We start from the raw sequence: 144,179 nt of genomic DNA on the forward strand, positions 1-144,179 counted from the left end.
TGTGGATATACAGGAAGTAGATTTCTGGAAAATCCCATACTTATCTTTTCATGTATACTTGCATAGATTTCTGTTTTAAATATTAGCTGGTTATTGGGGCGCCTGGGTGGCTCAGTCCGTTGAGCATCTGACTTTGGCTCAGGTCACGATCTCGCAGCTCGTGAGTTCGAGCCCCACATCGGGCTCTGCACTGATAGGACAGCTCAGAGCCTGGAGCCTGCTTCAGATTCTGTGTCTCCCTCTCTCTGTCCCTCCCCTGCTCGCACTCTGTCTCTCTCTCTCTCAAAAATAAATAAACCTTAAAAAAAATTGGTTTTAATTAGCTGGTTATTTGTTAATTCAGAATGCTCTAAATAAAACCTGACATTGAATATAATTATTTAAGTTTCAAAATGCATGACCTTTGTACCTAAAGTGTTCAGTATACACAGTAATATATGGTTGTAGTGAGAAATCATGAGAAAACAACCCAACTCTTGTTGATTCATCTGATCTATTTATTGAGTATTATACTGTTCTATTCTTTGGCCATTGTTTTTATTTGCAATACATAACTGTTCTAATAACCCATCTGTCACCATAAAGAACCTTTGGGCTTCCTCTCCTTTCCAAATAGCAGTGAAAGGGTCCCCCAAACCCACTGATTTAGCACCAAATTTAAATAATCCCAGAGACCCTCTCACTTTTCATATTGAGTAGAACAAGGTCACACTGGGCATCTTCCAAATGTAAAGGCTTAATTGGACTAATTCTTTCATGATAATAATGTATATTTAAGATAGCCACTAAAAATTGTCAATGCTAATTTAGTAGATCAATTCCATTAAATGCTTTGAACTTTTCACCACTTGCTAATCTCATTTATTAAAGCTGCTGTTTTTGTTGAAAATCTGAAGCTATAACTTAATATCAGATTACAACAGTTCTAGCCAGACCTAAGAAATATTGCCTTATATATAAAATATAACCTTAAAGGATCTTAAGTTGTGTTAAATTGCAAGATCCTACCCATAAAATTTCCTGCAGCCAAAATGCAGGGAAACCCTGTCAGTCTACTGGTAATCGTCATTATTGTACGAAGCTTTCAGTGGTGTTTTTATTTCAGAAATACAAGCTTTTTGTGTCTGAAGCACAGCTTTAACATCTGTGATTATTGATTATAGACCAACCTTCACATAACCACATGGTTCAGATTTTTATATCAAACGCCAAGTAATTTAGGTAATAGTTCAATTCTGGGCAATAAAAATGTCAAGATTTTGCTCAACATTTTGATGAATAACTTAAACAAATATAACTCATTAATGTAGAAATAATAACAGATCTGTTACTTAGCAAATGAAGAATTGGGAGAGAAGAGACACTCCGCGCCACTATCACATATCCAACCATATAACATTTGTTTGGAACTAGACTTCCAAGGCTATTTTTACTCCCTGTGATTTACCACCGGTATCCTCTGGGTGATAGTTGAGGAAACAGATGCTGGGAATCTCTCTCCGCTCAGTTCCTGAGAGGAGAATTCTGACTCACAGCCCTGCCAGCTCCCTGCTTTGTACTCACACATGCAGAGGGGGGTGGAGTAAAACGTAAATGACTGTCTGATTTCCAGTCTCTCGTTGCCAGTTTCCTCAAAGTTTCCACTTACGCATTTGACTCCTTTACCAACTTCGTTTGAAGTTCCCATTCCAAAATCCTGAACGGCATGTTCCCAGGATACATTTAATTTTTTTTAAAAATTCATTCAGTGGGGATTTTCCAAATGAAATAAAAAATAAATAAATAAATTGAAAACTGGGGAGTGGGTGTTCTTTTTGTTGGAGTTTTTCTTTCACTGTTGACTGGGAATACTGATTACCACGGCGGGAAGAGCAAGGGAAAAGAATTGTAAAATATTCCCTGCCAAGCTTTAAGCCCACTTTCTTGTGGAGAACCATTACCTTCCCAAAGTTTCATAGATGCTGTTACTTATTGTGAACAGATTTGAACTAAAATAGATCTGCATCTATTTGGAGATTAAGTTCTTAATAAAAAATTAATGTTTATTAAATTTCTTAGATGCTTTAAGAAAGAATAAAGCATCTAAGCTAACAAGAATAGAAGGGGGGAAACTATGCAGTTTAAATACCTTTTATAATGGATTTAAAACAGAAGCACATTACGGATTGAGAATTCAGTTTCACAAGGCAACAGTTTCTATTAAAACTACTATTTTATGGAGAAATTAAATTCACTGGCCAATCTATGTTTTCACAAAGCTTTTTTTTAAAAACCTACTTTATTTTAAACAATAAGATCTATTTAGGTGATTTTTACAATTTAATTTTCTGTAAACCAATGAGATTTCCTTATTCAGTACCGCTGAATTACCTATTAATCCTTACTTATTAATCCTGTTATTTGGTGTTTGATGATAACCTAGAATAATTGACTTAACCTATTTTTACATTAGGAAAATTTAACAATTGTTATTGCATTTCAGATAAAATGAGTTTAAGCTGATGAATTAGGCCTCACAACGTAAAGGCAGCACCTTCCATTGGTGCGTCTATGTGAAACTGAGGCATCAAGTCAATTTACTAATTTCATGAAAATCTATCCATTCTTTGGGGGAGGTGGGTTATTAGCATATAGATCAAGCAACCACCTAAAGGCTAAATTATTGCTTTTCCTTCATAAAGACATCTAACCACACTCAAGGTTACCACCATATGATTCTCTGTGGAAGACCACACTGGTAGATTGGGCACAAAATCACTACCACCAAGTAAATATTTCTTACCAGCCACAGATATAAATATAGATACATAGATATATAGATACAGATATAGACATAGATATAGATACAGATATGCTGTGCCAAATTAGTAACACTTTAATGGAGAATGAGGCAATATGAATGAAGAAAACCACTTTATGAAAAAATCTGGTGGGATGCCCACACTGAGTAGAGAAACTTAAAACACAAGAGTTTCTCCAGTGGAAAATCCTCACCGCTACACATCAAGCAAAAAGTCAACATAAAAATAGACACAAAAATCCATCCCCCACTAACATTTGCATAGATATTAAAAGAAAACCACACGCACATGAAAAATATATATGATGCTGAACTCCTTTTGTACCTGCAACAGATAACTGATGCCTAACAGTTACACTCTTGGGCTCTGTGCATGTACAAAAACATCAAAATAACCAATTGATTTGGTCAGACATTTGAGCAAAAAGTCAGTCAACCATCTAGGTTACCTAAAAAACTATTCAGCCACTGAGACAAGGTGATAAACTCACTACTTACATATAAATGAAAAAAGACAGTGTCAACAATATGCTTATTGAATATGACACAGGCAGGAACAGGGGGAAATTTTTTTAATGAATACTTCAACTCTGGCACATGAATCACAAAATTAAAATCCCTCCAATATACACAACTACAATTGCCTAATTGAAAAGGCCCAGTGTCAGCACCAACAGGGGTAAAACATAACTCTCCTTTTAATATATCCCTGTGCCGTCAAATGGCCTAATAAGTGTAATATTGAAGATTGATTCTACAGCATCTCAAGGGTTAAGTTCTGTGTTGTGAATAATTTTGAAAAAGTATTCTAGGAAGAATCAGGCTTAGGCTAGTTCAGCAAGAGGAACCGTTCCATAATGAGGCTTGGCCTGGCCCAGTCCCAGTAGAATTAATTTTGTGCCATAGAACACCTAGATAAATTAGTTTTCCTTTAAATATTGAGTCCTAAAAGAGTTAAAAGAGGGAGAATATCAATCAATAATTTTTAGATTAACTACTTTGTATATGACAAAACAAAATTAACTTTGTCATTATAACCCCTTATTCTGGCATTTCAGATGAACCCCAAGTTTAAAATAAATAATTGGAGATTTAAAAACCAACCAAACATGTGCATTTGTTTCTTGGTACAGAATACTAACTCATTGCCTGGTTTGTGAAAAGAAAAGATTACTCGTAACATCTTGCAGAATTAAAATATGGTTCCTATTTTTAGTTATTAAAATAATTATATCCAAGAATTAAGAATTCTGAAAATATATAGAACTATACTTTGTGGGGTTTTTAAATGGAAATACTGGAGCAGTTAAGCTTTGAAATTAAGTGGAAAAATAATCTCTCAGTTAACAATGTTAGATTCTTAAAATTATATTTTAATTGATTAATTTCACCCAATGTCTACCCATTATTTCCCCTTATAAAATTGATTTCTATGGAAATATTTGTGCAGAATTAAAATCATGGCTGCAGATGGCAACAGATATAAGCTAAAACTCCCTGGTGTTTTAATGGCTTTTTCTGGTTAAATGCCTACCAAAAGGTAAGTACAAGATTTATTTCAATAGGAGATGAAATCGGGCTTTTAACCTGGCCAATTGCCCATATAAACAATCTTTACTGTTATTTGGTCATCATTTGGTAATTAAAATGGCAAATCACAACCATGCTGAATTTACATCCATGTGCCAAAAAGTTATTTAGCAGATAACTAGAGATAGAGGAAATGTCTCTTTAACAGATTCTTTTAAGAATACATCTACAGGAAGCATCCGGCTTTCAGTCATAAAAAACAAGAAGCAGTTGAACAGTGGCACCCAGAGGTGAAAAGTGTATTACTTCTAGAAATTTATATGGTTAACCATCATCTGTTTCTCAGCCATCCTTTATGTCACTTCCAGATTTTTTACTAGTAACATACTAGAAATAATTTTTTCTTAGTTACATATCGAAATACCGTATTTTAACAAATAAAAATAAATGCCTTCATTTTGAAAAAAGTACTTCACTTCTGAATTAAATTGCGTATCCTTCAAAACAATAAGCAAGCCCACTAACATCAGGCAAAATACTTTCCAGAACTGAATATAAAGCCCACTCGTCTACCTCTAGACTAACCGACATTATTAGCAAAAATATTTTTTAAGAAATGGTTCTGTGACTATTACACGATTTCCATATACCCCATATTATGTTTTTTTCTAAAAACATTTATGTTGAACCATTGTATATCCCTGAACCAAAATTATAACCTGGGGACATTTTAAGAATGTTCTGTTGAACCCTCCCATTATCATGATAGCAGAAGATGGGGATGGAATAAGAGCTGGGCAAGTAGGAGGAAAGGAAAGAAGAGTACTGTTTTATTCCACAGGAAGTTTAAAAATAACAAAATCTATTTTGACCAAAATTAAAATGAACCTGTGATTTTTTTTAATTAAAGAAGCTCCATACCTTTTAACGTGCCAACTAGCAGCTGCACGAAGCATTTGACTGGTGCTGAGTTCCTAAACTAGCTGCAGAAAAAACACATCCTCCCCAGTATAATCACCTTCGGGGAGGCTCAAATAACCTTAGTTTGTGGGGCCAGAGCAGGTCAGGTTTTTTGAGAGCCTCAGAAGCAGAGTCTTATTTTTGCTCTTGAACTGAATTGTACTTGTGTACTTAGCAGAGTGGGTTATGTCTAAGGTACCACCAATTTTCATCTATTACTGTGTTTGCATTACCTTTTGTCAGATGTTTTCTCCAAGATTCCGCTGCTTCTTTTTAATCACCTAAGAGGCAACACTGATGTGACAAGCTCCAGAATAAGGCTTATTCTTTCTGATCTTCATCTTAAGCCTAATGATGAGAAATGGGCTCCCATAAACTTGAAAAAGGCAGGGAAATGCTGCCAAAGTCATTATCCGCTACTTTGAATTGGAAAGAAGAGCTGTGTCCCTTTCTAGAAGAATATTAATAAAGTGTAAAATAATTTTACAAAGCCTTCATCGTTTCATATGTGAAGTAAAGGCAATTGCTCAGCTCCATTCAAAAGAAAAACAAAATGCTTCATCTCCTACTACCTGAAATCTACATCAGAATATATCCTCGATTTTGCAACTCAGGCAGTGTTCAACTGTCTGACAAAAGGAGAGAGGATTATGCAGGCACCAAAGCTACTATTAAGATCTCTCCCTTTTTGATACCTTCTTCTTGTCCCTTTTCCCCTTCTCCACAAACAACAGTGTTGTTGCCTAAATCAATATTTTGGCATTAAGGAGTAGCTTCTAAGTCGCCAGCACGCAATTTGCCTGCGAAGAGGCTGTGAACTGCCGCTTAAAAAAATGCCTGTCTGCCTGCTGCTTGTGGCTAAGACGCGTACTGCGAAATTGCGGGCGGCCTCGGACTCAAAACCACACCATCGTTGCCCATATTTGGTAATTCCATTACGGTAACAGTGTGAAGGAGCACCAGGCTTACAGCATTTTGGAGCAGATCTGTAGGAAGCTGCTGCACATGGACCATATTGATCTCTGCAGCCATTCTTAGAAAATCTACAGCTGTTTCCAGATCTGCGCCCCACGGAGGCAAAACACAGCGGTAGATCTGGGCGCCATCTAGTGGAATCCATGGATCTGGGGGAGTCGGCAAGAGACTGGGGGGTTGTGCAAGATTCTGGGAACAATCCCTACAGCCAACCTGTAAAAGAAAATTTTTGTTTCCTTTTTGCTTCAAACTACAATCGAAGCAGTGGGGAAGGACACTTATCTAAAAACAAAGAAAAAGTAGAACGAACATGTATTAACTCAAATGACTCTTACAGGAATTTCACAATCGGTTTTTCAGTATGAAGTTTAAGTCTTTGAAATATCAAAGTGCTTCATTATTTCTGTATTTATTATGAGAAGGAAAATATGAAAAGTTTATTTTGCCAAAATATTGCCATTTTCTCTCTCCTATAATCTGCCAAATTGGATACTGTACAGTTACGTTTTACTTTAAGGGTTTATAACTCAGTGGGGCAATCCAAATGGAACTGAATTCTTATTCTTCCTACCATCTAATAAATATATGCATGTTAAAGATGCTGCTTATAAAATACTCCACCAACTATTTCTCCCTTCCTCACCCCAATACCATCCATTTCTAACATCTCCCCAAAGATGTCTTACTCCTTACCCTCTGTTCTTTGCCCACACATATCTTCTAGATGAAAGGACTTCAACTTTCTTCTTGGCAAAGTTATGTCTACCACTTAGTATAAGATCAAATTCAAAATACATTTCCTGGAAACCTGTCCCCGTGGCTGAGCCACATCACTTGCTACTTTATGTTACCAATCATGTCTTTTTTTGAAGTATAATTGCCAAACAACATTAGATTAGCTTCAGGTGTACAACATACTGATTCAACAATTGTATACATCACACCGTGCTCACCACCATAAGTGCAGTCACCATCTGTCACCATATGTTATTACAGTACTATTGACTGTATTCTCTGTGACATACTTTTTAAATTTTTTTTTTATTGAAGCACAGTTAACATACAATATCATATTCGTTTCAGGTGTACAACATCCAAACCTGTCCTATTTAACGTTGCCACTTGTCTGTGATTTCCTACTTGCTTATCTCCACAAAGAGGACGTTTGTATGACCCCCAGCATCTACCACAGTGAAGAGCCTATTAAATGTTGAATAAATAGCTATGACATAAGTAGATGACTGTCTCTATTTAGATATGTTAATAAATTGTCTGATTATTCTTTTTGTGGGCCTAAATATACCAACGGTAACTAGCTAGTAAAACTGAGCTTTACTAAAGCAGTTCTTAGAAGAACTCATCATTTTCTTATTGGACGCTCACAACAGCCCTATGAAAGAAGCACTACTACCCTCCCTATCGTATAGTTCATGGAAGCTGAGTCTGAAAGATTAAGAAATTCACCCAGCAACACAGGTCAGAAGTGGTAGGGCTAGAACCTGACTTCAGTCCGCCTCTGGAACCTGTACTCAAAACTACCTTGCTGTATTTTGCCTGCCTTCTATGTTGTTATTAAATATATGAAACACCCTGCTCTTATTACTGGTTGTATTATATTTCAGTGATTCACATTACAAAAACTAAATAGTTATCCCTTCATCCCATGTAAGATCAGTTATTTTAGATAGCTGCTAAAATGATTCAAGTTGTTCATATTTTTTACCATGTTTGTTCTTCAAAGCTTGCTATAATTAAAAGACTTGTGCAGAGGAAGGAAAAGAAATTACTTCGCTGATCAAAGGACTGATGTAGGAAAATATGCAAGCTGACTGCATTGAGCTAAGATTGCAACAATGAAGTGGAAAAACTAGGGGAAACGGGGGGATCTGGTAATAACCGTTTCTTTGTTTTTTTTCAGTTCACCTGACTTCTTTAAACATTTTAATTTAGAAATGCTCCTCACAGTCCTCAGGCTTGGCCTCATGAGTAAGCAAATCAGGAACCCCATAAGAACCACCTGTGGGGTTTCACATCAAGAAAATTAGAAAGAGCTTCCAACCCCCTAAGATATTTAAAGATGTTTAAAATTGCATACTTAGAGCATCTTGCCCTTGACTTAACCAAAAAGGGAACAACATTGGTCATAATTGCTCAAAACTGGAAATAACCCACATGTCCCTAGACAATAAAACAGATAAATAACATGGTAAATTCACATGATGAAATATTATTCAGCATTGAAAATGAATGCACTTATGTCACACACAACACAAAATAAAATGTCTTATTTTCTAAAATCTGTTTTATTTTTTACTAAGCAAACTCTACCCCCAAAGTGGGGCTTGAACTCATGACCCCAAGATCAAGAGTTGCATGCTGTACCGACTAAGCCAGCCAGGGACCCCAACACAAAATATAATTTTGAGCAAAAGAAGCAAGACACAGAAGAATACATACACATAATTCCACTTACATAAAGTGCCAAAACAAGCAAAACTAAACTATTGTTTAGGGCTGCATAACTCAGATTAGAAAAGCACAGAGCTAGTGGCTGCCTCTGAGAAGAGGGGGAATGATGGGAAGGGAGACACAAGCAATTTCTGGAGGTCCGGCGATGCTTCCTCAAATTGTACATCGTGTTATGTTCACTTTTCTGTTTGTATGTTGTATCTCACAATAAAAAATGTAAAATAAGCACATTCAGTGGTCATTCCAAAAATACATGAGGAAAAAGAACACATTAAGCTTTATCCATCATTTATGTTTTGGTGAGAATAAGTACATTAGCTCTACGATTGCAGGAAGACTTGCAAAGGGAGGGGAAAAGATTAGACATGAAGATGCTAAATTCTAGAAGGCAGTGGTTAGATCTTGAGCTCAAGAACCAGGAAGAGCTGGATTGGAACTAGAGGCCTGCTACTTGTCAACTGTAGGCCTTGGGCTGGTGTATAAACCTTTCAAACCCTGCACTCTCCACCTATGAAACGCAGATCACAGTAGGCCCTACATCACAGGGTCATTATGAGGCCCACACAATGCACTGGTTTTCATTAATCACCCAGCAAGTGTTTTTTTCTTTCTCCGAGATTGGGAGCAGAGGAGGAAATCACAGGGAGTAGAAAAGGAGAAAAGTGAGAGACTGCACTCACTGTATTTCCTTTCCACTCATCTCTGGATCACTCATTAGCCCCACTGGTTCTGCAAACCCTTCACCTGAGACTGCTCTAGTAAGAGTCACAAGGGACCTTCTTGGAACCCAACAAACGTCTTTTTCTCAACATCATTTGACATCATCCCTGAGCTGTTCTCTTCTTACAAAACCCCTACCACTGCCCTTGACAGTCAGGCCCTTGTCATTTCCCTCCTGTCTTCCTATAGTCTACCTACCTGGTCTCCTCCAATGTGACCCCTCCCCAATCCTTTCCCTATGCTTTAGCCAGAGAGTTTATCCTAACAAGTAAATCTCATCATTCCTCTTCCCTAGAGGCTTCATAGGAACCTCTGTGATCCTTAGCCCTGGAGAATCTAGTGTGTCTTCTTCCTGTCTGTCTTTAGACTCATCTACAGCTATGCTAACCCACTCAAACTCATTTGAACCTTCTCGTCTTTAGTCCACCTACTCTCTCTGCCTGGAAGGCCCCACCCTGCCACCCTGCCATTCACCATATTGCCTGTCTCACTTGCAAATCTTTAAAACTTAAGGCAAGTCTCCTTCCCACACACCAGCCACCTCTTTCTAGATTACACACCTTCCTTTGTAATCAATACAATTCCTGATCATTCTTGAGCTACTACAGTATTTGTGTGATGGTCTATATCCTCATAAGGCTGTATACTCCTCAAAGGTGGATGCTATTTCCTACTCACCTTTGTACACCACCACCCAACACAGTGACCAACAAAAACCTGCTCAAGTGAATGAATAAACTGGGCACAATCTATGCTCCCTTCACGGTGTTACAGGACTGTACTGCTGTCTCCTGCAAAAACCCTCTCTCACTCCTTCTGCAAGAGAAAAGACTCATGTGCCATATCCTTGTCCCGTAAACCCTGTCTTCTAACATTTATTGGTCTTGTCATCATTATTTTTTCACCTGATATTTTCCTAATCAAAAAATTTACAAAGAAATTAAAGCTATCTGATCTTGTTCAATGTACTTTGTGTGTAAATGGATGGCCCTGGGTTAAAACCCTAGCTCGACCAGTAACTAGCTGCGGGAACTTGAATATGTCATTTAATCCCAAGAATGTTTTTCACTCTGAAATGAGGGTAAAAATATCTACCCTGTGGCTTTCTTGTGAGGCTAAATAAACTAATGTACATAAAGCACTTAGCATATTGCCTAGCACAAGTGAGTATGTAGTAAGTAATATCTATTAGTATTAATGTACAATTAACAGTTACTTTGAAGAATATAATTTGTTAATCATTATACTGCTCTGTATTTTTCAAAACTGAGGGTCACCTTGATTTTAAGATTGAGGCCTTAATAACAGGAAAGATATTATATACATACATACATATCAAATGAAAAAAACCTTAAAACATATGCTTGTATTATATATGTGTATATGTATTAACAGTATTACTGTCATATGTATATGTTTATATATACACATATGTATGTACATTATATATGCATACTATATATGCATACGTTATATATACATATTGTATATATATGTGTGTATTATATATATATTAACAGTATTACTATCTTGTTTTATAACTGAAAAAATATCTTAACTGTAGTAAGTTAATAAAATATAAATAGATTCCACTCAGTAAATACTGAAACTTTCACAGTGGAATCTACATCACTTATTAAATACATATCAGTCGTATGTATTATTTCACTGGTGAAATGTGCTTTAAGTATGTAGCATGAAAAATCCAAAACCACAAACTTAGCTTTTGCTATTGCTATTTTCTGTACATAATGCTTCAATTCAAATCTGATTAAGTTTAAATGATGGTTTTGAAGAATGCAGTAAGAACAGAAAAACAAAAATGAAGGGAAACAAAATTCATTAAGCTAGAACTGTATGAGGAGACTTACATGGCCTTTGGAAATATGAAGATAAGAACTTTGGAATTTATTCCTCATCTTTATTTATATGATAGGGATATTATATATTTGTATTTTTAAAAATCATTAATCTAGAAGGGAAGAATCTGTTTTATCTACAAAACTTACTTTCTCTCTCCCAATTGCCCCCAAAAAAGGAAAACCAAACGTGAGCCACTTTATTCAAAAAGAAGAATCTCATGACAATAGGATTATTATGACAAGCATTTCCCATACTTTATTCTTCATGCCCAGAATGACATTGGTAAGATAAGACCTTGTAAAAGTCCATAGCACTTATTTTGAAGTTTAAACTATCATGGTAAAAAAAAAAAAAAAAAAAAAAAAAGTCATTTCCTTAAACAGGAAATGTATTAATAATGGCACAAAAGACAGTACCAGTCATACTATAGAGTACAATGTTTCCCTTCAAAAAGAAAATAATATCCTTATCCTCAAAGGGTAGTAATTCTTGAACAGAGTTGTTTAAAAAATAAATAGAGGGGGAAATCCTGACACCCCCCCCCACATCTCACATTCACATATATTTTGTTGAGTTCTGATCATGTGATTTAACTAAAGACTTAAGTTAAGACTATCTGAAATTTAACGTTACAATATCCTCTAGTTCTCACCAATCAAATAAGTTCTCTTTGCTTTATACATGTATTTTACACTAATATTTGCAAAGTTATCATAATTTTGCAACTGTTCCATTCTGGTCAGCATTGTTCCCCAGAAAAGTTCTGCAAAGAATGACTTACTGAAATACATTTTTAGAGACTCCTAAAGTTTTTAGATTTACTTATAGAATAGGAATTTAAGATGGAAGCATTTGGGGCATCATTTAATTTGTATTTTATTTACTATTACTTTGGTTTAGATAGTATGTGGGGGGGGGGTAATTAAGAAATGTAATTATACATGGATTCAAAGTCCTGAGGTGTTGCAGTCTATAAGTAAAAACATATAACCTTATATTCTGTTTCAATTCACTGCCTAACTCATTTTACCAACAGGCCTGATTTTCCTATTCTTACCTAAATAAGATTTCTCCATTTGATTAGAATGGCAAAACTTTAGTCTTAGTTTAGCCCACTAGCTGAGGAGTGTGTGTGTAAGTTCCTTTGTGTATTGATCACCTACTGGTTAATCAATGGTATTATTAAATCCATCCTGAAATACAATAAACTAGATTGTGTCTGTTCACTTCATAAGATCCATCAAAACACGAGTGTGGGTCAATATTCCAAACTTTTTTTCCAAAGTAGCTAACAACCAGATTTCCTGCAGTCAGTGGATGCTAGCACGGGACTCTGTGGACTGAGGCAGTTCACTGAGTCAGCATGTTTGTGAATAAAGATTACAGGAAGATTGTTAATCCAATGCAAGCCCTCTATTCTCCAGGCTCTGGGTATACATTGGTTTCTGGAAACAAACGTTCTTTAACCTTCTGAAACTAACTTTCTAAGATGGGACACTCCCAAGTCTCCAAAATTGTTGCTTTTCTCTTGAGTCAGCACCCTCAGGATCCAGGATGTAGATTATTCTCTTGAAAATAACTTTTTACTAAATACTGCTTTGAGGAGTCATTCAGAAAATACTTATTCTTAAAGTCTGATTTTTATGGGTAAAGGGGATCAGTTTGGGCTTGGTAATAACACCCACAAAGAGGAGATTCTTACTTTTGTGTAAAGCTGGAGGTTGCATAAATACATGAACATGAAAAGACACATCTTTTCAATGTGAATTACCTGAAAAGACAAGCAAGAGAAAATATAGTAACATCAAATCCACCTAGCTATCAGACTTGGATTCACTTGAATTCAGCTTGTGGGTGGGGAGAGGGTGTTGGGGAATCACTCCATTAGGCTGATTTAGTAAAAGCCAAAAAATATGTTCCTGAGCACAGCATGGATATAGGATGACTCACTCTTCTACTGTTTCTTGAACTGTTTTATGAGCAAAGATGCCTGTTACTTTGGTGCGATTCGAGGGGAATTTTAGGAATCTAGAAGCTCCTCTTTCATTCAAAAGACAAATAGACCCAAAAGAAGAATTTTTTTTTCCTGTCTCAAAATATCTTCCTTACTATGTGTGAAATTTCAGCATCATTAAAGTAAATAAAAGACCAAGTCTGGGTATTCTAGGGAGACAGAGACCGTAACTATCTCACAGTTCCATTGCCAGGACAAGACTAGTGCCTACCACAGACGCTAATCAATAAATAACCAATCTGTCGAATGAACACATTTCCTGACACTTGCATGCAAAGGAGAGTTTTTTAATGTTGTTCGCTTTTTTTTCAATTTTCTTTCTAATCTGCAAATGCTAGAATTTAAAGAAATTACTGGAAAGTGAAAAAAATGGGAAATTTCAGAGTGAATAAAATGTACTTATTCTTTCAGAATAATTGAAATGAAGGCAAATTTTAGATTTGTAACAATTTTTTTTTTTTTTTTTTTTTTTTGGCCAGTCTGGCTACAGTCTAACAAATGAAAGGGAAAGAGTAAGTGCTACCGTGTAACACATGAATTTGGTTACTTAACAGTGGAGTATATTCCTTATCATCAAAATTTTGTGACCCAAAAATCAGTGGGTGGTAGTGTGTCCTTGTCTTGATAAATTCCTATAAATCCTAATTCTAACTTTATTTAATTGAGCAGTTAGGGTGGGAGTGGTGGGGTAAGTGACAAAAAACTAATTCCAGGACATAGATTCTTGCTATAGCTTCTTCATGTTATCAGATACCACAGTGATAACATTTATCATTGGGACTGAGTGTTAATACATTAAAGAAGGACAAAAAACTGATGCTAGAGACATAACTTTTTTTAGATCATTTTAATCTGTATTAAAATTCTTACATGAACAAAGTCATCCCCCTTCCAAGGGCCTATGGGCCTGCGTTAATTTGCATAGTTTGTAACCTTAAGTCTGAATAAGGCATTGGAATAAGTCAAATGTGGGGCTGTGTACTGCCGTATTATGCCAACTATCAGATTACCTTTTAAAGAGGGAAAAAAATATATGGCAGGCTTCGTTTCGACACTTGAAAGAAAAGGCAATTGGGGTATGTTAAATTCAGGAAGGAAAATGGTTTAGTTGCATCTTTGTTAACAATTCAGAAGCATCCATTGTATTACTTCTGCAATGGTATTGAGCTAGTTTTATTAAGGCAAATTTATAGCAATGTTAGAAATTAATACCACTCTTATTTCCTCCACTGCCTGACTTTATTGAATGCCATGGGGCATATTAATCAGTAAAGCCAAGTAGTGCATGAAATAAAAGTATAAATTAACCTGTAACATGAATGTAAAAGGGGCTTAATAAAATAGAAATAAATAACACTTTAATGATAATCAACCTGCCCTGTCTGAGCCAAGCAAAAATTGTGATAATGCCAAACACGGGGTCTAAAGAGCCCTATATGTTTTTATAAATTTAGATGAACCGAGCATTGACATAGAGATCAAAGATGACAATTATGGCCACATAAGCCACAAATGATGTGTTGCATGAATCCTGGCACTATCAGTGCAATAGACAAACATATGTAGTGCATTAAAAGAATCTGAACACCGAGCAGCTAGCTATTCTAAGTTTCCACTCTTTTACTACCCTGAATACACCAGATCTCATCTAAGTTCCCACTTTACATCAGGTAGTTTAGAAAAAAAAATTATTATCTTACTGGGTTCCCCCTGCCAATATATTCTGGCTTTTTTTTTTTTTTAATATCATATGTGGCTATTTATTTATTTATTTATTTGGGGGAAGGGGTGTTGTGCAGAGAGAGAAGGAGAAAAAGAATCCCAAGAAGGCTCCACACTGTCAGCACAGAACCTGACGTGGGGCTCAAACTCACGAACAGTAAGATCATGACCTGAGCCAATATCAAAAGTCACTTAACCAACTCTCAAGGATGCTTGACTGAGCGACCCAGGTGCCCCTACTATGTGGCTTTTAAGTGTATTGATGTAAACTGTATTTTCTTCAAATTTTTATATAAACTCTATTTTCTTCAACTTTTTAAAAAATATTATTTTACTAAAATGTTAAAAATCTCTTTTCTGTCTTATAATTATAAGGACTCCTTTTTGCTTTTTTCAAGTGACTGTACCTTTTCTCCATCTTTCTGGATCAAGTAAATGACATTATATACTAGTATATTATATCTGTAAATTGTAAATTTTTTTAGAAAAAAATAAAGATACTACCAAACAACACTTACATATAACTGGATGGCACTCTATTTCCCTCCAAAAAGTGTTTCCTATGAGCATATAACTGAAGCAACAATAGTACTGTGGCATAATACACCTACCACGGTCTAAGACACAAAATGAAGTTCAAAGCTTGTTTAAAACAAATAGCCATGGAATAATATTGTCAACTCTTCACAGAAAAACTGACACAGCCATAAACTTCAGTCTAATCTCTCACTCTACATTTACATATGCAACTAAAGAGAGATCATGTGGGTGGAGGGACAGGCTTGTAATACCTGTTTACTTTCATAAGCATCCATTAACCTTATCAGATTGACAAAAGAACAAAACAAAATAAATAAAATATGCTCCCCAAATGCAAGGTGTTATTATTAATATTCATAGAAAGAAAATACCCACACACAGCTCTACTCGGACTTGTTCTCCTGGATTTTTAGCATTGACTATAATAATCAAGGAAGATGATATGAAAACACCTTAAATCACATTCTAAAATTATGTGAACAGAGACTTTAAATTATAACTTCTTTATTTTGCTTTCTAATGCTGATGCTAAATCAATTTGATTAAATCTTCAAGGATCCTGTTCCCTGTCACCAAATCAATCTCTCTGGCTCTCTGGAATATTATTCCTATGGGTATGTCTCCCTCTAAAACCCTCCCTGTCTCCCTCTGCCTCCAGAATGAAGCTTTAACTGCTTAACTGCACATCAAAACTCTCATGATGGCACCCCACTCCCATAGGTAGCCAAGGTTCCTATGCCCTAGTCTAACTGTGACCCTTTCCAACTGTGACCCTCTGTGACCTTCTTTCTGCCTGAAGTATCTTTCTCTCTTACCACAACTACATACTACAGCCCCACCACCATCCCCATAAAGTTCTTCCTAACCTTCAAGGCTCTGCTCAAGTGCTACTCCTCCCTAAACTTTTCTGATCACTCTGAGATTGCATTTTCTTTTTTTATTTTAGCATGGAGGGAACCAGAACTATGGATCTGCAGAAGTGTTGATCCATCATAGAATTTTAAGCCTTATAATCTTTTGGCAAAAAGGAAAAAAATTCACTCTTTCTTAATTTTTTAAAAAGTTGTATGTGTTGTACCCATATTCAACATCCTTGTCAATGTACAGTTGATGCTTAGTTTTAAGCCATTTCTTAAGAAATTCAGAAATTATTCAATAGAAATTGCTTAAATTTACAAAACCCTTTTTAACACAACAATGAAATGGCACACCATCAGGTGGCTTCTCTGATATTATGGGCAAAATCACCAATGCAGGTATATGAGTATCACTCTAGAGTTCCTTCCCCTCCAATAGAGCAGAATAATCTAGGATGGGCTACAATATATAAAATGCATTCCCAGAGACATTACAATGGCTTACTTAGAGAGCAAAAAGTCATTCAGATATTCTGAATTATTTTATGGTAGTGAAAACCTACTGACCCAAGGAGCTCATCAAGAATAAGAAAACAATATTAAAGGCCACTGGGCTTTTGCATTTTATTAACTTCAAAATTGAAAATTAAGTCTGGGTCATATTAGAACATCAAAGTGATTGTGGTCAGACTTGCCCTCACTACCACAGTCTTGAAAATATATCAGATGGTATATATATTTTTTCTTTTTTTAAGTTTATTTATTTATTTTGAGAGAGACAGAGAGAGCACAAGCAGGGGAGAGGCAGAGAGAGAGGAAGAATCCCAAGCAGGTCAGCAGAGCTAGACAATGCAGGGCTAGAACTCAGGAAACTGAGAGATCATGACCTGAGCCAAAATCGAAAGTCAGAGGCTTAACCAAATGAGCCACCCAGGTGCCCCTAAGATGGTATATTTTACACTTTATTTCAAAAAAAAAAAAAAAAAAAAAAAAAAAGGTGTAAATGTGAGAGAACAGCCACGAGAAATTATATAGGGATTTTAGCTGATTTCATTTTTTGAGAAATAAAATTCAGAACAGGTTTTTCCCTGGATTAAAAGACAGGGAGAAAAATTCTTACTGTCAAATTCTTACCTATCAATTATTCTTAGCAGTATCCTAACAATTTGATACAATTAAAGCATAAAGGGGAGCCTGGATGGCTCCGTGGGATAAGCTTCCAACTCTAATTTTGGCTCAGGTCATGATCTTACAGTTCTGTTTGTGAGATTGAGCCCTGCGTTGGGCTTGGCGCTGACAACACAGAGCCTGCTTGGGAGTCTCTCTCTCTCCCTCTTTCTCTGCCCCTCCCCCTCTCACACTCACTCGTGCTCTCTTTCTCTCTCAAAATAAACATTTAAAAATAAATAAATAAATCATAAAGAAAATAAAGACCCTCTGTGACTTAAAATCGTAATAGTCTAGCACATGGTGATTATCTGTATTCTAAACATCTATGTTATAAGTGTACATAAATTGTAAACATCTTTGTTATAAGTGTAAAACAACTATAATAATTATTATAATAATCATCCAGTCAGAGAAACTGCAGAGCATAAAACAGTATGGGCTCCCCCTGCTGTTTCTACTGCTAAACTTAACTAACATTTCCGGTTGCCACGGCTTGGTGTCCTGATTTTAAGGCTGATTCATAAACAAAGGGTAAACAAAACAAAATTAAAATGCCATTATATCAATAAATCAGTAGGTCAAAAGGAAAAGGGGAAACGAGACTGTCAGTGCATTTAGCATGATAAGTAAGCATTTACATGGAGGCAAGCATTACCTGGAATTCCAAAAGTGATACTAATGGGCTTCTGGGGACAAGACTGTCCTGCCACTGCATTTAGATAAAGAAGTTTATAAGTCTGACTTGCTATGGGACTTTGTCAAATCCGAAAATCAGACAAAGCCCCTTGGCAAGCTGGATGCAGTGCCGCCATCTTGACTCTCTGCGAGTGCGACATGCAGACCAGCCTAAGCCCAACAGGGTACACGAAGGAGATTATTTTGGAGAAATCCTAATGACACTGAACAGGAGGCTAGCTTAACGTCTTGTCCAAGTGAGATCCCAGGCCTCCTCCGTGACGGCTGCTCGGAGTTCTGTAGGCTAATGAGGGGAACCATCTGTAGCATTTTGCTGGCAGATGCGTGCCCCTCTTCATACTGTGCCAGAGTCTCCTAATGAGAAGGTCTATAGAGGGCTTCTGGATCACTCTGTGAGGAAAGATTGTGCTACTTAGGAACCGTGTAATCTAGAGGCCAAACCAATATCTGATTATATGTATACATGCATTTTAGTATGCCTTCTTTTCAGATGTGAACACCAGAATATGTGAGTGTATTAATAAGTTTGTTTTTATGCCATCACATTTGGGGACACCCACAAGTAAAAATGATGTGCTACGTTTATTTCTTTTGTAAAAACTATATAGACTATTTCAAATGAAAGGAAAATCCAGATTGAGTGAACCGGTTATTTGCTATCACCATTTCAAAGTCATCAGAGAAACCTCCAAAGAGGAAAAAATATATATGTACTCAGGTATATATTCCTTCCTTCCTTTAAATGTGTTCATTTTGCAATGGAGAGTTAATTTCTAACTTTATAATCTCAAAAAGAAATAAGAAATTAAAGCCAAATGATAAATCTGAAAATCTTTATGAGTAAATTTCAAATTATGATGGAATGACATTTCAAAGCATTTACTTGGCAGCATATGGGAAATCACATAAGGATTATAGTAGGCATCAAAATATTTTAAGGCGACCATTAAACAGTTTTAAAGATAGACCTAATCACAAACTCAGCATTTAAACTAAGTCTTTACACACTACAAAACTGTTTTAAAAGAGCAGAAATTATTTTATCTCATTGTAATTCTCAAAATTTTATGACAATTCCACTCTATCATTCACTTCAGTTGCAATTAATCTACTGTCATTGAAAGAGTCTTGTTAAAATTAATTTTCTTTTTCCAAAATAATCATAATATCCCATTTGAGGTACTGATTTAAAACTCTTATTCAATTAGATAAGCTCAGCTTCCATCATAAAGAGAGATAATAGAGACTCAGAGGAGACCAGATAGACTGAAGATTTTAAAAATTTTAACCAGGGCTTTATGATATACCAAAAGTTACAAGATGCTTAAAACCAAAGAGAAGATGTCTGCCTTTCAACTTGGTGGGTAAGAAGGTGAATTGTTCATATGCAATATGCAGATTTTAGCAAAAGTGCAAAGGAAGCTCAAAGTTGTAGTTTCCATAAATCTCATACAGCAGCACCAGGACCAGCCTAATTTACCATCTGATGTCTCCCATAGAGAAGAAATGTATTTCCCCAACAGCACAGTAACGTATTAGGCTGCCAGGTAAGATTGTGACAAGTTTTCCCGCCTAAAACCTCCTCTTAGTTAGATCTGCCTTCCAAAAATATTGTCACAAGAAATGGTAGCTCAGATTATCCTTAGTCTCTAGAACTGACATAGAGATACACAAATGACATTTTTAAAAAGTTCTTTACAAGCTTCAACTTGTTTTCATTATAAGTTCCACATAGAATATTAATACTTATAATTGATTTTAGCAGTAAGTAATAAACACTCCTGCTATTTAATGAAAGAAATGTCTCAGCTTCAGGTTTTATTTATTAGCATTTGAAGTCCCTCCATAACCTTAGTAAGATCAGTTATAGCTTAATTAAATGAGAAAAACGGCCTGCCAAAATTCTTTGTCCTTAAAATACATAACTGTATGTTTGCAGTTTTCCTGCAAATCCTTATAACCTATTTCAACTTGAGGATAGATCGGGCTCCAAGCCTAAATTTACTTCATACATCCCCAACAAAGTGTCTTTTGCCTGAAATTTTTATATATTTTTTTCATAATGTGCCAGCCGCAAATATTGTCTTAAGAGGTTTCTGTTTTATTAAGCATTTGAGAGTTATACATCTTAGAGTTGTATCAGTGAGAAGGTAGCAGAGCCTGTTCACAGTAGAAATATTTGCTACTTAAAAATGAACACAAATTTAAACTTACAACATGTCTGTCTTCAGTGGTGTTTGTGGTGAAGTTCCATGGTTATTACATATCCTAAATATACATTCAAATATCTCTACAAATGAAAAACAAAAAGCTAAGCATTCACTGGCAAAAGATTGAGCTCCTCCATCAACATGGCAGGAATATTTCAAATAAATGCTCTCTTCTCAAATCCATTGGAAGAACAGAATCCATTTGTCTGGCCTTTCCTCTCTCCGCCCCTGCCCACCGTTTTTCTCTACTTTCATCTGCAAATCAGCCTGCCCCTCTCCGGCCACACGACAATGATCCCCCATTACATTGATGGGGGGAAAAAATGGGGAAGAACGAGAGCTAATGGGAGGCTACATGATGATAGCCGCCTGCCCTTGATTTGAGAGCGACCGCGCGGCTCCCCTCGTCTACCACTAGCTGGCGCCAGAACCCTAAAGATGCAGTGATATATTGTGTCACAGCCTGCTAATTAACAAGGCTGTTTTCAAACTGACCGTAGTTATCTGAGGAAAACATGAGATGATTTTAACTGTAAGCATATAGTAAAGCAGCACCACAGAGGTTGCCATTTCGATTAAAATAACTCCATTTTATGCCTCCAAGCTTTTGTCAAAAGAAAGAGAGAAAGAAAGAAAGAAAGAAAGAAAGAAGGAAGGAAAAGAAAGAAGAAAGGAAAGAAAGAAAGAAATCATTAAAGAATTTGAGGAGTTTTTTTTTTAAATCTAAATAATAAACATAGAAGTCTTTTTTTTTTTCCTCTACAAACTATTCACTATACATATAAAACTGTAAAATTTTCCGGTTATATAATGCTCTGTTAACCTAAATAAAGTGCTTTTTTATTATGCCTTCAGTCTAAGACAGAAATGTCCAACACAGGAGGGTCATACAAGAAAAGCGACTTTACTGCCTTAGCTCTTAATTCACTCTCACACCCTCCTTCCGTGTAACTAGCTTCAGCTTTCCACTCCTGGCATGCAGGCTCCACCAGCTTTCTCTCATCCTGCCCTTGCCTCCTCCCGTGCAAACCCAACACCGCCCTTCCAGACACCGCCATGGCTGCACTTCTGTGGCGAGAAATGCCAGCCAAATACAAATAATTGCTCATTTTAGGGAAAGATGGCCCTGGACAAAAGAGAGGAAATGGTGTTTTGGGTTCACAACATAAATTATCATCATGCAAGTAAGATATGCTGAGATTTAGGTATGGCTAGAGCAAAACCATATACAAAAAATTCAAAGCATTTGCTGCCATGGAAAACATTGTTTTTCATTTGAGAAAACTTCATACATTTTTACATAGTACATTTTTACAATTAGAAAAATCACAGACTCTGATTATTTTGGCAAGAGGAGAATTCAGACAAAATTACAGGGAAATATATTTTAAATTTATTTTTTAATGTTTATTTATTTACTTTGAGAGAGAGAAAGGCAGAGAGAGAATCCCAAGCAGGCCCCGCACTGTCAGCACAGAGCAGAATGTGGGTCTCGAACCCACGAACCACGAGATCATGACCTAAGTAGAAACCAGGAGTTGGGCACTTACTGAGACATCCAGGCACTCCTACTGTATTTTTTTAAAGCAATACTTTTTAGTTTAACTTATGAACGGTTTAAATGGCTGGTAATACCCATTCAAACCATGTGACCTATTGCCCTCTCTGCCCCCTTATATCCTCCAGGACAGTGGAGGTGGGCCACTTGGGACTGGGAAGGAAAGAACCAGTTTCTCCCAGCTTTCCTCTGGTTTTCACCGGCAGAAAGACTTCAAGCTTTCCTTTCCTCGCCCTTATGCTAATTACTCAAAGAATGAGTGCTAAGCTTTATCTTGGGCGTATTTGTTTCACCTCCATGACAAATGAGATAAATGTGTTTTCTTTACTTAGAAGCCAGTCCCTCTCTCAGCCAAAGTATACATGTGGTGCCTCAGACTTGCAGTTCTAAACCTTTCCTGAACTTTTCCCTTGGGATATCAGTGAGTCATTGTCCTTTCCTCTCCAAATAAGGGCCCAGAAATGAACCAGAGTGTGGTCTGTTACCAAAACATGTTTGTTTTGATGGCTTTTCAGTCTTCCAGTTGAAATCTTTATGAACGCATCTCTTAATGATACCTAGGTGACTTTAATGAAGGAAGGAATATTCAGGTGAAAATAAAGTTTTGAGACCGTCAAAAATTCTGCACAGCAAATACAACGGAGGAGCTCAGTGTGTCCGCAGTGTAATGGAGGGTCAGATTTACTCCTTTGTTATCAGTCATGATTTTGCTGGGCCTCTCCAAGAGACATAATGACAGGGGGACTACATTAACCACAATTGGGAATGCCTTGATCTTCATGCTAACCGCAGTTGTCTTTTGTTACTTACTGGCCTTGACCTATAGATGGACTGCATCAGTTGCTACTGAAACCAGAAGGTTCCTAGTGCAAGCCTGAGTCCTATGCACAGTTTAATTCATATTCCACTCAACATGCCCGTTTTATTTCCAGTGGAAATTGCTCATTTAATTGCACTGTAAGTTTTATGGGGTATGCCCCAGGCTGCGTTCTTTATGCTAGGCATTTCAGTATTTATGGGCAGAGCCATACCCAAAACTTCAAACATAAAGTAAAACCAGCAAAATATGCTCTCTTCCAGTTCCATAAATACTTTTCTCCAGTTTCATTATTTTTTCCAATGAAATTAAAGGAGTGTGTTAAACCTGTAACATAGGCTATTGCTTGGTGTCTCCAGAGCTGCTTTTGTCCTTCAGATTCATATCTGATACAGCTCTGCTTTCCTGCTCAAGAATGAGACTGTAAGAGAGCAAGAGTGGTCCATTCTGTGCGTGGGCTTGCTCTGCAGTAACAGGAAAGATTTCCTCTGTCCATAGTCTGTAGAATTTTTATCCATGAGACTAACGTGATTTTTTTGTTGTTGTTTTTAATGAACTGTGCCTACTTCTAGGTGACACACAGTAAATAAACGCTCTGGATTACAGATTTAATGCCTGAGCTGCACAATAGGTCTGGTTTAAAGAAATAAATATCTATGTCAGCCTTCTACCGCAGATGGTTTCTACATTCGGCGGGGGGGGGGGGGGGGGGGGGGGGGGGGGGCAGCGGCAGACAGACATGATCTTACTTACAGCAGATCAGAATACATTCCTAAACTACTCAAATACTGCAGTTAACTGTGTGTCCGCAACACCTATGATTGCTTTTATCTACTATTATTATCTTACTATGAAATATACGAAAGCATGTTTCCTGGGAACTCCAGAGACTGAGACCAACACTCCCTACTGATTACAGCATTAATGTGATCATTCCTGTATTGGTTGGGAATCAGTGAAGCTGCAAGTAGCTGAAAACCCAAAATAACGGTGGCTTAAGCAAGACAGAAATTATAGTACTCATTAGGATAGCTGACACATTCTAGTTCTCCTATTGGGGCACATAGTAGGATTGTACTTCCCTACCCTCTGAGGCTAGGCATTGTGATGTGACTTGCATTAGCCAACAAAGTGACACGTGTGTTTTCACATGTGCGAAAACGTGTGTTTTTCAGGTGGGGGCTTTAAGAGCATACAATTCATGACATTCCTTTGCCTGGCTCTACACTAGTGGAAGCACTGATTGAGATGGAATGCTTCAGCCCAGGTCTCTCAGTGCCCTCGATGAGCAGATGCCCTTGCTGACCAGCATGGGATGAGTGGTGTGATCAAGAAATAAACTTTTGTTGTGTGAAGCCACAGGTTAAGTTTCTTGCTCACATAAAAGTTGGGGTGGGAAGGACAGAACTAATATAGTGGTGTATGGTTTTAGGGACCCAAGTTCCTCTGTCTTGCTGTTCAGGCGAGCATAATCATGTGCTCATGTTCTAAAATTCCAAGCAGCAGGAAGCTCCTGGAAGAGGTCTCCCTTCCACTCAGATCCCCCTTGGCCAGAACTTGGTCGCAGGGCTACGCCTAGAACTGCAAGGGAAGGGGGGGAGATGAAAGTTACCTGAGGCTCAGCCAAAACTCATGGACCGTTTCTCTACATAAGAGGATACAGGGTTCTGCCACTCTGCCCTTCACTCTTAAAAAGTCCTTTTGTAAACAAGACTGGTGATAGGACAGCACAGCCCCATTCACAACCATTTTTTATAAAAATGCAGAAGTAATCAGAAGATTGATCAATGTGGATAATGAGAGGTTGAGGCCACCCGAATTTATTTTGCTGTTGAGGAAAGGTTTTTTTCCTTCCCCAACATCTTTGTTGGTAAGAGATTCTGAGACCAGAATCTTCATTTATAACCTTCAACAAGATTTGAAATGATACTATTTGTATTAATTCCATGCACTTGTTTATCTGGCTACTTTTAAAGAAACACTGGGGGCGCCTGGCTGGCAGTCGGTAGAGCATGTGACTCTGGATCTCAGGACTGTAGTTCGAGCCCTACGGTGGGTGTAGACATTACTTAAAAATAAAATCTTAGGGGATGCCTGGGTGGCTCAGTCAGTTGTGTGTCCGACTTCGGCTCAGGTCATGATCTCCAGGTTTGTGAGTTCGAGACCCACAGTAGGCTCTGGGTGGATGGCTCAAACCCTGGAGCCTGCTTTGGATTCTGTCTCTCTCTCTCTCTCTCTCTCTGTTTCTCCCGATTGCTTGCTCTCTCGCTCTCTCTCTCTCTCAAAAGTAAATATTAAAAACTTTAGAAAAATAAAAAATAAAAATAAATAAAATTTTAAAGCAGCAGCTGGGTGGCTCAGTCAGCATTGCAGTTAGCATCTGACTCTTGATTTTGGCTCAGGTCATGATCTCATGGTTCATGGATTCGAGCCCCACATTGGGCTTGTAATTCTCTCTCTCCTCTCTCTGCCCCTCCCCCCCCAAATAAATAAACTTAAAAAAAATAAAGTAAATAAAATCTTTTCTAAAAATCACAAAAAACAAATTTATATTATTTGTACATATGTATGTATTATCTGTATGTATGTATTGATATTATATTATCTATATGATATTTCACTACCAAACCCAGAAATACAAGATACAAGGACAGTGAGTTTGGCTGTACATTCATTGTTTCTTGCAAAGATTGGAACTAAAGAAAAATCAATCCAGATGATTAAATCTAACTTTGGGGAGTTGTTTTCCATTGTGTCTGAGCCGAAGCTAGCAGCGAGAATTAGTGATGCCATGTTGTATACACAGCACAGCTGATCCAGGCCTACGACAGTCATTGGACAGACCTGGTGAAACTGGCTGCAGTAGAATTATATCAATGCAGAAAGAGCCTTGCTCCTTTAACAAAGTCCTCAGTTCAAAGCAAAGTGAAAAGCTTTTTTTTGTTTGCTTCAGTTTCACATCTAAGTTCATTTTTGGTCACTCCTCCTTGTGTAGGAAAAAAAAAAAATTTTTTAATTGTCAAAAAAGTTTCCTAAGCATTTTTGGTAAACACTACACCTAAGCCAGGAAGGAGCCGGACCCCTAAAGAGTTTATGGTCTAAGATGTGGAGAGAAGAAAGGCAGGCAAGTGGGTGTACAGCAATTTTTATTGCCGAATTAACCACCAAAATGCAAATCAAAAGAGGACCTAAGGCAGGCAGCAGCACCAGGTCATGCCCTTTCATTCTCCTTCCTTGACCACCATTTCTTTTCCTGCTCCCCTGCTTTATTTGTATAGCGGGAAATCTATTGTCCATGGTGGAGTTCAAGTATGCCTGAGCATGTTTGTCAAACTGGTGGGGCAGGCCTTGCAGAAGCCTGAGGGGCCTCTGGCAATGCACTCAAACTGGGTCTGCTACTTCAATTCAAACAGATCCAGACAAGTCTGGCAAATTAGTAGGAGGAGGAGGCCATATGTGTGAGATGCACAAAAGGCTTCCAGCAGAAGAACTCCATTTTCAGGGAAGAGCAAAAGTCTTATTTGCGTGACTAAGGACTGACTTATCTTCCCCTGTCAAAGTAATTCTTTTTTTTTTTTTTTTTATGATTAAGGTATAAATGACACACAACATTATCTTAGTTTCAAGTGTACAACATAATGATTGGATATTTGTATATACCGCAAAATGATCACAGAAGTCAGGTTAACATCCAACACCATCCATAGTTATAGAATTTTTTTTCTTATGATGAGAATTTTTAAGATTTAACTTGTGAACAACTTTTAAATATGCAATACAGTATTATTAGCTCTAGTCACCATGCTGTACATTACATCCCCAACTTATTTATTTTATAATGGGAAGTTTGTACTTTTTGACTCCCTTTGCCCATTTCACCCACCCCCATCCCAGCCACTGGCAAGCACTAATCATGCTAACTCTCTCTGTATCAGTCCAATTTTAGTGTATGTGCTGCCAAAGTGAGCACTCAAAATAACTCTTTTGATTGTTTTTCAGTCCTAGGAAACTGGGACACAAGGTCAGAATCTGTATACCCAATGGGATCGTCACTGTTGCTAGCTTACACAGGATTTGCTATTAGATCAGAAAACAAGCCTTAAGGGTACCTTTGTATACATCAGAAAAAGATGGTCTTCATTAGAGCCTGGCCACGGAGAGGTTCAGGGCAGGTAACAGCAGTTCAAAACCAGACAACCACAACTGGAGACCCTCATTGGAATAATGGGCATGCTACGAAGCCAAAGGACTCCAAAGTACCCAGTTCCTGCATGGTACAACCACATCTTCTCTCCACAGGCCCTGGGGAAGATGTTTAAAAGTGATGAGAAAAGGAAGTCAAAGAACCATACACACCTAAAACCCCAAGGCCGAGCTCTCTGATTATAGACCAAGCACATGGTTTAGGCTTAACTCAAAATGAGTTCCCTCCCTTCCCTTAAGCTCAACTCAGATCTTGGCATCTTTCATCCCTTAAGCCAGCTAGCCTCCTGGGATAAGAGACCAAAGTAAAAAATAGCCTGAATAGTGACCCGAAATTTGACCCAACAAAGCCTGAGAAAGGAGCACTGAGAGGAGTGGGGGGAGACCTGAGGAAAGTGATCTAAGGCTTAAATCACCAACGTTTCTTGTTCATGGGCTTGACCATCAAAGTTCTCAAAGTGCAAGTTTAAGGAGCCACTACAAAAAAAACATGCAAGGAAAAAACAGCCAGGAAGTCAAAAGTAGTAGGGAAGAAATCAATACAGTATTCCAATACCATAATCCAAAAAGAACAAAAATGTTAATCAGAACTTAAAGAAATATTAATACTGCTCCCTGGCACATAAAACATAAAGGAGTGGCAATTTTCTGGAACACATCCATTTCTGTAATTTACTCAGCTGACTAACCCCATAAAGGCTACATTTACTAAACCCCAAGCCCACAACCAAAGATCTTCTTTCTTTTAATTTATCTTAAAACATTTTTAAGTACCTGATGCAGTCATTTTATGCAGATTTATTAGAAAGCTCAAGGTATGTCATATAACTGCTATAGTTTTAGCAAAATAAAATCACTGTGATCTCTGAAAAAAAGTGGTATAAAAATAATAAAATGATTAATAGTTCTTCAAATTACAGATGGCCCCCAGCTTACAGTGGTTTGACTTAATGGTTTTTTTACTTTACCATGCATGGTGCATGGTTCAGTAGAAACCGAACTTCCAATTTTGATTTCAATCTCTTCCTGGTCTAGGGATATGCAGCACGCGACTCTCCCGTGACCCTCGTGACACTGGGCAGCAGCAGCCCCAGCTCCCAGTTGGCCCCGCCATCCATCGGTGAGGGATGGGGTAAACAATGGACACTTGTACAGAACCACTCTGCACCCATACAAACATTCTGGTGTTCACCTTCAGCACAGTATTCAATAAATTTCATCATACAGTCAACTGTTTTGTTATCAAATAGGCTTTGTGTTACAGGATTTTGCCCATCTGTAAGCCAATCTAACTGTTCTGAGCACGGTTATAAGGTAGGTGTGGCTAAACTGTGATGATCAGTAGATCGGGTGCACTATATGTACTTTTGACTTCTGATGGCTTTATCAGGACTTAACCCTAGCACAAGTTGAGGAAAATGTGGATAATATTCACTATGCATTTTACTCAGAAAGGAAGAGAAAACCCCAATTGAGGGGAAGCATGTTCAAACTTGCTTCAGGCCAAACACTTTTTCAAAAGCTGTATTTTACACAGACATTATCTACAAATACAAATAAAAGCAGGGGTGTGCTGGTAAACGTTTAACAAGGGGCTCTCTGAGAAACACTGATTTGGAGGTATAAATGCTGCTTTCTGTGGTATAAATGCTCCCACCTTGGCTATCACGAATGAAGACTTGTAAGAGATGCACCGAATCCTTGCCAGTGGGCAGCATGCCTCAGACACCCCGGTGCCAACCCCACCATTCAGTTCCCTCTCCCTTAACACCCAAGGGCACAGTTTGAAAACTCTTAACAAGATAACTTTGTTCAAGGAAACTTTTTGATGGTTATCACAAAGATTGTTAAATTGCCACTTATCAATACTTAAGAAATCCTGTTTTCCTCACCTTATCTTAAGATTCAATGAAAGCTCTAAAAATACACAGTAGAGATTTAGTAACCACCAAGAGACAACTCCCTCCCCTCATTTAAATAACCTTTGATCTTCATCGTATGACCTTCCAAATATACACTTTATATACATCTTGTCTCAAATTTCACATCGTACGGAATTCTAAGGAGGACACACAAAAATTTGCTCTTAAAAATTCTAAAAGTCAGATGCACAGATATGATGTAACTCCCACTTTCCCTCCCTCTCCTTTTCCTTATCTTTTTCTCTCAAATTCTCTCAACCGATTCCCCATCCTCCCTCTCCTTCACTATCTCTCTCCAAAAAAAAAAAAAAATCAGCCAGATTGAATGAGGAATCTGTACAGAAGGGGAGAACATCTCAATCTCTTCCCCTCCCAGTCTCAGACTTAGCAGATATGGGCCTTTTGATGGGGAGTCTAGAGGGAAGGCCAGAAGCAAATCACCTTCCTGGTGTTTCTGTCTCAGAAAGCCCAGAGTCACATCAGTCAGTGATGGTCATGTGAGAGAGACGCCCAGTAAGAGAAGGCCACGGGAGACAGCTGCCTATGGACAGAAGCATAAAAGGAGGAACTGGGAGTTTGTGCCACTTGTTAGCAATAACCACATTTTCTTCCTTCTTTTTATGTGTTTGCTTTCTGGTGAGCAAGTGACCACTCATTTTTTTCCTTCTTTTCATGGCTCTCTCTAGCTACCCTATTTTTTTTTTTTAAATATTGCTGGATTATGCTAGCAGTGGACAGGAAATAAACATTTCCTCAGATATGGTAGGAACCTACAGTGAAATATTTGCAGTTTCTCACAGGTACAGGTCAAGTTAACCAAACAGGGTGGGGCCTGATCCCCAGAATTAAGTGAAGTCAAGAGCGCTAGAAGGCTGTCCTTTCCAGACTGTGGCCTGGCCTGGAGGCTGAGCCAGTTCAGTGTTCCACACACCTTTATGGAGGCCCTACTAAGAGCTAGGCACTGCTAGGTACGGAGGCTCTGGAAATTGGTTCTGCTATTCAAGAGCCCTGGGTTGTCCTCATTTATTGTTGTTTTTTGCAGTCAGGGAGGTGGGTGATCTTTTCTTATTCTAGGCAACATTCAAATACCTTGCATACACCCACAGACTTGTCTGAGACTCGAAGAGAACATTCCCCAGAGGGGACTACACTGTGTCCCTGGAGGGAGGGGCGGTGACTTGGGAAAGGAAAGTGGAGAAGGGATACAGATATATCATCTAGATCAGGCTAGGTGGCTTGAGAACTTGGGGAGAGGGAGTTGTGAAGGGCAAAAGACTTTCAGGAGAAATCATAGGACAGGATATAGAATATACTAATTTAGGAGAGAAGAGCTCCGGGAAGGAGATAGGCAGGAGAGGACAGAGAGATCGCTTCCTGACAGGAAACTCACCACTAGGAAACTGCTCATAACCAGGAAGTGTCGGAGAGCGATTCCAGCACCCAGAGCTCTGGATGTGCTGCCCACATGCCAGTCACATGGCTGCGGAAAGAACAGAATCAAAACTGGAGGGCAAATCTGGTGAACGAGAGCAAAGCCAGGACTTTGCCCGCTTCTCCAGAAACCAGAAGGCCACAAGAGAGACCATTCATCCTAGATCTCAGAATAGGATAGGATAACTAGCATAGACTGGCCCAGGGAAGGGGCTAGAAGAGCTAATACTCGTAGTGTGTGCCAGGCGCTATTCTAAGTACATTCAAGTATTAGCTCATTTAACCATCAACAAAGAGCTCTGTGAGATAGGTGTTACTATTATAACCATTCTACACATGAGAAAATTGAGAAACACAATGGTTAATTTATTTCTGCACAGCTACTCAGTAATGTAGTCTGGATTTGAAACCAGGGAGTGTTGCGCTGTGGTTGCAGAGCCCACACCCACAATCCTATGCTGTAGCACTAAAAAAGAAGAACAGAACAAAATGGGGAACAACAAGTTAATGTTTTCAAGAGAGTAACATGAGAATTGTTTTTACAATTTACTTTATTCATCACTAAAATGTGTCCTGAAGTTCTCTTATGTCATAGTAAAGGCATTTGCTCACATGACATTTTGAGCATATTGTACAAGAGAAACATATATGCATTCAGCAAATATTTATTGATGACCTTCTCTATTCCAGGCAGTAGATTAAATGATAGAGTTCCTGGTTTCATGGAGTTTACAGTCAAGGGTGAGAACTCAGTGGTCACAAGTTATTACTGGAGAATGCACAATAGAGAAAAACCCTCACACTTTAACACACACACACACACACACACACACACACACACACACAAAACGGAGGTGCCTGGGTGGCTCAGTTGCTAGAGCAACTGACTCCTGACTTCAAGGTCGTGAGCTCGAGCCCCACATCAGGTGTAGAGATTCCTTTAAAAAACATAATTAGGAGAACCTGGGTGGCTCCATTGGTTAAGCGTTGGACTTTGGCTCAGGTCATGATCCCACAGCTCATGGGTTCTAGCCCTGCATCAGGCTCTGTGCGGACAGCTCAGAGCCTGGAGCCTGCTTCAGATTCTGTGTCTCCCCTCTCTCTGCTCCTCCCCCAGTTGCAATCTGTCTTCCTCTCAAAAAATAAATAAATGTTAAAAATTAAAAAAAAAAAACAACAAATATAATTAAAATTTTGGGGCGCCTGGGTGGCTCAGTGGGTTAAGCTTCTAACTTTGGCTCAGGTCATGATCTTATGGTTCATGGGTTCCACCCCTGAATCAGCCTCCCAGCTGACAGTGCAGAGCCTGCTTGGGATTCTCTCTCTCCCTGCCCCTCCTCCACTCACACTTTCTTGGTCTCAAAATAAATAAATGAACTTAAAAAAATAATTAAAACTTCAATATTAAATACTGATTTCATACCATATACCAAAAACATCACATATATTTGTACTATTCCTACAGTAACTCTACCTATTTTATAGACAAAGAAACTGAGGCACTGAAAAGTTAAAAAAATTGGCCATAGAGTAAGTGGCAGAGATTCAAATCTAGATTTCTCTACTATGAAAATCCAGGTTTCCTCTTTTACTCTACACTGAAATAAAGAAGTCCCATGGAGGGGCACCTGGCTGGCTCAGTTGAAAGAGCATGCGACCCTTGATCTTGGGGCTGTAAGTTCAAGCTCCATGTTGAGTGTAGAGATAACTAAAAAAACAATCAATCAAAGTCCCATGGGACTTTTAAAAGTCCCATGAAAATAATGAAAGTCAATGATAGTTAACTGAACTTCCATGGACTCTCTAAATCATAATTACAAATGTTTAGTTTGAATATGTGAATGTCTGGGGTTCCTGGGGTTCAGTCAGTTAAGTGTCCAACTCTTAATTTCCACTCAGGTTGTGACCTTATGTTTCCTAAGACTGAGCCCCGAGTTGGGCTCCACACTGACAGCTTGGAGCCTGCCTGGGATTCTCTCTCCTTCTCTTTCTGCTCCTCCCCCCACCCACGTCCCCCCCCCAAATAAATAAATAAACATTTTTTAAAAAAGACTATGTGAATTTTTTGTAACATCCATGTGTGTATTGGGCAAGGAGTGGAGTTGGAAGCAAGGGAATGTTGGATTAAAGGCCTGCTGGCTCTGAAGTAGAATCTTTAAAGGAATTATCTTTAGTTGATTGGTGATAAATACTTTGCTTTTAACTAGCTCCTCTTTTGAAGGTGTTTTTTGTTTTTAAATGTTTATTTACTTTTGAGGGAGACAGAGCATGAGGGGAGAGGGGCAGAGAGAGAGGGAGATACAGAATCTGAAGCAGGCTCCAGGCTCTGAGCTGTCAGCACAGAGCCGGATGAGGGGTTCAAACCCACGGACTGGGAGATCATGACCTGAGCCTGAGCTTGAGCCAAAGTCATGGGGGTTTTAACCTACTGAGCCACCCAGGTGTCCTCTTTTGAGAGTGTTTGAAGGTAATGGCATTATCAGGACAGTCTTAAGGTACAGTAAGAAACTTTACCTAATTCCTAGTATAGGGGGTGGAATAAAGCCCCTTTAGTAACTTAACCTACTTTGCATTTCTTTTCTTTTAAGTTTATTCATTTATTTTTGAGAGAGACAGAGACAGAGAGAGTACTCAGGGCAGGTAGAGAGGGAAACAGAGAATCCCAAGCAGGCTCCATGCTGTCAACACAGAGCCCAACATGGGACTTGAACCAAAAACCTTGAAATCATGACCTGAGCCAAAATCAAGAGTTAGAAATTTAACTGAGTGAGCCACCCAGGCACCTCCTACTTTGCATTTCTGTCAGAAAGCTCCTGGTTGGCAAGGTGATCTCAACACTCTTTTCACTCTCTTCCCCTCACTGGTTGGTGGAAAAGCATGGGTCTCTGGGAACAACTGTGGTCCCAGTTCAAACTTTGGACCTCCCATTTTATCCTGTTTTGTTGGAAAAACAAAACAACCTAAGGCAAGTAAAGGTAGCACTATCCCCCAAATTAATTTGTTCTGTTTACATACACACACACACACACACACACACACACACACACAGAGTGATCCAGTGGCCGCATGAAAGCAAGTCCTAAGGGTGAAAAGTGAGAATATAGGACAAATATAACAACAAGAGGAATAAAAATGATATAATGAGATCTTCATAAGGATCCCCATGATTGTTCTTCTCCCTGGGATCCTCCAAGCAAGTACCACTTTATAACAAGACTATTTCTTTGGTCAACATTTCTAAAGTAATCAAAGCCAATAGGCTTAAAAAAGAAAAGCTAATTGTTACCACTTGGACAATTGGAATCATCCAAGGGAATTTTTAAAACTTTTGATGCCCAGGTTCTACCCCCAAAGATTATGACTGAATAGGTCAGGGGTACAGCCTGGACATCAAGACTTTTAAAGCTCTCTGACTTGGGGCACCTGGGTGGCTCAGTCTGTTAAGTATCCAACTCTAGATCTCAGTTCAGGTCTTGATCTCAGGATCATGAGTTCAGGCCCCACATTGGGCTCTATGGTGTGGAGCCTACTTAAAAAAATAAATACATAAATATATAATATGATTCTAATGTGGAAAATCATCAGTGTCAGATTTGAAACATAAGATAAGATTGGCTTTCATCTATTTAAAAATAATTAGAGGCGCCTGGGTGCCTCAGCCGGTTAAGCATCTGACTTCGGCTTGGGTCATGATCTCACAGTTCGTGGGTTCAAGCCCCGTGTCAGGCTCTGTGCTGACAGCTTGGAGCCTGAAGCCTGCTTCAAATTCTGTGTCTCTCTTTCTCTCTGACCGTCCCCTGTTCCCTCTCTGTCTCTCTCAAAAATAAACATTAAAAAAATTTTTTTAACATAATTAATGTGCTGTGTCTAGACAGGACAGCCTTCACCCTTGGTTCAGAATCTGGGCTATACCCCACTGACCCTTTAGAGGGTGGCTTTGATGGCCATCCCTTCCAGAGAGGACATAGTGACAGGACACACACCTGAGCCATGCACTTCTGTTGCCGTGCTAAGCCCAATTATCAGAACCACCATCCTTCTCCTGACATGATGAGGGAAGTCAGTTTCTGCGAAGTTAGAACCACCTCCGAACCTTCCTCCCCACATGTCTCTGCTATCGTTGTACAGAGATCTTGCCTGGAATGCCGAGAAGCTGTATCCCTGAGCACTTTGGGAAGTGCAGCCTCCTGGCAGGAAAGCCAAATGCTCTAAAGCCTGCTGCACTCTTGTGTGGGAGAGGTGGTCTACCTTCACTTCCAAGAGAACTTTTCTGTGATGGATTCAGTTCCAAAGTTTGCTTCTTCCAAATACATTTATCATCATCTTATTCACATGCTTTTATCTATTTCATTCTAAAAATATTACAAGAGTTTTTATCAAGGGAGGTTAACACCTTTTATTTTAGTCAAAACATTTTGAAAGAATTATATATTGTTCTAGGGGCAAATGCAAAAAACTTGGGGAAATCTTCTATAAATGACATTCATTTTACTTATTTCCACTCACCAGACATAATGTACCTGTGGCATTTCTCTGTGCACTGATTTTATTACTATTGTACATATATATATACATATATATTAATTCTCAGTTTCCAAAAGATATCATTCCATTTTCAAAATGTTATCAGTTTTGCAATTAAATCTAATTTTCCTGAATTTGAATTAAAAAACATACTCCTCAGATAATTTTCAAATGGTGTTTGAAAAGAAGAAATTACTTGCTTTAAAATCAGATCTTTAAATAAAATGACAGATTAAGAGCAGATAGATCGAGAGTGTGAAGAGAACAAAATTAATAGAGGATCAATACAAAGATGTATGATTTTAATACTATCCTGGACAAAGGTCAACAGCACAATTAAATAGATGACTTGTAAGCATTTACAAAAAAAAAAGATCATTAGCACAGAATCATTATTGAGGCAAGAATTAACATGGAGTGTGATCCATATACCCACCTTGTTTACTCAAGAAATATTTGTGTGTGTGTGTGTGTGTGTGTGTGTGTGTGTGTGTGTGTGTGTTTTAATGTGTATTTATTTTTGAGAAAGAGATGGAGTGGAGCAGGGGAGGGGCAGAGGGAGAGAGACATATACAGAATCTGGAGTAGGTTCCAGGCTCTGAGCTGTCAGCACAGTGCCCCAAGAAATACTTGTTTGATCGGCTAATACCTTAGAGTAAATCATGTATGAAAATGTTCATTTACCCCCACACCATTTGCATTTCTCTTTTAAAAGTTTACCTTCAAGGGGCACCTGGGTGGCTCATTCCATTAAGCATCTGACTTCGGCTCAGGTCATGATCTTGGGGTTTGTGAGTTCAAGCCCCGCATGGGGTTCTGTGCTGACAGCTCGGAGCCTGAGAGCCTGCTTCAGATTCTGTGTCTCCCTCTTTCTCGGCCTCTCCCCTGCTCGCACTCTGTCTCTCTCTCTGAAAAATAAATAAACATTAAAAACATTTTTTTAAGTTTACCTTCAAGCATTCCAGTATCTTGGTTCTTAAAAGTTAAGGCATCAAGTAAAAAAGTGTAATATAATCTACTCTGCATTTTGTTTCCTGAATATTTTACTTTATTGATTCAAATGTCAGTGGAGTAATGCAGATCTTAAATTGGTATGATTTAAGCCAAAGATAATGAGTGTTTTAGGACCTAGCCTAGGTAAAATTGTAGGTAACACTGATCTTTGAGGACCCATTTTCTCCCTTCAAGAACCCCTTCCTACCAGAGATCCTCTTCTTCAAGCTTCTTCTTGACATGCAGGAACCCCGTTACATTGCCCTTCCCAGGCCTGTCATTCCAACTTTATCCCAAATACTGTCACCTGTAGGCTTTCACTCGCCAAAACCTTATTGTATTCTGTTTCCTTAGGTTTATGAAAGTTGAGGTCTCTCTTCCCTTCTTCAAATTTCTTTTCTCACTTTTGCGTAAACCAATCCCCAAAGAAAAATGTTGTTGATTGGTCAGAGCCCAACACATCAAATTAGGCCAAGTTTACACTTGAGCAGGTTTACTGTGTGTTAAAGGTCATGCTCACCTCTCTTTCCCATGACACTAGATCAATTGTTAGCCTGATTCAGATTCCTAGCTCTTTTCTCATTATATTCTTTCATGTGGTCAATCAGATGATAAAATCTCAAAGCAAGTTTGAGAACAGAATTGTCCAACCTCAAAACAATCTAATCTTCCTTAAATTTGATTGAACCCTTAGCCAGCAGTCTTAAAAGTACCTGAGGCAAAACAAATGCAAAGGTTAAAAAAAAAAAAAAAGAAAAAAGAAGACTATCTTTATTTTAGGAGTGATCCCTTTAAGTTAGGAGTGAAGTAGTTTGTGGAAAATTGGATAAAGACTAAAAAAGGAAATTAATCTGAAGTCACATTTTGTGTTTTATCCAATAATAACAAGCCAAATATTCACAAAAATCTCACAGAAAAGGTGCCTGGTTAGTGGTAGAAATTTGTCCTGGAATGCAGTGAAGAGGAAGCTAACATACATAAATAGATATATAAAAAATGATCTACTGAAATTTCTTTGTTTAACCTGGAAGCTATGGACCAGTGAACTGAAAAGAAAGAAGCAGGGACAATACTCCATTAATGAAAGAACCTGGTGAAGGTACAATAGGAAAGGGAGGGAGCTCTGGTTCTGGTCTCTGTTACCTGGAGCTCAGCTGAGAAACACTACCCGCAGGAACATGCTACTGGTTCAGATATGTTGTTATTATTTTATAAATGCTATGGAGATTTATTAAAAAAAAAAATAAAGCAAAAGAACAAAGAATAAAAACATGAAGTTTTATTTGGACTTTGCCTGTGTTTAGTAATTAAACTTTGGTCAAATTACTCAAACCACAATGAGGAGACAGCAATTTTCACTGAGCTGGGAGGAAATGATAATGAATCATTGTCAAGCACCCCACTACCTATTACCCGGGTGCTTAAGATTTGGTAGTTCTTATGTGTGTTTTTGAGATTAAACATAAATTAACTGTTTAATTTCTTAATCCTGAAAACAACATTTTCTCAGCAACATGATGCTAGCCAAGGAGGTTCCAGAATCTTCCTGAGGCTGCCCATAGGAGACTATGCAGACAAACCCATTTAAGGGAAGACTACCTCTGAAAATACCAAGATGTAGTACCTATCAAAAGGATTGGGGTATTTTAATTCAAGGTAAAAAACTGAAACATGTTCCTGGAGCAGAATATCTGTTAGATGCCTCAAAATCAGCCCAGCCAAACAACTCTCTTTATAGCTTTCTTTATCCCTTCTGACTCCTACCTTACCCTTATAGCCTGAGGAGTTAGTGGTACTGTCATCATCCACTCAGTTTAAGAAACTCAACTCTTACCTTATTCTTTTTTTTTTTTTTTTAATGTTTATTTTTGAGAGAGTGAATAGAGAGTAAGTGGGGGAGGGGCAGAGAGAGAATCCCAAGTAGGTTCCATACTGTCAACGCAGAGCCTGACACGGCACTTGATCTCACAAACCAAGAGATCATGACCTGAGCCGAAACTAAGAGTCAGATGCTTAACTGACTGAACCACCCAGATGTCCCCCTACTTTCTTTCTTTAAGCAGTTACTAAATCTTGTAAACTTCCTCAGAAGGTGTTTGTTTTCCTTACATATATCCAACAACTCTGCCCCATCACTCCTGACTAGTCTATCCCCTCCTCTGCCTTATTCACCCCTAATAACAATACAGTTAGCTGAAATGAAATAATTGATGCATTAAAAACAAAAATCCAATTGAGTAAATGTGAGATCTAATTGGCTTTCTTAAATGATTCATAAATCAGGCAGCATCCCATCTAACAAGTACAAAGGAGCTCTGAAGAGCTATACAAAAAGGAAGGTTTTTATAGGAATGAGGGTGGGGCAAGAAAGTTATCAAGCCAAAAAAAAAAAGAAATGATTGTTTCAAGCAAGGTCACTTTTCCTTATGGGGAAGGGGAGTGGGGGGGGGGGGCGGGTCTTATTATACAGATTACCTCATCTTCCTTTGGGGTATGGAGAGAGCCCATGTGACAGATTACCTCCCTGGTGCTGATCAGAAAATTCCTGACTGACTTTCCTGACTGACTGGTTAAGACTGCATTTCTGGGAAGGTTACAATTAGGCTAAGTATTATGCCCCAGTTTGTTGATGTGGCCTAGTATAATATATGACTCCATTTTGGGCCTGTGGTGTGTTTTTGTTGTTGTTTTTTTAATGTTTATTTTTGAGAGACAGAGACAGAGCATGAGCAGGAGAGGAACAGAGAGAAGGGGACACAGAATCCAAAGCAGGCTCCAGGCTCTGAGCTACCAGCACAGAGCCTGACGTGGGGCTTGAACTCACAAACCGTGAGATCATGACCTGAGCCAAAGTCTGACACTTAAACAACTGAGACACCAGGTGTCCCTTGGTCTATGGTTTTCTTTTTGACAACGTATATTTATAAACACCTTGAAAAAGAGGAAAAAAATTTAGATTTAATTCCTGCCATTGGGCACCTGGGTGGCTCAGTTGGTTAATCCAACTTTGACTCAGGTCATGATCTCACAGTTCGTGAGTTTGAGCCCCACATCTGGCTCTCTTCTGTCAGCCTGCTTAGGAGCCTCTGTCCCCCTCCCTCTGCCTGTCCCCCACTTGTGCTTTCTCTCCCTCTCTCTCAAAAATAAACATTTTTAAAACAATTTTTAAGATTTAATTCATCAATTGTCATCTGCTGAAAATACATGGATTTTATAAAATAATTCATATTATAAAAATTACAAATACATAGGAGAGAAGGCATAATGAAGCTTGATGACCTGTCACCTCTCATTGTTCCTCCTGTCTGCTCTTCTCCCAACTTTTTTTCTCCTGGAATATTTTGAAGCAAATTTGTTCATCATATTGGCTCACCAGTATGTATTTCATATACTGAATTTTTGAAATTTTAGTATCACTCAAAGAAAGAGAGAGGAGAAATTTGTGGCTAACAGTTGAGAACATAATCTGTCCCCTTAACAAGGGTTTTTCTTTAGGAATTTTTCCTAATTATCTATCTTCCTTTCCTTCATAAATTGCTCTTTAAGTTTAACAATTATATTGAATTCAATTATTTAAATTTAAGTAGGAGTTTTTATGCTGAATTGTGAGTTCTCAACTAACAAACTGTCCTCAAGTAAAATTAAATTCTTGAATTTTACTCCCAGATCAACAACACTTTATAGGTCACATACTTGAATGTTAAATATGGGCCTAGATAATCATTTGTCAATGAGATTAAGTCACTTATTTCCAGGATATCCCATAATTCAATATTAAAGTGAAGTATTATCTATTTTCACTCTTGTATAAACAATCCTATATTCTGACTATTCTATTTAATATGCATGAATTTCTTTTCTTTTTAAAAAATTTTTAATTGAGGGGTGGCTGGGTGGCTCAGTGGGTTAAGCATCCCACTCTTGATCTCAGCTCAGATCTTGATCTCAGGATCATGAGTTCAAGCCCCACATTGGGCTCCATGCAGGGCATAGAGGCTACTTAACATAAAATAACAAAATTTTTAATCAAAGTATAGTTGACATATGTTACGTTAGATTCAGGTATATGACATAGTGATTCAACCTTTATGTACACAGATAAATGCTCACCACAATATAGTTGCCTTCTGTCACCATACACAGTTATTAATTTACCTACTCTTAAACATCTAAGTTATCAGTAAGGGACCCTTCATCAAGAGTGCTTATTTTTATCAACAAAATTGAGAGGGCCCTTTTGAGAATTTGCTTGAAGACCCAGATTTGAAGTTTATTTTATTATTAATTAAAGATTTTTTTTTTTTTTATTTTTTTTTTTTAATTTATTTTTGGGACAGAGAGAGACAGAGCATGAACGGGGGAGGGGCAGAGAGAGAGGGAGACACAGAATCGGAAACAGGCTCCAGGCTCCGAGCCATCAGCCCAGAGCCTGACACGGGGCTCGAACCCACGGACTGTGAGATCGTGACCTGGCTGAAGTCGGACGCTTAACCGACTGCGCCACCCAGGCGCCCCATTAAAGATTTTATTTTTATGTAATCTCTACACCTGACATGGGGCTCGAACTCACAACTCTGAGATAAAAATCACATGCTCTCCCTACTGAGCCAGCCAGGCACCCTCAGATTTGAGGTTTAGACTCAGCTTTGTTTTGTTTGTTGTTGTTTTGAGAAAATTGTCAAACCATTAATTTTTTTATATTATGGATGAATGTGTGTTTCACTGATAAGATTCAAGCAGTCTACAACGCCCTGGGGTGTTAAAAAGAATGCAGGGATAGTGAGTGCACCCAGAAGCACCTTTCTTTCTCCTCTCTACCCATTCAGATATTATTCATCCTTAACAATGCCATTCAGTGGGGCACCTGGGTGGCTCAGTCAGTTGAGTGTCCAATTCTTTTTTTTTAAATGTTTATTTTTATTTGTGAGAGAGAGAGAGAGACAGCACACAAGTGGAAGAGAGGCAGAGAGAGACAGAGAAAGAAACAGAGAACCTGAAGCAGGCTCCAGGCTCCAAGCAGTCAGCACAGAGCCCAACACAGGGCTTGAACCTGCAAACTGTGAAATCATGACCTGAGCTGAAGTCGGAGGCTTAACCGACTGAGCCAGGTGCCCCAAGTGTCCAATTCTTGATTTCGGTTCAGGTCATGATTTCAAGGTTCATGAATTCAAGCCTCACATAGGGCTCTGCACTGGCAGCACAGAGCCTGCCTGGGATTCTCTCTCTGCACCTCCCCTGCTTGTTCTCTCTCTCTCTCTCAAAATAAATATTTTTTAAAAATACCATTCAAAAGTTTCATCTTGTGATGTTGTTATTTATCACTAGAGATGTATATTTGGCCTTCATCCCTGTTTCTGTTACACAGATCCTCAAACCCTGGGAATTTCCTAAGTGATGAAAGCAATAAAGATGTCTTATATTAATGAGGTGACTTTTGGAAAGCACTGAAGAATGGGGGCAGGTTGCCAGGAGAGCAACCTTGTGATTAGAGAGTTGGAACTTTCAGTCCCCGACCCTGCCTCTGTGGAGGGGAGAGGGTCTGGAGATTGAGTAAATGGCCAGTGATATAATCAATCATGCCTAATGAAGCCTCCATAAAAACCCGAAAAGATGGGGTTCAGAGAACCTCCATGTTGGTGAACCCATGGAGGTACTGGGAAAACAGCACACCCAGAGGGGGCTTGGAAGCTCCTTAACCTTTCCCCTTTCCCCATGTCTTGCCCTATGCATCTCTTCCATCTGGCTGTTCCTGAGTTTCATCATTTTATAATAAACCACTAATCTGGTAAGCAAAATGTTTCCCTGGGCTCTGGAACCTCTCCGATCTGTAGTTGGCCCATCAGAAGCACAAGTGACAATTTGGGCCTGCAACTCATGTCTAAAGGGAGTGGGAGGCAGTCTTGCAAGACTGAGCTTTTAATCTGTGGAATCTGATGCTGTCTCAGAGTAGATAGTGTCAGCATTGAATTGAATTGTAGCGCAGCTGGTGCCCAAGAATTGCCTGTTGGTGTGGGGAAACCCCTCTTCCACGTTGGAATTGGATGCAGAACCCTTACATCTCCATCATGAAATTTTCCAAGATCCTTGAGACCATCAACAATTTCCTCACTTCTCTGAGGCACTTTAGGCCACACAAATCAGTACTTCTATATTGTCTCCCTGTTCTAACTATATTATGAGGACAAAGAAGGTGTCTTGGGCCCTTTTTAGCATTTCCAAAGCTTTACATAGTGCTGCACATATACATGATTTTCAATAAATTCTTAATTAACTAGGATATAACAAAGAATCTCAGGACTCTGAAAGATGAAATTTACATCCAAGCACTAGAATGCCTCTAAATTCATATTGTAACAATGATTTATTATGTATGCAATTTGAAGATATTAGCATAAAAATAGGTTTTTATCAGTTATTCCTAGAGCCACTTGCTTTTGTACCTTACATACATCCAGAATTTTATTTTTTCTGGTTCATATAGTGGGCTTATGTGTAAGCCCAATTTACTAGACAACAAAGTGTAAGGGAGACTAAGTGCTCTTGCTTTATGTGGTAGGTAGAAACCCAGGGCAGTGAGATGGAGGAGAGGCAGGGAGGAATGGGAAGCAACATACACGTGGGCTGAATGGGAAAGCAGTGCCACAAGGTAGTCAGCCAATGAGAAGGAATGGTGAGAGTCAGTGTGGGTCGCCCCACACTGCCACTTTGACATATTGATTATTTTTTTAAACTTTATTGTGTTTTTTTTTTATAATACACAAGTGAGGGAGGAACGGAAAGAAACGGAAAGAGAGAGAATCCCAGGCAGGCTCTGCACGGCCTGTACAATGTCCGATCGGGGGCTCGAACTCACAAACCGTGAGACCATGACCTGAGCTGAAATCAAGAGTTGGACGCTTACCAGACTGAGCCACCTAGGTGCCTCAACATATTATTTTGAACTAAAGTTACTTAAAAAACAGCTGGTACAGGAAGGACCCTTTGTCCCCCTGAAAGTAGGAAATAAAAACTCCAGTGAAGGCTACCCTCCCTGCACCTGAAGGGTAGAAAGCATCCTTATCACCAGAGACAGAGAATTCAGGGCCAAGAAGGCTATATATTGCCCCTCATTTATTTGCCACCCCAAGCCCAAATCCTTTTGTCAGTTCTTCGCAAATAATTATTCCTTTGCTTAAAAAGTATAAAGTTTACCTGCTTTGGTCACTTCAGGGAGTCTCATATTTTTATGGGCTCCTTAATGTTTGAAATTAAATCCCTCTCCTGTTCATCTGTCCTGTCAATTTAATTATTAGACCAACCAAAGAACCTAGTGGGGACACCGCAGGCTCTGATGTGTGCTCCAAGCTGTTTGCACAAGCTGTTTCCTGGGAGTCCCAGGAAGCCATAACATGGTCCAGAAGGGGGAGTTGTCCCAAGAAAATCATGAAGGTGCAGATTTTTCTGTAGGTAGTTGAGAGCAGGAGACTGGTTCTGCTGGATTTAGGCCTGGAGGCCATTCCCAAATGTTCCTGTCTGCCATGTCAGCACTGCTCGTTATCTGCAGATGACATACAGGCATTTGGCACAAGTGGCCAAATGAGAGATCAAAGGCTTTGTTTGTTAGGCAGCAATTTTTTGTTTTGTTATTCTATTATGTAATCTACCAAGGAATTGATTATTGACATTCAACAGTTGATACTGCAGCCATTTACTTTGAGCAGAGAATTATCAAAGCAGGATGGTGTGGAGATGTTAGGAATTCTATGATGAGAGATTACTAGGTGATAATTATAGCTTCACTTTAAATTGTGTATTGCAAGATACCTGCTTTGTTTGTCTTGTGGATGAAGAAGTAGGGAGGAGGGGAGGAGTCGAGGATTGAGCCTGTCTCTGAACCTAATTTCTCAGGAGAGTTCTTACAAATCATTCATTTTTCTTGCATGAAAAGGTATCATACACTTTTTTCTTTTTGTTTTTTTCTATTTTTAATTTATATCCAAGTTAGTTGGCATACAGTACAATAATGATTTCAGGAGTAGAATCCAGTGATTCATCCCCTACACATAACACCCAGTACTCATCCCAACAAGTATCCTCCTTAATGCCCCTTGCCCATTTAGCCCATCCCCCCATCCCCAACCTATCCAGCAACCCTCAGTTTGTTCTCTATATTTAAGCGTCTCTTATATATTATTCCCCTCCCTGTTTTTATATTATTTTTGCTTCTCTTCCCTTCTATTCATCTGTTTTGTATCTTAAATTCCACATGAGTGAAGTCATACAGTTGTTTTCCCCTAATTTCACTTAGCATAATACACTCTAGTTCCATCCACATTGTTGCAAATGGCAAAATTTCATTCTTTTTGATTGCTGAGTAATACTCCATTGCATATATATACCACATGTTCTTTATCCATTCATCTGTCAATGGACACTTGGGCTCTTACCATACTTTGGCTATTGTTGATAGTGCTGCTACAAATACTGGGGTGTATGTGCCCCTTTGAAACATCACACTTGTCATACACTAATTTTTTTAAGTAAACTCTACACCCAACATGGGGCTCAAACTCACAACCTGGAGATCAAGAGTTTCATGCTTTACCAACTGAGCCAGCCAGGCACCCCAATATCATACACTATTCTGATTACAATTTATTCTATTTTGCTCTTCAATCTGAGAGATTTATTATATCTTTTGAGAAAGTAGTTAGTGACTTATTTTAACCCCTTAACTCACACATCAAATTAAATAAAACATAATTAGCATCTAAATTTCACACCACTTTGGAAAGCCAATTCTGAGTTTTAAGAAATGAATTGCCTGTAAGTTGAAAGAATCAAATGAGGAAAGATTTGAAAGCACAAAAAATAAGCCTGTAAGGCTTGAGGCCACCAGAAGAGAAAGCTCTGGTACAGGTGTCCCACATCACCATGCATGGTGAGCTGTACTGACTCCTCATGGAGAATTTTCACTACAAAACTGCTAATAAAGGAAGCAACTCAATATTATACCTTCAATGTTTAAGGCATCTTACTACAAATATACTTGGCAGGTTATGGCCTTTATTTCAGAAATTTAAAGCTTCAGGGCCACCAGGGTGGCTCACTCGATTAAACCTCTGATTTCAGCTCAGGGCATGATCTTGTGGTTTGTGAGTTCAAGCCCCTCATTGGGTGAACTCGAGCCCTGCATTGGGTGAACTTGAGCCTCACTTTGGGTGAGCCCCACTTCTCTCTCCCCGTCTTTCTCTCTCTCTCTCTCTGGCCCCTCATGGGATTCTCTTCCCCCCCCTTCCCCCCCCCCCCCCGCCCCTCACTCACTTGCACACTCTTTCTCTCAAAAATTAATTAATTAATTAAAATATAATTTTTGTCACATTAGCTAACATATAGTGTATACAGTGTAGTCTTGGCTTCAGGAGTAGATTCCCATGATTTATCACTTACATACAACACCCAGTGTTCATCCCAACAAGTGCCCTCCTCAATGCCCCTCACCTATTTCCCTGCTCCCCAAGCCCCCACCCCCATCAACCCTTAGTTTGTTCTTTGTATTTAAGAGTCTCTTATGGTTTGCCTCCCTCTCTGTTTGAACTTCTTTTTTCTTCCCTTCCCCTATGGTCTTCTGTTAAGTTTCTCTTAAAAATATTAGAAATTTAAAGCTTCCATGGGATGGCATCTAAATTCTGCACGGAGGCCCAGGGCAGCCAAAGCTATTACTACTTCTACTGTCTGTGCAGAAGAGCCATGAAGAGAGATGAGGGTGAGTGGCTCACCAAATGAGACGTTTATCTCACTCTATCTCTGTTTCTGTTCAGATTCAGAGTCCTCTTCCAGTCTTACTATTAGCCATATGACCTTAGGAAAATTACTTAGCTTCTCTGACCCACAGTGTCCTACTCTCTAAAATGGAGATAATAGACCTACTTATGACCAATAAAAAAGATTAACTGAAACAATTTGCAAACATTTTTGGCAACTAGTGGGCTCTTTAAGCAAGTTTCTAGCCACCTCCTACCTTTTAAATATAGGTGGAAAGGAGAAGTCACACTGCTTCCTATCTTGTTATCTTTATTGCCTAGAAATTCAAACTCACAGCAGAGGAAATAGAGCAAAATCTAATGTTGAAATCGACAGAGAGCCAAGAATGGAGGAAATGGCTGTATTGTTCTGACCTGAGAATTATTTAACTCCAGTAAAACAGATTCTCAAAGGAATAAGCAAGAATTCTTAAAATGTTTAGATTTTTAAATTTTTTTACTATTTAAGAATTTGACTTTGTGGGGGCACCTGGGTGGCTCAGTCGATTAAGCATCAGAATCCCGCTCAGGTCATGATCTCATGGTTTGTGGGTTCAAGTCCCACATTGGGCTCTGCGCTGACAGCTTGGAGCCTGCTTTGGATCCTCTGTCTCTGTCTCTGTCTCTCACAAAAATAAATAAACATAAAAAAAAAAAAAAAGAATTGGACTTTGTGAATGCTTTTTATTTTATGTTTTTTTAATCCCCCAACCTGCAAAGGTTGAGAGAGCTCTATAAGACTTTTTAAAAAAATGTTTATTTATTTATTTAAAAAATTTTTTTTAACGTTTATTTATTTTTGAGACAGAGAGAGACAGAGCATGAACAGGGGAGGGCCAGAGAGAGAGGGAGACACAGAATCTGAAGCAGGCTCCAGGCTCTGAGCTGTCAGCACAGAGCCTGACGCGGGGCTGGAACTCACAGAGCGTGAGATCATGACCTGAGCCAAAGTCGGACACTTAACCGACTGAGCCACCCAGGCGCCCCAAAAATGTTTATTTATTTTGAGAGAGAGAGAGAGAGAGAGAGAGAGAGAGAGAGAGCGCACAAGCAGAGGACAGGCAAAGAGAGAGAGGGAGACACAGAATCCAAATCAGGCTCCAGGCTCTGAGCTGTCAGCACAGATGACAGCTATGGCCTCGAACCCACAAACAATGAAATCATGACCTGAGCCGAAGTCAGATGCTCAACCAACCAAGGGACCTAGGAGCCCCCTATGAATGCTTTTTAGAAACAATCGTTGCTCCACATTTTAAGGGATACTTTAATGACACCCTTGGACTTGGCTCACACTACCATGTAAAAAAATGTATTGGCTAGAATGTGTTATTCTTGGCAACTAAAAATAGCCTGCTGTCTGTCCTTTCCATCTCTATGTTGAAAGACTCCTTCCAGTTCTGAAAGGTGTGTGGTCATTAAAGCATGAACAAAACTGAAATGTTTGGGCCTAAGGACTTTAGCTTGAGGACTTCAGAACACATGTTTCTTATAGCTGAGATGGTGCCTTGTCCATCATGGCATTGCAAATATTAATAAATATAGAAATAAGCTTTTTGTTATCAAATAGCATACTGTTCAAAACTTAATTATAAGACTAAAGGAAGTTTTTCAAATTTGTCTCCATAGAAAATCTCAACATTAGTGATGTATTTAATGTCTATTTATATTTTTGAGCCACAACTAATTATGAATATAGGAGAATCACTTAAAAGTTGTTTTTCCTATAACAGAAACCATAAACATGGTCACTTCTTATTTCATATCTGTGAATACTGTAATTCAGATAATACAAATTTAAAAAATCTATCAGGTAATAATTATGGGGTAAATGAACAAAGCTTTATTGATAAAGGTGAGGCCTCATTTGAGTTTTGTTTCCTCTCTAAAAAGTGCTTCATTTTATGTAGTCCCAGATTTTTCTTATTCCTTTTTGTTACCTCAATAGTGTTTTATATCAATAATTAGAAGGGTAAAATATGGTATAAATTAATGAGGGAGTTGGACTACATAATTTCTAATATTTCCTCCAGGTCTAATATTCTATGTTCTATTATAAGAATATTTCATAAAGAAAGTTAGAGGTGAATAACATCATCATAGAAACATGAACTAAGTGAAATGCCTGAGGGGTAGAATCCTTTCTCAAATCCAATCAGGCAATTTCTTTTTGATGGGTTTGAATATATATTTGGAACTTCATTATTATAGATTATAGTAACTCAAAAGAAATGAGGTCCCTAGAGAGTAAGCAACATACTCACAGTTACAAGTCAACTCAGTGCAGTGTTAAAATGATCAAATATGAAGAGAAAAATATTTCAATAACATTTTTAGATTTTATCTGCCTGTCTTCATTTTGGCTACTGCAACAAATACTACACAGTAGGTGACTTGAACAACAACCATTCATTTCTTACAGTTCTGGAGACTGGGGAGTCCAAGATCAAGGTGCCAGCAGATCTGGTATCTGGTGAGAGCCCTCTTCCTCGTTTGCAGATGGCAGCAATATTGCCAGATCCTCACATGGCAGAGAAGAAATCATCTTTTTCATACCAGTATTGCTCCTACAAAGTGTTGAAGCTCCAACTGAACATCATAAAATCTAGCTCGCATACAAAGAGAAAATGTCAAGGAGTATGAAAATGTAGTAATTGTTACTATTTTCAAATGTCATTGATCTCCGGTTTGCTTCACTTGTCATCTCCCATTTTCTTTGCTGTGATGAATAAGACTGATCTTTAACATCCAGGAGCCCTAAGGCCAAGGTTGATGGATCAAAGATAGCTACCTGAGGTAAAATAGTCCACTGGCCTCCCTGTATCACATCATATTCTGTCTCTCTCCCCTCATTCTTACCCCTCTTAAATATTTTGATCAGACACCTAAAGCCTGAAGGTAGCTATGCTGATTAGGTCATACAAACTTGGAGGCTGTCTGCTATTTTGGGAACATGTGCATTAATGTGCTGGCTACATGAAAGAGGAAAATAGAGTAGATGGGCTAAGAGAAAGGAAGAGGAGACACCGCTTGGCCCCAGCGAGACAGAAAAAGGAAGAATATGGATTTCTTGGTTCCTGATAGCTTCAGTTATAGTCTGATTTCCCATGAAGCCTGACTATGTTTGATTCTGTGAGGTCTTTACTATTACATGTCCCCACCCCTTTTATTTGAATTAATTAGAGTAGATTTCTCTTCCTTACTTACAAAAAAGAAGCTGAAACAACTGAGGATATACCCCCAGTGACTGCCTGTAGGGCTGGCTTGACCTGGGATAGGGAGTTAAACAGAAAGCAACACTTGGAAGGACTTCATGGACCATCTAAGGTCTTGGTTTACAAAGTTTAATATTGCTAGTTTCCTGGGAACAATGGTATGAGTGCCCCGCCTGGAATTAACTAACCTGAAGTGCTTCCTGAAGGCAGACTGGGTGACCCAGGAAGACTGAGGAAGCAGAGAGCACCCACCAGCTGGAGCTTACCCACCCTATCAGCTACACCATGCTAACAATATTTTACCTTTCAGTAAACAGCAGTACTCACTGAAGGAGAGTCAGTTTTCTAAATTTAGGGATTTAACCCTAATTATCGACAGTTCTAACTTTAACGGTTATACCAGTATGTGGCCAGTTTGTCTTTGTTACGTATTATAAGGTCTAGACTAAGAAATGTGTAATTCCAAAACTGGGAAATCAAGGTCATTTTTTTGGAAAAGAAGAAAAAGCTCAAAATTATTTCAAATTGAGGAATCAAAATATGTGACAATTCTTCCTCAGATACATGGAAGTAAGTGTTCTGAACATATTAGCACATTCTGAGGTGCTTCATGCCAAATGGTTTATTAAGCTGCTTGGGTCACTGCTTAGGTGTTTTGAACCTTCCTTTCTCCCTTCCCCCCAAAATATTTTTATTGCTCTATTATCTAATAACAATAAGTTTCTGATTTTCTTTTTTTCAGTGTTGATTTATTCTGAGAGAGAGAGACAGCGGGCGAATGTGGCAGAGAGACAGGAAGAGAGGACCCAAAGCAGATCCACACTGACAGCAGACAGCCCACCGTGGGGCTCCAACTCACCAACCATGAGATCACGACCTGAGCTGAAGTTGGATGCTTAACTGATTAACAATCTAGTACATCTGAGAGTATTTAAAATATTATAACTACAGCTTCAAAAGACCACGGTAGTATTTGGACTGAGCAGTATTCACAGTCAATATTGCAAGCCTGAAGTAAACACACAGCATATGTTGGTTAGCACGCTCTGTGAATAAGCTATATGGTATGTAAACAAATCCAGAGCTGTATTATCATTAGAAAGTCAAAATGGTTAGTCCTACCAGAAGGAGTTTGCTTATGCCTTGCAAAAAGGAAAGGGGTGGGGGGCGGGGAAGAAGACGTTCAGGGTTGTATTTACTTTCTCCCTACAAAACTTTGTCCCTAGTGTATTTCTTATAATGTCCAATTTCTTACTTGTGGTCCTGTTTGTTCTCTTATGCTCACTCCCAAAAGCAATCTGAATTGCACCTTGTTTTCTTCTTATAGTTTTGTGACTGTCATAATTGCTACAAGGGACTAACTGAAAGCACAGATCTGTCATATACACTGCAGAATAACATTGTTTGGATTTAATGTTGCTCAACTGTAAAAATAACTCATTAACTCAACCTTCATCCCATTTGTGCCTGTCATTTGGTATGGATTTAAGGTCATTTCCATTGCGTGAACTGATAACACAACCGAAAGCATATTTATTCGCCTGCTAACTTTTGAAAGGATTGTAGGTTACCACCATCTAAATCATGCTAGATCAATGCTGATGAAGAATCAATAAATACCTATTTCCTTAGCCTAAGTCAATTCCTTATAGCTCCATTTTTTTAGCAATTTTCTCCATTTTGTTCTGAGACATAATAATAACATTAATATATAATAGCTAACTTTGAGTTTTTCTATATAACATGTTTTAATTAAATTAATCCTTACAAGAAACTTATAAAAACCTTGTAAAAACCCAAAATAGGATCACTTGTAAGAACTCTGAAATAATAGGAGAGACACTAACAGAGCAGTAGGGATTAAGTAGATAGCATCTCAAATGTCGTTGTTGTTATTTGTAAACACAGGCAAATAATCTCAATTTGGTAGGACTAACCATATTGAACTTTACAATGATTACATATCTCTGGTCTTGTTTACATCCTGTAATCTTGTAATATGAAGAAGGTTCTAGTATTTAGTACCTCCTTTCATATAGGAAAGTTACAGAGATAGGAAGGGGTAGTGCTGAGGTTCAAAACTACATAGTCTGGCTCCCAAATCCTTGCTGTAAATCACAAATTAAATGGCAGATCAAAGCAGAGTTCCCTTACAAATTGAAGGGATCATCCATACTTTCTCCTGCTGCTGCTCACCAGAGCCCATTCCCTCAGCAGGCCAGAGGTCCAGGTCCTATATTAGAGGTTCTGATTAAGGTCTTTCCTATTCCCCTTAATCCTACCTCTAGACTCTTGAGGCAGCATGATGAAGAAGGGTATCCACCAGGCTCCCTTCCCTCCTGGGACTCATTTTCTGAAGAAGCCATTTCACATACAATTTGCGGTGAAGATGGGACAGGACTAGTCTTAGCCAAAATGCTAAGATAGAGAACTTTTGGTACCTTCTCAGCCAACAAAACCCATTTGCCAGCCTCTCGGTTATTGGAACTATCCTATTTTGACACTCAGTTCCCTCACAAGGGCTGCCTTTGGGCTGCTCAGAGCCCTCACAAAGGCCCTCCACTCAGCACTGCCCTCCATCTTGGAAGTCTCATTCTTCAAACTACCTCTCTTTCTGTTGTAGAAAGTTCTAGTTATTCCTCAATATCTGTGTCTTCCTTCTTCCATAATGACAGAGCTCCTGATTCCTGGCTCCCTTGCAGTTAGTTATGGCCATGTGAGTTTTGCCCAGTAGGGTAAGAACATACATTGTATGTGCAGTTTACAGGAAATGTCCTTAAAGGAAGGTGAAGTACCCTTCATTCCCCCTTTCATTTTGCTGCAAATGAAATTGGCTGCAACGTAGATTAAATTTCTAGGGTGAAGTATAGCAGATAACAAGACTGAAGGAGCCTACATCTAGTCTTATTGAATGCCATGACAAATTTGGACTGACAACCTTGAGAACTAAAAAAAGACTTCTGGAATATGATGGAGAAACAAATTTCTACCTCACTTACTCTTATCTGGAGTATTTTTGTTACTTGCAGGCAACCTTAACATAACTATTCCCCTTTTTTACTACTGAGTACAAAGACTTGTGGCTTTGTTAATATAAACACAAGAGTAGCCTCTCTATATACCACAGAACTTTAGGTGCTGGTTCCTTCCGATTCAGCCAGCGAATACTAAAAGGATTCGGAAAAATCCTTTCTTGAGATAAAAACTCAGCATGCAAGCCTACTGACATGCATACTACTATTTTGCTTTTAGAAGTTGAATATCATGTAGCTTTTTCTTTTGTGTCCTTTCCATCTCAAATCCTAATTTCCCAGTTCTGCCAGCTAGATCCACACTTCTGCCAACTAGAGCAAAGATTGCATTCTAAGGAAAGCAAAAGAGAAGGGCACTATAAATGGTTTTCAAAGTGTTATCCCTTTTAAGTTACTTGAAGGAAAAGAGTTAAGTCTTGTTCCTTTGCATTCCTCATGCCATATTTCCCATCCACATAGCCACCAGAGTTCATCTTTTAAAAATGACATAGGGCACCTGGGTGGCTCAGTTGGTTAATTGTCCCACTCTTAATTTCAGCTCAGGTCATGATCTCACAGTCCTGAGACAGAGCCCCGCGAAGGGCTCCACACTGAGCACGGAGTCTGCTTGGGATTCTCTCTCCCCCGTCCCTCCTTTGCTCATGCACACAGTGCGCTCTCTCAAAATAAGTAAATGAACTTTTTTTTTTTTTTTAAATGACAGACAAGCTCATAGAGACAGAAAGTAGATTTGAGATTATCAGGGCTGGGAGGAGGGTGGAACAGGAAGGGGAGTTATGGTTTAATGGTTCCAGAGTTCCTCTTTACAGTAGTAGATAAATTTTGGAAATAGCAGTGATGGTTATACAACATTGTGAATGTAATTAATGTCACTGAATTGTACACTTAAAAATAGCTAAAATGGGTAGGGGGGGAGTGCCTGGGTGGCTCAGTTGGTTAAGCATCCAACTATAGCTCAGGTCATGATCTCACAATTCTTGAGTTTGAGCCCCACATTGGGCTCTGTGCTGATAGCTCAGAGCCTGGAGCCTGCTTCAGATTCTGTGTCTCCCCCTCTCTCTGCTCCCCCCACCACTCGCATCCTGTCTTTCTCTCTCTCTCTCAAAAATAAACATTTTAGAAAATATCTAAAATGGTATATTTTATGTTGTATATATTTTACCACAGTGAAAATAAAGTGCCAGAAAAAAATGTCTATTAAGGGAATAAAGAGAATGATGCCCACCCTTAAGCCTTATAATAATCTGCCTCTTCCCATACCTACTTCTTTTTATTCTATTTTCTAATTTTTATGTATACTTCTGGAGGTTAAGGAATGTAAGATACACTGCCATGGTAACCAGCATATTTTGTTTGCTTAGCTGAATAATTGTAAATAAAATCACTTCTCTTGGTACATGGTTTTATCTATATTCAATGATGTGGGCACAAGGAGAAGTAACTTTTTTATTAATTTAAATTTTAGTTAGTCAACATACATTGCAATATTGGTTTCAGGAGCAGAATTCAGTGATTCATCACTTACATACGACATAAGTGCCCTCCTTAAGGAGAAGTGACTTCTTAGTAGCCCATACCAAGATTCCGTTTACAGAGAGAGACTTTGAGCAGAACTCTAAGGTGAAAGAGAACCAGAGATTGGGACCAACACCACTTTAGCTACTCCATGTAACAAAGCAGAGAGAAAACACCTGAATTACATGTAAGCCTGTGAAACCTACATCCTTGTTTAGCTTACATATTATTTGTTCTCTAAGAGTATGTATAATTTATATAGTGTATAGGATTAGCAGAATCCCTTTCATATTTTGTCTCCAGGAAATAATTTAACTAAATGAAGAAATCCCAAAGCTCCATTTTAGGAAAACTGAAGTATGAAAATGTTCTTGGTGGGAAGCACATGACACTAGATCCCAGGATATTAACTAAGGCAATGATAGTAAATGGACCAGATGAACCAGAAGAAAGGGAAATACAGGGAAATGAAAATGAGCACATAAAACAAAAGGATTTAAATGCATGTGGGAATCTAAGTAAATAAAATGAAAAGAGATAGGGGGATGACTGAAAAGACTGGCAGTCTTAACTGTCTTCCATTCTTCAATCCCTCACAGAGAGTTATTTAAATGTCCTCCATCAAATATGTCTTGAGCATTACTACATTTGCAGAAACATGAAAGCATTTTTCCATTCTTCTATAAGACAGGAGATTGCATAACTCAGGGTAATTTAATCTTCTCTACCTTCTACGTGTTCACAGCCGTATACTGATAAGATTGTAGCCAGGGCCAGAGAGATAGGTAGCAGAATAGGAAGTAGCTATTATGGTGGTGACTTATGAAAAGAGCCTCTGTCCAAAACCAATTCCTCCACTGACTTGCCTCCATGACTCAAATTCCCACCCTTGGAAAATGTTTGCTTTAGGTTAAGTATTATTGTCACAAGAAATTTTCTTAAGACGTAGCTTTCCCTTGGGATAGTTACAACAACCCCAAGCTGTGGGATTTGTTGTCAGCGGGAGCTCAGAAGACCATGGAAGGAACGAGGTGCAGGACAGCTGGATTTCCAAATGTATGCTCTCTCAACATCTCACACAGAAGTCTCTTGTCACTATACATATTACAAGGCATATTTAAAAAAATTTTTTTGGAGATTTATTTTCTTTATGTTTATTTATTTATTTATTGTGAGACAGAGAGAGAGTGTGTGTATGTGTGTGTGTGTGTGCGCACCTGCACACTCATGAGCTGGGGAGGGGCAGAGAGAGAGGGAGAGAATCCCAAGCAGGCTCCACACTGTCAGCACAGGGGCCCAACATGGGGCTAGATCTCATGAACTGTGAGATCATGACCTGAGCCGAAATCAAGAATCGGATGCTTAACACACTAAGCCACCCAGGCACTCCAAGGCATATTAAAATTTTCGTATTTTGAGCAAAAGTCTATTCAAATGGGACAGTGTCCAATCTAGCAAAAAGAAAGGTGCTCCAAAGAGCTGTACAAAATGAAAGACTTTTATATTGGCAGGAGGGAGCAGACATGAGGAAGTTATACCAGGCAAAAGAATGGGTTGGTTATCACAAGGTTACCTTCCTTTAACAGATGGCAGGGGCCTATGTTACCTAAATAGTGCTGATCAGATGATTCCTGATCGACTGGTTTAGGAGTCCATTTCTGCTTGAGTGAAACTTCGATCAAGTCTTGGATTGGTGGGAGAATTTAGCCTAAACAACTCCATTTCAGGTCTATTGTCTTATTTTTAACAACATACTTTCCTCATTTAATGTCCCATATTGCTACTGATAACTATTTCCTTTTAAATTTTTTTAAATTAGTGTTTGTTTGTTTATTTATTTATGTGATCTCTACACTCAATGTGGGGCTTCAATTCACGACCCGGGCGAGACCAAGAGTTGCACGGTCTATTTACTAAGCCAGTCAGGTGCCCCGCACATTTAATTTTAATTAATTATATTTGGGTTATATTCTCTTGACTCTTCCTACACAAACACATAGACAACTCTTAATTTACAAACAAGTAAAACACTCACATACTAATTTCAGCCTCCTGATGCAGATAAATTCTGAAAAGCAATAGAGCTTTTGGTGAATCTTGGGCTGTGAATGTGAAAGAAGGGATGATTCCCCAGTTCAGGATGAGCCTAGGCTGGCTGACTTTAAGGACAATCTTGCTGGCTCACATACATATCAGCCACTTTCTCCCTTTCCTCGTCCCCCAATCTTTCCACATATTGCCTAAAATATGTGGAAACCCTCTCCAGTTTGTTCTGATTAATACAATTCAAATGCACCTAAGAGAGAATTCAAGTTAACTCTTTAAGATTAGTGCCAGCCTGGGGCACCTGGCTGGCTCAGTCAATAGAGCATGTGACTTGATTTTGAGGTTGTGAGTTCGAGCCCCAAGTTGGGTATAGAGATTACTTAAAAATAAAAAATCTTTTTTTTAAATGTTTGTTTATATTTGAGAGGGGGAAAGGCAGAGAGAAAGGGAGATGGAGGGTCCAAAGCAAGCTCCATAATGACAGCAGAGAGCCATGAGATCATGACCTGAGCTGAAGCTAGACACCCAACTAACTGAGCCACAAGACGCCCCCCAAAATAAAAAATCTTAAGGGAAAAAAAAAAAAAAAAAAGACTAGTGGGGCATGACACAAAGGACATAGAAGCCAACTTTGGGGCAATTTACATATCAAAAGGAATAATGACTGCAACTGATTATAAAACATTTAATAAAAAAAAACCAAGGTAATGTGACTATAGAAGAGAATTTCCTTATTTCTAGCTCATGCAGGCTAAAGTACTAAGGGAAAAGTATCATGTTTGTAATCTATTTCCATACAAAAACAAAAAATTATGGCACATGGTCAATTGTTGAATATAGTTGGTAGGTATAAAAGGTGATTTTTGTACGGTTCTTTTGACTTTTCTGTATTTTTTTTAAATTTCTGTAGGAGCACCTGGGTGGCTCAGTCAGTTAAGCATCTGACTTCGACTCAGATCATAATCTCTCAATTTCCTGAGTTCGAGATCTACATCGGACTCTGCACTGACAGTGTGGAGCCTGCTTGGGATTCTTTCCCTCTCTTTCTGCCCCTCCCCAACCCCCCATTCTCTCTCACACACAAAATAAATAAATAAACTTTCTTTTTGGAAAAGAAGGTGAGAGAGAGAGCACGAGCACGAGCAGCACCTGATATGAGGCTTGAACTCACTAACTGTGAAATCAAGACCTGAGCAGAAACCAAGAGCCGGATGCTTAACCAACTAAGCTATTCAGGCGCCCCCCAAAAGCCTTTAAAAAAATAAATAAAATTTCTATAATAAAAAGATACATAATAAATATATATAGACTCTACCCCCAGTTTATTTCAGTTCATGCTGGGTGGAATGTGAATTGCAGCTGGGTTGTCTCCCTTAAAGACCTGAGGCTTTCCAAATCTCTCCCATGCAGTGGAGTGCCAAATAGGCACTGTGTTCTTTTGTAAGTACACTTGTGCATTTTATCTCATTTAATGCTATCTCATTTAACCCTTTAAAGAATATATCACTATTTCCACAGCTACTAAGTATTAGAAGCTGGATCTGCTGACTCAAAAGCTCACCTTCCATCTTCTTTCAACTACCTAGCATCAAATCCCACAAAAAGTCTCCTATTTTCTATATTTTATTTCTAGCCAAGGTGTTTTCTCACTTTCCTGATTAATGTAAGATGTGGCATCTACCACAGTTTCCTTCTTTACGCCAAGTCCTACTGTCATCATGGATAAATCCAGTGTTCATGCCTAACTAACCTAATAGTCTGGTGTCACATTTCCCTGACTGTAACATTTGGCTTCCATTTGGACAATCACAAAGACTTGAAAGACAACCAAGAGCCAGGGCAGGGCTGAATGATAAGGTTCATCTCCTATGTAAGACTATTCCCTCAAGACTGGGAGAGGTGACAAGAGTTAAGAAAACTGAAGAAACAAAAATATGTTAAAAAAAAAAAAAAAAGGACAAGATAAAACTCCCAAAACAGACCTTAATTAACAAAGGTAAGTGCTTTACCTGACAGAGTTCAGAGCAATCCTGTAAAAATTGAAGCCTCAAAACTATCAAATGGTTTCTCCTGTCACAGTAAAAACCAAAATTCTTAACAATTTCCTACAAGTCCTTCATGATCACATCTCTTACTACCTCTGATCTTACTCCAGTTCTCTTCTCCACACTCACTCTGCTTCTACCCAAGAGCTTCCTTGCTCAAATACTCCAGACAAGAAAGAGAAAACCAGGGGCTCAAGATGGAGTCACTTGCCCCAGGACAGCAAATCAAGACTTAATTGCAGTTTCAACTTCTCCAGGAGTGGAATTTTAAGCCAATCAATCTGGAAATTTTCTGGTAGGCACCAGAGACTGTCACATGGGTCCTCTCCATCTCCCCCTAAAGGAAGATATGGTACTTTACCTAATAAAACACCTTCCCCCATATCCCCAGTCCTTCCTCCTAGGGGAAGGTTACCTTGCCAGAAACAACTCTTTTCTTTTGCTAATAACTTCTTGCCCCATCCTCCTTCCTATAAAAGCCTTCCAGTTTGTACAACTCCTCAAAAGAGGCTCCTCTACTTGCTAGGTGAGAGGCTCCCCAATTCGACCTTTAAAATTTACTCAGTTGAATTTTTCTTTTTAACAAGGGTCTCTGCACTTGCTATTTTCTATTCCTATATAATTTATTTTGTTTGTTGTCTGCTCCCCTCAGTTTGAATGTAAGCTCCATAAATGTTGTCTTCTCTCTCTCTCTCTCTCTCTCTCTCTCTCTCTCTCTTTTGTGTGAGGTATCCCTAGCACCTAAAATATTTTTAGGCATATGGCTGGTGCTCAATAAATATTTGTTGAGTGAACAAATGAACCAATGAAAAGCTCACTTGTCCAATCTTAAACCAATAAATATAGCTTAGAGGTGTCATCAGCAAGACCCCCAATGACCCCCACTACTTCACAAGAATGTTAACCTTATCTTTTACAGGCAAACAACAGGAAGAGCTCCTGCTGGCCCAGACAAGTTTGAGTTCAACCAATGACTCACCTGCACAGATGGACCTCTGCAGAAGAGCCATGGAGTGTTGAACAGTTACTTCTACTTCATTAGAGGAGATAAGTGTTAAAATGTCCACCTAAGGAGGAGCACAAACCTTACATCACATACCATGCATGTATAGTCATGTTTCCTAAGTATGTATGCATGACCTTAGGCTCACCTCTACATAGGATGACAAAACTCTTCTTTCTGAATATTTACCCTAATCCTAAATAAAAGGAACACACTCACCCTTGCTTGGGGAGCACACTTTGGAAGTTATTCCCTGTGATCTCCTTATTTGTTGCAAATAAAGTTTCTTTTGTGTGACAACACCATTTGGTGTAGTCTTTGTAACTCACCAAGGAGCAAACTCCTTAGTTCAGTGACAAAGGGATACAATGTTTCAATTGGCCAGGCCTAAATTACATGCTGCCCCTGTGGTCAGGGATGGTATCAGTTCTTGCTGAACCATGTAGTCTGAGAATGAGAAGTGGGTAGTTCCACAGGAAAATCAGAGTGCTATTACTAGAAGGGAACTGGATGCTAGATAGGTGAAATCACAGATATTCATTCCAGAAGATGTGACAAGGGAAACACAGGGAAGTCGTTTGTGAAAAACCTATTACAAAGATTTTAGCTTTTTCAAATTTCCAAGTTGGGACCTGAGAAAGAACATAATCACTGTGCATGATTCATTAATACTTCTAGTATCAAATTACCTCCTCATACTTTAAATCACCCACCTATGGGGTGTGCCTGGTGTATGTGTGTGTATGTGCGTGTGTGTTGGGGAAGAGGGTGTGATCTATCCTATCATCTCAACACACTCATCAGAACTGGCCACTGGGAGAAGATATTGTCAAATGAGAGATAGGGTAAAGGGTTAGTATCCCAAAATCTATAAAGAACTTATGAAAACTCAACACCCAAAAAACAAATCATCCAGTGAAGAAATGTGCAAAAGACATGAACGGACACTTTCCCAAAGAAGACATCCAGATGGCTAACAGACACATGACAAGATGCTCAACATCGCTCATCATCGGGGAACTACAGATCAAAACCACAATGAGATACACCTCACACCTGTCAGAATGGCTAAAATTAACAACTCAGGAAATAACAGATATTGGCAAGGATGCAGAGAAAGGGGAACAGTTTTGCACTGCTGATGGGAATTGCACTGCTGCTAGTGCAGCCATTCTGGAAAACAGTATAGAGGTTCCTCAAAAAACCTGGGTGGCTCAGTCAGTTAAGCATCTGACTTCAGCTCAGGTCATGATCTCACCATTCATGAGTTTTAGCCCCATTTTGGGTGAACTCAAGCCCTACTTCAGATGAGTTTGAGACCCACTTCAAGTAAGCACAAGCCCTGCTTCAGGTGAGTCACGCTTTTCTCTCTCTCCCTCTCTCTCTGTGTCTGTCTGCCCCTCATAGGAATCTCTTTCTCTCTCCCTCTCTCTCTGCCCCTTGGTCACTTGTGCCCTCTCTCTCAAAAAAATTTTTTTTTGTTTTAAAATAGAGCTACCCTACAACACAGCAATTGCACTACTAGGTATTTTCCAAAGGATATCAAAAATACTGATGCAAAGGGGCACATGCATCCCAATGTTTATAGCAGCACTATCAACAACAGCCAAATTATGTAAAGAGCCCAAATGTCCATCAACTGACTAATGGATAAAGAAGATGTGGTATATACACAATGGAATATTACTCAGCAATCAAAAATAATGAAATCTTGCCATTTGTAACAACATGGATGGAACTAGACTGCATTATGCTAAGGAAAATAAGTCAGTGAGAGAAAGATAAATATCATATGATTTCACTCATATGTGGAATTTAAGAAACAAAACAGATGAATAGAGGGGAAGGGAAGGAAAAATAAGATAAAAACAGAGGGAGGCAAACCATAAGAGACTCTTAAATACAGAAAACAAACTGAGGGTTGCTGGAGGGTTGGGTGGGGGGATGGGCTAAATGGGTGATGGGCATTAAGGTGGGCACTTGTTGGGATGAGCACTGGGTGTTATATGTAAGTGATAAATCACTAAATTCTATTCCTGAAATCATTATTACACTATATGTTAACTAACTTGGATTTCAATAAAAATTTAAAAAATTAAAAATTAAAAAAAATTGCTAAATAACAATCATTCCCCCCTCCCCCCACAAAAAAACTAAAAAACCAAAATTGACCACTACTTTAACCTCCCTGGGAAGTATATGCAAATTCCCTAAGGGTTCTCAGTATTACAAATCTTGTGTAAACAGAGGGAGAAGACAATGGAGGAAAGGACCAGAGAGGAGCTGAGAGAACCCTTAAGGGGAGAATCAACGTCCTAAATAAAGACAAGGTAGGAGAACACCAAAAAGGAGGGATAGACAGTAATACCAGTCCCTGGGTTAGGGAGGTATGCTATGGATTGAATGTTTGTGTTGCCTCCAAATTCATATGTTGGAACCCTAATCCCCAATGTGTTGGTAACCCCCAATGTGTTGGGAGATGGGGCCTTTAGGAGACAGTTAAGTCATTAAGGTATAGTCCTCGTGATGGGATGAATGTTCTTATAAAGAAGAAACGCAAGAGCTAGCTCTCTCTCTCTTCCAAGTGAGGACACAGCAAGAAGGCAGCCATCTGCAATCAGCAAGAGAGCTCTTACAAGAACCCACCCATACTGGCAGTCTGATAGACTTCCCAGTCTAAAACTGTGAAAAATAAATGTTTTTAATTCACTCAGTCTGTGGTATTTTGTTAAGCAGCCTAAACTAAGTCAAAGTTATGGTTATCCATACACGTTCATATATTTTTAAGGCATCGATTAAGCCTAGAAGAAAATATAAATGGAGAGACACTAAGTTGTTGACTGTGGTTAAATCTATGTAATAGGATTTGTAGGGGAGAGAATTTTGTTTTGTGTTTTACTTTAAATACTCCTTATTTAAAAACCAAGATTTTAGAGAAATAAAACTATTATCATATTCTGAATATAGTGGTGGATGATAAAGCTTATAGTATGTTACACTTCCTCCTTTCTCAGAATTACATGTCCAAAATATTTTCATTCAATTTCCATTCTCTTTCTGTTCTGACTTTGTCATCATTTCCTGTTAATCTTGGAAAAAATCAATTCCTTGATCTGCATAATAGTTTTCTCATTCACAAAATGAGGCATGCAATCTAGGTAGGGCTTCCCAACTACTGCACTTTGGCCTGCTGGTGTCCTGGATGTGGGTTAAGAAACTGACTTCTCCTGCAACTGGGCAATTAAGAAGGGCCAGGGAGAGCCAGAGTCCTCTGGGCCAGTACTTCTGGCTGTGAGCAGCCTTGTTTAGGTCTCTTTAGGGCAGCCTGTGCAAAGCAGTCTGGGGTGTATCCTAAAGCAGCAGCAAGCACAGTGGACAACAACCAGCACTTACAGTTCTGTCGGATGTGCATGGCCAAGGAGATGCCTATCACTTGGGCATCCATATGCAAAGGACCTCACTGCCCATCAGTGACTGGAGATTTTGGAGCCAGTGCTCATATTTGTGATCTAGATATCCAAGGGTCACAACACACAGCCTCAGGGGTGGTCTGTTAGAGGGTGAAAGAGGACAGAGTGGGGTTTCTAGTGGGCTCAACTCCAGGCAATGCCCTTCATATCTGTCTTAACATATAGTGGTTATTTCTATCCCTTTGTAACAATGTACTCTTTTTCTGGTGCCCAGGCTAGCTGTTGACAATGCATGCATGTTCTGAAAGCTAGAGTTTCAATATGGAAATCCTGATATAAAAATATACTATTGGGTTCCAAATCCATTTTCATTATCTTATGAAATTGCAATATGACATTTGTCAGTAAAAGGGTTGTTATTCTTTGCATATAATTATAATTGTAAATTTTGAATGGTTGTATAAAATGTTTTTAAACATTCTATCACCCACTTATGTGATCAGAGTCCCTCACTGATAATTACTATTTGGAATATGAGAAGTTTATTATTAAGAAGTCTGGATCAGAAACTGCATAAAGCCACTTTGACCATAAAACCTAATGTCAAAATGTATTCACAGGATGATCTTTAATGATCAAGTTGATCATTAAAAAATGTGGAAAATTTTTATTTGAAAGATTTATTCTAATTTAATTTTTAATATATTCTCTAATGCATTATTACTTATTTTATAATTATATAAAGATAATGCTATGACTTTTTTTTTACCATCAGATGCCTCCAAATCTCTTCTTTTATGTTACTAGTTTGCTGTGCAAAAATTATACTTTTCTGTATGTGTTATGATATGAAAGATGTTGAGAATCCCTGATATAATTTCTTTATAAAGTGTGTCTGCCATCTCATCTTACCCTAGGACCTTGTCCCCTGCTTCCCACACCATATAGTTTCTTTCTCTCTTTCTCACATTTCAAAGAGTGCCAGGGCTACAGTGTACAGTGGCCAAGGTTTAAGTCTGTATCCAACAGGGTCAAGTACTCCAGCATGGATATTTGTATGAGATACTATGTGGCTCCAGGGCTGGAGGGTAAACTTAGACACAAGCATAACAAATAGCTAATGTCGAAAAATCACTTAACAGCAAACCTGGATAAATCCAAAGAGAGGAATCCATATTTACTCAAGGACAAAAGACGTGAATGAATGTACTGACATATATTCTTGGATGGAAGTACTTAATACCCCATCCCCCATAATTTCTCATATGAATATAAGAATTTAATACAATTAAAAAAAGAATAATAGCAAATTATGATTATCATTACTAATTAGAAGTAACTTGGTTAGCAAACACCTAGACAAACATGCCCTATGGTAAAGCCAAGTGATCAGTTTTTTTTTTTTTGTTTTTTTCCTAAGTAAGCTCAATGCCCAATGTGGGGCTTGAACTCGTGACCCTGAGATCAATAATCACATGCTGTACCCACTGAGCAGGCCAGGCGCCCCAAGTGATCAGTCTTCTTGATGACCTTTGCAGTGGCTCTTAGGTATCTTGGTGTAGACACTACCTTCCTAAGTGAAGAAGTCTTCAACTTTGTGTTTTTCTTTTTTTTAATTTTTTTTTTAACGTTTTATTTATTTTTGAGACAGGGAGAGACAGAGCATGAACAGGGGAGGGTCAGAGAGAGGGAGATACAGAATCGGAAACAGGCTCCAGGCTCTGAGCTGTCAGCACAGAGCCCCACGCGGGGCTCGAACTCACAGACCTTGGAGATCATGACCTGAGCCGAAGTTGGCCCCTTAACTGACTGAGCCACCCAGGCGCCCCTGTGTTTTTCTAAGTACTCAGAATTGTCCAAGTTATTCATGACTATTTCACAATAATCAAACTCACAAAGCCTGATGTATTAACCAGACACTAAGGGTATATATTTTCTGAATGTCTTAACTACTTTTGTTGGCTATCAAGAGTACCTGATAAAAATACATAATGGTTTGCTTGTGATGTGGAGTCATAATAGGAAGAGGCTACTTTGGAGGGTTATTTCATCCAAGTTACATTAAGGCCTGGTGACTGGGTTCTGCCTCAGAACAGAGTACTTTTTGTTCATGCCTCCTAAATAAAACACCTGTTCCACTTGGCAGCGCTAGATAAACATCAACAAACTCTTACTCTTTGTGCTCCCTTTTCCAAACTCCAAGCCCACCATTCCCTATTTAACACAAACTGTTTTTCAAGCGATATATGTATTTGATTAGATTTCTAATCTTTCCAAAGGAGCGCTTGCTCAATTCTAAAGTGGCTGGCTGCTTCTTTACGGATCGTTACATTAAAATACCGGGCATTTCTTAGCAGGGTAGGAGACTTGCCAATTGTGGCCACTTTTATCAGTACCTTCGTTTAGACACGGATCGGTAGATTATTAATTTACAGCTCCCATAGGTGTTGGAGACTCACCTCCATTTTTCATTTAAAAAACTAAAACTAGAGCTCAGTAAGGTCGAATGATTTAAAATCACTTCACTACATAAAGGATTATTAGATCGGTTTTCTATCTGTCTCGTTCGTTATACTTCAAAATCGAGTTGGAAACATTAAGATAAAGATCACTCGCGTAAAAGAAGCCTAACTGACCACCCTTTTAGAAATCTTGTAAATCATTCCTGAAATTACGTCCACGAGAACAGCTGTTTCAGCTTTCCACGTTAACCAGAAGTTAGAAATCTGTGGCGATAGATTTAAGTTCAGTGAGTACCTAATGAACTGACCTCGACCAGTCCTGCCTCAGCTCGTTAAGGGTGAAATTTCACTAGGTCAGCCGCGTTTTGAGGCCTTTCCAAGGTGCCTATGAATCACACATGCCGGGGTCGCAGGGATACCTCACAGTGGGCATCGCAGTCACAGAATCTGGTCTCTGGCATGTGGAAACGTGCGAGATGCCGAGGGGCCCATAGGGCTTTCTTGCAACCTTAAAGCACAGGTGAGAAAAGTGCGGTTTTATTCAGGCACGGGAATGAAATGAATTCGTATGAGCAAACCGAGAAGCCTACGTGGGGGAGGGGAAAAAAGCGCGAGAAGAAAGAGAAAAGCCTTTTCTCCGGTGACGCGCGATCACGAGGCATTCTCCCGACGTGGGCGCTCGCTATTGGCTGAGTCCCAGCTGACTTCCCCGCCTGAGCCCCGGCGCGAACGTCGGAAAAGGCGGCACCGCACTGGAAGTTGGCGAGGCGCGCGCGCTCCCGCGAACCGGCCCGCCCCCGCTCCCCGCCCGCCAACCCGCTCGTCCATTCCCTCTTCGCGCCTAGTTGCCCACGCCCCCTTCCGAACTTGCCCCTCCCCCACAGGCCGGTGGCGCGCGGAAAGCGCGTCACGTGATGACTAGCCCCGCCTCTTCCTCTCGGTCCCATATTGAACTCGAGTTGGAAGAGGCGAGTCCGGTCTCAAAATGGAGGTAAAACCGCCGCCCGGTCGCCCCCAGCCCGACTCCGGCCGTCGCCGCCGCCGCCGGGGGGAGGAGGTATTAGGGGGAGAGCGGGGGGTTGACGGGTAGTGGCCGGCGTGGGGGGCCTAGCTCGGTGGGAGCGGGGAGGCCGGGTGGACCGTGTCGACCGTCCCGCGCTCTGCGTTGAGACGGGCGGTGGGAGGGGGAGGGGAGCGGGCCTCGGAGGCCTTCTGGGGGCCCTTCGCTCCCCTTGCCTTCTCCTTCGGCTGCACAGGTGGCCCCTCGGAGGCGTTGCGTGGCTGGGGAGATCTCGGGAGAGGAGCTGGCCGGCAGGCCGCGCGGCCTCGGATCCAAGGCCGAGGGCGGCATGGCGGGCCTCGGCGGGAGCGGTTGGGAGGAGGCGGTGGGGGAGGGGAGGGGACGAGCAGTCACATCCGGGCGAGCGAGCAGCCGGGCGGCGGCCACATTGACATTGATCCGCTGCCGCGTTACGAAATGGCGCATTGGGCCGCAATGGCCGCCGCCTCGCTCCGCCGCCGGGAAAGAGCGCGGGATTGGAAGGAAGCGGGAGGAGGCGGCCCGGCAGAAAATGCCACAAACGTTCTTGGGTCTTGGGGCCTAGTGCTTTCGCTGAAGTTCTGCCCGCGCGTTTCTCGTCCTTTCAGATCTTTTTAAGGCGACGAGAATTTAATTCTCCTGTTTTTTTCTTCGCAGCACCCAGTTGACAATAATGAAATTTTTAAAAAGTTTGCTGCTTTAGAATACTTCCTGATTTACTATTCTTGCTAAAGTATTTAGAATTATACGTATTTTCGCGCCTTGTGGGTTGGCTGTAATGGTTTCTTTGATTTTTGTTGTTGAGGACTGCAACCACAGTTGAATTTTTCCTGTGTTTGAGATAATTTTATGCGGTTTTAAGTTTTTTTTTGGTCATCTTTGTGTTTTGTCGATTAAATGCTGTTAACCAAGATTTGAAAAGATTACGTGAATGGTGCTTTAGGCTATTAATCCTTTAACATTTTTTTCTAGCATGTGACAGTCTTTTCATATTAAATGCCTTAACATCTCTACTTTGGAAGACACACGAAGACATTAGAATGTAAATGTGAGCCCCTTTATTTAAGGACTTTGGATGAATTAATTTTAATGCATGCATTAAATGGCAGTTCATGTAACTTTATTAAGGAACCAGTTAAATTGCAAAACAATTCAGTCCATATCACATCTTAATTTTTTTAAATCTCGTTTTGTTTTGTTGTGCTCCATTCTTGTCGAACATTACATACTATATTTAATGTAACTTGTCCTTTTTGTGATCCTATGTTTTTGAAATTTTTGCCATGTGATACAAGTGCAAATACAGATTGGTTATAGAAAGCGATCAAGATAAATGGTGGGTTTCTTTTTGTAATTTTTGGAGGAAGAATGCTGGTTTAGCCTGGTATTGAGGAATACCTGTTTTAACATCTTGATTTTCTTGAAATTGATGAATTTTTAAAAGTTTACCACTAAGAACCTTTAAGTTTTTCTTCACGGTTTTGTGGTTTAAAATTAAATGCTTGAAACGTAGACTGAGGAGGGAAGACATGAAAGTAAATGGCATGGATGGAATACTGCTTCTACAACACATTGGTTTCTTAAAGAATAGTTTGCCAGTAGCAACTTCTAAACTCTGTCCCCAGATACTTTTAGTTGAAGTCTAAAGTTAAGGGACTTTTGATTCTGAAGTTTTCTTGGACTTCAATGTAGTTGAAGTGATGTTGGCATTTGAAAGACTGGCTACAGAATTTTTTGGTGTTGGTACCTTTAATCAGTTGATGCGTGATCTTACTCCAATTTTTAATTGGACAAAGTGTTAATGGTACAGGAATTTGATGTGAGTTTATCATTTGTAGCAGATTAAAGCTTTGTGCACCTTAGCAATTCATCCGCTCAAAGAAATAACTAACATGTATTTGTTTTCTCAGGGCCATGATCCAAAGGAACCAGAGCAGTTGAGAAAACTGTTTATTGGTGGTTTGAGCTTTGAAACTACAGATGATAGTTTAAGAGAACATTTTGAAAAATGGGGCACACTTACAGATTGTGTGGTAAGTTAACTAAAAGAGCAAAAAAAGGTTGTTAAGGGGTGTGGGACCTGTACAGATGTATTTCAGTACTTTAAAACTTCTGTTTTATAGGTGATGAGAGACCCCCAAACAAAACGTTCCAGGGGTTTTGGTTTTGTGACTTACTCTTGTGTGGAGGAGGTGGATGCAGCAATGTGTGCTCGACCACACAAGGTTGATGGGCGTGTAGTGGAACCAAAGAGAGCTGTTTCTAGAGAGGTATTTTGATATTATGCTGCATAATGTGCGGAATTGTTGAAGAATTTGAATTTGGTTTTTGACATGTATTTTTTATACGTAGGATTCTGTAAAGCCTGGTGCCCATCTAACTGTGAAGAAAATTTTTGTCGGTGGTATTAAAGAAGATACAGAAGAATATAATTTGAGAGACTACTTTGAAAAATATGGCAAGATTGAAACCATAGAAGTTATGGAGGACAGGCAGAGTGGAAAAAAGAGAGGATTTGCTTTTGTAACTTTTGATGATCATGATACAGTTGATAAAATTGTTGGTAAGTAGGAATTTATTGGAGCTTGAATGAGAAAACAGAAAAGGTTCCTTTGTGCTATGCTAGATTTGCCAGACTGCTTATCATTTTGTATTGTGTTTCATAGCGTATAAAGCATATGGTTCAGTTTTCATAAATGACTACACCTGTGTAACCAGCATCCGGATCAAGAAATAAACCTTATTTATTGTTCCAGAACACTCCCTCATTCCCATTCAGTCACTACCTTCTTGATGATATTTTAATGAGTTTTTAAAAGGCTATCATTTATATGTGCTTTTCCAAACATCAAATAACTTCTGTTTGTTTGTTTGATTAAAAAAAAATTTAGTTCAGAAATACCACACTATTAATGGGCATAATTGTGAAGTGAAAAAGGCCCTTTCTAAACAAGAAATGCAGTCTGCTGGATCGCAAAGAGGTGAGTAGAACAATGTATATATACACAATAGAAGTGAGTGGTGTTTGTAAGGTTTTTAAAGATCTTCCTTGCCCGTGTTAAAGGTCGTGGAGGTGGATCTGGCAACTTTATGGGTCGTGGAGGAAACTTTGGAGGTGGTGGTAACTTTGGCCGCGGTGGAAACTTTGGTGGAAGAGGTAAGATAGTTATCTTGTAATGTGTTTATCTAAAATTCATTGCTAAGTTGAGTATTTATTTTTAATTCATAACCTTTTCCTCAGGAGGCTATGGTGGTGGAGGTGGTGGCAGCAGAGGTAGTTATGGAGGAGGTGATGGTGGATATAATGGATTTGGAGGTGATGGTAAGTTTTTAACTGTTTGATGTTTTGACTTTATGTACTTTATTGGTAGTTAAGCATTTGTTTATATTGTGGATTTTAGTGAAAACTTCCATGGCTTATTACAAAGTGTGATTTTTTTTTTTAACTAATGACATGAAAGACCAGGATAATAATGTTTATTGTACTAGCAGTGGAGCCAGACTGTGTCAGTGGATACTGTTCACTATTTTCTTCAGTGAACTTTAACTTCAAAAAAGTAGAACAATTTTTTTTTAGTATGAAAAGATATTTAAGCTTTCATCTTAATTCTCAGTAGCCCAGGTTTCTGATGATGTGTTAATGAGGTATTACCAGCCTTTAGAGTGTTAAGTCATTGGTTTATTTTTCAGTTGGTTGGTGGCGATACAAATATAGTTCAATAATTTGACTCTATATTTGTGGGGTTTTTGTGACTTTTTTTTTTTTTTTTTTTTTTTTTTTTTTTTTTTTTTTAGGTGGCAACTATGGTGGTGGTCCTGGTTATAGTAGCAGAGGAGGCTATGGTGGAGGTGGACCAGGATATGGAAACCAAGGAGGTGGATATGGTGGCGGTGGTGGAGGATATGATGGTTACAATGAAGGAGGAAATTTTGGAGGTGGTAAGCTTTTACTTGTTTTAAATATTCCATATCATTTATAGGTCGTTACAGATGTTTTAAAAAATGTTAAAATGTAGCATTTAGTCAGATCATAATATTAGAAAATACTCAAATGATGGGTGATGAAACCTAATTTTTTTGCTGGCTACTTAGCAAATTGGTAAAATGTGTTCAACTGTTATGTAATCAAAATGGACATATTTTTAGTAATTGTTGCCAGAATTAACTTAATTCTAGGCACTTTAAAATTGGACAAATGGGAACTTCAAATTAAATGCAGACACGTTGAAAAATCAGTTGTCATCTGGGGTTTAGGTGACAGGAGTATTTTGAATTTTGATGTCAGGTACATTTCAGATAATCCAGTTTCATCATTATTCTATGATACTGTAGATGAAGAGCTTTGTTACGAATACATTGAGTTTTGTTGGGATGTTAATGTGTCAACAACAGAAGGTTTTTAAGTTTTTGTCATTTTAAATTACTTAATTTTTAAGTAAGCTCTGTGCCCAGTGTGGGGCTTGGACTCAAAACCCCAAGATCAAGGGTTGCATACTGTACCCACTGGGCCAGCTAGGTGCCCCTTGAAGATTTTTTTTTTTTTTTTTTAACTTTAGAGAGTGGGGGAGTGGCAGAGAGCAAAGGAGAGAATCTCCATGCTGAAAGCGTAGAACCCCATGTGGGGCTCTGTCTCAGGACCATAAGATCATGGCCTGAGCTGAGATCAAGAGTCAGACACTTACCTGATTGAGCCACCCTTCTTTTTTGAGTAGCTCATTTAGAGTATGTTCTTTGTCATTGATATAAAAGTTGTACTACATTAGAATTAGAGTGAATCAAGCACATTTCTGATGGTGTTAGTAGTATGAAGGCAAGAAAATGAACTGGGGCATAACATCTGAGGCGGACATAGGAGCTCTTCTGGACCATCTTCACTCTGATTCCTCCTCTCCTACTTATGCCTGAGGTCTGCTAGTGGGCCTCTGTTGGTAGAGTTGGTAGCTCTATAAACTGCAAATGGGTTGCATTTTAAGTGTTCCGAAGTGTGCTGTCACAAGAATGGGTACATATGTTAAAAGAGGAAAATAATTGTATAGGTCAACCACAAACAAAACTTTTGTGATTTCAGGTAACTATGGTGGTGGTGGGAACTATAATGATTTTGGAAATTATAGTGGACAACAGCAATCAAATTATGGACCCATGAAGGGGGGCAGTTTTGGTGGAAGAAGCTCGGGCAGTCCCTATGGTGGTAAGTACTGTTTTTATTTTTCTGGTTAAGTTTTCCATAGACTTAATTTAAAAACATACACAGATTTTTAAAACAAAACAACTTGTGTATTTCTAGGTGGTTATGGATCTGGTGGTGGAAGTGGTGGATATGGTAGCAGAAGGTTCTAAAAATTTTCAGAAGAAAAGGGTAGGTATCTTTAAATTTTTATCATGATGATAAAGAATATGTGGAACTGTTCACTGAGTGTAATAATTTTTTTATCCTGTATTATTCAACAGGCTACAGTTCTTAGCAGGAGAGAGAGCGAGGAGTTGTCAGGAAAGCTGCAGGTTACTTTGAGACAGTCGTCCCAAATGCATTAGAGGAACTGTAAAAATCTGCCACAGAAGGAACGATGATCCATAGTCAGAAAAGTTACTGCAGCTTAAACAGGAAACCCTTCTTGTTCAGGACTGTCATAGCCACAGTTTGCAAAAAGTGCAGCTATTGATTAATGCAATGTAGTGTCAATTAGATGTACATTCCTGAGGTCTTTTATCTGTTGTAGCTTTGTCTTTTTCTTTTTCTTTTCATTACATCAGGTATATTGCCCTGTAAATTGTGGTAGTGGTACCAGGAATAAAAAATTAAGGAATTTTTAACTTTTCAATATTTGTGTAGTTCAGTTTTTCTACATTTTAGTACAGAAACTTTAACAAAATGCAGTTTTGAAGGTGTTTCCTTGTGAGTTAACAAGTAAAGAAGATCATTGTTAATTACTATTTTGTATGAATTTTGCTAAAGTTAACTGTAAAGAAACACCTGCTGACTTGCAGTTTAAGGGGAATCTATTCTCCGCATTTCCAAACCATGAAATGAATGGGCTCTGACATGTGGAGAGAATAGATATTTGTATGTTTGCAATGTGTGTTTTAGATAAATAGAATTGGGTATTTAAATTAGCATATTTGTGAATTTAATAGCATTAAGATTTACCTTCAAATGAAAAATCTCAAAATTCCTATTTGGTTTTTGTGCATTTTATTTCAAAATGTAATCATATGATTTTAGTGTGTTAGTTTTGCTGAGAGTCCTAGCTGTGTTTAGAACATCTCCATTCTACATTCACCATGGTCACATGTGAACTGCCATAGTTTTATTTGGGTGTAAAGAATGTCTACTGCCCTCTGTTTAAATTCTGGAAAGGGGTAGTGGATGTTTTCCCTTTTCCTTAAAAACCATTCTTAAAAACTTTTCAAAATAACAGGACCACTAAGCCTGCTGTATCTGAGCAAATTAGTGGCTACTCTTCCTTTCCCTTTTTAAAGCACAAGAGGCCCATAAGTCTTCAGTTATTTTCCTTGGTTTAATATATATCTATTTTTTTGATACAAGCTTTCAGAAGCAAGAGAATAAAAATCATGCATTGTTGAACCCTTAACTGGCTGGCATGCTTTCCTGTGTGTACCCTCTGTATTCTGCTGGATAAAACCAAGGACAGTCTAGATAAAATCATCCCAAATGACTTCCTACAGTAGAAGTGTAGCATAGTTGCTTAGTACAAGCTTCTCACTTCCCAGAGACCCAAATTCAAATTTGAATAGTGTGAGTTTTTGCTCACTTAAAAATCCAGAACACACTGTTATTCCATATGTATGTTTGAACATATAAATCATGTTGGTATGAGTTAACAGTTTGGTTTGGAAGACCCTGGTTGAGAAGAGTTTTAGATAAGGTCGTAAATATAAAAACCATGTCTACTGTTGTGCGCCAGCTAGTGCTTACAATTTCATTCGAGCCCTGAGTATGTGCTCTGCTGTTACTCTTTCTTTGGCAGTTGAACGTTGAATTCGAGATTATTTTTGTTTTCAGAAGTACTAAGCAAAACAAGCAATAAAAAGGGGAATGGGGCGTGCTAGTGTTTGAATATGCTCTCTTGTTGCTCTAATTCTGTGCCTCTGTGCATTATTAATATTTGGATGCATGCAATGCCAGCATGGAAATCGGTCTTCACAGATACTGCAGTTTTCCAGAAAACACTCACAAACCAATAAATGTAACAGACAACATTCCATTTGTTAACGGACATATGTGAATAAGCAGCGTAGAAAATAGGCTAATATTAGAAAATGGTTAAGTCTTTAACAACTTCAAATGTGGTTATATAAATGGACACTGTCAATGTTCATAATTTAAACCTGGGTACCTGGTCAAAGTAATGCTTGGGAAACATTTTATTAAAATTGAGCTAAATTGTCTCAAGTTCTTTTATTCATATAATAAAGGTTGAAGGAATGGGGGAGATTGACATTTCCTGTTTCTATGTTTGTGAAAATGTTTGACACAACCTTGACAGTATCCTTTAATGGCATATGAGGTTAATTGTACTGTTAACAAACTTTCTGTGTTCTGGAACTAGTTTAATAGTGAAAATATTTTCAGTAAGTTGATGTTTGCAACCTATAAGCAGGTGAAATCTGTGTATGTGACCTGTTTATAAGTTGTATTAGCTTAGTTCTTGTGAACAGTGTGGAAAAGTAAGCCATGAGGAGAGCGATTTAACCAGCTTTAAAGGACCTAAGATGTGCATTTTAAGCACAGTGTGGATCAAAGGAGACTCACTAAGACAGGACTTCAGCAGCCTTTTGAGTATGGACAAGTCAGCATAAATAAAGAATGACAAGGCAGCAGCAAGAGCTTCAACTACAGAGAAGTGAAGGCATAAGATACTATGGTGATAGTGAGCAACTTTCCAAAAGCTAGTTAAATCTGCTTATTACAACTGAAATATCGAAGAAAGTCTAGCAGGAAGGAGCTCTTCGCCTTTTGGAACATCACAATGAGAGATAGTTGCCACAGTCACTAGGTCTAGCATTTAGACCTGCAAGGAAGGGCAATAAGCATTAGGTAAGGCTTGAATTTGAATTTTTTCACTAATTAAAGAGTAATTTTTTGTAAAGCAAGGTAAGAGTAATCTTTTTGATTTGCAGGTTGAATGAGAACCCTACTTGCCTAAATGAGGAATGTCTTTCCTACCATCTTATATACGAAGGTTTCTGGCTGGGTAAGGTTTGTAGCTCACAGTAAAAGCTCATGACACCATTTGTTTCCCTACAAACTTATATGACATATTTTGAAACTATTAGGTACATTGGCAAAATTACTCAGCTGAATACTTTATTTCAGAACCAGATCCAACATTTTAGAACCACATCCAACACATTTTAAACAGTTTCAGGCCCTGCAACAGCCATGAATATTTATCTTGAGTCAGATGTGGCCCCATATATACAATTCATTGTTGGTGTGTTTAGGGTAAAGTTGGTTTTTGATGAGTAACCTTAAATTTTGTGAAGTTTTTGTAATAAGCATGACACTTGGAACAGAAGCATTAAGCTGCTAATCCTTATTCCATGAAAAACACCTTAGAATGAACTTTCAAAATTGTCAGGTGATAGAAGAATGGTCTTCATTCAAGTGGCCTCATAAAGTTCTCTTGCATATAAATCCAGGGAATTACTTGAACTAATAGGATACATTTTGGTTCTTTTGTGTTTTAATCAGTTAACCAGAAGTAGTGGGGGACCTAATTATGCTAATACTCCCTTAAAAGATTTCCCAAAGAGTAATTAAAATATTAATTACTATTTAAATCAGTTGCTGATCATTCATAAGGGCTATTATCACTGTCCCAAAGGGCTTATTAAAAATTTGAGAATTTGAGGGGTGCTTGGCTGGCTCAGTTTGTATGGCATGCAACTCTTGATCATGGGGTCATGGGTGAGTTCAAGCCTTATGTTGGACTTCAGAAAATGAGATTTGATGTTTATGTACTTTGAAAAAAACTTGGGGGACAGGCTTTTAAAACAGTTTCTAAATTACAAAGTTAATACATAGGTGTGGTTTTAGTTTATTCTCAGAAAATGGTTGGCTCTGTTTTTTTCCAACTAAATCAGGACTAAATTTCCACACATCATCATAAAAATGAAGTTGAAGAAGATAATAGTCTTTTAATGATAAATTTTCTTTTAGCGTGAAGCAAATTAACCAAGATAGGTAATATTCTTTATAGTCCATCTCCTTCTGAAATAAAATGATTTTATTTAAATGTAGTTCCACTGTCATTTCTGAAAAATGTGCTCTTTAGTCATAGCACCAGTAAGCCAAATAAGGAAGTTCTAGAAGGGGGAAAATGGTTGAGCCAGGCTTTTTAACAGATTCTGTCAAACCAACTTATAGGTTATTGCTTCCCACACTACATTAAAAAAAAAAAAAAAAAAAATGCCTGATAGACACTCAAGTTCTAAAAAAGAAAATTTGGTACTAAAGATCATTTGTTAAGGAACTGAATGGTTGGAATAGGCTTGGTTTTAAGAGTTCTGGTATGTCACAACTTGAAACATTTCTAATTAAGGGACAGTATCGGAGTTCCAATAATTGAATGTCACAAATAGTTGAATAAGCAAGTTAATGGCAGGGGTAATGAAAGGATTGTTAGCCTATATAATACTCAAGATTACTTTTAAATTTCAATGTTTTATCCTGATTTTTAAGACTTAAGAGGTGGTCTGTAATGGATTCAAATGTTTCATTTGTAGTATTAATGAAATGTTTACAGAAAGATAACTTTTTCATTAAAATATTTTTAGAAATGTGTGTGTTGTTTTGTTGCTTTCCAGTGTTTGTGTGATTTAAACACTTTAGGTGAATATTACATACTTTATTAATAATAAAATAATGGGAAACTTGAAATGAGCCTTTACATAGCAGTTCAAGGTTATGGATTCTATTCAGTGGGAAACATACATGACACTGGAAATGGGGACAGAAAATGAACTGAAAGCCTGTTGCTTAAGGATTTAAGTCTTGAATACCAGTGTATGAGATGCTTGGGTGGTAAGTGAGGAATCTGAACTTAAAAAACGCAGTTAAGGATACTTAAATGACTGAAAAGATAGGAAAGAGGAAGGGGTTTCAGCTGTTGGATGAATTGGGTTTCAGTGGATTGGTTGAGTATTCTGTGGTGTGAGGGTGGACTGGGAGAAAACGGAATTCAGCCAGACTGAAATACTGCATTTTTATCCAAATAAAGGTGGTAATAGTCCTCTGTTAAAGCAAGAACTTTGTTGGGTAGAGTTTTAAGAATTGTGACTTTTAGGGAAACTTTGTAGCACAAATATTTGGATTCTTAGCATTAGTAGCTATTAACATGTTGAATAGGAGTTGTAGCCATGTAAGGAATTCTAGCTGTTAGGATTGCAACGCATTTTGCTTGGGTTTGGTTTCAACACTGGTTTCGTGGTATGTGCAGTGGTCTTACTCTGCAGCAGTAAGTACCTTACAATTCCAGTAGAACACTTTATATAAAGACTGGTAATGGCAAGGGTGCATTGAACTGCATTCTAGAGGTTAAGTGGGTACTATGCTGAAAGCTAGGAAATAGGAATTTGCCCAGGATACTCAACTTCTAAGATTTATTGGTAAGTGTTAAATACAACGGTATTGGCAGCTTTAAAATACTTGGAAATAGGAAATGGTTAGGTTTTACCATATCCATGTATATAGCCATAATATGTTAAAAGGGCCTATAATGACAAAAGATGAATTCTATCAAATGTTAACTAGTTTGGAAGTTAAAATACAGGTAATTTTCACTTTAAAATACACTGTTAGTCCATACATTGTTGATAGAAATGTTGAGTAAACTATAGGTACTTATTGAACTCTGATAGGTGGTCTATTTGGATTCAATCTTTTGTCTCCTCTTTAATAGGTATTAGAATAATGCAATTAGATTTTTGTTTATATTAAGTTTAAGTCAGTACAATATTTAAATACAGAACTTAAGCTGTTTTGTGAGCTTGGGAAAGTTACTTGGGGTTTCTTTATGCATGCTACCCATTGGCAGTTTGATGTCAACACAGACCCTAGGAATCTTGGTTTCATATACATTAAGTACGTAGAGTTAAACATTACATTGAAAATAGTAAAGTTTTATTTAATAATACATGCTTTAAGTATCAAATGAGGCTAGGAGGGTCTGACTTCTGACTTTGAAGTTATGTATGAATGGCATTTAGAAATAACAGTAACCTGATAATGTTTAACTGACAGTTTACTGTTAATGGTATTGTGGATTGTCGTCTGTAGTGTTGAAGGAAATACTAAATTCATTAACTTAGTGAAAAGAAGTAACTTTCTGCATGAAAACTCAAACTTAAATTCTATCCAGATTAGGAGCTGTTTTTACCTAATAACTTGTGTAAAGCAGAGATGATACCCACCCTCTTTCTCATTGAGTCTGGAGGTTGAATCTGATGCTGGGTTTAAAGAACTTAAGCTAGCATCTGGTCCACGGTCTCTAAAGATATTTGGGGTAATTATGGGTGCTTTCTTACTATCCTGAAGAATACTTAATATTTTAACGGGTTACAATAAAGTTAATTATGCCAATGTCTTACAAGTTTTTCTCTCCACACAGTTTTTGTGGCCTTTATTTCTCAGTTCTCTTGGGGTGTGGTGCCTTGGGTGGCTCAGTCGGTTAAGTGTCCAACTCTTGGTTTTGGCTCCGGTCATGACTCAATTTCGTGAGTTCGAGCCCTGCATCAGGGTCCAGACTGACAGTGCAGAGCGTGCTTGGGATTCAGTCTCCCTCCTCCCTCTCTATGCCCCTTTCCCACTCATCGCTGTTTCTGCCTCTAAACCTTAACAAAAAAAAAAACCTCTATTTTAAAGAAATTTTTCCAGTTCTCAAAAAAATATAAAAAGCAACTGAAAACCTGTTCCTGATAAGTATCTGTAAAATAGGAATGGCAATTACTTTGTGTATGTTCTGAGGCTTAAAAACAAGTATGGGTAGGATAAGTGTAAGTTAATGTGAGTAGCCACTCCTTCCCTAAACATGGGCTTGAGAAATCTCAGCAAGAAAATGTTTCTTTACGTAATAAATGCAGTACCGTTAAGATTCCTAAGAATGCTTGCTATAAATCAATGTAAAAGGCATAGATATGCTTTTTTTTTTTGAAAAAATGTTTAAGGTTCAGTTTTGAGAGTGGGAGCGGGGCGAGGGGCTAAGAGGGAGCTAGAGGATCTGAAGCAGGTTTTAGGCTCCCTATCAGCAACAGCCTGATGTGGGGCCTGAACCCACAAACCTTGAGATCATGATACAAGCTGAAATTTGGATGCTTAATTGAGCCACCCAGGTATCCTGCATAGGTACACATTTTAAAACTAGGAACTTGAGTTTAGTGTTTGAATAATTGGATAGCCAAAATTAAACTGAGGACAGTATAAAGCTCTAACTCAAGTCTAGATCAAAAGATGAAAACTTGGCTTTATTTTTTGTCATAAGTAGGTTTTGTTATATTTAAACATTAAGTTTTGCACAATGCCGTATTTTTAAAAATTGCAAGAGAGTGGGGGAGGGGCAGAGAATCCAAAGCAGGCTCCACTCAGCAGAGCCTGACTTGGGCAGGAGGAGTGTATCACAACTGAGATCATAACCTGAGTTGGACACTTAACCTGAGTCACTCAGATGCCTATTTATTGTTTTCAGAGAACTAGAGAGAATGTTTTGTACTTACAAGTTACAAGTTTTTCAGATCCTGTAAAAAAAAAGTCACCACAGTGAACTCAACTGTTATCAGGCTAGAAGTCTGTTCCAGTCTGCCCAGCAGTGCTGCTCACCCCTTGTAGGTGCGCCAATCCCAGGTGTTCAGGTGGGGCTGCAGGTAATGGATTCATGCCACATACCCCCATAATGCCTAAGGGTGGAGCACTTCAGTCTTTTGAGGTTGGAAAAATGTCTCATCACCACCAGTTACAGAAGACATTCTTGACTGTGCCAGAGAGGCCAGCAGCAGAATCTGAATGCCTGCTACATTCACTAGTCTCTGAAGTCGTGTTCAACCCCAAGCTGAGCTTTGTCATTCAGGCCAGGTTTTCTTACTGGCTAATTTCACTTTAGTTTCTTTGACTAGCAACTAAAAGGCATCCCAATACAAGGCTAAGGAAAATGGAAAATATGCTTGTTGAGTGCTTAGTGAGCTAGGCACAACACTTTTTGCATAGTAACTCAATACTTCCTCTACAGATGAGGAAATGAGCCTGAGTGTCTTCAGTTATTGGAGGTCATTTAGCAAAATGGCAGCAGAAAGCCCAGCGCCTCTAGGGCCTGTGGGCCTCTGCATTGTAGTACTTATTCTAAATGTGTTTTAATCCTCAAGATGAATCTCCCATTACCCCACTTTTTTTTTTTAAGCTTGCTTTTGAGAGCATGAGTGGACAGAGGAGAGGGACCAAGCAAGTTCCATACTGCCAGGAGAGTGCGATAGTGGGCTTGAACTCATGAGCCATGAAATCATGACCTGAGCCAAAAATCAAGAGATGCTTGACTGAGCCACCCAGATGCCCCTCAGTTCTTAAAGATATTACAAGTCCTTGACTCCCATCTTCACCCAACATCTATCAGAAAGTTTAGTTCTACCTTTGAAACCTGCAGAATCCAGTGCCTTCTCACTGTTCCTATCATCCCCACCCTAGACCAAAACACTATCCCATCTATTTCAGAACTTTCCCAGTGGTCTTCCTGCTCCCACCTTAACCTTCTAGACTATCTTCAATACACAGGCTAAGGAAACTTAAAAATCAGATGTTACTCCTTAACACCTATGGTTCCCCACTTTCCTAGGGAAAAGCCAAAGTCCTCATGAAGGTGTAACAAGATTCTATGCCGTATTCCACTTCTACCTGCTTTGTTTCTCCCTCCATTTTCAGCTGTATACTTTTTTTGAGCAGCAGTCAAAAGTCTATTAGAATATAAGATGAGAAAGCAAGAATATAAGGAAGCTCTCTTTACAGAGGGGACATTTGAAAGTGAATGCTGGTCAGCCGTATAGTCCTTGTTTCTAGAGTTCAGAGCCTTTGAACATCCTGTATCATGGCTGTTATACTCTTTAGTTAATAGAATGGGTCACCTTCAAACCTTGCCATCTCAATAGGCTTTTACTGTTTGCAACCCTATTTTTTTTTTTTTTTAACTTATTTTGAGAGGGAGGGGCAGAGAGAGAGAATCCCAAGCAGGCTCTGCACTGTCAGCGCAGAGCCCGAAGAGGGGCTTGAACTCCTGAACTGCAACATCATGAGCCGAGCTGAAATCAAGAGTTGGATGCTTAACTGAGCCACCCAGGAGTCCCTGCAACCCTAGTTTAAATTGCAATGTTTCCTTTCTACTGGTCTTCCCAATCCCGGTGTGTGTGGGTTTGCTGTCTTCCTTCAGTTCCGGGAGTACTGGGATTTTCATGTCCTGTTCTTCAAAAAATACCTAGTACATGGTAGGCATACATGTATTGGTGTAAGTAAACTGAATGTTTCCATGTCCGCATATTTTCCTTGGTTGAGCTGTGTTTATTGAAGAGATAAAACATCTTCTGGATATACTTTCTTTAGGTCTCTGGGACCAGAAGTTCAGTATAAAATGCTTTTCATATTTATAATGAATGGAAATGTTCTGAATGTTAAGAATGTTTCTAAATATGTTAAGTGTGTTATGGAAAATACTGTGAATAAACGCAAATGAATTCCAAAGATAATTTAACAGTCATAATACTCCTTTATTAGTACCAGCTTTTCAACTAAATTGGTTTTTGCCATAGCTAAACAATTTAATATAAAAAAAATGCCTTTTTTTGTTCATACAGTATTTATAAAAAAGTACATAGTGGTTAGTTTTGCAATTTGCTTTTAGCCAGATGTATCATATAAATCTATGAATGTAACAAATGAGATAAGAACAGTATAAATAAGTTTTTGTAGTATTTACACTTATACAGGAACTAGCCCAAATGGTGTTCTAAGAAATTAAGTTCGCAGTTAAAGTGAAACTACTGATTCAGCATACTGATGACTTACTTTAATGCTTTTTTAAAGTTTATATTATTTCCTATACTAGGTTTTTACTATAATTTTGCATAGAATTATTTATAAAGTATGTTTTTGCATTTCACATCACAGTAGGAGCTTTTAGTATAACAGTACAAAAAAAAAAAAACAAAAAAAAACCCCACTAGCTCAGAAAAGGTCAGATCCTTCCAAATCTAGTTTTTCTTCACATCTGGCTTCTTACTCTTGGGCACAAGGAACACATTGCCATCTCTTGTTTGCTGCAGGGAGTATTCACTAGGAGAGTAAGGTTTTCCATCTTCATCACGTAACATGCTGAAGACTTCAAGATACAGGGTGCTAAGCTGTTTTTTCAGTAGATGCAGGCTTTTGTCATTCTCGCCCTTTTCTCTGAGCAATTTTTCTTTTTCATCTTTCAAATGATCCAAATCTTGTTCCAGTTCCACTATATTTTCCAGTTTTCTTTTTCTGCAGTTCTGAGCAGCCACTTTATTCTTACCCCGCCTGCGTATATCTCGAATTAATGCCAGTTGAGCTTCGTTGAATTGTTCCTTGGACATCATCTCATTGAAGTCATCAACAGGGAGGTTAATGATCTTTTCAACAGGGAATGGGATGTGGAGAGCTTTGGCCCTTAGCTCATCTCTTGTGAGATGAGCCTCCAAGCGGCTTGAATGTTTGTCTTTTGTGAATGGGGTTTTTCGATGACCGGGACTTACAGGCAATTCTTTCTTGGGCGTGTTTTCACACTGGGCATCACGCACTGGAGCACTGTGCCCTGGGGATGGTGACAGGGGTCGGACTGTATCTCCAGAAGACTGTACGGGTTGTGTTTTAGGACCATTCTGTTTGACACTCCCAGGGGCACTATCTATCTCTTCCATTTCAGAATCACTGAAGCCAAGCGGTGTGTCTCCATAGACAGAAGACTCCACTGAGTGTTCTGGTGATGCCAGGCCAGGACTCGTGTTCAGCGAAATGCCAGAGTCAGAGTCATTGAATTCTGTGCTTTCAGGGTGGTTTTGGTTGAAGGCTTTACAAAGTGATAGATCAGAAACATCAATGGGCCCATTAAGAAGTTCAGAGAGTGACTGGCTTAAAGTAGCCGAGGAGGGCATGCTATTGCTGCTACTGGGTTCTGCTATGAAAGCAGAATAAAATTCATCACCAAAATCAGTGTTTATTGTGGCATCTGAATTTAATGAGTTCACGGTCAACTGGCTGGAATCTTCTGTGGAGAGGATGCTGCTGAAGGAATCCTCAAAAGCACTGAGAAAATGTGGACTGCAGTTACCTACTTCCTTTTCCAGTGAGGGCATCGATGAGTAGAAATGATAATTGTTGTCAATTTCTGTCATTTTGGTTTCTGGACTTGGGACCGTGCTAGTCTCAACCAACTTGTCATTTTGAATATTAAGACACTGCACAGAAAAGAAATTTTTACCAAATGTAAGTCAAGTTAAGTATTTTTAATAGCTGATAATCTGTATCTGATGGCACATATTTTTACTTATTTTGAAAGATTTTATTTTTAAGTGATCTCTACACCCAATGTGGGGCTTGGACTCAAAACCCTGAGGTCAAGAGTCACACACTCCAGCTCCAGACTGAGCCAGCCAGGTGCCCCTGAATGCAAATGTTTTTAATAGCTGATAATCTATATTTGATGGTAAACTCTCTCCCCACCCTCATTCTTCCCAAGGTCTTCTATAATTCAGATAATTCCTATTTCTAACAGATATTTATGTCTAAGCATATGTATTATTTTCACAGTTCTTAGATCAGACTTCAGGTTTACAACTTGATCTTTCCTCAAGACATCCAGTCCATTTAATTAACAAAAGCATACTTAAGTGAGCATGGGCAGCTCTCATGACTAATTTCATTTACTTAAGTAATGTCTACATCCAATGTGGGGTTTGAACTCACGACCCTGAGGTCAAGAGTCACATGCTCTTCTGACTGAACCAGCCAGGCGCCCCTCTCGTGACTAATTTAAAAGCACTCTCCAATCCTTCCTAGAAGTAGGTGGCATATAAAGAGTAAGTGGAATAAATAATTTAAAGGCACTGAATATGAAAGTGTTTTTGGCACTTACTGTTATTAGATCTTAGTTACCTGTAATTCTGGAATGGACAGTAGCTCCTCCCAAACTTGCTCAAAGTCCTGCTGCATATTGTCTAAATCAGCAATGACTGACTGAGTGACAAGAGTCTGAGGTGACTGAGCCTGATTAGGAGCAATGAAGACGGGGTTCTCGATTTGGCTGGGAATATCAGGAACAAGTGACTGAAACGCAGCTGAAGAAACCTAAAATTGACAAAGCATTTATCTGTGTGAGTCTGCCAGCAACAGTGGAGAAAGAAGCACATGCCGGGGCACCATCACAACACTTTAAACTGGAATTAGCCAACAGTTCTGTGGCCCCTATTTCTATATAATGAAACAAATCTTCCCCCCCCCCCCCCCCGACAAAATAACTCCACATTTATTCATTTACTGGCTTGTTTTAGCCTATGCATTTGAAGGTAAATTTCAAGGAAAGTGATACGCTTTTGGATTTAATTTGCATCTCCCAGTATAATAGCTAGTATAGTGCTTCAAACACAAACGAATTGTTAACTGAGCAAGTCTTGGTTTGTTACCCAGCTTGCTTTTTACTCACCCAAATTTATTTCTAAGTACCTGTATGTATCAAATGAGTTACCTGTTTTCATGGTTATGCAGATCCATGCTTCTGGCTATGCAAGGATAAGAGGATTTGGTCTTGCATGGTGTAGGGACCTTTTCTTTTTTTTTTTTCTTTTTTGAATTGTAACGTTATCTATAGGCTAAGATTTCTTTGACAAAATTTCCCCCTAAAATACTTCTTTAATGAAGGCACACTCATAGGATGTATGAGATATAGTTGGGGAGTTTTGCTATTAACCAAATGTTGTACCTCATTGTCATCTACAAATGGGAATGTCTCTGCCAAAAGCTGCATGCAGTCATCGAAGTACAGAGCATCTGGTTTGGGAATGTGGGCAACCTGGATAAAAAGGAAAGACATAGAAGAAGAGAAATATTGTTCAGTGTCCTACAATGATTACAACGTTTGGTTACTCAAACGTTTCTCTTCTCCTGAAATCAGTTTAGTGTAGTATAGCACACAGAATCAAACAGACCAGACCATCTGGGTTCAAATCTTGGCTTCCCTGATTTCTTGTGTGCTCCGGGCAAGTTACTGAATCTCTGAGCTTCAACTGCCCATCTGGAAATAAAACGCTAGTACTCTTGTACTACAGTTTCTACTATGACTACTGCTGCTGCTCGCTCGATCCTTACAGGACGTTTCCACAGCTTCCAAAGCACTTTCATGTAATTTATGTCCTCTCAATCCTTACGACGACTCTGTGAGGAAAGTCAGGTTTTGAACTCCTCAGGAAGCTGGGGCTGGGAAGTTGACTTGATATGGTCATGAAGACAGTAAAAAGGCAAATCTGGAACTCCAATGCAGATATTTTAAATTCACCGGTCAGTATCGGTTCCTTAAACCCTGCCACACACCTTTTCAAGAACTGAGAATTCTATACCTGGGAGTAGTTGGCAGATCCACTGGTTTCTGATGGGATGTGTTGGGCAGGCTGAATTGGGAGGAATTCACCTGTCTCTTCATCTAGTTGTAACTGAGCAAAGAAGGCTTTCTCTTGCTCCTTTTGGAGTTGTTCTTGTCTTTCCTTTTCAAGTTTTTTCTGTTTTTCCAGCTCATGTTCCTTCCGTCGTTGACTGAAGTCAAATACCTCTCGACTTACCCCGAGATCTATATCTTGCCTCCAAAGTATGTCAATCAAATCCATGTCCTATGTTAAAAAAAAAAAAAAGGAAAGAGAGACCATGGTTAAGATGGTTTTTAAAATGGCAGAGATCCTAAAATTTATATTATGCCATTATTGATGTTGCGGGATAGGGAAATTAGAAACAATCTGAATGGGAACACAGATCCAATGTTCTGGAAGGGCACAGTTAATTCCATTCAATGAATCTATTCATTAAAAGAAAAAACAACCTAAAAACACAGGCATCCATTCTAATCACTTATTACTTGGATTATTAACGACTGGGTGATAGTAGAGGTCACTAAAGAGCAAAGTAACATGTTGCACACTACAGCTCTTGAATTAAAAGAAATCTCACACTTGTTTAGTGGAATATAGAAATTGGAGCAAACACTCCAAGCCACTGGTATTATGAGACATGGAAAACATGATCAAATATGTAGAATTTTTTCTAAACCTCAGCAAATACACAGTTTACAGAGAAAAGGGGAAAAACCCTGGTTAAATGTCAATCTAGCAGTTGCGAAATATCACCAATCTTTTGGTATTTCCTACACTGGATTACTTTCCCCCATCATTTCTTGCTACTCTAATCCCTGTGGCTCACTTATTAAAATAATTTCCTCTTGATTTGAGTTTTAGCTCCTGAGGTATGAACAAACTGGTAAAGAAAAGTCCTAGCTAATGGTAATCTTGTGACCCATGGGTGAAGCAAGAGGCTGGCCCTGGAAAAGGGGTAGTAACCACTAGTTTCACTTCTGAGATATCACAGATAACCCTCTTAAACACACACACACACACACACACACACACACACACACAGGAGAAAAAAAAAAAAACATGGTTCCACAGAAGGATGGAAGGTACTGAAAGTTTAAGACATGGGGAGATCTTACAATGAATGAAGGAATGGTTATTTTGATCTCTATAACAAAACTAGGCCTAGGTACCATGTCCAGATTTTCCTAACCACAACTATGTCAAAAGCAATTTTTTGACTTAGAACTTTAGTTTTTGGAAAAGTCTTCACAGGTAGGAAATTTAAATCACTTTCCATTTAAGAAATCATCTATACTGAAAATAAGAAAATGAGATTGAGACTGGAAAAATCAAGACATGGGGGAAGGCAGTTGGGGCCTGAAAGCCAGTAGACACTATGCACAAACATCACATGTATTTTGGTTCTGATGATGGCTGGCAGCACAGGGTTGCCCAGTGCGTCTAGACTCTACTTTCTGCCTCCAAGGACAAAAATAACATGGCTGTTGCTTCACTGAGCAGTCAGACTATTTTTACCCAACAAAGGAGGGGGCAGGCCACCCAGCCTAAAGGCAGCACAGCTACATGGACAGCAGAGGCTATGGCATTCGAGCCCTGGTGGTAGAATCTTAAATGCTGTGAAACCCTTCCTGACCATGGGGTTTATCAGTATTCTAGCCTTGAGCAGTGTTAAAGAGTCTACAGCAAACAGAGTAGGTATAATTATAACACCGTCTGTAGCTCTTTAGAACTGGCTAACGTGTATCTTTTTAAGCCAACGTTTATTAAAGGCTTTCTACATGCCAAGCATTGTTAAAAGTACTTTATATATATACAAATTAATCTGCAAACAACCATAAGAAGATAACATACATCCTATTTTTTACAGATAAAAATACTGAGGTTTAGAAAGAAGGGATACTTCTAGGAAGTATACAGGGATATGTCCTGGGTAGTCTCAATCCTGGACTCATGCTTTTTTAACCACAAGCTACACTAAAAAAAAATAAAATCTGATCATTGGCCAGTGGTTCCCAAACCGGGCAGGATATAAAATCCATTGTCGTATATATACTCTGCTTTAACATCTTGGGGATGTGAAAAAGTGGCCAGGTTACAGAAGGCTGGATTGAGCACATCACCTCATTCGCTTTCCTGGCCATGACACAGAATAGCAACCACAGAGCATTTATTCATACATGGCTATCTCCACAGGGAACTCCCCACTAACACAAAACATGAAAATAATTTCCATTTTAAAAATGATGTGTTTCCATGCTAATGGACATGTTTATCCAAAGGTGTTGAATGAGAAAGGTCCAAGGTATTAGAGAAACCTACTTTAAAATTCTAATTAGATTGGGCCATATCTTCTTAGTGAATTTAGAACAGTGGGGTATCCTATCTAGGCTTTCTCCAAGCTGGAGTTAAAGGAGCCAGGTACTAAGGAGGTGTTCGGTATATTCACACCCACTAAATGCTAGCACTAGGATTTAAAGGCATGCATGATCACACAGTCTCAATTGAACTCCAGTTTCTCTCTATAAGACCGGCAGTACCTGTTCCTACCGCCCCCCCCACCCCCCAAAAAAACTGATGTGGACAGTGTGCTGAGCTCTTCAGAAGATGAATCAAAGAGAAACCCAAACACTTGCCCCTGCACCTAGGGGCCACTCTGACACATCCCTTCCTTAATTTCCCCAGAATGCCTAGGCGGGGCCTTCTCCTTGTTAAGAGATCTCAGGATAAAAACCAACATCCAGCTTTGACTTTTTCATAAAAGAACTGAAAGAACGCTGAAGCAGTTCATGTTGCCAACACCTGCTCACAAATCAGACTATTCCAGAGGATCCCCAGAACCCAGCCCTATGGGCTGAAAGAAAATGTCTAATGTAATTTACTCTAAAATTAACAGAGGCAAGTACACCAAGAGTTGATACAAGTCTATTCTTTCCTTTCTCCCCCTTCCCTCCCCACCAGATGAGATGCTTGAGTGGGTTCAGATGGTTTAGCTATAAATTTAGTATTTAACTGTTCTGTCCTACTCCTGCCATACAGATGTTGGCTGATCAAGTGAGATGTGAAAGAAACCTCTCTATATGTAAAGTATATGCAAATGTTGCTATGCATGTTGACAGTGATGGTTCTAATACCTGCTGTAATATAAGCAAGATCAAACTCAAGCCCAATGGATAATAAAGAAGCTGTGGACCTAACTGTAGTGGGAGCCTGAAAAACATTCAGCAGGGAGGCTACTCGGTTCTTCCTCAGGGAGGGTCTGAAATTGACTCCCTGGCTTGTGCAACATGGGTTGAAAACAAAAACAGTAACCTATACTTTGATGTAAGCATGGATAGCACATATATACCCATTCAACAGCCATTCAACTTCTGATATGACTACCCTTCAATGCACAGCCAAACTAATTCAATTTCTTAAAATTTCCCGTAACAGGATCAGAAAAGGGCACCTTAATGGATCCTCATCCACAAACAGGAAAAATAAAACCTGAATCGTTTGGATCAGCTCTTGAGCATCCTATTCTTCTCTGATCTGAAACAATGCTGGACCCTAGGGGGCAGAGCAGCTCCTACCGCTCTAGCTTACTGTCTCCACCAGTAATGCCACCAAAAGATGTTTCATGTGACAACATCTAATTGTTCTTAGTGCAGGCCGGGCAGCCTTCAGTGAGATCACAGGGGACAAAGCAGGTTTCAAAGTGTTCTCGGAGATTTTCCTCTGTATTTTTTTTAAGTTTATTCATTTTGAGAGAGAGCACGCACGTATGCACATAAAGGGGGGGCAGAGAAAGAGGGAGAGAGAGAATCTCAAGCAGGCTCTGAGCTGTCAGTGCATGGGGCTCAATCCCACAAACCATGAGATTGTGACCTGAGCCAAAATCAAGAATTGGATACACTTAACTGACTGAGCCACCCAGGCACCCCTCCTCTGTATTTCAAGTTTATTATTTTTTGAATTTTTAAAATTATATATATATATTTTTGAGAGAGAGAGAGAGAGAGAGAGAGAGAGAGCGCATCAGGTGAGGGGCAGAGGGAGACAGAATCTTAAGCAGGTTCCACACCCAGTGCAGAGCCTGACACTGGGCTCTATCTCATGATCCTGGGATCATGACCTGAGCTGAAATCAAGAGGACACTCAACCGACTGAGCCACCCAGGCGCCCCTTTTAAAGTTTATTTTTATTATTATTTTTTTAATGTTTATTTTTGAGAAAGGGAGAGACAGAGTGCTAGTGGGAGAGGGACAGAGAGAGACAGACACACAAAATCCAAAGCAGGCTCCAGGCTCTGAGCTGTCAGTACAGAGGCCGACATGGGGCTTGAACTCACAAGCAGTGAGATCATGACCTGAGCCGAAGTTGGACTCTTAACCGACTGAGCCACCCAGGCACCCCAAAGTTTATTTTATGTAATATTTACTGTTGCTATGAGAAGTCTCTAAAAGAAAACTTATGCTTGAAAATAAAAGCAATGGTAGTTTTAACTACCCTGAATTCCTTAAAACAAATGTTCTGATCAAATTTTGAATAAAGCAACAATGGGTTTCTTGTCATGGCCTTAACATATTATACTCTGTTACTCAAATTTTCACTTCAACTTCAGAAGAAAAAAACCTGCAGAGATTTGATGGTGTATGAAACAAAGCTTTATGCTGAAAATGAGAACAGCAGAAATGTGTCCACCTAAGACTTGCTGTTGGGGAACCCCACGGGCTTGGGACTGTTCTGTGCTACCCTCACAGGCAGTGAGCATTTCCTGCAAGGAACCCTGTGACTAGGCACATGACTTACTCCACAAATGACCCACCTCTGCAAGGCTCGTGAACCGTCTAAGAGGAAGTAGTCCGGGTGGAGCCTATAACAAACAAGAACAGGACGCAGGACAGCGGGGAAGGGAAATGCCTAAGGAAAAGCTAAAACTGCTCTTTGGCACATAAACCTGAGGCCCTGAGAAAGAAGAGCTTCTTATCCTCTCCAGGCCCCCAAAAAGGCAGGCCACCAGGTAAAATGGCAGATCGGTAGAGTCTGGGGATGGAGAGGAAAGCAGGGGGATGGTTTCCACGGCATTCCAACAGGTATTTTTCCTGAAGACCTGGGAAAAACTTCCCAGAGCAACTGAGGCGCTGGATGGGAGCCTTCACAGGCCATATGGAGCCACTTAGCATCTGACTTTTTTGTTGTTGTCCTTTAGTGATTCCTGAGTGTGTTGCAAATTATGCTGCTAGCTTGGCTTACACAAAAGATGACAATTTAATAAGAAACATAAATGTTTGACAATTCGCATTAAATCACCATCTGGTCCAACGGAAATATTCATATTTAAAATGTATATATCATCATTTGCCATCTGTGTAATCTATTACATGTTTTATGGGGAATCTGAAGTTGGTTTATTAACTCATACCACTTAGAAACAAGTATCTTTGTTCTAGGATAAAGAAAGAAGAGAGGCCTTGAACACTGAATCCCACATTAAATATGTCTTCAGGGGTGCCTGGGTGGCTCAGTCGGTTAAGCATCCGACTTTTGATTTTGGCTCAGGTCATGATCTCATGGTTCACGAGCTCGAGCTCTGTATCAGGCTTTGTACTGACAACTTGGAGCCTGCTTACAATTCTCTTTCTCCCTCTCTCTGCCCCTACCCTGCTCTCGCTCTCAAAATAAGGTTTTGTACCTTGAACAAACCAGCATTTTTCATGCTCAGATGATCCAAAAAATCAGAAAAGATAAGGCAAGATAGCATAATCTTCTCTTAAGGTAATTCTGTAAACTGAGGCTTTGGGGAAGTATTTGAAATGAAAAATAAGATGGTTTCTATAATATATTCACACGTATCAATGAGGCTTGCACCTCCCAACCCAGTGTCCTCCCCTCCCTCATCCTTTATTTTGTCTTTAGGATGGGAAGGTGGTAGGAGGTTTGTTTATAAAAATAAATTTCACCAATAAACTTAAAAAAAAACTGCACAGACTACTAAAAATGTAAGTAGAAAATAAAAGCTGCTCATTTCCAAATTAAAAAAAAATTTTTTTTAAGTTTTTTTTGAGAGAGAGAGAAAGCCCGTGCCTGTGCAAGGGGGGAGGGGCAGAGAGAGAATCCCAAGCAGGCCTCCCACTGTCAGTGCAGAGCCCAACTCGGGGCTTGAACTCTGAACGGTGAGATCAAGACCTGAGCCTAAATCAAGTGTCGGATGCTCAACCACCTGAGCCACCTCCGTGCCCCTCCTCATTTCCAACTTCACTGTGTAAGAGCAAATTGATGTCAAGCTACCCCTTAAAATCATGTACTTCCAGCATGAAAATAGTGTCTTTTAAATTTTATTCCCCTGCGATCTCTTTCAAATATTAATTACTTCATTCAAATATTAATTACTGACATTCAGAGTCTATGGGGGTTTTTTTTGGTAGTTTTTTCCCCATACACTTCAGTCTTTAGATTGATTATGCCCTAGTGGTTATATTATTCACGTAAAAAGTAAATCTGGTTTAATATTTTCTCCATTGAAGCTGCTCAAATAGTTTTGAGCAAAACCAGATGGAACATGAATCATATCAAATGAAAGCAACCGGTGGTTACAAAAACAACCAAGTGCATGTGAATTTTGAAGAATTGATCAAATAACAAGTTACTCCTTAGTTCACAAGTCACAATCCTTGCTAAACAAAGTAAAATGACACCGAGCAGGTGTATTTTTAAAATACATCTCACTGATGACGATTATATTTCATAAATAGTTATCTGCCTATTTACTTCTCTTTGCATCTCTCCCACTGCTTCATTACAGGAAGATACACAAACAATGCCCATTGTTTTTACAGTGAGCATTCTAGAGAAGACAGAGGACAGGTTATTCTTTTTAGTTTGCCCACAGTCAAGTATTTTTAGTTCTACTGGGTTGATGTGCTAACTTTTAAATATATTGCTATAATAATTACGAAGTAGGTAATTAAAATGAATCACAAAGCGTGCGTGTGTGTGTGTGTGTAAATATATAAAATCACAGAATGTTAGAGATGGAAGGGGTCATAAAGCCATCTAGGCCAAGTGTAAATGTCACTGAGTTAATTTCTGTGTAACTACAACTCCATTTTTAAAAATAACTGGCCTAGTAAGCAGTTATGTGTCAGCAGAGATCCTAGTAGGTAGTAATAGTTACCAATAGTCCAAGTTTTCCTTCTAGAGAAATCTTACTAAGGATTATTTCCTCAATCTCTAACAACCAGCCATTTCTGACAGAATAAACATTTTCAAACATACACCGAGAGATGAATTATTCAACAAGTTAAAACCCGAGATCACAAGTTTGCTATTCCCCGAGTAGTGGACCCATCCTTCTACACTTTTGTCTTTCAACTAGAGAACAGTCCAGTTTCCTCAGTCTGGCATGTTACTATGTACAGACATTTTCATGGGCTGCTTCCTGTTCACAAGCAAGTTTCTCAGCAATGACTCAATCTAAGAAATACAATCCAGCCAGTTTACTGGAACTCTCACCCATTATGCTTGTCTGCAAGCTGCAAAAATTGTGCAAAGATAAAGCAAAACTGGTAAGTGAACTGAATAGGAACTTGGGACTGCTGATTTTCTCAAGAGATATATAGCTGTTTAGCCAAAAAGAAATCAGAAAGGGCAGTTAATTTCCAATAAGGGTAGGTGATCCCACCTGCTATAAAAAGTGCACTGGCTCCAGCTTTTCCATGAGAACTTTCACACCTGGACCCCAAAAGACTTCTTTTTTTGGCGGTCTGTATTTGAGCAGATGATGCTGCCATGCCTGGAAGGGCTTCTATAAGGGTTATGAGGAGTTTGCCAAGAGAATGGCTTGGTTTGGTAAGCAAACTTCAGAATACATTTTTCTAATCCCTTCCCCATTTTTTAACAAGCATGTATATATTCAGTTCTGGATGCTGTCCTCCACACATGAAAGGAACTTTGTGAGTACGTCTTCCATCACTATTAGAATGATTCTACTGGAAAACACACACACACACACACACACACACACACAGAGGCGCGGCACGAGAGAACCTTCTGGAGCACTGGGTCTAACTCCTCAACCGACTTTACCTAATGTACCCTGAAATTCACTGGGTGTGGTCTCCCTACACGGCTCAGCTATCCCCCTGGAGGTCGAACAGCCCCGCCTGCTCATCCTGGTGGCCCTCCCTCCTACGGGGAGGCCACGGTGAGGGAGAACAGTGCTCCATCCAGCACGACCCAACTGCCACGACCCAACTGGTGGGGCTCTTTACAGCCACTTCCGCTACTTCTAAATGCCCTGTGTGATACTTTTCCCTCCTTGGGTCCTGCGTTTTTAAAAAGAAATTATTTATTTCAATCTTAAAGCTTCTTTTCAGATTTCACTGTGTACCGTTAGCTTTAGAAAGTAAGAATCAGGGTAGTCACCCAGGTTTTCAGGCTGAGTAAGTACTTTATACTGTTTATTACACAAGCCAAAGACCTTGTATGCTGTGGTGGGGGTGGTGTTGAATATTAGATACACATGTATTATATACTATATATAAATTGCCTAAAACCCTTAGCCTTTTTTTAAACTGTAGATTCTGTTAAAATACATTCTTACGGGGTCTGTTTAAGCTTTTTTAGCATGCACTCTTTTGCGAGTATGAAATATTTCTAGAAATAATAAGCCACTAAAGGCTAAAACCTCATTTTACTCGAAGGGTGGTGGTAGCTATAATAATGGTAGTGGTAGTCAAGATCAACAAGATTCGTGTACATACTGCCCTCCAATAGATCATCAGTCCATCTACCCATCTAATAATACATGTGTACAGATCACCTCTCAGGTGCCAGGAACCATGCTAGTTGCTGGGGACACAAAGATAAATAAGATAGTCTCTGATCTAATTTCCGACATGATGAGAAGTGTATAGGAGCAAGGCAGCACGAAGGCAAGTGTCACTAAATGCACAAAGACCACACTGCGGTCACAACTGTATGAATGTCCTACTCAATAAACAAGGGTTAAGCCTGGTTTCCAAAGGTCTAATCTAAGGAAACATTCGAAAGCAAAGGAGGTTATGGAGATAGAGAGAACAGAGAACAATGAATACATTGCCACTCGCTTTATGCATTCTTGGTCTCCCCTCCTTTTTATTTTTACATTTTTTTTTAACGTTTATTCATTAAGAGACAGAGCACAAAAGGGGGAGGGGCAGAGAGGGAGACATAGAATCTGAAGCAGGCTCCAGGCTCCGAGCTGTCAGCACAGAGCCCGACGCGGGGCTTGAACTCCCAAACAGTGAGATCATGACTTGAGCCAAAAGTCAGATGCTTAACCGACCGAGCCACCCAGGCACCCCTCTCAGTCTCCCCTCTTGATGGCGGCAGTGTCTCACCCCCCTCTCCCCAGAGACTCAGATCCTCCAGCATGAGGAAAATTCTCACCACCCAGAGACTTCCTCCTCCCATTTGGACTTTTCAGTCAGTGTGACTCATCTCAGCTGAGCTGCGTATCACTGCTAATGCCACAATGTCTGTCACGAAATGTTACAACTGGAAGGGACCACAGGACCCACACAGACAGCCCCTTTCATTTTTCCAATAAGGAAACGGGCCAGAGGATGAAACGACTTGGCCCAAGGTGACAGGTCAAGGATGCCAAAACCACCTAACCTCTACTTTACAGCTCATGTCAAGTTATTTGACAGAGGGAAAAAGATACATTTTTGCTTCAATTTCATTTTTAAATTAGCATCTCTTGCTGTACGTTGCCAGCCTGCAGGTACCCAACAGCTTCTATTACAGCTGGCGTTTGCCAGGCACTTACATGGTGTTTACAGGGTGTTCGCAGGTGGCATCTCATTCCAGCCTCACTGTGGTGGCCTGAGGGAGGTGGTTCGTCTTCGTTTAGGGATGAGCACATTTACGCTTTGGGCACCGACCAGCACTGCCCCAAATCACATGTTTGGCAGGTGGCAGAGCCAGGACTCCAACCCAGAAATGATTCCGGGCCTGCCAGGCTCTTCCCAAGCCGTGGTGCCGCTCCTTGGCGCTCATGCCGCACCAGGACAAGGTCTGGAAACTGCTTTAGCCCCAGTACCCTCCCCTCAGGCAGGACATGAAGACCTGGAAGCTGTCCCTCCTGACACTCGGACCTGCCTGTCCTGATGACTCATGGGTAAATCAGGTCAACTTAGCTGCACCAGGAGAGGTCAGCATTTAAATCTATCTTCCCATAAAGACAATATTGACCCTGTACTCGATATGTCTTATCTGGGCTTTCTTATAATGGTCTGGCTAAACTGTAAACTCCTGCAGGGCATGACAATGTCTTTTTTTTTTTTTTTTTAACGTTTATTTATTTTTGAGACAGAGAGAGACAGAGCATGAACAGGGGAGGGGCAGAGAGAGAGGGAGACACAGAATCTGAAACAGGCTCCAGGCTCTGAGCTGTCAGCACAGAGCCCGACGCGGGGCTCGAACTCACGGACCATGAGATCATGACCTGAGCCGAAGTCGGACGCTTAACCGACCAAGCCACCCAGGCGCCCCGACAATGTCTTTTTTAACATAGATAACACATGTATATGTGGAAAAAAATTTAAAAGTTGCGAAAGTAATATCCCAAGTTACCTTTCCCCAAGGTAACTGCTGGCATCAATTTTTTGTGTTTTCTTGGGAAGATATTCTATTAAACACACATACAAACAGCATATAATCATAGTGTTTCACACTTACTAATGTATTTTAGAGACTGTTCTAAATCAGGGCATAGAGTTGTTCCATTATTTTTTTTAAAAAGATTTTATTTTTAAGTCATCTCTACACCCAGCGAGGCACTTGAACTTACAATCCTGTGATCAACAGTCACATACTCCACCAACTGAGCTGGCCAGGTGCCCTTGTTCCACTTTTTTTTTTTTTTAATGTTTTTTTACTTTTGAAGGAGAGAGAGAGACAGAGCATCGAGCGGGGGAGGGGCAGAGAGAGGGAGACACAGAATCCGAAACAGGCTCCAGGCTCTGAGCTGTCAACACAGAGCCCAACACAAAGGCTTGAACTCACGAACCGCGAGATCATAACCTGAGCCAAAGTTGGAGGCTTAACTGACTGAGCTACCCAGGCCTCCCCCAACCCTGCTTCCATTATTTTTAATGGCTGAGCAGTGCTTCATCATAAAGGTGCACTAGAATAATATATTATTTAATAATATAATTATTTAATCAATCCCTCATTGGGCTTTTAAGATATTTTGAATCTTTTGCTATTACAAATTAATGCTACAACGAATATCCTTGTGCACAAATCATGTCATAAAAATGTGTGGAGACATCTACGGAATAAATAATCATAAGTGGAACTGCTGGGTCAAACAGTACAGTTGAGCCTTAAACAATGTGGGAATTACTGGCACTGACCTCCCCTCCCCCAGTCAAAAATCCATGTTCAAAAACCAGAAGCCTTACTGGTAACAAATGGTAGATTAACACCTACTTTGTATGTTATATGCATTATATACCGTATTCTTACAATATAGTAAGCTAGAGAAAAGAAAATGTTATTATGAAAATCAGAAGAAAGAGAAAATACACTTATCCAAAAAACGTGTGTATAAGTGGACCTGCACAGTTCAAAGCTGTGTTGTTCAAAGGTCAACTGCATCTGCATTTATAATCATGACAGATACTGCTCAACAGTTCTACACGGAGGTTGTAGCCACATGTGGGACTGCCCATTTCCCCACTCGTGTGTCCTTCACAGCTTGCATCACGGGCACACAGTACCCACACAACAAATACATACTAACTGTACAAGGTCCCCTATGTTAATTCTGGAATCACTTCAAACCAGCCCCTCCCTCTATCTTCACTGTGAAACTAAGGCTACAGAGGAGAATGAATATTACACAGTTGGTTGGCTAGCAAGCATCATTTCTTTAAACACCAGTCTATGTCTGGCCTTGCTCTAGCCAACTTAACCTTGGATGGTACCTGAGGAGCCAGCAGAACATCTGCAGTAGCAAAAAAAAGGAAAGGGTATGGCACAGACAGGTAAGACAGAGGCTGGGCAAGGTCTCAATAGCTGAAATACAAAGCATGTCAGGCAAAGTCAGTGACTCCGCCTTTCTCAGACAAGGTAAACTACAAAGGGAAAAAGGAAAGCTGACAGTGATCTTGGAGACCATAGTCTAAACCCCAGGTTTATAAATGAGGTTCCTGAGGCCAAGAGATGCTAAATGAGTATCCGACCTGTCTCTCATTTGATGAAGCAGCCCCGAAGAGGTCATATGGTCAAACCTAACACAAATTAGATTTTAAAGTAGACTTTCTATTGCAATTTCTCTTAAGAATCAAAAAGTATTAGGAATTAGTTTGAAAACAGACCTTTACAAACTGTTGTATGGCACTGAACCCTGTGGCCAAACTAATGGCCTATAAAACCCTGCTACGTGACGAATGTCTAATGTGCATTTTTCTGTACAAAACTTTCCTTCCCTCACAGCCGAGCTCTAAATACCATGTAGTTTCCTAAAGACTGTGTCCCTGATCAATGTAACAGAACTAAGCCCCCTTCAGGCAGATCATCTCTGCTACAACAAAAGCAACTCAGAACCAGTGTGGACCCCCAAGAATCCCCAAATCACAGAGTCAAGGTCATATACCCACCAAATGCACATTCCAAATTTGAAAGAATCATCCAAGCGTTCACCGAGAGCAAGCGTGACCCAAGAAATAGTTCTGCATTGCGGCGGCGAAGGCCCTGCAGACACCCGCCCGCACATCTGTAGTACTTTAAGATCACAAAACACTTTCACTTGCATTCTTATGTAATCCTCACACTAAGATCACGGACATACTCATAAATCAAATCGCCATTTAGTAAATCATAATGCCTTCCCTTCTTCTTCCACTTCTCAAAACACAAATACAATTCGGGTTTGCTCAAAGGGTGTTCCTTTTAGTTTGTTGGTGGCTTCTTCCTTTAAATCTCTTTTGCTACACTTGTAAAGAAACAATACCATAAAGCAGGCCTAGACTTTTACCAAGTGACCGCAGACGACCTGCCTAAATGATAAACACGTGAAGTCAAGAGCTCTTCCTCTGTTTTTCCAGGACAAAAGCTGTGGGTCTGGTTTAAAATCTCTGGCTTTGGGAAAAGGATTTCTTTCTTTTTTTTTTTTCAATTAAAAAAATTTTTTTAATGTTTATTTTTGACAGAGAAAGAGAGAGAGCGAGCATGAGCAGGGGAGGGGCAGAGAGAGAAGGAGACAGAGAATTCCAAGCAGGCTCCAGGCTCTGAGCTGCCAGCATAGAGCCCTGACACGGGGCTTGAGATCATGACCTGAGCCAAAGTCGGACGCTCAACCGACTGAGCCACACAGGCGTCCCAAGAATTTCTTAAATTAAAACATGAAAGCCAGATGTATGGAGGCTCCCAAAGTAAATGTTCACACAAAGAGTAGGAATTATTTTTACCTTATTACTATTCCCCATGACTGTATCATTCATTATTCTGCCCAACAAAAATACATGTCAAACACGGAATTGACTCTCTTGTCCATCCACTAGTAGGCAAAGCAAAAAAATTATTTTTCCTTACCACTCAAAATAATTTCTTCTTAAAGGCCTTTTCTTCAGTCTGGATCTGGGAGGAGTTTTCAGATTTTTGCAGCCCTGATGCCCACCAGGTTCCAAGGCCAAGCAAACCGTGGACCCAAAGGAGGAGGCCATCAAGAACATCAGGTTCCAGTCCCCACCTAATCATGCCATTTTACCTTATCTTTTAGCCTCGGTTTCTTCCTCTGCCAAAGGACAGGGCTGGGTTAGGGAACTCCTGAGATCCCTTCCTCTAAATACCTCTGGTTCTATGATATCCAAAATGCAAGTCTCAAATCTAATTTTGAATTTTACTTATTTCTTTTTTTAAGCTTTTATTTTTTTTAAGTAATCTCTACACCCAATGTGGGGCTCGAACTCACACCCCCAAGATCAAGAGTCACATGCTCTACTGACTGAGCCAGCCAGGCGCCCCTAATTTTGAATTTTAAAACAAGCTAATTTTAGCTACCTGTAATAGATGCTCTAAAGTAGTACTGTCCGATAGAAATATAACGCAAGCCACATGTGTCATTTAAAAAATTTTAGCAGCCCTACTAAAAAGACAAAAAAGAAACAAGTGAATTTAATTTTAGCAATATGTGTAATACAACATATCAAAAAATATTTTAACATTTAACCAAAAACTTAAAATTATTAATGAGGTATCAGAAGTGATGAACATAATATACATTACAACACATCTCACGGATATGATCACATGAAATGTAGCTGCCTTCCAGAATAAAGAATTAACGAAAGATCTTAACAATGTTTCTGGTTTTACATTTACTTATTTTTCCTGTTTTAAAATGTAAGTCAAAATTAATTAAAATTAAAAATTCAGTTCCTCAGCTGCACTAGCTCCGTTGGTTAGTGACAGTGCAGTTGCAAGGGGGTGGGGGGGGAATGGGGGGGCTCAGATTCTATTGAACCAAACTCTTCTGTTTTGCAAATTAGTTCTTCAGGATACAGTGAGAACATGAACCCTCCCAAACTTCACCAGGTAGTACTTACACTGTTAGCAATTATTTGTAAAAAGCTCCTACAGTGACCTGCAAGTGCCAGTGTGAGTCTGAATGACTAAAGGGGCTCGTAATGACAGAACGGACCATTTGGATGTTACTCAGGGTGGTGTGGTCCAGACGCCACACAATTACAAATTATCGCAAAGGTCATCTGAAGAATGGGGAGAAATAAGGGGCTTAGGTGACAGGAAAGCACTGTCTATTCCAACTAAGGATATGAATGAAGCTGAGGTTGGAAATTCTATCTCAGCTGCTTTCAGATGCATATGTTTGAAAACACACAGTACCCACTGTTGTTGCCAACCTCCAGGTGGCAACTTGGACCTCTTATAGAAAATTATAATTAGTGTCTATATTGTATCTCATGCTCTTAAGATCAGTACAGAAATCTTTTCTTTTCCTTAATGTCAATCTTTTCAATTAACTTGCTAAATAAATATGTAAGGACACTGGTTAGCGGGTGAGCCTTCACATTAAGACTTGAGAATGAAAGATCATAGTATGGCACTCTAAATCCAGATTAAGAGTGGTATGACATAATGTAAGTAATAATGTTAATAATAACGGCTACCATTTGTAGTTCACTTTCTCTGACTCAACATGACTGCAAGCACTTGTATCTAGCATCTCCTTTACTCACACCAATCTGCAAGGCAGGTAGTATTATCACCATCGCCCTTTTGGAGCAAAGAAACTGAACCACAAAGAGGTTCAGTAATTTTGCCTGAAGACCCACATCTACTAACTGGGAACAGTGAGCTCCAACCCAGGTGTAGGTCACAGAGTCACTCAAATAACCTAGGCCTCTTCAGAGAGAAACCGCCCAATGTGGCACCAGTTAGGGCTCTGCTGCTAACCAGCTGCACAGGGGAGCGTGGACCTCGCCACCCAACCTCACTGTGCCATTCCTACCAGGACTAACCAAGACACTAAGCCTAGCCTCACAGAGCTTTTTTTTCATATGAAAAAAAAAAAGTACATAATGCCCCTTAAAAATATAAAGGACAACCAGGGGTGAAGTATTAAAACCATTAATAAATTCAACTGCCATTGCCAATGTCAAATGAACACAAGAAGAATCTAAATTTTAAGCTTCTGGGTCTAACCACTATATAAGAAGAAGTAGAAGGTGAGGTCATAATTTATGCATGCATCAGACATCATGGCAATACCAAAGGGTAGTGAATGGAAGAAGTTTTCAGCTAGGTTACCTCTCCTCAAGGGTTTTATAGAAGGTCTTCTTTCCCTTCACCACTCTACCCTTTACTTTTTATCCTTTTTAAAGTTCATTTATTTGAGAGAAAAAGACAGCGTGAGCCGGGGAGGGTAGGGAGAGGGTGAGACAGAGAGAGAGAGAGAGAGAGAGAGAGAGAGAGAGAGAGAGAGAGATATTGAGGGAGAGAGAATCCCAAGCAGGCTCCATACCCAGCAGCACAGTGCCATGCTCGAACTCACGAAACCATGAGATTATGACCTAAGCCAAAACCACGAGTCAGACGCTTGGTCCACTGAGCCACCCAGGCTCCCCAACTGCCCCCCTCCTTTTTTTAAGGTGTGAGTTACTCAGGGGTAGCATTACAAAAGGACCATTTCAGACCTTGAAGACTAAATGATGTAGGGCAGGGCTGGGAAGAGGACAAGGCTGCAGGGGTCAGCTCAGCTCATGTTTGGATTTATACTTCCACTAATGCGCTTCCATTCCCCAAACTCTGCTGCTTTTCTAGGCCCAGAACCCCAGAGTAAGAAATTCTGCCCCAAGTGAAGGAGTGTGTCTGGGAAGAAGCTCAAAGAGATGGCAGCTTATCAATCCACACTAGTACAGGGAATCCAGCAGACAGGCTGGAGGGTCCCACAGGGGAGACTGGGCCAACAGGTAGCCCTCTGCTGCCACAGGGCACATGTAAGGTCTTGCCACGCATTGGTTTTCTGTCTCTAGAGACTTCAGTCCCCACGTGAAAGACACGCATAGGGAAGACCACAGGAGAATAAGTTTACGGCAAAGAGCAAAAAGAGTATGTGTTTATGCCACTACACAGAATTCAAGAAAGGACTTTTTCAAGTGTGCCTAAGAAATCTCAGCTCCCCACACATCAAACATCCCCGACAGAGAAGAAATACAGTTATTAAGAAAAATTTTTTTACATTTATTTATTTTTGAGAGACAGAGAGAGACAGAGCGTGAGCAGGAGAGGGGCAGAGAGGGGGAGACACAGAATCGGAAGCAGGCTCCAGGCTCTGTCAGCACAGAGCCCGATGCGAGGCTCGAACCTACGAACCGTGAGATCCTGACCTGAGCTGAAGTCGGACGCTTAACCAACCGAGTCACCCGTGCCAAAGAAATACAGTTATGGTAACAACACCACAGCCACCATTTGCTGAATGTGTGCTGTGCGCTAGACCTTATGCCCAGCTCTTTTGTTACTCAGTTCTAAGAGCACCGTGGCAGGTGTCATACACATTCCAATGTTGATGGAACTGAAGCACATGCCACTGTAACATCCATCGACTTAACCTCTCTGGGCCTCAGCCCTTGGCCTGCAACACTGGGATAATGCCTGCCTCACAGGGTGAATAAGGAGCGCAAACAACAAATTCAGTGTGTTGAAGCATTAGCACCCTGGCCAGCACTGAGAAGAGCCCGAGAGACTGTGGCTGCTATCACCAATATGGTTAGATGCCTACCTCTGTTAGCTCGGGGCTTATGAAAAAGAGAGGATATGGGGCGCCTGGGTGGCGCAGTCGGTTAAGCGTCCGACTTCAGCCAGGTCACGATCTCGCGGTCCGTGAGTTCGAGCCCCGCGTCAGGCTCTGGGCTGATGGCTCGGAGCCTGGAGCCTGTTTCCGATTCTGTGTCTCCCTCTCTCTCTGCCCCTCCCCCGTTCATGCTCTGTCTCTCTCTGTCCCAAAAATAAATTAAAAAACGTTGAAAAAAAAAAATTTTTAAAAAAAAAAAAGAAAAAGAGAGGATACTGTCTGTTCTTTCTTTTCTTTGGTGAATACTGCTAATCACTGGGCTTGGAAGCCAAGGATAAGACTGTTACAGTTGAAAATAGGCAGTAAGAGTAAATCGATCTTAGAGAAGGGCACAAAGAGACAAACTCCCTGTATGCCACCTTGGAGAAAAAACAATCCATCCCTCAAGCAAAGCAGCAATTTCTGGGTTGTTTCCCTCCCCTTTCATCAGGAAAATGAACACACCGGTGGATGAATTTCTGTTAAAACGTAGAAACAGCTTGAGCACAAATGGTATCATGATGGGGCCAACAGAAAGAGGAAATCTACTCCTCTCCTATGAAAAGGGGGCTTAAAAAATTCTTCTTAAATGGCTAACAAAGGTAGTTACAGATTAGAGTTACAAGACAGATCCTCAGTACATGTGCTGATGCCAAACCACACCCACACCTCTCCACTCCCTCCCCCCCCCAACCATCCTTCTGTCTCCAACCTCTCCATTTTCTGATGCATGGGCCATAATAACTTCCTGTCCACATTCAGCTCATGTGTTTTGCTCTTTCCAAAGCCTTCTGTGTTTCAAGATACTTACAGAAAACTTGAAATGCCACACATGAGCAGTGAAAGGCTCTCTACAACCAGCCCCAAATTAACCTTCTCATCCCTAGTGACCCAATCTGTTGCCAGAAGTCTGGCTTGTGCCTGCACCCTTCTTCAGGGTTCCAAATGAAGTCTGAGCCAAAGAAATCCTATGGACTTAAAAAACAAAAACAAAAACCTGTAGTTAAAATGCTACCTCCTCCAGGATGTCCTCCGAGCACCCCAGTTAGAAGTGACACTTTCTCTTCTGCATTGTCATGGAGCTGTCACGTGTCACAGATGAGCCTGTGTAAATACCGAGCACCTGGAGGGCAGTAAGACTCACCCTCAGTTTAGGGAGCAACTACTATTATGTAAAGTCTAGGCATGATGCCAGACACCAGAGTTATAAAAAAGAAATAAAATACAGTCTCTTCCCTAGAGGAAGACCTTAAGCAGAGAAAACAGAGATATGAAGTAAATTATGCTCAATGATATGAAACATGCCCTATAATCCAGGTGTACAAAGAGCAAAGCGTTTGATTAGGAGGAGGGAAAACTTGAAAAGCAAATGTCTTTCAAGGAAGACAACACATTTGCCACATTATCTTGGAAGATTAAAACAACTTCATGCCCTGAAAGTTCCTAGGGTGTGTAAATTCCTAATAAATTTTTGTGGAATGAGTAGGTGCACATTTAGGCTCAGAATTCAGTATTTTCACTGTGTACATAAGGTGTCTAGGTTCAAAGAATTCTAATTACTTACATAACAAAGGTACCATGTTTCCTATCACTAATGACCCAACTACCAATCATAGAAAAATTATTTAAAATTATCGAAGTTATTTCATAGTAATAATACTTCAAATTATTCTTTGGGTGCTCTACTAAAAATAAAGTATTATACGTTAAATCTATAAACACATATTCCTTCAAGTTAACAATAAAATTGATTTTTTGAGAGAATCAAATATCCTGGGGGCACCTGGGTGACACAGGTGGTTAAGCGTCCGACTTTGGCTCAGGTCATGATCTCGCGGTTCCTGAGATTGAGCCCTGCATCGGGCCCTGTGCTGACAGCTCAGAGCCTGGAGCTTGCTTCGGATTCTGTGTCTCCCTCTCTCTCTGCCCCTCCCCCACTCACGCTCTGTCTCTTTCTCTCAAAAATCAACATTAAAAAAAACAAAACAAAACACCTTGCAACCTGAACACGTCAGTCAACATAAATGCTAAATATATTTCCTTAGAGGCCCCTAGTTATGTCCCTCAGACTGACGATGGAACATGGTAACCTCACTTTGCCCCCATATTCTAGACTTTTTTTTTTTCCAAAGCATCAATCTATTACCATAATTAACCTCTTCAGCTATTCTATACTCAGGACTCAGCCTTCTTCACAAAGTACCCAGTAGAAAAGGCAGTAAAGATCCAGAGAGGTATGGTACATGGCTTTTAACTTCATCTTGAAATTTTAAAATAATGTTTAGCTTACCTTTTGAGGAAAGCTTCCTTGTAGCTGTAGGCCTGAGAAATGGTGAACATCAGCAATGACGATATTACCATATCAAATGACAATGACCTCTGTGTTAAGTGAACTGGACTAGACACTCTACCTGAGTAAATGAAATGTTCTTGGTCCCTCTGGTTTCTAGAACTTTCGTGGCTCTCTCTCTCTGTTACTCCCTTCAGGTTTAGGATAAAAGGTGTGAACAGGCTGCCATCTGAGGAGATGGGGCCTTCCTACAAAGAACCAGGAAGTACACATGGAGTCCCCTGTTATTCCACCAGTTTCAGTTACCTGTAGTCAACCGAGGTCCAGAAGCAGACGATCCTCCTGATGTATTGTCAGAAGGTCAACAGCAGCCTAATTTATGTCGCAAGGCCTATGTCGCTCACTTCATCTCAACACATAGGCATTTTATCACCTCACATCATCACAAGGAGAGTAGTATTTTGGGAGACCACATTTATAACTTTTATTACATTACATTGTTATAATTGGTCTATTTTATCATGTTGTTGTTCATCTCTTACTGTGCCTAATTTAGAAATTAAACTTTGTCATAGGTATGCAGGTATAGGAAAAAACATCGTGTATATAGGGTTTAGTACTATCTGCGGTTTCAGGAAACCATTGGGCGTCTTGGATCATGAGGGACTCCTGTAATGCCCTGAGCTTTCCTGGGAACAGTAATATCCTGGCTTCATCAGTCTCTAGAAGACCGTGCAGGACAGCGGTTCCACTGGGGCTGGCACCACCACTGAGCAGCAACCGAAACTGGATGGAAATGGGGGGTGGGGGGGTTTTCCTAGCTGTCACAATAGTGCTGAATATCCTGTAATGTGGGACAGTCCTCCACTCCAAAGAGAGAAGTCCAGCCCATGTGTCAGCAGCACTCCCTTTGGAAAACACTGAGTAAAGCTCCTTGAGGTAAGGACACTGCCTTAATTAATCTTTGTAAAGGAGTACCTCATTCCTTAGTTTCTAACAAAATACCCACAGTTATTAGACAAGAAAAGAAATGGAAGGAACAAGGAAAACGGACAGGAGAGCAGGGATTATGGACATGCTAAATCCCTGTTCTGCCATCATGAGTCGACATGGCCCCAGACAAGTCATTTTACCTCTTTGAGTAGGTAGGTTTCCTCACCTGTAAAATGGAGGTAATAGCCTTTACCACCACAGATTTATTGTCAAGATCAAGTAAGAGAACATGTCCAAGACCTACTACAGTATTACCAGGTGTTCAGTAAATGTTAGCTTTTTCCCTTTCCTTCCCTATGAAATAGCTGGTTGTCTGTATTCAGATGCCTTGTAACATCAAAAGGCTGATTCTTTCACAACGTTGGAAGGAAGCTGGTTAAACGTGACTGCAAGGGAAGACTAACTGTCCCCTCCGTCACTTCATCATGACCACCTCCACCAGCACAGCCACAACTGCTAAAGCTTTACAGTACCATTATCAACTGGCCTCTGAGCCATGTACTCCAGGAGCCCCAGACTTCCAAGAGTCCCACAGGCACAGAGGAAAGGAAGATGGATGAGTTCTCTAGGGGTGTCATTCTTACTCCCATCTCTCTGGGGGAGAAAAGGCTTTATTTCTCAGGATCATTGAGAAAAGACGTGAGGTTCCCCAGCTCTTAAGATATTTTCCCTCCTTTCTGAACCTCCCCAGAAGTTTAAGACCCAGAGGCCCAAGTCCTTCAGCAACATCAAAAACATGGCTACACAGAATCAATCCTGCCCTGGCATCCCAGGGGCACCTCACAGGGAAAGGGAGGCACTTGACCTACCAACACTGGGAATACTCACCCAAACTGGGAACTCGTCGAATGGAGACTCCATCTGTACTCTATAGGGATTTCTAAGATGACATTATTGAATTACCCAGTGGTCACATATTTGCACTCCATCAACTAGAAGGGGCACAGGAGAGGGGCTGGAGGGTGGGAGGGAGAACCCCTCTCAGTGCTGCCAGCTCCTGATGCGGTGCCAGCTTCTGAGTGGCTTCCTGAGGCTGCTAACCTGTGGGTTGTCTGTCCAATCAGTTATACATTAATTTCCTGTATTAAATTCCCTGTCTGAAACATCTCGTGTGGTTTCTGGTTTCCTAAACTGAACTCTGGGCTGTTTTTTAACCTCTCCAAAGAGTCTTCTCAGGAAAAGACAAAGCCTACATTAACAGGGTTGTTGAAAGAACTAAAGACAACGAGTGTCAACACCACAAGTAAATAACTCAAAATTGCTTTCTCTTTCCTCACATGGAGAACGTAAGTGCCGGCTGCACACTGAAGAGCAAATCCAAGTATTAAACATTTAGGAGATCTTCAGGTACAAATTCCAAGTCCATCTGATGCTTTCCTCAGGAAAAGTCCAAAAAGTCTGTATTCCTCCTGGGTCCCTGAAAAGAAGTCCCTTAAGCTAGTTTTCTTTTTCCTCCCAATCTCTCTCCCTTTCATGCTAGCACCTTTTTTTCCAAGTCAAATAGAACCCAGAATTTGCCCTCTTGAAGTCACCATCCTTACTCTCAATCCAATGCCCCAAGGTTCTCCCAAACATTCAGCCTTAAGTAAAGAAGTTTCCAGCAGAGGGTGAGCCTCTGTCTTTGGAGAAGAAAGAGCCTGAACTCACAGAATGGTTCTCATTCCTGGTCCTGGTCTCAGCAGAACATACAGGGCAGGGACTGCAGTTAGCATAAAGTGAACCAGCCCTGGTCCTGTCCTTGGGGGTTGGTTCCTCAAAGCATATTTTACTTCTGTTTCACTGAGAATTACCAAGAACAAAAACAACTTCTTCAAAATTGGCAATTTCCCCTATGGCAATTAAAAAATCTAGTTTTAATTTTTGGTGGTTTTTATTACCAGGATTTTAACATTAAAAAATTTTTGATTTATTTTTTTGCTACGTCAAAAAATTCAGGGCTCTTCCAGTCTCCAGACACAGCAATAAGACTCCCTAGATCCAATACAAAAAAACACAAAGCAACAGAAAGGACAGGTTCTGTAGTCAGCCCTCAAGCACCTGAAAAAGTAGAGTAATTCTACCATGTGTCACCCTTCTGTTTCAGTTCCGTTCACAGAAAGCAACAGAACAGGATAATCACTTTCCCCTGTATTCTAATCCCTTAGACTGAGAACTGGTTGAGTTCTACATCCATGTGCATTATACTTTTGTGCTGAAGCAGAGCAGACAAAAGGCTGTCAAGTCTGGAGTACAGCAAAGTTCCATACTCTTTATCAGCAGGCCACCCACACAGGCAGTCAGTATTGTCCCTGATCTTACACAGACATGGGGTGGGGGGAGAGACGGGCACTAACCCACTCTGGATGATGGCTACATCCCAGCAAAGAAGGAAAACAGCCTTTACTGGGGCAAGTCATTCACTGAAATACAAGTATGCGTTGCATACAGCCTAAATGTTAACACTGAAATCCCACTGTTTGAAGGTACTTTAAACACACATTACACCTATCCTCAGGACAAAACTCTTAGGAACAAATGAAAGAATAAGATATTGTTTTTTAAATCTTAAAGCAAAAAGGAAGAATGGGTTAAAAGAATTTCGAACTACTGATGGCTACAGAAAGGCTGGAGGTGGGCTGCCAAAGTTTTACTTGGCCATACTAGAGAGAGGCTGTGGCTGGAACTGGGTGCCTGTTCCCTTCTGGGCCCGATCCCAGTATGGGACCATACTTTCAGGTCTCTTGAGTGGTACTGCAGTGCTGTAGCTCACACACATGCACACGCACGCACACACACACACACACACACACACACACACACTCACTCGTAAAAGATTCAGAAGTTAGCCCCAGTTTCCAAAGATGTAAACCAGAAAGCCATTTGGGTAAGTACAAATGGCAGCTACCGCAGTCAGAATATAAAGTATACTTCACTAGGCAGATTACAGGGAGCCAAAAAATTGAATTGCTAAAAGTTGCCTTGCAGATGTAAGGTTTTTGTTCTCTTCAAATGGAGAGGATAACAAGGCCGAAAAACTCAGAGCACGGAATTTCCTAGAGGAAGGCAAAGTGTGTCCTAGCCTCCAGGCTCTCCAACACTTAGCCCAAGCATTCTGTCCCCACTGCCTTTCCTAGGCTCACCCTAAATGATTGAGACTGCACGTCCTCACAGGTCACATTCCTGACCAAACACAGAGGAATTCTGACCCCCTTGGGGAAAACCTCTTGATAACAAAATTATCACCCAAATCCCCATGAGGGATTAAAGAGCTCAAGTTATATTTACTGAATTTCCAACATTCGCCAGGCACCTTAAAACAGATCCCAGATTTGGGTGTTAACCTTAGGTTGTGAAGGTCAGTGATCAAATACAAAGACACTTCTTTTCATGATTTTCGGCAAATATCCTAACCAGATTTTCTAAATCACTATAAATACCTTCAGTGGGTACCAAGCACTGAGCTAGGTGCTCTAAGGCACTGGTTCATATACCTGACTGCACACTGGAAAATCCCTTTTCAGAAGCTTAGAAAAAAATACTGATGTTTGGGTCCCACCCCCACAGATTTTGTTTTAATGAGGGATATGACCTGGATGTCAGCATGTTAAAATACTGATGGTTGATTCAACTAGAAAACAAAGTTTAAGAACCATTGCTGTAGGGAACAAAAAGAAATACATAAAGCAGAAACAACCCAAATGTCCATCAACTGATGAGAAGAGAAATTAAATGTGGTGTATCCATACAGGGGAACAGCAGCCGGCAATAAAAAGGAATGAAGTCCTGATACATGCTACCCCGTGGTCAAACCTTATAAACAAGGTATCAAATGAAAGAAGCCAATCACACAAAACCACATAAGGCATGATTTCATTTACATGAAATATCCAGAACAGACAACTCCACAGAGATAAAAAATGGATGAGTGGTTACCAGAGACTAAGGGAGTTGAAGGGAAATGGGGAGTTACTGCTAATAATTATGGGGTTTCTTTTTGGGGCACTGAAAATGTTCTAAAATCGGTTATGGTGATGGCTGCACGACTCTGAATACACTAAATCACTGAACTATTTTAAATGGGTACACCATACGGTATGTGAATTCTATCTCATATAGCTGTTTCAAAAAAAGCACAGGGGCACCTGGGTGGCTCAGCTGGTTAAGCGTCTGACTTGGTTTCAGCTCAGGTCATGACCTCGAGGTTCGGGAGTCCCGAGTCGAGGTCTGCACTGACAGTGTGGAGCCTGCTTGGGATTCTCTCTCCCTCTCTCTCTCTGCCCCTCCCCTGCTCAGGCTCTCGCTCTCTCTCCTCTCAAAAGTAAATATTTTATTTATTTATTTTTTTTTTAAAAAGGAGAGAAATACAAATTCTATGCCCAGCTTTCAAGAAATTCACAATCTAGCTGTAGAGGGGGGAAAAATACACAGTCAAGACAAATATCAGAGATTTTAAAAGGCGATGCAACAGAATTGCCTAATGCAGAAAATAAAAACTCTGAAGTTCAAAAGAAAGCTTCAAAGTCAAAATGACCTGATTTTTTTTTTCTTTTCTTACACAATCATTCTCCTACTTAAAAAAAAAGCAACGGAGGGCTCAGATCTGGCCAGTATGCTATTACCACAGGCACCAAAGTCTCCATTTCGGAGTTTATGAGAAAGGAGTGACTACCTGGCATTGCCAAGGATTTTTTTTAATCTTCCAGAACACAGGCTGTCGATGGGATTCTAATGACTCTCAAGAGCCAATTATCAACAGGGCCATTAATAGATGGACTTGGGTGTTCTAAACCCTTCTTATGCCCTGGATTTGTCTTCACTATCAGAGTTTGGGTCAAATAAACTTACATGCTTACACACACAGAAAGACTCTCATATAGGAGGCTTTATGACACACAGGTATTATAGGCCATGTGCCATAAAGATGATCGGTTAAAAGTGTCTCCTACCCTCAGAGTTCCTAACTTTTTTTTTTAAGTAATCGCTACACCCAACCTGGGGTTCAAACCCATGACCCTGAGATCAAGAGTCCCATGCTCTACCAACTGAGCCAGCCCAAGTTCTTAAAACTGTTAATACCAATAACTGAAAAGTGATTATTGTGGCAGGGGCTGACACAAAGAAAACCAACAACTTTAGGCAGAACGGAATTTTGTTTAGCAGTCTTGGTGTTTTCTTGGAGGGAGGGTGTCTGTGTGGGGGGGAAGGTTAGTGTAAGAATACCATTGTTTTTTCCTAATACTGTTTTGGAATGTAAACATTATAAAATTTTTGCTTTCATTTCCAGAAAACATGCCATATCAATTGGGCAATTGAAAAAGCCTTGGCCTGTATCTTAGACCCCTTTCAATAAATGTCTGTTGGACCATATTTAAAAGCAGGTGGCAATGAAATTTTAGTAACTCCTAAAAATCATATTATCAAAATATAAACTCTATTATTCATGTTAACAGTAAATTTAAAACAAACATACAGCCAAAGGTAAAGGAGGTATAAAGCATTAGTAAATTTGTCCTCCCATACCCTGGTATGCAACAGATTTCAGCAAACTTTCAGAAATGGCTGGACCAGGCATTTATTTTCTTATTTTCTTTTAATGTTTGTTTATTTTTGAGAGAGAGAGAGAGAGAGAGAGAGACAGGAGAGAAAGAGATTGAGCAGGGGAGAGCAGAGAGAGGGAGACAGAATCCAAAGCAGGCTCCAGGCTCTGAGCTATCAGCACAGAGCCCGATGCAGGGCTCAAACCCACAAACTGAGATCATGACCCAAGCCAAAGTCAGATGCTAAACCGACTGAGCCACCTAGGCACCCCTGGACCAGGCATTTAAATACCCTGGGTTTACCCACACTAACTTTCAGGCAAATCATCCACCGGGTCCTAAAAATCATGCACCATCTTTAATTCATACAAATAAGACAATAATTCTGAAAACAACTTGTTTAACAATAAAGACTAAGAAATAATATATTTGATTTTGAAATATTCAAAACCCTAAATAAGCTTCATTGAGATAACTTGAGCCCTTATGCTTGCTTCAATTCAGAAATGCCCTAAACAAGAGACTGGTGTTTAATTTGAGCCAACAAATTTCTCCTAGCCATTTTCCATTCAAATTCTCCCCATTCTACCCAGTGACTTTCAACCTGGCCTAACCCTGTCAATCCCACTTTTCACTATATATATACATACATATACATATATTATCAAACTTATTTTTGACTGCTTCAAAGCAAAAAAAGTCAATGAACAGGAGAATGTACCAACTAACAAGGCAAATAAAGGTAAGCAAAGGGGGTTCTAGCAGCTAACAGATTTAATTAAGAAAAAGGAAAAATGGTCCCTGAAAAATGTACTACCCCAACCCTAACATAACCCTAACCTTAATCTTGAACACTGCTGAGATCCCATGAATTTTTAAAAGTATTATTATATTGAGAAGTGGCCCTGGGGCGCCTGGCTGGCTCAGTCAGCAGAGTGTGTGACTCCTGATCTCAGGGTTGTGAGTTTGAGCCCCATGTGGAGATTACTTAAGAAAGAAAGAAAGAAAGAAAGAAAGAAAGAAAGAAAGAAAGAAAGAAAGAAAGAAAGAAAGAAAGAAAGAGAAAAAGAAAGAGAGAGAGAGAGAGAGAGAGAAAGGAAGGAAGGAAGGAAGGAAAGAAGGAAGGAAGGAAGGAAGGAAGGAAAGAAATGGTCCTGCCCCTCCAAATGAAACCCCTCTAGGTCTCAGTGTCTTCCTTAAAAAGCCCCCATGTGGTAATTAATCACCAGGTTGTATTTACTTTCACTGAATTTAAGAGGGCCTGCCTCCTCCAATACATACAAAGTTAATGAATTTCTTGTTAAGTGGAAAAGGTGCAGAAGTTAATCTTTTTAATTCCTGCCTCTCTTTCCCCTAGTTCTTCTCAATTAATCCACTTTTTAAAATGTGAGCTATTCCTCCTGTTTAAAGTTTAAGCAGTCCTGGTCTAGTCTGGAAGTGGTGATTTAAAGCCATTGGAGTCAGACTATCTAGGTTTGAATCCCATCTCCACCAGTCAATAGTTGGGGCATTTCAGGCGCCTGGCTGGCTCAGTAGGTGGAATGTGAGACTCTTGATCTCCAGGTAGTGAGTTTAAGCTCCATGTTGGGTGCAGAGATTACTTATGTAAATAAAGTAATTAATAAAAAATAGTTGGGGGCACTTTAAGCAGGAATCTTGGCCTCTTTGTGCCTCTATTCTCCCCCTGGAAACTGGAGATAATAGTATTTCCCATGGGGTTAGTGTGGAATTATGCATGTGAAGCAATTATTGCAGCTCCTGGCACTCAAGGAAGTGCCCAATAACTCATCTATTATCATCTTAGTGCCAAATTCTTCCTGCACCCAAGAGTTTGCACTGAAAAGTTAACCCCAGATCAAAGAAAAATTCAAGAGAAAATATTTTTTATGCAAAACCCACTTTAAATTATGTTCAGCCAGTAGGTAGGAAATTCTCAACAACAACAAAAAAATGTGCTTATAGTCCACAGAGGCTTCCTTTTCTCATCTAGCTCTGAAGAATATTCATCCTGAATGAAAATAAATATTAAGAAAAACTGTATTTGGTTTTCAACTGATCCTGGTAATCCTAAAGAAAGACAGGAGTTCTTTTTTATCCAGCATTGTTTATAAAAACCCAAGTTAACAACAAAGATTCCAGAATGACCCATTATTTTTAAAGCAGAAAGACTGATATGAATTGTGTATTTATTCTCCTACATGCAGCTTCCATAATCTCTCAAGTCTAAAAAGTCGTATCTAAAAAGTCAAGTTGTTCTTTGCTTAACATTCATTCAGATGAGAGGCCTGTCTTATGTTCCTTTAAAAATAATCTTAATCAGTCTAGTCCAAGATCAACTCCAACCCTCATATATAAAAGTACTTTATCTGAGACACCATTGAAAGGGGTAATGGATGGTTCCTTCAGCTAACAGAAATACAGAATCTCAGGCTCTGCTTTCTACCCTGTTTATCAATACCTCCTCTGCCCACAGGATGAAAAACTGAATCCTAGTACCACCTCATACCTGGAATTTATTTGACAAAGTTCAGAATCCATTCTTGACTTTTTGTTGAAATCTTTCCAGACTACCACTATTATTTAATATGATTAACAGTTACACACATGAACTTGATTTCAAATTTTACTCCATTTCCTTTTTTCATAGTCTTCAAATATGAAAACTGTGTCTGATTACAAAGGAGGAAAAGTAGTTACCTTATCAAATATAACTGAAAATTCACATTTAAAAGAGAAAGCAATACACATGCTTAATGAACTTTTGTATATATAGAATGTTAAATTACACAGGGAAAAAAATTAAAAATAATAGAGAACTCTAGAACACAGTTTAGAAAAACAAAAGTCCATTAGCCTTTTATATCCTTTGGTTATACAGATTACTGTATAAATAGCTAGATGGTTATATAAATTCTGTTGAATAGCAGTGAAATCGGAAAGTACAATATACTTCATAGTAGCGCGAACTGAGGGAATACAATCCTAATCATTAAGGGGGGGGGGGGGGGGGGGGTTAAGACAAACAGCTTTAAATAACAAGAAAGCACAATATATTATCAATAACTTAAAATCTTAAATCTTCAAGATTAATGTAAAACTTCACATTTAACAGTATAAACATATGCTCTTACTTATACCTATTACGCTACACATTTCCTTGAACCAAGTATTAAGTATTTTTCCTAAAAACCCAATTACCAAAAACATTTGGAAATATAAATATCTACTTCTTTGAAAGTCCCTACAAAGTATGAACAGTAACTTGTTTTCACTTTTATAACAATTTACAAAACTCGCTAGCAAAATACTATGAAACCCAAGTGTCCCACCTTCTGCCCTAGCAAAAGAAACATGCTAAGAAATCGAAGCAAATTCTCAACTAGAAAAAAACGAAAGCATCCAAGGAAGAAATAATATATGACAGCAAAAAATTTACTAACAGCCTAAAATCAACAGAAATTCTAATCCACTCTCGAAACTCTTACCCTTGACAGCACAGCACAGAATATCCTGCCTTACACATTTTGGAACTGCAATTCTGAAACGTTAAATCCAAAGACAAAGCCGCCCTGGGGAAAATAACAATTGCGCAACAGATCAACAGCTCCAACTTGTCCCTTGGCCCCGGCGCGGCAAGGTTTGCACGCTATAAAGCAGGAAAGGGCCAACCGAGGGCCGCCGTGACAGCCAACGGGCCACTGTCTTGGAGGCCGAGTCCACGCATCCGGCGTGCGCCACTGGGAGGCACCACGCGGGTATCGGAAAGCCGCGTCCGACCTCAGTTCGCTGCCCCGCCCGCATTTACCCGCCGGTTGCCAGAGGCCGACCCCGGATATCCGAGGCCGAACATTTCCCACCACGCGAGGGAGCGCCTGGTCCCGCCGCCGCACGTCGGGGCATCGCAGAGCGCTGGGCACTTAGTGACCTCCTCCCTCCCCCACCCTGGGGGCTGGGCTTTCTCGCCAAGCTGCCTACGAGCGATCTGATGGATGGACTGACTGATTACTTTGCCAAGGGGTGCCCTTAGACGGGCCAGCAGGGTGAGCGCGCAGAGCCACCGCCCGCGCCCGCGGAGAACGTGGATGGGGGCGGCGGTAGGGCAGGGCTCCGGGTCCCAGTCCGGAGGAGACCTCAACTCCCCCGAGAGCGGCCCCGTGACTAGGCACATTTTTGCCGGCTCCGAGGCGGGGGAGCAGCGCAGCCCCGGAAGGGCCGGGCCGCGCCGGCTCAGACCGCCAGCGTCCGCCCCCTCCTGCCCTGCCACCTCTGGGGCTGCTCAAACTCCAGCTGGAGCTCCCGAGTCCCAGCTCCGGAAGCCGGGGACGCGGCTAGAGAGGCCCCTTCGCCCTACGCACACGGAAGTAGCTTCCAGACCTCCACATAGTCGCCCTCGGGGGTCGCACTCCCACTCTCCTCGCGTCCCATAGGATCCTCGCAGCCCTTTGGGTCCCTACTCCTCCTCCCTGCCCGGGCCCCAGCGCAAGCGCAGCGGCTCCAGTGCTCGGCCACAGCAGTCCGGACTCAGGCCGTAGACGGGAGAAGCCGGCTGCGGTTGTCCCGCCCAGTCCGCAGCTCCCTGAGCCCCTGTCCCCGTCCTGGCACCACCGCTGGGCTCCAAGGGCCGGGGCAGCACCTGCTGGGACGGCAGTCCGGGCGGCGGCAGCTCCAAGTCCATCATGATGAGCTGGGGACCGTGGTGTGGCGCTCCCCGACGGCAGCCTTGTCCCAGGTGCCGAGGCGCGGCGCGGACTGGGCGGCACAGGCGACGGCTGCTCCTCCGGTCACCGCAGCACTCCCGCGACACGGCCCGAGTGGCCCGCTGGGCTGTTGCCCCGCTCCGCCTCCCGCCCCCCCAGAGGGCGGGGCAAGAGCCCGGGCCAGTCGTTCCCGGGCTGGCTGCGCAGGCAGAGCTTCCGAAAATCCCCCACCCCCGCCCCAGCTGACGCAAGAAGCTCGTGGGCCCTGGGCAGGGAAGGGCCGCGGGCGGGGGTCCCCGCGGACAGGCGAGCGGGGTGCCGGGAGGAGGGCTGCATTGGCTTCCTGGTCCCCGCGCTCAATCCCTCCCTCTCCCCGCAAATAAAACCTAAACTCTCGGCCCGCGAGATTAAGAGTTGTTTGCAGAAGGTCGTTTGGGTTCAGGCGCTTTGAAACAGTTTAAACAGTTGGAACAAACACTACTGGAGACCCCGCGGAGGCGCCGGTGTCGGAGCTGCGCCTCCCTGATCTGGAGTTGCAGAACCTTGCCCGGCTTTATCTCACTCCACCGCCCGAGAGTGGCGCCAGCCCTGGGGGTGGGGGTTAAATGTTTAGACCCAGGCCGTGCGCGACGCGAACTGCCCTCTCGCCCTCCGTCCATACCTGGGCCGGGGCCAGTGGGACTTGCCCAGGGCAGCCGTGGACCGCGCGAGTAGCTCGTGCTCTCGGTCACCCTGAACGCCCTCCGCTTACTCCCACGCGCTGGCACTCTAGCTGGCCCATCCCTGTGGGCAAACGGGGAGGTCTCTTTTGGTTGGAGAATGGTCAGTATTGCCCACCAGGAGTCTTCTCTTCCCACCAAAGCGCACACGTCACACCACAGATGGCGCCTTTTAAGACTGCAATACTACAACATGCCATAATCTTCACAAGTTTCTTTTCACGTACCCAGCATATGATGTAAACAATAAAAATAAAAAAGTCCAAGCTATAAAATAGTTTGTGTAGTATGGACCCGTCTTGTAAAAACAGGTGGTGTCTAGGAAAAAAATTAAACAACTTTAATGTTTACTAAAATCGTAGCTGTAAGCTCACGAATGATTTTTACCTTTCTCGTTGTTACTTTAAGTATATTTTAAATCTACAATATATATTGCCTTTTACATTAAAAGCAATTATTTAAAAATTAAGCATTGTCCACAGAAAACTTCAAGTACTTGAAAACAGGAATATTGTGAAATCTTTTCAGATTTAAGAGAGAAGAGATAAATAGTTTTGGGGTTTTTTTCTCTCTTATGTGTTAACAATCTTTCTAACTCTTTAGTAATCCTTGTTTTTAGTTTCTAGTTTCTTGGAATTATGCAAAGCCAGGTGAAGTAGATAGTGCTGGCAGAGGTTTTACTATTTCATTCAAAAACCTGACAGGAGAAAAAAAAAAAAGAAAAGAAAAAAAAGCCTGACTGTAGCAGATCAACGCCCAAAAAACTGCAAAGAACTTACTTTCTCTTGGTTGCATAATTTGACACTGCCAAGATTTATCTGTAAAGTCATATGTTCAAATATTCCTTGAGCTAAGTGAAGCCTAACTAAATTAATTGCTTGTAATTGAAGCAAGCTTCTTCAACTTGAATTAAACCTTTTCAGCTGTTATTTGAAAAGCCTGCAAAATGATCTGCACACTGAAAACAAGCTTAGGTGGAATTATTTACAATGAACCTGATTATTTACAATGAAACATGCAGAGACATAATGAAATGACACTTCTGCGTCAAAGGGCACAAGAGCATATTGCCTAACAATTCAAGTTACTTATTAAAACTACTACATCTGAGAAAGTAGACAGTGAACCCAGGGGGTAGGAGATACTAAAGTCATATATGACACAGTAGTTGCCCTCAAGGAGTTTATAAGGCGTTTGTTATTTCCTTGTTAAGCAACAAATTTCCATTGAATTTAATGAATGAAATAACCTTTATTTTTCAAAACTGCAATTGCTGGGAGTGTATTATTTTAGGCACCTCCAGAGTACATATTTTTAGAGGGAGGAGAATAATATGATAACAGTCTAAACATGTCAAAGAAAAATAAACATTAACAAAAAGCTGCTTGGTGTTAAATGGTGGTTCAGCACAAGAAAAGGGAACCCCAGTCTCAGACCATCTATGTCAAGGAGGTTCCTGGTCTTTGCAGACACTCTGCAGAATTAGTCTTCATGTGAGAACCTGGGTCCTTCCTTGCCCTCTAAACTTACCTACTGTGCTGTGAGGGCACAGATACTATGCACTGAGAAGCTCCAGAGGAACAGGAAAGAGGATGCTGGTTTTCCTCTCCTGTTCTGGTACCATGGGAATCTTTACTGCCGGCTCTCCTAGCTACTATTTTATTTTTCGCCCTATCTGTTTTGCATTCTACTAACCCTTGCACATTTCCACTGCTGTCTGAATTTTTTGCTGTCTTTGGAAAGACAACCCTGCGTATATGCTTCAAATGTGTCAGAACTGTAATACTTGGTTATAGAGTTCTCACAAAAAAATAAAAATCATTAATTAAGCCTTCTGAGTACACAAAATTTGGATAATGGGGATGCAATGGCCAGTTTATTTCACGTTGCTCTCTCTGATCTAATCTGCCAGGTTTGCAAGGACAAGGAAACACCTACTGTTTCAAAATCCTTCATCACCTTGAGACTTCTTATCTCTTCTTTTCATTCCTTTAATTGTACTCTGTTTGAGCCAGAAAATATCCAGATTTTTGGAATTATAGTTGGAATTCTAAATTTGTCCTGTTTATAGTTGGAGAATATTGGGTTACTAGTTTCCAAAAATGGCACCCAATGAACCACTGCTCCTCATACTGATGTGCTTGTATAGTCCCCCCACATTGAATCAAGGCTAGCCCTGAGTTGTTTTATCCTATGGAAAGAGGCTGAAAGTGATACTATGCCAGGCCTCTGCCTCTGCCTTAAAAAGGCAGGCCTCTGACTTAAAAAGTCCTGGGAGCTTTTAATTTTACACTCATAGAGGTCAGTCATGTAAGAAGTCTATCTTCATGGGAAGAGAGGTCATGGAGAAACCCTGGGGGAAGAGGCTCCAGGTGGAGAGGGAGGCTATGTGAACCAAAGCACCGGACATGTGAGTGAAGAAAACACCTTGGAACCTTCCAGTCCACCTAGTCAAGCCCCCAGAGAATTCTAGCCCCAGCTGCTATCTAACACCATCAATGAGAGACTCCAAGCAAGACAGGTAGAAGACTACCTGGCTGTGTCTAATCAGCCCAAAGAATTGCAAGAGATTATAATCAATTGTTTTCAGGCACTAAATTTTGGGGGTGGCTTGTTTCTCAGCAATAGATAACAAAGACAAGGTTTCTCCTGGCTGCTTTTTGTTTGTTAACCATCATTGGGGGGGTACATATAGGGATGATATTTTGCAATGTAATAGTCTCAAACCCTTAGAGGCATATTGACTTCCCTGTGAGTGAGGAAGGTATCTTTCCTATAATATATATATATATATATATATATATATATATATATATATATATATATATTTTTTTTTTTTTTTTTTTTTTTTTTGCTACATACAAAATAAGTCACCTTATCACAGCATGCATACCATTAGATAGATGATGTTAGATGATGAGATATTCTTGTCAAAATACACTGAAGGAACACAGACATTTCATCAATTATGTAGATGCAGATAAAATTTGTATCGAAATTCTAGCCGTGACATGACTTCATTTATACTAGTTATGTAAGATACTTGCTGAATATCTGCTGAGGGAATTTAAACTTCAGGAGCAGCATACCCAGTGGATAAACTGAACTCCCATACATCAGTGTTCAAAGTAATTTGTGTATTAATTTCAAAACACACCCATAACCTTGGGTCCTTGGTGTGCATACGTCACTATGCAAACTACTGATACAAAGAAGTGTATGTCTCCAAAGCCAGTTTTAACTTGTATGGTTTCTGCTCATAATAGAAATAATGCTCTGCAGAAACTGCAGTGCAGTGAGCAAAGAAAAAAACCCAGAAGTTTAAGAGTGCTTTTGAATTATGTGTTTATACTTCCATAAATATATATGCATTGAAAAAAAAGACTGAACATATATGCTCCAAAATATTAATCATAATCATTCTGATTAGATTGCTTATGATTTTATTTTTCTCATTTTTGCCTGTGTTTTCCTAAATAAACATATATTACTTTATATTATAATAATAAGCAAAAAAAAAGTGGGGGTGAGGTATGGGGTAAAGGAGGAACATTTGCTTTCTCCCAAGCCACTGGGTCCATTTCATTTTCAAACTGAATTTTAACCACAAGCTTTGCAAATTGTTCCATTCTGTATTTACTAGAGTGGAGCCTGGAGAATTCAACCATATCTTTAAGTGCAGTTGTGGTAAGGGTCTAAAGATCCTTTGCGCTTTCAATCTACTGCTATATTTGCAATGTTCACTCAGCCGAATAGGAGCCCCCAGTCAAAGATGGAATTTTTTGAGTACATTGAGTAGAGACTAAGAATCACAGCTTCAGAATGATACTCAAAGTTGCCTATACATAACATTGCAATATAAAGAAAATAAACAGAGTACAGAAACATGCACCTAGAGCTATGTCTGCAAGGCCAGTTACCAAATATTAATAATGGGTGTTGAATATCAGATAATTTTCACTTTTATTTGTACTTTTCTGTACTGTTCAAATTTTTATAGTAAGCATTTTTAGAATTAGGGGGAAAATCAATTAAACTATTTTCATTTTGAAAAAACAAAAAGCTGAATTCAATCATGGAAGAGCAAAGTATCCTCATGGACAGGCCTTGCAGACAGAGTCTTTAATACTCTCAGAGGTTGGAATGTGAAAAGAGAAGAATTGCCAAGGTATTTATCTTTTGACATTTGCTATTCCATGGACTCTCATTTTGGCCTCTGCATAATATGAGAATTAAAAGAATCTTTAAAGATTTACTGACCCAAAGATGGCCAGAAAGTTTTATTTTGATTGCCAACTCTACAATGCTTTGTTGAGAATTCAGAAGCAGCTTCCCAATTTGGTAGAAAAATTTCAGCGATTGATTAATAATGTCTGCCATGGACACAGAATAGTAGGAGTAGTGGCATATATCATGTGTTTTCCCTTCCTGATCTAGTCCAACTCTCTACTTTTACATTTGAGGAAACTGAGGGGTGAAGTGGTTACCACTGATCACAGAGCTAGCTATTGGCACAGCGAGGAGTAGAACAACATTTCCTGATCCTGGTATTATGTTCTTCCCACACAACAAATTGACCAGGGCTTTGGAAGGCAAATTAAGTACTGGACCAGATCTAAAGGGTTAGTTATAAATTTTACTTACATGCCAGCACCTTATTTTTGGAGGAGATTAATAACCCAGTTTATTAATGATGACAATTATTTCATATATTTTATAAATATTCCTACAAATCATAGAGACGTGGTTAGGCCCAGTATTATAAATCAGAAGATGACAAAACAATGACTTGAGTTGCTCAAAACTCAAGAAAATTATTCTCTGAAACTGTCCAGTTCTAAAGCCCAGGCTCGGTCCACTCTAGGTCAGGTCTCTGTAGAGTCCCTTGGTTGTGCTGTATTTACTGAGGGAACTGACAGCAAGGCACCCTGGAGATTACATTTTTCCACATTCTGTTTAATTAATTCCCCACAGACAGAATGATAAAGTAGTTTTCACTAGAGAGAAAACTTGCAAACAAATATGAGAACAGGATTTCTACATGTAAGAACCTCAAAGTAAAGGGCAGGAAAAAACTAAATGGACTGTTTGCAATTTCAGCCTCTCTACCTAATGGTAGAGTTTTTATTTTTCTGTTTTAATGAAAAGGTCTAAGAGCCTTGGTATAAAATACACTGACAAGATTATAAGCTATTATAACCGTTGCATTTCTTCCAATAAACTAAATTCCTCTCGTTGTGTGGTTCTAAAAAGCCTAACATGTAGGTAACTTTATTTTATTTTATTTTTTTTAATTTACATCCAAGTTAGTTAGCATATAGTGCAACAATGATTTCAGGAGTAGATTCCTTAATGCCCCTTACCCTTTTAGCCCATCTCCCCTCCCACACCTCTCCCGTAACCCTTGTTTGTTCTCCATACTTAAGAGTCTCTTATGTTCTGTCCCCCTCCCTGTTTTTGTATTATTTTTGCTTCCCTTCCCTGATGTTCATCTATTCTGTGTCTTAAAGTCCTCATATGAGTGAAGTCATATGATATTTGTCTTTCTGTGACTAATTTCGCTTAGCATAATACCCTCTAGTTCCGTCCACGTAGTTGCAAATGTAACGCCAGTTTTAAAAAAAATGTTTATTTATTAACTATTTGGAGAGAGAGAGAGAAACCAACCAACCAAACATTTAAAAAAAAAAGCTATCTTTCCTGGTGAGGTTTAGGTACCTGTTCATCACATTTCTTTCTCCTGATGAAAGATGAAATATTTCAATCTTTGAGGTTCATAAACTTTGAAAGGCTTTGTGATAGTAAATGTATGAATTCATTTGCATTTTTAAAATTGAGTTTTGACTATGGACCATGCACTTTACATGGATTATTTTATCTAATCCTCTCAGAAAACCAATGACATAAGTATATTATAATCTCCTTTAACAATGAGGAAACAGGGCACTTGGCTGGCTCAGACAGTGGAGCATGATGGGACTCTTGATCTCGGGGTTGTGGGTTCAAGCCCCACATTGGGTGTAGAGATGACTTAAAAATCAAATATTTATGGCACAAAAACAGACACTCAGATCAATGGAACAGAATAGAGAACTCAGAAATGGACCCACAAACATATGGCCAACTAATCTTTGACAGAGCAGTTAAGGATATCCAATAGAATAAAGACAGTCTCTTCATCAAGTGGTGCTGGGAAAACTGGACAGTGACATGCAGAAAAATAACCCGGACCACTTTCTTTCACCATACACAAAAATAAACTCAAAATGGGTACATAAACTCAAAATAATAAACTCCAAAAAACAAACTCAAAATAAACTCAAAGCAGACCTAACTGTAAGACAGGAAGCCATCAAAATCCTCGAGGAGAAAGCAGACAAAAACCTCTTTGACCTCGGCTGCAGCAACTTCTTACTCAACACGTCTCCAGAGGCAAGGGAAACCAAAGCAAAAATGAACTATTGGGACCTCATCAAAATAAAAAGCTTCTGCACAGCAAAGGAAACAATAAGCAAAACTAAAAGGCAACAGATGAAATGGGAGAAGATATTTGCAAACAACAAATCAGACAAAGGGTTAGTATCCAAAATCTATAAAGAACTTATCAGACTCAACACCCAAAAAACAAATCATCCAGTGAAGAAATGGGCAAAAGCCGTGAATAGACACTTCTCCAAAAAAGACCTCCAGATGGCCAACCAACGCATGAAAAAAAGCTCAACATCACTCATCATCAGGGAAATACAAATCAAAACCACACTGAGATACCACCTCACACCTGTCAGAATGGCTAACATTAACAACTCAGGCAACAACAGATGTTGGTGAGGATGCAGAGAGACAGGATCTCTTTTCCACTGCTGGTGGGAATGCAAACTGGTGCAGCCACTCTGGAAAACAGTATAAAGGTTCCTCAAAAAATTAAAAATAGAACTACCCTATGACCCAGCAATTGTACTACTAGGTATTTATCTAAGGGATACATGTATGCTGTTCTGAAGGGACACATGCACCCCAATGTTTATAGCAGCACTATCAACAATAGCCAAAGTATGGAAAGAGCCCAAATGTCCATCGATGGATGAATGGATAAAGGAGATGTGGTACACACACACACACACACACACACACACACACACACACACAAATGGAGTATTACTCAGCAATCAAAAAGAATGAAATCTTGCCATTTGCAACTACGTGGATGGAACTAGAGGGTATTATGCTAAGTGAAATTAGTCAGTCAGAGAAATACACATATCGACTTCACTCATATGAAGACTTTAAGACACAGAATAGATGAACATCAGGGAAGGGAAGCAAAAATAATACAAAAACAGGGAGGGGGACAGAACATAAGAGACTCTTAAATATGGAGAACAAACAAGGATTACTGGAGGGGTGTGGGAGGGGGGATGGGCTAAAAGGGTAAGGGGCATTAAGGAATCTACTCCTGAAATCATTGTTGCACTATATGCTAACTAACTTGGATGTAAATTACAAATTAATTCATTAATTAAAATAAAATATTTATTTATTTATTTATTTTTTATTTATTTATTTATTTTTTTTAACGTTTATTTTTGAGACAGAGAGAGACAGAGCGTGAACAGGGGAGGGGCAGAGAGAGAGGGAGACACAGAATCTGAAACAGGCTCCAGGCTCTGAGCAGTCAGCACAGAGCCCGATGCGGGGCTCGAACTCACGGACAGTGAGATCATGACCTGAGCCAAAGTCGGACGCTTACCCGACCAAGCCACCCAGGCGCCCCTAAAATAAAATATTTAAATAATAATAAATAAATAAAAATGAGGAAAGAGAGGCCTGGAGTGGCTAGCTGATTCTAACTATGGCTGAATAGTTAGTAGGTAGCTGATCAGTTTACTCTGGCACTAAAGTTCTTAAGCATGAAGACTTGCTGCCTCACTTGGATGTTAAAAAAAATAGCAAGAGTTAGTTAGGGAATTTGGGTAGAACAGTTTCCTGAAATGTTTTGCCAAAAAGTATCCAGGTAATTTATTCATTTAAAAAATAACAGTTGATGAGGGTTACCATGCTGGGCATTTGAAGGAAGGCCAAAATGAATTAAACATGGATTCTACCCTTAAGGTCAATGTCCAGTAGTAAAACATCACCATTGCCCAGAGCCAGGAAATGGTGGATGCCACAGAAAAGAGGCAGTGGATCCAGCCAACCTGATGGCACAAGGTCAGGGTTGTCTCTTCATTTTTATGAAAAATTGACACAGTGTTTGTTTGTTTTTCTAAAACAGCTTTAGGTATAGCTGACATACAATAATTGAATAAGTTTTGATGTTTTTGTGTGAAGCCATCAAAACGATAAAGATAATAAATATGTCCATCACTCCCAGAAGTTTGCCTGTGTCTCATTTTAATTCTGCTTCTCCCTATCCCCTATCCCATCCCCTAGGATGGGCAACTAGTGATCTACTTTCCCCTATCCCCTATCCCCTAGGTAACTAGTGATCTACTTTCTGGAACTATGGATTCGTTTGCATGTTCTAGAATATTATAAATGGAATCATTCAATGTATACTCTTTTTAAATCTGGCTTCTTTCACTCCACATAATTGAGATTCATATATGTTTTTGCAAGTATCACTAGTTAATTGTTTTTTATTGTTGAGTAGTATTCACTGTGTGGATATACCACAACTTATTTATTCATTCACATGTTGATAGACATTGGGTTGTTTCCATTTTTTAGCTATGAATAACGCTGCTGGACATTCACATATAAGTCTTTGTAAGAATATACATTTCATTTCTCTTGGGTAAATACCTAGGAGTAGAATGCATGGGTCATATGGTAGGAGTATGTTTTAACTTCATAAGAATCAGCTAGATATTTTCATAAGTGGCCATACCATTTTATATTCCCACTAGCAATCTATTAGAGTTCCTTCACATTCTTGCCAAGACTGCTTGGTATAGCCATTCGTGTGTGTGTGTGTGACTGTGGTTTTAATTTGCATTTAATTTGAATTCCTCTAATGACTAAAGATGTGGATTATCTTTTCAGAGCTCAGCAGTTTTAATGTGTGATATAATGTTTTCTATACATTGACTGAAAGGAAGGGGATATATCTCTACACTATGCTTCATTGTTAGAAACTTTGCTGTTAGATAATCAAAGAGAAATTATGGGAAACCAATATCATTAACTATTGATTTAAATGACATAAAATTCCAAAAAATATAAAATATGCATCTTAATGCAAATTTGAGTTTGTAAAAAAAGATACTACAAAATACTACATATACTATGCATTGATGGACCTACTTACTCGTACTTCCTGAACTGTGCTGAGAAGCAACAGCTATTACCTGTTTCTTTTATCTCCTTGATTCCTCTCTCTTTGAAACCCTAGTTGTTACCATAAACAATTTGAACCAAGTTGGTTAAAATCATTTATTAAGTACCCTAACAAGGTCACTGCAGATTTATTAATAACAACATCAACAAGCCCTAAACACTGAGTAAACAGATATTTTGTGACAATACTTATTTATAAGATAAAGGAAGTTTTTGTGTATACTATAGACTTCTCCATAAAGGAACATTATGGGGACATTTTTTGCTAAAGTTAGTCTGTTCTAGTCTCCTGGGGAAGTAAGTACTGCATTGTCAGCAGCAAGAAATACGCCCTTTCAATTTCAATTGTCCATTCCAGGAGGAAGGTCACATAATACGAACACTTAATTTCCTTGCAATCAATTCGATAAAAAATTGTTGTGTAATTATTCAATAAAAAATTATTACTTCGTGAAATATCCCATGTGAGACTTGAGTTTATTGAGTGCCTACTATGTAAGAACCTCTACTTCCAAACCTTTTATCAGTCATTACTAATCCTCACAACAACCATTTTACACATGATAAAGCTTAGTTCAATCCAATACAGTAACTTGGCCAAGGTCACAACTCTATGATTCAGTAACTTAGCCAAGCTTCCACGGCAGAGTTCACATGATATCCTAGGGTTAGCTCATTCTAAAACCTTTGCCTTTTCACTGGGCCAAGCTAGGTCCCAAGATACCACCCAGTTATTATTTACAATAATTTATTCATAATAAATTAATTATTTGTGAATAATTAAACAAAGTAGGGACTATGATCTGTACCATAACTTTTGCCATGGATCCCATTTAAGCGTATGACACACTTTGAAGGGTGTAGTGTAATTTTATGCTATCGGCATATAATAAAGCCATATAAACTATGCTATAATTTTCATGTTGAAATTCAGTTTCAGATTTCCAAATATTTGTTTTTCTCTCTTGATTGCTGCTTGCCAGCCCTTTACTATTGACCCTAATCTGTAAATACATAAGAAGAAAGAAAGAAAGAAAGAAAGAAAGAAAGAAAGAAAGAAAGATTACAAGGGCCCCTAGAAACCTGTATCTGATTGCTAGTTGCTCACAGGTGAATTTGAAGAATATCACTCCAAAGAACATGGTTCAGATTTTATGGTCTGATTCCAAGGTCCAAGGTCTTCAAAGCTAACTGCCAATCAGTGCCAGATTCAATCATGAGATTTTACCCAAATTATTTCTTTTACTATATAGATCACCTTCATTGCAAAAATCCAAACCCTGCTCTGAGCGAGCTGTGCATCAACAATTTATTGTAAAGTGAATGTCCTGCTCCTTGAAGACTTAAAAGTAGAGAAGCATGTATGTTAGGAGGTGAGTCACACCAGTGTGGTTAAAAGAAGAAAAATCAGGCACCTTTTAAAAAACATAATAATAATAATAATAATAATAATAATAATAATAAAATGTAAAAATATTATAGTAACTTAAAAAATATAATAGACTCGATGTGGATATTCAAAAGACGTAGAGCAAAGCAGTTCAAATGAACAAAAGATAAGGCTACAGGCAGGTTTATGGATAAAAAGGTAAAGGAATATGTGGGGAAAAAACAGTAATTTCATTTATACACTGATCATTTTAATGCAGAGTATTGTAATGATTGAAACAAATAGTTATCCAATGTCATTTCATGTTCTTCTTGAAACGACATTACGGCGCTCACAAATACATTGTTTAGTTATAGTGTGCTTTTCCGTAAGAAATTCTCTGTGACGGGCGCCTGTGTGGTTCAGGTGGTTAAGTGTCCAACTCTTGATTTTGGCTTAGGTCATGATCTCACAGTTTGTGAGTTCAAGCTCCGCATCAGGATCTGTGCTCACAGTGCAGAGCCTGCTTAGTATTCTCTGTTTTTTCCCTCTCTCTCTGCCCTTCTCTCTCTCTCTTTTGAAAATAAACAAACATTAAAAAAAGAAAATCTCTGTAAAGCAGCAGCAGATTTATCAATCAAATTACAATCATATACTCTGCAAGTATTAATATTATTACAATTTCTGCAGCTTACATTTTGACAAATCCTGCTGGATACTACAGTAGAGAGAATATAATTGCTAGAGACAGATCTGGATTCACTTACTAGCTGTGTGATGCAGGGAAAGTTGATTAATCTCACTGACATCAGTTTCCTCATCTGTGAAATGAAAGTTTTGTGAGGTAACTGTCATAATGTATATAAAATTACTTGTGAAGACAAAGAGAAGTTAGATCCTCTAAATGGTAATCCAAAAATTACTATGTGAAAAGCATTAATAATAGATAATTGCCATTCTTTTAGATTTAGTTCTTTTCATAAATGCTTGATGTTTGGTGTAATCAAAAGAAGCACTGGTCTGAACTTGAGAGGCCTGGAGATTCTTCAAAATAAAAATAAAGGAGTTAGCTGAGGTAAGCTTCTCAAGGGCCAGGAACTGTGTTATTCATCTTCTTATGCTATTGCTTTTTACTTTGCCTGAGACATGGGGACACTTGATAACTATTTGTTAAATGAATGAATGATTGCATGAGAGGACTTGTTGATTTCTAAGGTTTCTTCCAACATCAACACACTACTTTTATAAGAAGAGAGGAAAGAGAGTGTATTGTATAAACATTGTTTTGTTGTGTTGTATTAAGGCACATGTATTAAAAATATCAACTGCTGGTTTGGCTAGAGACACTGCAATTTATTTTGAAACAGGGAGGCGATATGTATGTTTTTTGTCACAGGTATTTATAACATTCATTTCCTACTCATCAAGGAGTTTTTTGAATCAAAGGAACATGATTTCGAGGGGGGGGGCTTGTAACATGATATTTGCTTCATTGCATAGTGGAATGTCAGATTCCAGTTAGAAAATATTTTAAAATAATTTTTAATAATGGCAGTGGAAAATTAGGAATAATTTTTAGTGTTCTTTGCAACTCTTTTACATTTGTAATTTAGATGCCCTTGCTAGCTGAATTCTGTGGTTCCAGTGCCAAGAATTTTCAGACTACATAAACATTTTCATTTGCTGAAATGTTAATGTCTTAATTTCACATACACATGATACTTAGCCCATTAGAGCTAATGGTCTCTACCATTCACTTTTACATTGCTACCTAATTCAGAATTATTTTCTAGTTCTAATTTTACATATACCTGAACTCACATAGGATTGAATGTGCTATGTAAGTCCAGTGGCTCACTCTGAGCATGCAGAAAGAGGTCAATATTTATTTCAGCTGTTTATCTTTGGTCTAAGCAGATTTGGCAACACCACAACAACATTTCAGAGACTCAGAAAATAATGTTTTCCTTGCCTAATACATAATTTTTAAAAAAGTATCCTATCTCCTTCTCAATGACTAAATCTCTTAAGGTCAATGGCCGTCTGTTGGCATTGGTTTTCTCTGAGTGGTAGGTTTAGAGGTAGGGGACCATTCATTTCCTACCTTAGGCATTTCTGTATTGTTTGATCTTTTTTACAAGCACTTTAAAAATATTTAATATTTTAATAAGCAATATATGCCCATGACTCAAATATTTACAAAATATGAAAGGCGAAAATTTCTCTCCCTTCCTATCTCCCATTCACTAGATCTCCTCCTAATTCATGGTTACTGGTTTCTTGGATATCATTTCAGAGTAGTTTATGGGTATACAAGCAAATACATACATACATACATTACATTATATATACATTACATAATATATATGTGTGTGTGTGTGTGTGTGTGTGTGTGTGTATATTACATTTTTTCTTTTATCACACAGAAGATAGTGCATACTGCATTTTTCATTAAAAATATCTTGGAGGGGCACCTGAGTGGCTCAGTCTGTTGAGTGCCCAACTCTTGATTTTGGTTCGGGTTATGATCCCAGGGTTGTGCGATTGAGCCCCACGCCATACAGCATACCCTTTCTTTTTTATGTATTTCTTATGTTTATGGCTGCATAATATTCCATTATATGGATACATTATGATTTACTTAACCAGTTTCGTATTGATGGACATTGGGTTGTTTCCAATTTTGCTATTACAAGTAATGCTACAAGGAATAAACTTGTACCTAGGTCATTTTATATGTCAAATGTATTTAAAGGATATATTTGATTAGAAGGAATTGTTGGCTCAAAGGATATGTGCATGTGTAAGATTGATGGATTTTGCCAAATTGCCCTCCATGGAATTGTACCAATTTACAATCCCACAAAGATAATCAAATTTTTAAATATTTGAAAATCTGATATATGAAAAATGATATATCAGCATAGCTTTAATTTGCATTTCTCTTATGAGTGAAGTTGAATATCTTTTCATATATTTATGAAATTTTCTGTGAGTTGTGACTTTGTGATTTATAATAAGAAATATGTATTTGGCCTCCTTAAGTTTATGGCAGAGCTCCTAAAACTCTTGGAATTCTTAAGTGATAGGCACAATAAAGATATCTTTTGTTATGTCAATGAGGTGACTTTTGGAAAGGACTTAAGGATGGGGGTGGGTTGCTAGGGGAGCCAACCTTTTGATTAGAGGCTTGGAACTTTCAGTCACACCCCCCTGACCTCCTGGGGTGTGAGAGGAACTGGATATTGCATTCAATCACCAATGGCCAATGATGGAATCAATCATGCCCAGGAAATGAAGCCTCCAAAAAAAACAGAGGGATTCAGAGAACTTCCCCGTTGGTGAACGTGTGGAGACTGGAGCTGTCAGAGAGCATGGAAACTCCGTAACTTTCTTCATACCTTGCCCTATGCATCTCTTCCATCTAGCTGTTCCTGAGTTATATCCTTTTATAATAAAAAGGTAATCTAGGAAATAAAATGTTTCTTTGAGTTCTGTGGGCTGCTCTAGCAAATTAATCAAACCCAAGAAGGGGATTGTTGGAACCTCTAATCTATAATCCACCCAGGTGACGACCTGGACTTGCTGTTGGCATCTGAAGTGGAGAACAGGCAGTGTTGTACGACTGAGTCCTTAACTTATGGGATCTGGGCCAATCTCCAGGTTAAATAGTTTCAGAATGGAGTACAATTGTAGGACACCCAGCTTGGTCTGAGAATTGCTTGTTAGAACTGGTACCAGAAGCCATTGGTTGCTTATTCATTTCCATTGCCCATTTCTCTCTTGGGATGTCAACTTTTTGTCTTACTTATTTCTAGTAGTGCTTTGTATATAAGGAGTAATAGTACTTTTTATATAAGTTGAAAATGCTTTTCCCAGCTTGTGATATGTCTTTTAACTTTAATTATGGTGAAAGAATTTTTTTTTACATAATCAACTTTATCAATTTTTAAATGGCTTTTGGATTTTCAGTCACATTTACAAAGACCTTCCAAAGTTATAAAGAAATCCTCCCATTGTTTTCTTCTAGTGATTTTATTATTATTATTATTATTATTATTATTATTATTTAAATACCATAAATTCTTTTTTTAAAGTTTATTTATTTTTAGCAATGTCTACACCCAATGTGGGGCTCAAACTCATGACCCTGAGATCAAGTGTCACTTGTTCTTCCCACTAAGCTATCCAGGTGCCCCTCTTTAGTGATTTTAGTTATAATTTTTTACATTTAAATACTTATCTTTGATGAGCACTGGGTGTTGTATGGAAACCAATTTGACAATAAACTTCATATATTGAAAAAAAATACTTATATCTTTGTAATTTACTTTATTGAATAGTGTGAAATATGGACCTACTTTCATTCCAGATGGCTATTTAAGTTATACCAACGCTATTTATTCAATATTCTCTTTCTCCTGGTGATTTGCAACATCCCCTTTATCATATACTAATTCCTGCATCTATTTGGGTCTGTATCAGGACATTCTCATTTATTCCACTCATTTGTATGTTCCTTTATGGACTAGGTCCACATTATTTTAATTACTGAGGCTTTATTATGTGTTCTAATATCTAGTAGGGCTAACCATTCCACCTTCTGCCACACACAGACATACATATTTCTCTTCTTTTTAGACTTTCCTGGCTATTCTCTTCCTGTCCCCAGTACAAATCTGAGAAATTTTTGTCATGTAGAAAGAATAAGAGTTGGTATTTTTATTGGGATTGTGCTAAAATTTTAAATGAAGTTAGGGAAAGTGACATTATAACAATTTAGAATTTTCCTCCAGGTATGTCTTTCCACTCGTTCAAATCTTTTTTAGGTCCTCTGGTTTTGTTTTGAATTTTCTACATATAGAGCTTGTACATTTCTTATTAAATTTATTCCTAGGTACTTCCTCTTTTTTGTTGCTACATTAAATAAGGTCTCTCATCCTTCTATCTTCTTTTTTTCTAGTTTTTATTTTTATTTTTTAATTTATTTTGAGAGAGAGATAGAGAGCAAGTGGGGGAAGGGCAGAGAGAGAAGGACAGAGAGAATCCCAGGTAGGCTCCAGGCTGTCAGCACAGAGCCCAATGCAGGGCTCAAACTCATGAACCATGAGATCATGACCTGAGCTAAAATTAAGAGTCGGATGCTTAATTGACTGGGCCATCCAGGTGCCACCCCCCTAATCCTTCTATTTTCTAATAAGATATTGCTTGTATATGTTAGATTGATTGGTTTGTGTATATTAATTTTGCATCCTTCTACTTTACTGAATTTTCTCATTGTTTACAGTAATTTATCACTTGAATTTCTAGGGTTTAAAGGCATACAATCATATCAACTGCAAATAGTGAGTATTTTTCTTCCTTTCCCATTTTTATACTTGAAATCTTTATCATGTCTAATTGTGACTGTCAGTGCAATCAGTAAAATTTTAAATAATAATGGTGGCAGTGAGCACTCCTGTCTTATTCCTAACTTCAGTGGGGCTGCCCCTAATGTTTCTCTATCAAGCAGAATGCTGGGCTTTGTGATGACGTAGGTTTAATCGTATTAAAGTATTCAGCTATGGGGCGCCTGGGTGGCTCGTCGGTTGAGTGTCTGACTTCGGCTCAGGTCATGATCTCACGGTCTGTGAGTTCGAGCCCCACATCAGGCTCTGTGCTGACAGCTCAGGGCTGGAGTCTGCTTTGGATTCTGTGTCTCCCCCTCTTTCTGCCCCTCCCATGCTCATGCACTCTCTCTCTCTGTCTCTCAATAATAAATACACGTTAAAAAATAAAAAAAAAGACTTAAAAAAAAAAAAAGTATTCAGCTATTTCGATTTCAAGTGCTTTTTATCAGATTGTTGAAACCAGGAGCATTTTAATAAGCCCTACCCACAATAAAGCTATTCTTCTGACCATTTGTCCTCCCAACCTCCAATCTCTTGCTGATATCTCCTGTTGGCTGGTCCTAACCAGAAGACAGAGGAGAAGTGAGTCTCTAAGTGTTTTCCCAGAAAATGGAGCAGGGTAGAGAAGAAGGACTGTAGGTAGATCTGGAAGAGCAGACAGGGTATACCCAGTGCAGAAATCAAAACCAGATAACAAAACAGTTATCACTCTTCAATAGTTGGAAAGACAAAAGATTATTACAGGTGGTAAGAGGAATTTTCTTGAAGCTAGTAGCATCACCTTTGTTTACAAGGGAAGTGTGGAGTCTCAGTCTTAGTCATTTTTACATGGAAAGCTGCTGGTACCAATCTTTTCCAGGTCTAGTGCTAGCAGGCCCATGGCCTGCATTTCCTGGTCAGGATTAAGGTTCTCAAATAAATTCTCCCTACATCTAGTACTTTATTTTTAAAACCCTGCCACTCCTTCCTCAGATCTAAAAATAATGTCTTAGTGTGATGGATATCAGATGGGCTAGTTGTCAGCACCGGAAGCAGACACAGTATCTTCTGCGAAGGATCCAGTGGACCTTGCCCTTTTCACTGACACCTTGGCCAGTCTCCAGGGGTTTTTGGTTCGGGCCTACTTCAGATTCCCCCATATGTCACCAGGCTTGGCTTTGAGGGCGGAGAGTTCACCTAACTGTACCACGTGATGCTCTCTCAGATGGACTGGTTCTCTTCTGCCAGACATTTGGAAAGTGTTCCAAACTCCGTAGCAGTCCTGCCCTTCTACTTCACAGGCTGCGTATTTGGGCGACATCATGGGTCACAGGGTTGCCAGATAAAATATAGGATACTGAGTTAAATTTGAATTTCAGATAAACAACGAATAATTTTTAGTATAAATATATCACAAATATTGCAAGGGATACCCTTATACTAAAAAATTATGTATTGTTTTATGGGCAATTCAAATTCAACTGGGCATCTTGAATTTTTCTTTGCTGAATCTGGCAACCCTTACCACAGAACTCTTCCCCAAATAATCCTCCACTATGCTGACACTTCCTCCCCCAATTTCAAATCCCTTCACTGGAATTAGGTTCACTAAAGTGTCAAGACAACCTAGAAGGAGTATTAACTGTACAGGTCACAGTTAAGATTTACTTTTCAGGCCTTGACCTCTGACTTCAAATCCCATTAATAGCAATTAGTTTATCCGATCAATAAGTTTGTTGGGCACTAAGAAGGACATTTTATGAGTGGCTGAGGACATGACAAATTTAGAGTCCAGCAGGTGTGAATGGGGGTGGGGGTGTTGGGGCATAGCTTCAAGGAATGCTTGCAGAGAAAAGAATATTAAAGAGAACTTGTTTTGGGGCACCTGGGTGGCTCAGTTGGCTAAGTGTCCCATTTTTGGCTCAGGTCATAATCTCGAGGGTCATGATGTCAAGGGTCATGAGTCTAAGCCCGGCATTGGGCTCTGTGCTGTCAGGGCAGAGCCAGCCTCAGATCCTCTGTCCTCATCTCTCTGCCCCACCCCTGCTCGCATTCCCCCCACCTCTCAAAAATAAACATAAAAAAAAAAAAAAATAAGAGAGAACTTGTATTGTCTGACAATTTTGCCTGACTAGGATCCTCGCATTGTTCCTTCCTTTCTTCCCCCTTTCCATCCCTTCTCTATTCAATACATACTTGCTCCCACATACAGGGCATGAACTAGAGGCTGGGTCCCGGCAGAACAGAAAGCAGGAGACCTAGTGGGGGAGACAACCGCCAAGCAACCAAGGGCTGGGGACAAAATAGACCAGGAGGAGAAGTAAAACCAAGATCTATTTAAAAATTAGGTGCATGACATCTGAGGAAAAAAGTCCAAAGTTAGCCAAGAACGTCTGCTTATTGCAGGATTCAAAACCTCTGAGTGACAAAACTTCTGAAAAAGGAAGCGATGGTAGCATGGGGCACCCTGCTGACCCTTCTCCCTGCCTGAGTACTTCTCCATTCCCTTCTCCCTGCAGCTGCAGGGAGCAGACGGACCAGAGCAGCCCTCTCCTCGCGAGCTCTGTACACTGCGTGGCTGCAGCTCACACAGCAGCTCATCTCTATGAAGCGAATAAACCAGACCGCAGCCTAATTTTCAGAGACTGACTCCATCAACAGCTTTCCCAAATGCGATGGCCCCGGAGCGTGAGGGTTTGGTCACGAGGCAGATACAACCTTACCTCGCATGGCTGTTTCCTTGGGGCATCCAAGTTCATGCCTAGAGACTGACCACTTAGCTAGCCTTGATTCAACCGTGCCATGTGAATACGGGTTTGCTGTCATCTCCTACCTGGAGTTGTTGAGCTCTACCAAGCAGCTCTGGAGCCCTTGCTGCAAGGCTCTGCTCAAGTCTGACCTCTCCAGAAAAGCAGTAGAGTTTGAAGCTCCTAAAGGAGTAGAGTGGCCAACTGCTCCTGGTTTGTCTTAGAATTTCCCAGTCTGAGCACTGAAAGTGCAGGAAATCTCTCAGTCCCAGGCAAACTGGGGTGATTCGTCACCGTAAAAATTAAGATGCCAAGGCTCTGGCACTGGACTATGTTTCTGCAGCTATAAAATGTTGGGACTGGCCGATATAGCTTCTAAAGTTACTGCCACATCTAACAGCCCATGATTCATCTTCATGCTCCTGACCTTACCCGTCAGCTCCCAAATCAAATTCACTTGATCCAAGTCCTTGAGTTCATGTAATCTGATGATAAACTGATCATTGGTATGTTAACAGGAAAGGGTGATAGGGTTCCCAGAGGGATTTTAACAATGGCTCTGGGAGGAAGGCGTGCAGCTGTAGCTAAGTGGCTTGAACGGTAGGAGCTCAGCTGGGGAGATGGGGTATGTGGCTCTGTGCCATCCTGCAAGGAAAATGTTTTTAGACAGGCATTTCAAGGCAGCCAGCCTGAGAGAGCTGGTTTGATGGGCTGATTTCAGCTGCACGGCAGGAACGGTAGCCACGGGCAGGGCATTCTTATCTGACTTGAGCCAACTTTCACAGTATGACATGAATAAAGTCAGTAGCTGAAACCAGAGGCTGCAGAAGAAAGGAAGTACAGCACTGATCACACCATTCATTTATTTTTAAATGAATTTGCCCTGAGCCCTGGTCTGTCATCTGAAATACAGATACGCAGCTATCATTTTGGGGTACTTGAGAGTTCAAACTCCGAAATCACCACCTACTAACTGTAATATCGGGCAAGTATTAGGTTGAGTCATATGAACTTGCCACTATTAGACCCTCTTGGGCCTGCGAAAACAGGAATTCCACATGGTTAAGCCTAATAACTTACTCTCTTTTCCTGGCTCCTCATGTATGAAAGGCAGACAGGCATTCACCTCGAGAGCATGCAGAGAGGACTAGGTGAGAGAAGCCGCATGTGCTCAGAATGGTCCCTGTCACACCCCCGATCAGTGGTGTCCATTATACCGCTGCCTCCTCTGCCACTGTTGGCAAGGAAGCACAGAGGGCCCACGAGCATGGGGATGCCCACACTGCTTCGGGATGTGGAGCACTGACAAGCCAACAAGGATCGGCCACCTTAACTGAATGGAGAACTTCATTCTCATCCCAGGGTTAGGAAAGGAGAATCAGGTTTACACCTCAGATTTTTCAGTTGTTCTGAGAACTGAGGTTCTCTCAGGACAGAACAACCAATTCTAAAGCATAGCAAAGGGCTTTTATAATGGGGTCTTGCTCTTGCAAAACTGGGCCCCATTTGTAGCCTTACATCTGTGTTTGTAGCAACCACACAAAGTGGCCACCTTATTCAATTGGGTTACATACACGCAAACACACATATATCGTGAAGCAGGAACAAAACAAATGAGAGAGCCTCATCATTAGCAGAATGCAAAAAAGTTACGACGGATTTCTTCTCTCAATAACTAACAGGAAGCAATAAAAAGAGAGGAAACACAACATTTTGCTGCAGTACTGTCATTATATAATTAAATAAAATTTATTAACTTAAGCAAATTCACTTGGTTTTTTATAGCTCAAGGAATCCAGGAAATGGTTTCCTTACGTATAATGAGGAAGTACATCATTAGGTCTCTTAATACACTTCTTCCCTATAACACTTCTGTGTTTTGTCTGTTTTCTGCGCTTTCATTCCCTTGACACTAAAGTGATCTGTTCACAGAACTGGAAATACTACCATTCTTAGGTCAAATGATAGTTGGAGGAGCCCTTGGACTCCGAAGCCAACAGTTCCCTACCCTACACATCCCATAGATATGTCATCAGAAATCTAAAAAAACAAAACAAAACAAAACAAAACAAAAAACAACCTTGAACTGAGCTTGTCTAAATTCTCTCTCAAGTAGGCCTCTTTCAAATGTGAGAAAGTTTAGCTCTCAAGATGTATTAAGAATAAGGTGTTTACAACAAAATGCCTGGTTGTGCCTATTAACGGTTTTGCTCTTTGAATGAATTCCTTCCTGGTGACAAAGGCTGAGCTTTTGAACTTCTGGGTATGGCTAGGCAGGGCATTTTTGCTTGGCCTGGCTCTCTTAAGTGGGTAGAAAGACTTGTTTGAACACCTGGTATTTTGTGGCCAGTAATTATACTACAATTGTTACTGTGATTACTGAACTTCATTTTTTGACCCAAAGCCAACTGTACTCTTTGAAACAAACATCTCTTGAAAGCCTAGTGTGCTTTGAAATGATTTTAAAATCCACTTCACAAATAGAATTTGGTACAAATCAGATTTTTTAAATGATGTTTTGCTTTGACGCAGCCATCTCTTTGCCTGTTGTTTGGTCTGAGTTCTTCAGCTCTCACTAGGAGTAGGTGATCTTTCCACTTACACGGTCTTAACACTTTCTTATCCCTTCAGCACTGTCTACTGTACAGTGACCTGTCCCCTGGCAGCAGATTTCCTCTAGGGTGTGTGCTCATAACTGAGGTAGGGGAAGGGATAAACACTAAACACTCAGAGAAACAAATCACCTTTTCCACACTGAGAACACTAGTAAATCATCCACAGACAGGCTTTCACAGCTGTGAGTCTTCCTTTGGGAAGACCAGGTTCCCAATTTTGTTTTGTTTTGTTTTGTCTTGTTTTGAGAGAGAGAGAAAGAGAGAGAGAGAAGTCTTAAGCAGGTTCCACACCCAGTGCCCATCTAGATTTCACAACCGACCATGAGATCATGACCTGAGCCGAAATCAAGAGTCGACACTTAATGGACTGAGCCACCCAGGGGCCCCCAGTTCTTAAGTGAAAATTTGATTGCCAAGATTGTAGCATCAAACCGTCAAGGATGCAGCCATTGGGGTTGAAGTGGGAGACAGAGACTAGTACATTCAATGACCAGTCAGGAAGAAAGGGACTTAATTTGCTAGTTCCCCCTGATAGAAGAGCTCCTATCAATGCCTCTTTGCCTCACTGTTAGTTTTTTTTTTTTTTAATGTTTATTTATTTTTGAGAAAGAGAGAGAGAGTCAGAGTGTGAGCCGGAGAAGGGCAGAGAGAGAGGAAAACACAGAATCTAAAGCAGGCTCCAGGCTCCCAGATATCAGAACACAGCCCGATGCAGAGCTCAAACTTGTGAACCGCAAGATCATGACCTGAGCCAAAATCGGACTCTTAACCAACTGAGCCACCCAGGCACCCCTCCTCACTGTTAGTTTTGGGAAAATGACACTTCACCTCACAAGGACTTGATGAAGCTAAATGTTATACACATGTGATCAAGAAATGTTTTTTTTTTTCTTTGGTATTCCCCTATCCCCACCTCCATGCCTTGGACAGCATGCCCTTGTCTCATTGCCTTAAGGTGCAGGAATGATGTAACAGGGTAACAAGCAAAACAAGAACAAAACTTCTGTGAATTATGTTTTGTGTTATAAAAGCCCTCAGAGGACTGGAGAGATTTGGAGTACAGCCAGAGTTTGGAAGAAAAATATTTGAGGAGAGTGGGGCTTTCTTGGAAGACTAGAAACACTTCCCTTCACTACGGTGGGAGGAGAGATGGATGAAAAGTGAGATAGCAAAGGCATGAATGGTTCCTTCCTTCCTACCTTACCCTTCTACCTCAGGAAGGCAACAAGCCTGGGGAGAAGAATGGCTGTGTGGTGTGGGCCTACAGAACTTCCCAGATCCTGGAGTGGCTCCAAAGTAGCAGGGAGCTGCTGGATACAAATGGGCCATGTGAACAGGAAGGAGGCACAGATGTATGAGTATCAGCAGGAAGACTAGAAGGAACTGTAGACATCTTGGTTGGTGCCTCCTCAAACACTTGACTCGAGGAATGAATGGATCTCCCAATACCTTACACTAATCTGCGCACCCCTGCCATGTCCCACTCCAAACTAAGACATACCCTCAAAGATAGAAAAATACCAAAATGGTGGAAGTCGATGCTGACACCTTCCAACATAGAACCGTAGCTTAAAAGATAAACTAGGTTGATTATAATGGAGTAAAGATACACTTCTTACATACTTGCATTTGTATACTGAGGTCTGTGCCTCATCTAGTTTGAGTTTCTGTGGAAGACAGTGTGGTATAGTGGAGAGGCACTAACCTGAGAGAGAGAGAGAGAGAGAGCTCTGTCACTTAGTAGTGACTTTAGACAAGTCATGTAACTATTCTGGGCCTCAGGGTCCTCAGTCTATAAAATGCATATAAGAACACCTGTCCTCACAACTCATAGTGCTATTGTGAGGAATGGGATGCTACATGTGGATGTCATTACATATAGCACAAGGCAAGGAGTCAGCCTAAATCGTATCAAGTGCAAATCATATAATTAGAAGAAAAATCTAGAAAAATACATACGTTTGCAGCTTAACTTCTGCTCAAGCCTCCAGAGCAACTGGTACTATTGACTGTGCTCAGAGACCAAAACCTCACTGCAGTCCTGGAGGCTGTCCAACTTGCACTTGTAGAAGCTTGTAGGACTCATCAACTTCATTTTTTTTTCCTGGCACACAAAAGATAACATTCCCCAGCCTCTCTTGCAGTTAGGAGGGGCCATGTGATTGGGTTCTGCCACTGGGACGTGGCAGAAGAAACAAACGGTGCTTGTAGACCTAGCCACAGATCCCCCTGTGTGGTCTTCTACATTCCCTTCTCCCACTGTGGCAACTGCTGAGGTCATATGTTGAAGTTGATGGCATTCTAAGATGAACTGCCAAATCACCACTTGGAGGAGATGCCCAAGACAGCCCCCTACCTACATTGGATTGTGATGTAAGATGTAAACTTTTGTCGTGTTAGGTCAATAATATTTTGGGGTTATGTGTTCATGCAACCTATCTAGCCTATCCTGGCTGGCATAGTACTATAATAGTAAGATAACATATTATTATAATATATATGCCTATTTCATATCATATATGTACCATATATGATATGATATTTAACATATATATATATATATATATATATATATATATATATATATATATGAAATGAGATGTCTCAAGGTATGAAGAAGTGTTTTGGTCAATATCTTTTGTTCCATATTAATGAAGAACACAGAAGTTCAGTTCGTGCTACTCTTGGGCAAAGATATCACAAGTGCAGGTTATGAGGACATTCAAGTCCCTATCTGCCTTGCTCCATGGAAGCACAGTCGCCTATAACCCGGGCTCTGCCACGCACCAGGCCCTCTGTACTACCTCACTGCAGTTGCTGCAGTTGTGGTGCCTTGCACGATCACTGCACCGTCTCCGCAGAAGACAACCTCTCTCCTCATCTCAAACTCTCCATAGACACTCAGCATTCTAACAGGGAGGACCCAGGAGATTCTCTTGGATCTAGGCAATGAGGAAATCCATTCTGTAGGGAGCACAGCTGTTACTAAACATCTCAAACCAGTAGGTTTTGCATGTTTGCTTATTGCCACCTCCATTCCCCAAACAGTTCCAACATACATACGTTTGCAGCTTAACTTCTGCTCAAGCCTCCAGAGCAACTGGTACTATTGACTGTGCTCAGAGACCAAAACCTCACTGCAGTCCTGGAGGCCGTCCAACTCTGCACAGAAGGACAGTATGTTTTCCCCAAAAACTACACTCTCTTTGTCCAGGACTGGCAAGAGAGCCCAGTTATCTTCAAGGCCCTGGGCTTTAAATTTCCTCTGCCACATGCCTGGTCATGACTGGTCACCACCTTCTCTCTGGGTAAACCTTTATTCTTTTTTTTTTTTTTTTTAATTTTTTTAATGTTTGTTTATTTTTGAGAGAGAGACAGAGCTTGAGCAGGGGAGAGGTAGAGAGAGGGAGACAGAGACTCTGAAGCAGGCTCCAAGCTCCTAGCTGTCAGCACAGAGCCCGATGTGGGGCTTGAACTCACAAACCGAGAGATCATGACCTGAGCCGAAGTCGACACTTAACCGACTGAGCCACCCAGGTGCCCCTAAATCTTTATTCTTAATGCTTTGGACCATTGGGAAGGATCCCAAAGGAGGCCTGGTCATTTCATTCTATATCAAAGACTACCCTCTTTTGGACCAGTTGGCTGGCTTTGATCCGTGGTAGAGAATCCTGCCCAGTGGGCATACAGACTTGAGCCACTGGTCACACAGGGTGAATGAGAAACCATGAATACAGTGAGAAATCTGTCAGCAAAAATGAATGAAATCTCAAAGTCCTTGTCTTTCTGAAGGCCACAAGTGCAATTGTACCATCATCCTTGAATGAATGTTACTGACCTTCAAAAAAAAAAAAAGCATTAATATACTTTTGTTAGATATTATTACTATTTTTTTTTAAGTAAGCTCTATACCCAACATGGGGCTTGAAATCATGATCCTGAGATCAAGAGTCACATGCTCTTTGACTGAGTCAGCCAGCACCCCTATTATTATTGTTATACTGAGAATTGATCAACTGAGGAGTAAAGATACTTTAAATGTTTTCATTGTTGCTTTCTAAAATAAATGCTTTTAGAATCATAAAAGTAATTTTTGCTTACTGTGATAAATTTGCCAAGTACAGAAAAGTATATAAAATGTTTTAATAACATCTATCTGCTTCTGTTTTGTGATATAGTTGGTATACTCCCCTCTACATTATATGTTTCTTGAGAAAAGAAATAGCAGCATTTCTTCATCCTTGTGTAACCCATAACACTGAGGCAGAAAGCCTTTAATACAGTAGGGTAGAATCACTGTTTGTAGAATGAACACCATTCAATGAATTTAGCAAAGTTGGTATTTTCACCTACCTTTGTGGACCAGGGTTTCCAAAGGCTGAAAACAAAATTTAAAAAGATACCTGCAATAAAGACTGGGTAGAGTGGTGCATGACTACGGACCCTGAACTCAGACGGATGTGGTCTGAAATCCATCCCTGATCTTACTCACTAAATGTGTCTGTGGGTAAGTTATTTTAGCGTTCCTAGTCTCTGGTTTGATAGGGCTCTGCTTCAAACTGCTCCCACCCCTGGACTGGACCCAAGTTGGTGGAATGATTTCTGTCTGAAATGTTGATGCCTGGAACTGTCCTGATTTTAGCACTAAAAATCCCACATCTCAGGAAATTCTTCAATCTCAGGCAAACCAGAAAGTTTGGTCACCCTACAGAGAAGGAAGACAGATCACACGCTGGCTCTTAAAGCAAAGAAAGGACAACACTTCAGATGTTTTCAGTGACCCCAGCAAGTCACATGGCCACAGAGACCTCCGAGGGGTGGTGCAAAGGAAAAACTCAAGTTTTTTCTTTCCTGAGTAGGAAAAAAAAGCCCAGTTCTTCCCTATTCTTTCTTCCCTGCTTATGTCCTTTACTCTCAGAGGACACTTCTGACACTTCTGGTCACCAAATGTGTGGACGTGTTTTCCCCACCAACAAATTCTCTGATGCCAGATGGATATCCTACAATTTAATTCAATCCTTACCCTGTCTACCTGGAGATAGTGTCAGATCCCAAAGGCTCAGTCCCATAAGACTGCCTCCCCACTTCAGACTCTAGTTGCAAACCCAGGTTGCCGCCTGTGCTTCTGACCAACTAGCTATAGAATGGAGGTTCCAACGACCCCCTCCTTGGGTTCAATTAATTTGCTAGAGTGGCTCACAGAACTGAGGGAAACATTTACTTACGTTTGCCAGCTTATAATAATAGGATATGATAAGGGATACAGATGTAATCCAAATGGAAGAGATGCATAGGGCAAGGTCTGTGGGGAGGGGTGTGGCTTCCATGCCCTCTCCAGGTATGCCACTCTCCCAGTACCCCCACGTGTTTATTAACCTGGTAGTTCTCTGAACCCAGTTCTTTTTGGGTTTTTATAAAGGATTCATTACATAGGCATGACTGATTACATCATTGGCCATTGGAGATGGATTCAACTTCCTGGCTTTGTCCTCTCCTCAGAGGTTGGGGGCAGGGGAAGTGGAACTGAAAGTTCCAACCCTCCAATCACAGGGTTGGCTCTCCTGTCAACCAGCCCCCAACCATACAGTAAGGTCCAAAAATCACTTCATTAACATAACAAGAGACACCTCTGTAGCTTGCATCACTTAGCAAATTCCAAGGGTTTTGGGAGCTGTGAGTCAGGAACTGTGGACAAAGATCAGATACATGAGAAATATATTTTAGGCATCTGAATGACCAAATATATATTACTTATAAATCCCAATATCACAGGTGGGGATGTGCCATCCCCACTATATCAGGGGGAGAAAACCTAGACATATTTGGTTGCCAGCTCTTAGGACCACCATACCTGCTTCGCCCTTTCCTCCGCTATCTGGGTTTACAGTCTTCCTCGAGTGACATTCAGCTCTCTCACCTGATCCTAGCCCATTTATTGTCAATGACTTTTGTTTCCCATGTTCCACTCCCAGAACAGTATTGGTAGTAACTTGGGCAGTAGATGTCAAAGACGGAATCAGCCTCTCCTTCAACTGTAAGCATTCATTCATTTATTAATTAGTAGATTCATTTATTAGACAAATGCCAATTGAACGCCTAGTGTGCTGGAGATATACTATGTGATATGATGTGACCTTCAGTACAAAATAGTTAAGTCCAAGAAATAGTGAGCTGCTATATTAGGCTTTTACTATGCCATATAGATAGATAGATAGATAGATAGATAGATAGATAGATCTCATTTCCTCTATTCAATTATTTTGTGGACAATTTGATATTTTCTCTCCTGCCTCTTTTCAACATTCACTAAAGACTGCATTTATATAGGGTCAAAGTAAATAACATTACTAAAGTACTCACACTAAGCTCATATCTGCTTAGCCAAACAGCACTGCCCACCTATGGCTCTGTCTCCTGGGTTAGGTGCTGGGTTTGGAGAAGGGAATAGGACTTAAAGTGGGGAAGTTGTGATGCTCTTACGTATTTGCAAATCCCTGCAGCTTGATTTTTATGCTGTAAGTGTGCCATCAGCCATTCCCAGATGCCAGTGGCTGCTTCAAATGTCTAGGTCACAGTAGTTTCCCATCATCCAGGAGACTTGGAAAAACCCGTGTTCAGGCCACATGGTGAATCAATTAGGTCATAATCTCTGGGGTAGGGTAAGACTCAGACATTGGTTATTTTTTACATTTGCCAGGTGAAGCCCTAGGCCTAGGACTGTGGTTTTCACATTCTAATCTATATCAGAATCACCTGGAGGGCTCAGAGATTCCTGGGTCCCACCTCTGGAGTTTTGTGATTTAATAGGTCTGGGGCAGGGCATTTGCATTTCTAACAAGTTCCCAGATAACGATGCTGCTGGTCTGGAGACCACAATTTGAGAATCACTGGTCTAGGAGACCCTCCATATCCCTAACAACTGAGTAGAATGGGGATGGGATAGGGGTGAGGAGGCCTATTCAAGATTTTTATTACCTCTGGAGGATCTGTTCAGGGTGCATGGCAGACTCAGATCTGCTTGAGAGTAATCTGTA

General features: G+C 39.8%; 2 protein-coding genes and 2 long non-coding RNA genes across 9 annotated transcripts; 1 reads left to right on the forward strand and 3 right to left on the reverse strand.

Annotated features, from left to right (window-relative positions):
- Window positions 1-6,295: 6,295 nt before the first annotated feature.
- LOC122226294 lies at window positions 6,296-35,736 on the reverse strand. Of its 2 annotated transcripts, none has more exons than XR_006205564.1 (3): window positions 35,702-35,736; window positions 27,011-27,203; window positions 6,296-6,478 (listed from the first exon to the last, which is right to left on the reverse strand). It is a non-coding gene; the product is annotated as an uncharacterized LOC122226294 (long non-coding RNA). The 2 variants fall into 2 exon arrangements; XR_006205563.1 differs by lacking the exon at window positions 6,296-6,478 and adding an exon at window positions 23,869-24,482.
- A 12,444-nt stretch (window positions 35,737-48,180) lies between these two features.
- LOC122226293 lies at window positions 48,181-65,225 on the reverse strand. Its single transcript, XR_006205562.1, has 3 exons — window positions 64,790-65,225; window positions 58,586-58,673; window positions 48,181-48,358 (listed from the first exon to the last, which is right to left on the reverse strand). It is a non-coding gene; the product is annotated as an uncharacterized LOC122226293 (long non-coding RNA).
- A 121-nt stretch (window positions 65,226-65,346) lies between these two features.
- HNRNPA3 (heterogeneous nuclear ribonucleoprotein A3) lies at window positions 65,347-75,328 on the forward strand. 4 transcript variants are annotated; one of them, XM_042949218.1, is made up of 11 exons: window positions 65,347-65,538; window positions 67,431-67,553; window positions 67,644-67,790; window positions 67,873-68,083; window positions 68,412-68,501; window positions 68,585-68,677; window positions 68,762-68,842; window positions 69,316-69,459; window positions 70,589-70,711; window positions 70,808-70,879; window positions 73,663-75,328. In XM_042949218.1, the coding sequence occupies exons 1-10, from the start codon at window positions 65,467-65,469 to the stop codon at window positions 70,858-70,860; spliced, it is 1,137 nt and encodes a 378-aa protein (XP_042805152.1). In that variant the 5' UTR covers window positions 65,347-65,466; the 3' UTR covers window positions 70,861-70,879; window positions 73,663-75,328. The 4 variants fall into 4 exon arrangements, with proteins under 4 accessions (XP_042805152.1, XP_042805151.1, XP_042805153.1 ...); XM_042949217.1 differs by lacking the exon at window positions 73,663-75,328 and adding an exon at window positions 70,972-72,991 and having other exon boundaries at window positions 65,355-65,538; XM_042949219.1 differs by lacking the exon at window positions 73,663-75,328 and adding an exon at window positions 70,972-72,991 and having other exon boundaries at window positions 65,356-65,538; window positions 69,316-69,456.
- Window positions 75,329-80,262: 4,934 nt separating this feature from the next.
- NFE2L2 (nuclear factor, erythroid 2 like 2) lies at window positions 80,263-115,217 on the reverse strand. 2 transcript variants are annotated; one of them, XM_042949223.1, is made up of 5 exons: window positions 114,927-115,217; window positions 84,148-84,414; window positions 83,514-83,603; window positions 82,691-82,882; window positions 80,263-81,993 (listed from the first exon to the last, which is right to left on the reverse strand). In XM_042949223.1, exons 1-5 carry the CDS (start codon window positions 114,969-114,971, stop codon window positions 80,767-80,769), a joined length of 1,821 nt encoding a protein of 606 aa, XP_042805157.1. In that variant the 5' UTR covers window positions 114,972-115,217; the 3' UTR covers window positions 80,263-80,766. The 2 variants fall into 2 exon arrangements, with proteins under 2 accessions (XP_042805157.1, XP_042805158.1); XM_042949224.1 differs by lacking the exon at window positions 114,927-115,217 and adding an exon at window positions 113,779-113,923.
- Window positions 115,218-144,179: the final 28,962 nt, after the last annotated feature.

Source organism: Panthera leo, chromosome C1 (assembly GCF_018350215.1).
Source record: "Panthera leo isolate Ple1 chromosome C1, P.leo_Ple1_pat1.1, whole genome shotgun sequence".
NCBI classification, from domain to species: domain Eukaryota; kingdom Metazoa; phylum Chordata; class Mammalia; order Carnivora; family Felidae; genus Panthera; species Panthera leo.

What these genes read in the sequence shown, in the direction of transcription:
- HNRNPA3 (XM_042949218.1), top strand. Translation starts at nt 65,467, where the DNA reads ATGGAGGTAAAACCGCCGCCCGGTCGCCCCCAGCCCGACTCCGGCCGT. An exon ending in GCACACTTACAGATTGTGTG is followed by an intron (nt 67,554 to 67,643) that starts GTAAGTTAACTA and finishes TCTGTTTTATAG; the next exon opens with GTGATGAGAGACCCCCAAAC. An exon ending in GTCTGCTGGATCGCAAAGAG is followed by an intron (nt 68,502 to 68,584) that starts GTGAGTAGAACA and finishes CCCGTGTTAAAG; the next exon opens with GTCGTGGAGGTGGATCTGGC.
- NFE2L2 (XM_042949223.1), bottom strand. Translation starts at nt 114,971, where the DNA reads ATGATGGACTTGGAGCTGCCGCCGCCCGGACTGCCGTCCCAGCAG. An exon ending in CCGGACTGCCGTCCCAGCAG is followed by an intron (nt 84,415 to 114,926) that starts GTGCTGCCCCGG and finishes TTTTTAACATAG; the next exon opens with GACATGGATTTGATTGACAT. An exon ending in TGTCCATTCCAGAATTACAG is followed by an intron (nt 81,994 to 82,690) that starts GTAACTAAGATC and finishes TTTTCTGTGCAG; the next exon opens with TGTCTTAATATTCAAAATGA.